The sequence below is a fragment of the Triturus cristatus genome, chromosome 2_1, assembly GCF_964204655.1.
Source record: "Triturus cristatus chromosome 2_1, aTriCri1.1, whole genome shotgun sequence".
Lineage (NCBI taxonomy): Eukaryota > Metazoa > Chordata > Amphibia > Caudata > Salamandridae > Triturus > Triturus cristatus.
Genome location: NC_140581.1, coordinates 849,264,789 through 849,408,967, shown reverse-complemented (window position 1 = coordinate 849,408,967; position 144,179 = coordinate 849,264,789). Strand labels below are relative to the sequence as shown.

Sequence of the window (144,179 nt, the reverse complement as noted above, 5' to 3'; positions counted from 1 at the left end):
GATGGCCTTCCATCAAAATCACTGAAGTCATAAACAACATGTGAAAGCTTTTTATCTTACACACTTCCCAGAGGCACCCTGCCCACTTACTCTGCTTAAGTGTGGGAAGGAGGGTTATGCCACCCTACCAAGTTAATGAGCGTCCACTAGGTCCTGTATGGAAACAGGCCTATATATCAGCATCTGGCATTAAACTGTTGTTATAAAGGGAACGCAATACCTAATCACCCTTCCTTGTTGTCTAAATAGAATACACCTTCGTACCAGAGGTTCTCACGTGTTGTAAACGACAAACCTGTGAAACAATCTCTTCACTAGAGATGGAAAAAACAAAGACCTCAAAGGGTCAGTTACCTCCTCTGGCCTGGGCAACATAGCTGAAAACCTGTCAAGTAATGAAGGTGCAGGTATGTGCCCCCCTACCCTCTGATCTAGGTACCTGGCATTGCGATTGGCAATAAACTAATATTGTTTGAAATGCCGCACTCGATAGCACCTCTTGGTGGTTACCGACTTTCTGATTTAATTCAGCGTTTGTGTGATTTCTTTGAAGATCTGCCCTATTGTCAAATCTGTTGGTAATTTGTCGCATACTGTGCACCTAGCTCTAAAAACAAGGGAGTAAGAAGAGCATCTGAGTAGTAACCTTTCCTGTGTCCCCTGGCTGGACAGAAAGCCCAATATAGGCTTTAAGTTTTCCAGAATATTTAAAGAACCAGTAAAATGGATGCTGGATGAGGCAGTGGTTGTGAAACTACTGAAAGGAATATGGACCAAAGGTCCCAGCCTCACTGTCGATAGTACTGCAAAGTTGCTCTACCAGTCTTTGCCTATCTGTTCCTATTAGCTTAAGCTTTCCCATTTGTCTACCTATATAATTATCATATGAAATCTCATTATTGAGGTCATAACTACAACTTCGCAATTGCTTTATTAACCTTCTGGCTTTCTCAAAATTGCTTGGAAATGCACCATTTGCCCACTCTTTTTCAAAACTTTCTCTGGGGAAGAAACCCCCCCGGAACCCACCTGTTGACGGTCAGACTCGCTCGCCACCGGCGACTGGACTCATCACAAACCTTTACGCCCACCACTTTCAAATATCACCAGCCACCACTGCACTTTACAACATTCTATGGCCCTCCATTCTCTGCTCCTCCGCTCTATGACATTCCACTTTGACACAACACTCTGCTCCACTCTACGCAACATTCTCTATGACACTTTACTCCACTATATGCCACTCCCCTCTATGATACTCTACGCCCTCCATTCTACAAACCTCCACTTTACACCACTCCACTCAATGCACTCTACTACTACTACTAATAATAATAATAATGTGTCTTTTAAAGCGTTCTGGCAACACCATATGGTGTATCCCTATGTTAGGACCAGACCATCCCAGTGAAGAGCAGTGTACTAAAAGGAACAATGGCTCACCCAGAGCCTACCCTAAGGTAACCTAAACAGCCATGTTTTGAGCACATACAAAAAGTTGTCTCAGATGGTTATATTCACAGGGAGACCGGGAGGGAATTCTATATCTTAGCTGCTTGATAACAGAAAGAGCGTGCCCCTAGCTGGGCTCTAAAAAGACGGGGTACTGACACCAAATTTGAGCCCCTGGATCTCAGGTTGTGCGGCGAATGGTAGGGCTCCACCAATGAGGCCAACTATTTAGGGCCCATGTCATTAAGACTTTCGTCTTAATGACACATGGCTTTAAAAGTGATTCTCTTCTCCAGTGGAAGCCAGTGAAGTTTGGCAAGAGCTACTCTACATCACTCTATTCTGCTCTATGACACTTTACTCTACTCTACGCCACTCCACTCTACATCACTCCATGACACTCCACTTTATGCTTCTCCACTCTATTTCACTCTACTCCACTCTATGCCACAACACTCTAATCACCTCCATTCTAAGACCCTCCACTCTACACCTCATCACTCTACAACATTCCACTTGACAACATTCCAATGTATGACCCTCCACTCTACACCACGCCACTCTAGGCCCCTCTACTCCACTCTGTCACACTACTCCATTCTATTCCACCATACTCCAATATGCCACCATCCCCTACTTTACTCCACTCTGCTCTACTCTATGACTCTCCACTCTATGACCCTTCACCGTGCTGTACTACACTCTACTCTGACAGTCCACTCTGCAGCAATACACACTATGATCCTCTACTGTATCCTACGACACTCCACTTTAAGCCACAACACCTCCTCCCTACGACATTCCACTCTACTCTGTGCTACACCACTCCACTCTACAACACTTTACTCCACTCTGTGCCCCTCCGCTCTCTGATCCTCCACTCTACAACACTCGACTCCACGACCCTCTTCGCCCCTCCACTTCATGCCCCCACTCTTTGACACTATTCCAATCTACGACACTGTAAAACAAGTTACTCCACTCCACAATACGCACCTCGACTTTACGCTCTTCCACTTCACACCCCTCCATTTTATGCCCCTCCACTCTGACACTTCACTTTATGACCCTCCACTCTACTTCCCTCCATGCCACTCTACAACAGTCCACAACACTCTACTACACATTTCAATACTCCACAACGCTCTACTATACACCACTTGTCTACTCTACTCCACTCTACACCACTCTACTCCATGACAGCCCACTCTACTCCACAATACTCAACTCTACTTCAAAACACTCCACTGTACTCCATAACACGCCACTCTATGAAACTTCATGACTCTAAGCCGCTCCACAACCTCCACTTCACTTTATGCCACTCCATGACACTCCGCTTTACGACACTCTTCTCCGCTCTACACACCTCCACATAAAACATTCCACTCAATGCCACTCTCCTCTGTGCCACTAACTTTTAAACATGCTGATTAGCAGCCATGCAGACGAACAATATGACCAAAACACATTGGCAAAGCCAATAGCTCTTGCATAGGCGAGACCTATTAGCTTTGCCAATGCTCTTTTCAAGAATGGGCGCACTGACTCAGCGTACATCTAAGTGCCTCTTTTTAGGAGACTAGACTGTCTAAAGCACATATGTTTAACTTAGAATTTCTCTGGGTTACTGCACAAGAGGGAAAAAGAATATCTCGGAAACAGTGAGCATTGTTTGCCTCCCTGTCTCCTACCTGCGCTGTCTATGCACTAAATGAGAAATTCTGAGTTAAATGTATACACACAGTATGAGGTACGAAACATCAGCAATAGTCTACCAAGCCCAGAATGGCTTTTAACTCCTATTTAATTCTCACCTATCAAAAAGACTTTAGCTGTCTGTTTGAGAAAGATCTCTAGTGAACCCATACCAAAAGACGTACATTAGGTTTACAGCCCACTCACTGCCTACCATTCATGGTTTTACTGTGATTCATTTGCTTGCTTTTAATTGAAGACATGCCTTGTTCTTTTTGTGTTTGTCCCTCCCCTGGAGCAGAGCTTGTTCACTGTCCTTTTGATTAGCTGACTTGTATTCTTCAAGGTTCACTTCTTTTTCTTTTTGTTTCAGCACTCCATGAGAGTGCACATGTTTTCTAGACCCATTCCATATGCGCTTCTTCCCCTTCTACGAACATCCACCCCTGTGCACACTCCCTGTTGCACCCTCTATCCAGCTGGTTTAATACTTTACACCCCTCCCTGAATTTTCTTTTTTAATTTTTTTCTTCCAATGGCCAGCCTCCATAGTCTTCATTGCTCACTTACCTCCCACCAGCTGCAGATTTATTTCACCCTAACCACTCCTCTATTGCTCCCCATCCCTCACAGTGCTTAAAAAAATGTAAAATGTTAAGATTTTTCGAGAGTTCGGTAGCTGGCATTTGTTGTTGGGACACTCTCCATGGCAAAAAGCACTTTGGCGTAAGTTAAGTTAATTGTTTTATTTACTGATTACTAAGTTTAATAACAAAAAATTGCACCCATGTCATTCTTTGGGTGCACGCAAGCCAGGTGGCACAGGCAGTGTATACATCATCATGCGTACCTGCACCTATAGAATAACATGGCTGTCAGCAGCGCCCCTGTCATTGTGCCTTTTTTTCCCTCTTTTTTTGCTGATGAGAGACAGAATCAACAAAAAGCACTAGGTTGTCCAATTAGTCAAGAGGGTGAGACCTATTGGTTTTTGCCACTGCTTGTTCTTGTGAGGTAACGGAATTCGTTCAATGATTGGGGTTTGGAAGACTGGGGCCAGATTTCTCCATTGATGGACTGTATATCTTTGGTACCGAGCTAATTTCCTGGCTAATATGCTTTTGTGAAAGTAACTGGCTGTTGCCCATGGAAGAGCAAACTGCACGACATAAAGTAATGAGGTCTGAAAAAGTGTTCATCTGTTTTTAAAAGGTGGTGGGTATTCCACATAACCAAAAATACATCACACTGAATTGGAATAATCTCTACATGGTGGAAATGCTGTTCTGTGTCGATTACTGAAATCAAAGGACATCTGCCGATGCCCATCACTTAATTTCAAAGTTGACAGGCCCTTGACATCTACTTAGCACTTAAAACATCATCTATTTTGGGCACTGGGTAGGTGACAAACAAAAGGACCATGCTTGGATTCCTAACGTCATTAGGAAAAGCAGGCTACCACGTGGTTTCAATATTATTATTAAAGGAGACTTACATTCACTAGTAACATTTCAGTGATGCCCATTTTATCTACATCCTTTCTTGTACTTGTGTGGCCTAAGACTTCGGACATGTTAAAAATAAAAAAAACAAGATGTTGGGAAACCGTTCAATCTAACATGCTTTTAATGCTAAAATTGAAAGCAGCTCAGTAAATAATCTTTAAAAAAAAAAAAACCAATTGCAAGTTCAACTGACCAGAGCTCTCGCTAGAAAAGGGTTAGTTGGAACATAATGCTAACATTTATGAAATTTAGTGCAGCATATAAGCGTTTTCTCTCATTACAATTCTATGGAACCTAATCATGTGAAAAACTTGTTACTTTCAGCACAAACGTATCTAATGTGCAGGTGGCAGGATCTTCTTCTGGGGGAAGCACAGAACTTCCTTGAGGAGAAGATATCATTTATGAATTAAATACTGAGTTTATTATTCTCCTAAAATCACACTTCTAGTTTCCAACACTGAAAACAAAGTTACTCTTTCCAGAAATTTGCAAAGGTACTACTCTGAAGAAAATGGGTTCTGGGTCCACTAGAGTTATGAAACATAGCATGCATAATTGAAGCTACAAGACCCTTTAGATCAATAAGAAACAACATCCATATTTGATTATGAAATATATCACTACTCACAGTGATATATGGATTTATATATGTGTAGAAACAATAATGATGAATTAGATTTTGTTTTCACAGACAGAAGTAGGGTTGTTGATGCACACAGACAAAGAATAAGAAAGTGGTGGCAAATGTTTTAGTTCCAACCAGTCTTTTTGGAGAAGATGGAGCCAAATGTATCATATTCTTTGAAATTCAAATCTGTTGATTTGTAAATTGATTTAATTTTTGGGACATCAGTATGTATCAGGATGCACATCTTTACTCTTCATAAATGTTGCAAACAAACATGTGACCCTGGCTGCGGTCAATTTTTGTTCTGCTTCATATGATAACCTTCACTCTGGCAGACCTGGAATATGTATTCAGAATATTTTTCTGCAAGGATCCTTTGTCAATGTAATATGTACTATGGCAAATGCTGCAGAATTTTTCTCTGCAAGAGTTTCCATGCACAATTATACTGTGCAGAAAAAATAACAATAAGCTAGTAATTTGGATCTTAGGAGGGTGCTTCAGCAGCCCAGTTAGGACTGTGAAGCCATCATATTTATTTATTTATTTATTTATTAATTTAATCGTTTTTGCTATAGCACTTGTAATCCGCAAGGGGTGATTGAGCGATTTTAAATAAGAATGACAGATGGTATAGATATAACAAAGGAACTATAGCAATAAGCCAGATGGGTAATGTATGCATCATGTGCCGTATTAGTACAGCATGCATATTTACAATCAAATATGGCAGTGGGCAGGGCAATGTTATAGGCATATTAATAATTATATGCTATCCTGAACTCTTGAAAAGTAAAAGAATAACTAGCAGAGAAATGTATTTAATATATACAATTAAAGATTTGCAACACTATCCCAAAGGGCAGGTACGTGGAGTTCAAAGCACCTCAGCAAAGTATGAGTGAGGTATTGTCAGAAATGAATTTATAGCTTGGGGAGGGGGGGGTTCCCTACCAACTCAATAATGCAACTTTGGTTAGGTTCTGAGAGAATCTCTGATCAACCCCGTGTAATAATTACACAAGCAGCAGGCATTCCCCAGAGAAGTGCATGCTAAGTTCAAACAGTACTAACAATTTCAAAGTAAAGATCACAACACAATAAATTCTGAAACTCATTTAGAAAAATAGATACATTTTTAATTAGCAGAAAGTGTTATATTTCATACAGGTACCTCAATATAGGCTCAGGTAGTAACCAGACCTTTCACCTGTATTTCCTCTGCCATTACACTACATAACGGTTCTTGGTACTGACCTTTTACCTAGTTACGGCACTGCTTTTATGACGTGGGATTCTTGGAATCTCAGCAGGACTACCACCTCCTGCATAATAACTATCCATAAGGGTCATTCCTCCCGTCTTCCTAGTTGACACAGCAAGGTAGATCCCCCTGAGGGTACCACTTTGGGTATATAAACACCCTATCTTTGCTGAAGCAGGGAGAGGAGAAAAAGGACTTCCCTGCTGACACACTGAAACAAGACGCTGAGGTTCCCGCATGAAGACACTCCAGCTCGCAGTGGTTTGACATCCCTCGCGGGAGGTCAATCTCGCGACCAAGACGGGGTCCCACAGTCTCTTTCTTCAGGCAATGGGGTTGACTTTACCCTGGAGGGATTCTTGGCTCCACACCGACATGCATGCTAGGTACACTTTGGTACATCTAGTTAGGGTCTCATCGTAGGAGTACGCATTATTACTGTCATGTATTTATATACCTGCCTGCATTCATTGTTTTAGCACTATGGTTGGTGCTTATAATAATTTATATCTGTTTGTCTTATGGTTGTCTCAGCACACCAATTTTACACTAGAATGACTCTGGTAATAAATGCTTATTGAAAATGTCCCTACTGTTTATTCTGTGTATCGCTCGGAAACAAAGTGAGCACAAGTGACTGAGCGAAAGGTACTGTACTGTTGCCACGATCCCTGATGGGACAGAGTTGTCATGTTCGATGGTTGCCAAGAGCTATTCTCTCCTTGGTAAGAGGAGTTTAAAGTGGCACTGTGAGCTAGCTGGTATACAGGCGAACATGCCTGATCGGGATGTCTGGAATCAGTCTGGACACCAATCCCACAATCTATGTTGTCCAAACGCGCAGATCCTATATAAGTTTATAGGAACTGCACGACATGGCGCAGCCAACGTTGGTTTAGTACTTATTTAACGGTCAAATCTGAGTAGTCCAGTCATGCTGTTCTCAGAGGCCCCTACTCACATTTTTCCAGAGACGTCTGGAGTGGGAAGGGAACAATCTGTCACAGCTGAGTAGGCATATCCTATGTATTGGCTGTAGGTTTATCAAGCTTGAAGGACAAACAGTTCCCAATTGTGCATAAAACCTTATCTTAGTTTCCTTGAAACTCCTCTTTTTCAATAATGGCTGACAAAGACGCCGCTGCGCAAGCACAACGTGTGACTGCAGCAAGGGAAGAAGAACAAGAAGGTGAAATAAACATTTTAGAAAATGTCAGAACTGTTCTCACTTTAAAACTAGCAGACTATGGAGTCACAGCTAGGGGTGGGATAGTAACATTCGTGACTGAGGCACACAAATCATATAGAACAGCGGTATTCTATTCATGGGTTACAATTACACAAGCAGATGCACGCACAAATACATTTCACTCTTACACTGAAGATGAAACACCAGATGAATATTGTCCGTATGAGGACATTGAAATTCCGCTAACCTACCAGGAACACATAAACTGGTTTAAAGGTGCCCTCCCACACACAAAAGAAAAAGTGAGACTCGGTCTGCTCAGAAGCGATGGAGCAACTTGACCAGTCCTAGCAGCTTACACACCGCATCCAGACATTGACACAATGCCAGTAGCAGACATACGTCCACGTCATAAAGAAGTAATAAAACTTTACAGAAAACAGTTTGTGATGAGAACACTCACACTTCAGCCAGCAAGGGCTACCCCAGCAGGACAAATTCAGGCATCTACAACTAAAATAACACCACAAACGCTACATGCAGTAATGGGTAAAATGCCCGTAAACGTGAGCAAATGCCATTCTGGATAGGTAAAAAAATAACACAGTTCAAGGCGGTGTTTCCACACACAAGCCCTCAAGAAAAACACAGAATGTTAACAATCTGCTTACCAATGGGGATTGCTCCCCAGATAGGGATTGTACCTCTTGAGGTATAGTTTTCGCTGTGATATACACCAGAACTCATGGTATCCCTTCGATAGCAGTAATACCAGATGTATTGAGGCAAACACAGAATGAGTGTGGAGCAGAACATGCTCTGAACTTAGGGATGAAATTGTTAGGAAATTTTGCTCAGGTATCAACTTTTTGTCTTAGCAAACATAAAAGGGAAGGAAGCAGCAGTGGTAATACACCAGCACCTGAGGGATTTCACTCCTTTACAACAAGAGCGTGAATTACCTAAAATTATCGAAGATACCTATGCCAAATTAGGTAGAGACCGTTTGGGAGCTAAAGCAACAAAACCTCAACCCAAGGGTGGTCCTGAAAAAGAGAACACCAAGTAAGCAACAGATTCTTCCAAGAAGAAATGGTATAGTATTAAAAAACAGAATAGAGAAAATATATCACAATCCAGGGGGGGGGGGGGAACTCCTCAACAGGAGCCCTCCGAAAGGAGGTACAACCTTAGGAATCGTGACAACATTAAAAAAACCTGACAGGTATCATTACTTTCAGGGTTCATCAAAAAACTCTGAGAGGGAAGGACGGTCAGAACACAGACAAGTAGAGCATACAAAGTTCAGAGACACGCAACACGCTTCAGACTACACTTCCAAAAAAGATGAGAAACCAAAATCAAAACATCAATTTAAAAAGAAGAAAGTAGCATGTCTTAAAGTATGACATGCCCAGAATTCTGAGGCCTGAAGCTCTGACGATGCTAGACAGCGCAGCAGAAGTAACAATAGCTTGCCAGAACCTGATTGAATTTTTGACAGCGGAGTTGAATTAACATATCACGGTGGAGACACCTGATACGTCCCACATGAGTTACATGAAATAACACTCCAAAGGGAGGGAGACAAACCCAGAAAAATTAAAGGTCTCTTTTGGGGAATCTGACTTATAGATATGACATCCTTTTGGCTGAAAAAGATTGGCCGCCTGAAATTGTTATGGAGTGGCTAAAGGTAGAGACGGTAATTTTAACGGCTTTTTTTGACCTCGTTCCAGTATACTTAGAACATTCATACACCCAGGAGTGGGCTCTGGCACTTGTTACAGCATTATATTGCAACCATGTTGGTTGGGTGCTGAGTCCACTCACCATGAAATCCCAGTAAAAACTACTCCAACTTCACAGAGACAATACCCAATAAAACAGGATGCGAAAAAACAAGTCAGGGAGATCCTAGATCAACTTGAATACCAGGGTGTAATTGAAACTTGCACCTCTTCAATGAATAATCCTTTGTTTCCTGTAATGAAACCCGACAATTCTTACTGTCTAGTTTTAGACTACAGACATCTGAATACATGCACTAAAACATTTGCAGTACAGAATGCACATAGTGCCACATTAATGAATAACATTGTGTGGAAAAAATACAAAACAACATTAGAAATCTCAAATCGATTTTTCTGCCAAAATATAGCACCATAAAGCAGATATTTAACAGCATTCTCAGCGCTCAGTTCTAAAAGTCCATTTTATCGACTTCCCCAAGGGTATAGGAATAGCCCTAGGTTGTTCTCAGCTAGGGTAACAGAGTTACTTCAGAATTTGGATGAAGAGGCAATGTCCTATGTAGATTATATTTATCTGACGGATGATGATTTAATTGATCATTTGACTAGGGTGAGCTACATCATTTTGGGTTTCACCTCTGAGGGCTACAAATGCAATTTCAAAAAATAGAAAATAGCCCAACTCAATGTTCTATATTTGGGATATGAGCTTTCATGTAAAGGGAAAAGCCTGGCAGCTAACTTTTTAGAAAAGTGTGTACTGCTCCAACCTCCTAAATCATTGAAAAGCTTACAATCCATTTTGGGACTCTTGAATTTTGGCAGAACTTACATTTTAGATTACGCAGAAAAAGTTAAACCTTTCTACGACCTAATAAGACCTGATTTTTCAGTTAGGCATTGGACACAGGAACACACAGCTATCCTTCATTACTTAGAAGCTAACATGATAGCTTCCAAACACCTACACACACATGTAAACACCACAAATTTGGTGATCCGTGTTATAGCAGTTCAATCCGGGTATACTTACCTAACCTTCAATGAAGGTGAGACAGTACCTATAGCATATAAATCACACCTGTACACAAACGCAGAAATGCGTTTGGCTTCTACAGAAAAGTTCTGACAGCAGTACAGACTGCTGTAGTGAGAGAAAGAGCACTGGCTCAGGGGAAACAAATAATTGTCATGACTCCAGTACTGACCTTAGAGGCTGTCACAAAGGCAAGCGTTCCAAAAGCTAAAGCCTTACATCCAAGATGGATACAATGGGCTAATTCACTCACTGCAATAGATGTAGACTACAAATTTGACTCTACACTTAAAACGCAAGCATTCCTGCAATACGAACAAGAATATCCTCTCCCGAAATGAAATAATGACTCTAGATCAGTATGAATATATTATTTACACTGACAGATCGGCCCAGCCGGCCATAGGAAGTAAACAACAATACAGCACCATGTGTGCGATTGTGAAGGGTCGTATGCAGGACGGCAAGTTCCATCCTAGCAGTATGAAGACACAGTCTCTAAAAGACTGCACGGCACAGCTGGCCGAATTAAAAGCCCTGTTACTGGCACTTATAAATACGGATTGAGACTTCGCCATGTAGGAGAGTAGGATCTGCTTCACATGGTTACCCCCACTTTTTGCTGCTGTAAGACTGTTTTTCCACTTTAGTCTGGCTGGGGCCCTGCTATTCAAGACCCCAGCCTAGCTGCTTCCTCTCTAAATTGATTCCATGTACTTTAGGTACACTCCAGATTGGATACTGGGGTACCCTTGTGAGTCCCTAGTATATGGTATACTACGTACCCAGGGCATAGGTACCCCAGAGGCCTACCAGGGGCTGAAGCATGTATTGTGCCACCCCTGGAAAGCCCTAAAAAATGACACCACACGGCTGCTACTGCAACCTGGGTAAAGTGGTGCATGCACCCATTACTGAGGTATAGGTTCACTATACCTCACCTATCACTGCACATAGAAACCTATCAGTCACCCCATGGCAGGCCTTATCAATCCTGAAGGCAGGGTGCTTGGTTATATGTGAGAGGGGCCCAGGCATCAGCTGAGCCCCTCTGCAGCCTTCGGAATCTCTTCTCCGGGGTTGTAAGTGGTGCAACCTGACCATATAAAGCTAATAAGTATCCCTCTGGACCTATATTGCTTTTACTTAACAAATAACTTGTTGTGGGTTCACATAAAGAAAAGACCACCAATTGTATATTTACATTTCATCTATTGAATTTATTTTTATAAATTGTTTTTTAAATATTTTTACTTATTTATATACATTTTTCTCAGATATACATCGGATTCTTTTCTTGTTACTAAAAACAACCTATACAGAAATATTCTTAATTACTCTGCGTTTACTTAGCTTTATCAACACAGTACATAAAGATATAGACTATTAGTCATTCTGCAAACGTCTCTCCAATGATTTGAGAGAAATCCCCACAGCAATCACTCCTCTACTCATACTTCATGCATATCACTATCATACAACACATTCACACTACACCCCAGATAAGCACCAAAGATGTTACTGGACTAGCCAGGACTGGGCCAGATGCTCGACCCTTTAATTATGATGCAAGATACTAGGGTGTGTCACTCTGTCTGGTCGACGCACGTTTTGGTGGATCTAACTTCTTTTCTTGCCACCTTCTTCAGGACCTGTTGTTTACGAATTTTTTATCGCGGGCAAAGATGAGGGGATTGTTATTCTGTAAATCAATTAAATAGTATTAGAACATAATTTCACACCATGTATTATTTATGTATCCCACAGGAGAATACTTCATTATTCTCCAATATATACAATTAAAACCAAGAATTTACACTTCTGTCAAGATTACAAACGTGCCTGTGACTATATAGCTCTCTAAGAGTTTGAAAAAAATGGTGATTGCTCAGAGAGTAGAAAGGATAGGATAAATGAGAGAGATATACACTTCAAGTAATCTTACTTTTTTCATAAGGATCTTATTTTTCTACGGGCCTATGTCCTGTTGGCTAATATTTTCTGTTTTTGGAGTCTCGCTGAGATTACTCCATTTTATTACATCTTATTCGTGAACATTCAGAAGAGAACCTAGATCTACCTGTTCTATGCTGTTATCCAGGTAATAAAGGTCTTCTTCTCAGTTGGCATCTCATATGTCACTCTTCTTATTTCCTGATATGGCCAGTGCTGCAAGGAGATTTCATATTATTGTTACACATTATGCTTTTTCTGTGGATACACTTCCTCTTCTACGTATCTGCTTTATATCTCCATTGTATGTACCTTGGTCAATCCGGATTACGATCCTAAGAATCAGTATCACAGATCGTCGTAAAATTATTTTTTCATTTTTCAAGCCTTTTTCACAGAGCACATGGCTAACCAGCCCTCAAATGGTCTTCCCGGTGCTATATAATCTGGTAAAAGGTTTGAAATAATTAGTATTTCTAAGTCTTGTTGTTACCCGTACAGCATATTTTGGTTGGTGTGTGTCAAGAATTCCTGTCATACAAGGGAAACACGCCCTTATGTAAACAGGAGAGCTGTTCCATAACTCAAGGGAAACACGCCCTTATGTAAACAGGAGAGCTGTTACATAACTCAAGGGAAACACGCCCTTATGTAAACAGGAGAGCTGTTACATAACTCAAGGGAAACACGCCCTTATGTAAACAGGAGAGCTGTTACATAACTCAAGGAAAACACGCCCTATAAAGGGAGGAACCGGGAGGTACAAGGCTGTCGGATATTGTGTTTACACCGACGTACCTGCTTCGTGAAGAGCAGTGTTCCAGAGTGGTGCTCCAGTAAGGCAAGAACGGAGGTAGGTCGAGTCGTTACTCCCTGGGCCGTGTCTTGCCCCATCGTCACCTGTGAAGGACCCGGAAGCTCTACCGGTCAACCATTGTTGAGCTTCGCTTTTTGACTCGGCTGAGTCCAAGCGCAGTGGCGCTTTTGCTGGTTGGAGTCGTAACTCCCAGCCCGACCAGAGACACAGGGACTGCCAGCTGTAACGCACACCAGGAGGTGTTTGCCGCGTTACAGACTCGGAAGTCCACAGGATCGATCGAGCGGCTGCTCTCGGTTCAGTCTTCTTGCTTGTGATTGGGGTATCGGTGACGCATCACCAGGAGGTGACTCCGCGTCCCGGTGCAGTCTGAGGAAGAGGTTGAGCGGCTGCTCCCTTCAGGTAGAGACCCCGGCTGGGTGTTTCCCTGACTCCTCGATTCTCCCCAACACTCTTCGTGCCCCTCACAGCCTACCGATTGGCATTGTCGGCCATTTCATTTCTGCCCTCTGTTGGCATACGCCGGGATCGGCGTATATGCAGAGGACGGTTAGGACCATCCGTGCTGTGGGCTGGTAACGTACTTAGCCTGGAGGATTCCAGTGACTATAACTTTTGTTTGTTCTTTGTATTTTATTTGCCTTCATTAAAAGAACTAACCCTTCACAAGTGGTTGCGTCCTCATTGTCGTGTCTGTTAAACGATCCTGAGACGTTCAGGGCGTTACAAAATATCCGACCGTAATAACACTAACTGTCTCCCGGTCGATAACAGACATGGCAACACTTGATGATGTGCTGGCTGCTTTAGCGGCCATGCAAGTTGAAGTGGCTGCCTCTAGGCAAGAAACAGCCGATGTAAAAGCCAGACTGGATGCTATCCAATTGGACCCGCTCACGCCCAGCACCTCCCTCACGAACCAGACCCCTGCGGTAGTAGTGGAAATGCCGGTAGCCATCCCCTTGGCAACACCAGAGAGGTACAGTGGGGATCCTAACACAGTGCAGGTATTCCTCACACAAGTGGCGCTACATTTATCGTGCAAACCAAAGGCGTTCCCCACGAGTCAGGCTCGTGTGGCTTTCCTTATATCCTATTTGGCTGGAAACGCGGCACAATGGGCCGTACCTCTGGTGAGCAGGGACGACCCCCTCTTATGTGATTGGGGTGCTTTTCGCGAGGAATTCCTGAAGGTATTCGACAGAAGGGCTGACTCGTACACGGCGGACCGTGAAATGCTTGAGTTGAGACAGGGATCCAACGACCTGGTGCAGTATCTCAACGCGTTCCGAAGGCTGGTTGCGGAAACCAAGTGGCCTGTTGCTAAACAGACGGCGCTCTTCCATCAAGGGCTGTGCGATGAGCTCAAGGACGCCGTGGCTCATATTGACCCTCAACCCAAGACATGTGAGGGCCTTATCAACCTGGTATTACGGCTGGAACATAGGCTAAGTGAAAGAAAGGGGGATCATGGGAGAAAAGGAAAATCCCTTCCATCCTATGTGACGGTGGGAAGTCCTGAAACTTCCACCGCATCCAAGGGAGAACCCATGGACATCAGCGCAATACGAGCGAGCCTCACAGCCACGGAGAAAGAGTCACGCCGTAAACAAGGATTGTGCCTATATTGTGGCAAAAAAGGCCACTACGTACGTGAATGCCCTGCCAAACCGAAGACGTCACGTTATCGGGCCAACCGGTCGGTAACAGCCGTGGTGGACATACCGGCGGAAAACTAGAGGACTCCAAGACCAGAGAAGGGGCATCTCGGAGTCACTCATCCATCCCTTCACTTTCCAACTCGGTCACTAAGGGACAACGACACCTGTTTATCACGGTGCACGTGGGAGTGCATGACCAGTGGATACCCGTTGTGGCCATGGTGGATTCAGGGGCCACTGGCATGTTTATGGACCACAACGAGGCATGCAGGCTAGGGCTAGTGCTTTTTCCCAAAGCAGTACCCGAAGACGTCTATGCGGTAGACGGAAGGCGATTGGTGACGGGGCCCATCGGACAGCACACGGGGGTCCTTCCGATGAGATATGGGAGGAACCATTTGGAACAAATCGATTTTAACATCATCCGAGCGCCCCAATATGGCATCATATTGGGATTGCCGTGGCTACAGAAACACAACCCCTTTGTGGATTGGCCAACACATCGCATCGAAATGACGTCACCGTATTGCATCCTGCATTGTGGAATAAGAACGGAATCCCTTGACGCAGATGAGAGCGGGAGTCAGACGGTGGCTACAGCGGCAGAAAAAGATGTGGCTCTCCCCCAGGCTTATCACAGTTTTGAGGATGTATTTGATGAGGTGAAGGCGGAAGTGCTACCACCACATAGACAGTTTGACTGCCAGATCGACCTGGTGCCAGGGGCCAGCGTTCCCAGCGGCAGGCTGTATGCCCTGACTGAGCCTGAAAACGTGCATCTCCGGGGGTACCTGGATAAACTCCTCAAGCTAGGATTCATCCGCCCGTCCAAGTCTCCGGCCGCCTCGCCACTCTTCTTCATCCCGAAGGCTAATGGGGAGCTGAGAGCCTGTGTGGACTTTAGGGCATTGAATGCGATAACCATAAAAAATCGGTACCCCTTGCCTCTCATCAGTGTACTTCTGGAACAGGTCAAGAAAGCTCGTATCTACACCAAGTTGGATTTGAAAGGGGCATACCATCTGGTGCGCATGAGGGACGGAGACGAGTGGAAGACCGCCTTTAAGACCAGGTTCGGCCTTTTTGAGTACCTCGTCATGCCGTTCGGTCTGTGCAACGCCCCGGCAGCCTTTCAGTACTTTTTGAATGAGGTATTCAGAGAGGAGTTGGATATCTACGTGGTCGTATATATCGACGACATCCTCATCTATTCGTCCAGTGTGGAGGAGCACGTACACCACGTCAAAGCTGTACTCCAAAAGCTGAGGGAAAACATGCTGTTTTGTAAACTCAGCAAGTGTGACTTCCACGTCACATCCGTGGAATTCCTCGGAGTGATGCTGAGTCCAGAGGGACAGGAGATGGCAGAACGAAAGATCAAGGCGGTGAAAGAATGGCCGGTGCCCCAAAGCGTGAAGGACGTCCAAAGTTTCATTGGCTTCGCCAACTTTTACAGGCGGTTTATAGATGGATTTTCAGGAGTGGTGGCCCCAATCACACAGCTACTGAGGAAGTCCAAGGAGTTTGTCTGGTCCCCTGAAGCGAACAAAGCCTTTGAGGCCCTGAAAAGCGCCTTTGGTAAGGTGCCGGTGTTGGCTCACCCCGATCCGGATCTCCCCTACGTGGTGGAAGCGGACGCGTCGGATGTGGCGCTGGGGGCTATCTTGTCCCAACGCAACCACGACACAGGGTTGCTTCATCCCGTTGCGTACATGTCCCGCAAACTCAACGACGCCGAACGCAACTACCATATTGCGGAGAAGGAGCTTCTCGCAATCAAGGACGCCTTCACCGAATGGAGGCATTGGTTGATGGGGGCAAGACATGTGGTATCGGTGTACACGGACCATCGGAACCTACAGTTCATGACGGCCACTAGACACCTTTCTCCCAGGCAGCTGCGGTGGATGATCTTCTTTGCGGGGTTCAACTTCCGCATCACATATCGGCCGGGGACGGAAAACCGGAAGGCGGACGCCCTGTCCCGTCAATCTGCAGTTAAGGAACCATTGCCTGCAACCGAGCGTTCCATCATTTCCCCGAGGATGGTATTGGGGGTTATCCAACCGGATACTTTCCTGAGGGGAATAAAGAGAGGGATCAGGTCATTCGCATGGCGGAGGTGGCTCCTCAGTCACAGAGAATGGCAGCTGAGGACGGGATACCCCTGAAGGGCAGGTGCCTATTGATACCCACGCCTAGGCTAAGGAAACAAGCATTCATCTGGTGCCATGACTCTCCATGCGCAGGTCATTTGGGCTTTTAAAAAACGGTGGCTAGCATGGGACGGCATTTCTGGTGGCCAACCATGAGAGTGGATGTCAGGAGGTGGGGACAGGAGTGTCCTACGTGTGCTACCATGAAGGCCGACCATGGCCGAACCCAAGGGCTCTTACATCCACTTCCGACCCCGGATAGACCATGGGATAGCATATCACTGGACTTCGTGGTGGGCCTACCGGTAGACCAGGGGATGACGGCAATACTGGTGGTGGTGGATTACTTGACGAAAATGGGGCACTTCATCCCCTGCAAGAGAGTCCCTACGGCCGGGGAATTGGCGTCACTACTCCTAAAGAATGTGGTACGACTGCATGGATTACCTGGGGTGATCGTGTCGGACCGGGGGTCGCAGTTTACTGCGCAATTCTGGAAGACTTGGTGCACTGCGCTGCATGTTAAGACCGCCCTGTCCACCAGCTACCACCCTCAAACGGACGGCCAAACCGAGCGCCTGAACCAAATGCTCAAACAGTATCTGCGATGTTTTGTGGACCAGGGCAGGGAAGAATGGGTCGACTTGCTATGGGTTGCAGAGATAGCCTATAACAACGCCACTCACAGCTCCACACAGTCATCTCCGTTCTATAGCAACTATGGCCAACATCCCAGGTTCTTGCCATTTCTACATCCGTTCAGAGAGGACAGGATTCCCGCCACAGCGGACAGGGTGGCACACATAAAAGACACGTTGATGCGCTCAAGGGCTGTCCTAATAGAGGCCAAGAGAAGATACAAGGCTGCGGCAGATAGGAAGAGAAGGCCCGGGCCACTGTACCGCACTGGAGACTACGTCTGGATATCCACAAGAAACATGAGGTTTCGAAAGAACAGTGTGTTCCATCCCAAGTACATGGGCCCCTATCGAATTACCAAGTGTATGGGTCCCGTGAACGTGAAGGTGTGCTTGCCCCAGTCATTGCGGATACACCCTGTCTTTCATGTATCATTGCTCAAACCAGCACCCTCCAAGCCGTCTGGGACACCTAGGCCGGTATGCGTGGAGTCGGAGGTGGAGTATGAAGTGTCGGGCATACGGGCGTCCAAATGGCGCAGGGGGAAGCTGTGGTACCTGGTTGCGTGGAAAGGCTATGGCCCGGAGGAGCATTCATGGGAACCGGCTGAAGGGGTTCATGCTCCGCGCTTGGTCTCCTTGTTCCATCGGCGTTTTCCTGCCAGCGCTGGACCCTTGGGGAGCCGCTGAGAGGGAGGATGTACTGTCAAGAATTCCTGTCATACAAGGGAAACACGCCCTTATGTAAACAGGAGAGCTGTTACATAACTCAAGGGAAACACGCCCTTATGTAAACAGGAGAGCTGTTACATAACTCAAGGGAAACACGCCCTTATGTAAACAGGAGAGCTGTTACATAACTCAAGGGAAACACGCCCTTATGTAAACAGGAGAGCTGTTACATAACTCAAGGAAAACACGCCCTATAAAGGGAGGAACCGGGAGGTACAAGGCTGTCGGATATTGTGTTTACACCGACGTACCTGCTTCGTGAAGAGCAGTGTTCCAGAGTGGTGCTCCAGTAAGGCAAGAACGGAGGTAGGTCGAGTCGTTACTCCCTGGGCCGTGTCTTGCCCCATCGTCACCTGTGAAGGACCCGGAAGCTCTACCGGTCAACCATTGAGCTTCGCTTTTTGACTCGGCTGAGTCCAAGCGCAGTGGCGCTTTTGCTGGTTGGAGTCGTAACTCCCAGCCCGACCAGAGACACAGGGACTGCCAGCTGTAACGCACACCAGGAGGTGTTTGCCGCGTTACAGACTCGGAAGTCCACAGGATCGATCGAGCGGCTGCTCTCGGTTCAGTCTTCTTGCTTGTGATTGGGGTATCGGTGACGCATCACCAGGAGGTGACTCCGCGTCCCGGTGCAGTCTGAGGAAGAGGTTGAGCGGCTGCTCCCTTCAGGTAGAGACCCCGGCTGGGTGTTTCCCTGACTCCTCGATTCTCCCCAACACTCTTCGTGCCCCTCACAGCCTACCGATTGGCATTGTCGGCCATTTCATTTCTGCCCTCTGTTGGCATACGCCGGGATCGGCGTATATGCAGAGGACCGTTAGGACCATCCGTGCTGTGGGCTGGTAACGTACTTAGCCTGGAGGATTCCAGTGACTATAACTTTTGTTTGTTCTTTGTATTTTATTTGCCTTCATTAAAAGAACTAACCCTTCACAAGTGGTTGCGTCCTCATTGTCGTGTCTGTTAAACGATCCTGAGACGTTCAGGGCGTTACAGTGTGTGATTACCTACATAGTCTTTTTTGTATATAACGAGGAGTATTAATTCTTCCCAGTGCGACCTTGTTTCTTATTTCATCATGTAGTCGCGTTGTTCCGAAAGGGGATGGCTGGTTCCCTTCTTGTTGTGTGCTCTAGTAGGCAATAAAGATTAGAATAGTAAAAGAATAGGACGCATTATGAGGCGACTTCTTATTGTTATTCTTATAGTGTTACCAAAGAATCTCACTAGAGTTCGTTTCTCACTAATGTCTGTAATCGTCGTATTTTTACTAGAAACTAACCATATAGAGTTACAAGTCCTGTATACTCTGATTGTTGCCTCCAGTCACAATTTCTCTCCCCCCCAAAAAAATTTTTTTTATATTAGTGGTATCACTACAATTAGACTTCCTAATTTGTTGAGGCACTAAGACGAGAAAGATTAAATTAAGTAAAACAGCCTAAAAAAGGTTCTAGTATGTCCATTATCTTAACGCGGTATCTTACCTGTCGATGGTTTCGTATTTTCCTTCGTCAACGTGGTAAACAGACTCCGGCTCCGATAGAATAGCCGTTGAAGCTATTCCCTCTTTATACGATACAAACTTACTAATTATGAACACCTGCGATATTGAATCACGTGTTCCCCTGCATACTGGTATACGTCTCGCTGTGTGCGCCTATGTTGCTGTCGGTTCCATTTTGAAATGGTGATGGTACAATTGACCTCCATGAAGCAATTCATTTGCTAGAGCCGTTTTGTGATTACTGATTGTCGTTTTTATCACGGTTTCACCGGGGGACTGTTGTCAAATTTATGTCCTATATATATTCCAATTTTTGACAACTGTAAAAATATATTGATGGACATACATTGTCCGAAAGACTCCGCCGCCATTTTGGAACGGGTCGTATCCAGCTATTCAGCATGTTCCCTGCTCGATATTTATCGGTCATATTTTGGTTATAATTACTGATTGTCGTTTTTATCACAATTTCCCCGAGGCACTGTTTGTCAAATTTGTGTCCTATATATGTTCTACTTTTTGACAAACGTCAAAATATATTGGTGGACATCCATAGTTCGAGAAACTCCGCCGCCATTTTGGTACGGGTCATATCCAGCTATTCAGTATGTTACCTGCTGAGCATTTATCGGACGTATTTAGGCATACTAGTTGCTACGCGAAACGTGGTCAACATTTTAGGACAAGTACGATCTAGTTGTCCAATCTAATGTTTCCTAAATATGTATCATCCATATGTGATCATATGCTTTAATGTGTATAAACAGTCTAATACCAAGTGCAGGATGGCATGTTGCCCCAAAAGAAGAATAAAAATTAATAGAAATTTTTTTTGTGTCTGCATATTCAAAGCAAAAGCTCCACGGAATTGCACCAATGTTACTACCATATATGTTCTTTTACATGGTTTCCAGAAGGGGATTCAGCAAATTGTAACTTTTACCACAGACTCATAGAAGCACTATGTGTGGTATGGTCAGATTTAGTATATTATACATTAGGTTGTAATCTATCCTATCTATAGTGATTTCATACATTCTGTTATCCATTGGTTGGGGGGGAATGGTCTGTGCAGCCCTTATCTTGTGTACCATAATATTTCTTCGTTGAGACCCGTTTTGACTGTATCTAAGGTATAGATCCAGTAGGTCTCACGTGTTTTTCTGACTTCTTGTATATCTTTTCCTGCGATGTGTTTGACTTTTTCTAAAATCAGCCATCTTAGTTCTTTCTCACTGTGTTGGAAGTCAATGCAATGCTGTACCATGGGACTTAGTAATTTTTTTGTTCTGATGGCAGATCTATGCTCACTGTATCGTGTTCTAAATTCCCGGCCTGTCTTGCCTACATAGCCTAAGGCACAGGGACATAGTATAAGGTATACAAGATTTTGGCTTTTGCAGTTAGTGAAATCCCGTAATTTACCTCCCTTACCTTGGTATTGCCAAAATTCAGTGACGATAGCACTGTCACATGCAACACATGTGCCGCATTTGTGATTACCTAGGATCTGAGGTCCTACTAAGGTTGTTTGTGAGTTTGACTGTTGTCGTCTAGGCCTAGTGTGCACAAGACTATCCCTCAGGTTCCGATTCCTGCGAAATGCAAGGATAGGTTTCTGAATGATTTCAGGTCCTTCCCCGGTATTTAAAATGTGCCAATTTTTATTCAAGACCTTTTTTATTTTAAAATTTAAGTTCGAATGATTCACGACACACACCAACTTGTCATTCTTGGGGCGAGAGTTACCTGCTAATAGGGCATCCCGATTATAATAACGTGCCCTTTTGTATGCTGTTCTAATCAACCGTTTGGGATAACCTCGTGTGAGTAGTCTCTGTTTCAGATCTTCTCCATGTTTGTCAAAGTCTTTGATGTTTGAACAATTCCGCCTAATGCGTAAAAACTCTCCAAACGGGATTGAATCCTTTTGACAGTTTGGATGGTAACTAGTGTGTGATAGTATGGTATTTTTGGAGGTAGGTTTTCTGAAGAAACCGACAGAAATCCTGCCTTCCTCTGCCTGTATAGTGATGTCTAGAAACTCAACTGATGTAATACTGGTATTGCTAGTGAATTTCAAATTTTTATCACTGGCATTCAGCCAGTTGATGAAAATGTCTAGAGTTTCTTTGTCTCCACGCCAGATAAAAAAAATATCATCGATGAATCTGTGCCATTGACTGACGTTCTCATAGAAGGGAGCAATTTCGTTGAAGATATGTTTTAGTTCATATTCCCCCATATATATGTTAGCCACACTGGGGGCACATGATGCCCCCATACTGGTACCTTTGGTTTGTTGATATAGGTCCCCTCTAAACTCAAAATAGTTGTTTTTTAGCACTATTTCCAAACATTCAATTATAAAATTGTTAGGTCTTTCTCCTGGCGATCTTTCTAGAAGTGTTTTAACCGCTTCTATTGCCTCTTGTTGCGGTATATTTGTATACAGCGCTTCGCTATCTAGGGTGACCAAGATTTCATTCTTGGGGTCAATAGGGTACATTCTCCAATTTTTTGATAATATCCCCTGTGTCTTTGATATAAGATTTGTATTGGGTGGTAAGTGGGCATAGAAACCTGTCCACATACTTAGATAGTGGTTCAGTCGAGGAGTTGATTGAAGAAACTATTGGACGTAGTGGTGGATCTTGAATATCCTTGTGTGTTTTTGGCACACCATATAATGCTGGAATTACTGCATTAATTTTATTCAAAAATAGATATTCTTTCTCGCAAATGACTTCTTCCTCATAAGCCTTGCTAGTTGTGTGATCAATAGTTTCTTTCAGTTTTGTAATAGCTCCTGATTTTATGGGTTTGTAGTGTTCAACTACATTTAGCATTTGGTAGACTTTTTCCTCGTATTTCTTAGTGTCCATAAGGACTATGCCTCCTCCTTTATCACAGGGCTTTATAGTAAGCTCCGGTGTGTTTTGCAGTTCCAGGACCATATACTCTTAAGTGCATTATAACCCAACGGTAAGTGCTAACTTTGGACTGGCTGCAAGGAAACATGTTGTGTTTGGTGTCAAACACCTTGGAATCATACCCCACACCAGTATCTGGTGTGGGAGTATGATCCCACCCTTCTAGAGGGAGAGACATGACAGCACTGGTATACCCGGTACCAATTTAAAAGAGCCCTGGCATCACAAAATGGATGCTGCAGCCACATACACGGGTCCGGCCTCCTGCTGCTGACCGAAACTTTGGCAGGGGAGGCCTGGACAATAGGTTTCCTGTCACAGGGAGTTTTAACCACCTCCCAGTCAGGCTGATGTTCTTCGGCAGCTAATTTGGCAATAATCCCGAGGATTAAGAGATCCACAAATCTAAATTGGTTAAGGGGAGGTAGAGCTACAGATGTTTTATGTTTTCAGATAAAAAGTGCCTAGAAAGAAAACAAATAAAATGGAAAAATAATAGTTTGTGGCAGACCAAGACCTAGGCGTAGTTGCACGCCGACCACAATGGAGTGGAGGTCAGGTACACCAAGTAGGTAGTCCCAATTAAAGGTTTTACCTTCAGACTTGTTTTTTATATGCTGGGAAAGCTTCTTCTGGTCAGTCCCACAGTGCCTAGCTTCTCAGGGCAAGTTTCTAGGCATAGATCTCTCTTCATCGAGGTCTCCCACAAAGTCTAATCCTCTTTAGTCAGCTCTTAAAGCTAATACAGAGGAAGTTGGAATGTACGTTGAGGTTTTGGTCCCAGTCGTTAACAAAGCATCAGAGACCATCTTCAGGACTGGGCATATTTCAAGATGATGGGGGACCCCTCTCTGTGGCCTTAGTGGTGATAGCGTGTTAAAGAGCGTGCTAAAGAGGACTTCACACATAAAAAAGGTCAGGGCGTTGAACTGCCTGACATACAGACAGTGTTTTTTTAGCAATCCGATGCAGGAAACAGGTGCCTGATACAAGTGCAGTGATTCTTTCACCACATGGCTGCTTGCTGTGAAATCCGCAAAAATAAATTATTACACCGAGTGTCTCAAATACAACTAAAATCATGTCCTTTTTTTTATGGTCCATAATTGTGTGAAGTCTTCTTTAACAAGACATCACCAATTGTGCCACAGAGAGGGGTCCCCTATCATCTGAAAATATGTACAGTCCTGAAGATGGTCTCACAGATTTGTTAATGACCGGCAGAGTTGGACTGGCCGTAGTGGGTACCGGGCGTTTCCCCGTTGGGTCGCCAGGGTGGGGCCCGGAGTTGGGCCCCTGGAGACCCATTTTTGTAACCGGGGAGGCCGCAATATCGGCCCCCTGTTACAAAATCGTCCGAAACCAGCCCTAGCAAACTGCTCGGCCGCATCTCCTCCTCTCCCTCAGGGGGGCCGGCTGAGCAGTTTGCCAGGGCCGGTTTTAGTTCCCAGTCCAGCCCTGATGACCGAGACCGAAACGTCGACGTACATTCCAACTTCCTTTGTATTCATTATTAAATGTGCCATTTAAAGCCTAGTATACTCTTTGACAGGCTTAACCAATGATATCGGAAATGGTTGTTTGGCACATTGCGATATGGCATATGAAGTTAGATATGATTATGTAATGACCAATATCAATGTGTTATAAGATTTATTTTTGTGAACCCCTGTTATTGTACATATGGCCATACAGAGGTGCCGGGAGTCGGATTGAGACTCTGATGCTGTTTACTTTCAGCTCATCGTGGGGATTCAAATATAGAAGCCCGCTTTTGAGCACGACCTGACTTTGTTTTGTGCGATTTAGATTTGTGATGGATTGGAATCTCTTTAAGAAATTATCTGCGTTACCCTGCCTGATTTGGTTGGGACGGAACTATTGCCATTTGTAAGACTTTTGCACCGTGTGAAAGCCCTGAGGAAGTCGCGGGTATCTTGTTCCGAGCGACGAAACACGTGTCGGCTGGAGTCTCTACAAGAAATGCATTAAAATCATTCTTGTTTCTTATGTATTTACATGGACAGTCAAGTTGTTTTCCTGTCTTAAATAATAAGAATGTGTGCCGGGACATGTTAAATGGTTCATTGATCTTTGATCATAATTGGGAGGTGTTGGATGATTTGCCTCTTTCCCGGGCACCTATTGAATTACCTTGTTCATTTAATATCTATCGTACCCAGTGAGCGCCACTACCACACAGGATATAATCATCCCATTTTGCTCATATGGAGATTTATCTTTTTCAATATAAAGACAATTTTTTAACATTTACTCCTGCTTTTTGAAATGTTGTTTCTTTTTAAATTGTTTGAAAATAATCTTCAATTAAGTTGTAATGTCAAATTTTGACATATTCAAACGTTCAGAAACTTACATATCAGTTTTAGAATAATTTCCTTGTTTGACATCCTTGCCTGCCATATTACATTAACCAAAGCCCTCAAGGGAATATTGGGTTGCCCTCTTTTGTCTAAAAGGGTGCATTTTAGGCATCATTTTAAATGAGTTTATAGAGGAGTTAAATTGACTAAATAGTGAATACCAATGTACAGAACATGTTTTAGAGAGGAAGAATATACACATTATTTAAGTTTAGACGTGGTAAAGTGCACAGAGTTCTAAAGCCAAGGAGGCTGGGGTGACCATGCGGAAGGATTTTCGACAGCAATGAAAGTTAGTATAAGATATTTAACCATGTTTAGTAGATACTCCTTTACTTTAAATTTATATATTTGCTGAGAGTCTTATATGGATGGAAAGAACATTCCAAATCCTTGGTTCTTTCCATGTGAATGTGCATTTGACAGTGGATATGTTTTTTGTAGCAGTGTTTTCCAACGTCATCCTGATGTGCTTTATATGACTGGTTTTGCCAGAGAATTTCCAGCTTTTTAGTGAGCTGAGGTGGCGTTTACGTGTATGTATTTATATGCGGCAGGATGTTATGTGAATGGAGTGGAGTGTTAACCATTCAAGCAAGTTTATAGTAGGGGGTGATTCTGTTGAATTTCCTCATGCAGGTAATCAACTTAGCTGCTAATTTTAAGATAGCTTTGAGTGGGATTTGAAGTTATCCAGTTACCAGAGAATTCCTTATTAGATGTGTGATATCAGCAGAGCCTACATCGTGGATTTAAATGCATATCTAGGGGTGAACGTTCTGATGTAGTGAAGCAGTTTCAGCTTGAAACTAGCATTTCTAGTGATCTCTTTGATCTAAAGGTTGAGAGATGCGACTAATGTGAAGTCAACATTAATGTATGAATGTCTGTATATGGTGTTTCTATAGTGTGAACCAAGCCAAAAGGCAGTGGAGCACTGTACAAGGTCATAACAAGCATAAAGGGAAAAAACAAGAGGAGACATAGCTGGATTGTGGAACGTTAATGCATTGTGGTGTAGTGTGTTTTTAAAGAGGTGAGTCTTCAACACTTTCCAAAATTGGAGCAACATTTGGGTGGTCCTGGTGGATATTGGAATGTTGTTTCAGATCCTGTTTGCCTGGATGGGAAAAGCCTGCTGTCTTGGGTTTTCTTACACTTCTTATGTGGCAACATATTTTGCTGAAGTGACAGTTTTACTAAAGTTGTTAGGGCCTGTAATTTAGCAATTCAATCAGGATGGGATTGCCTTCAAGCTATTTGGGAATACTATAAGGACCTCTGCTTTTTGATGATTCAGTTTCACACATGACATCCATGAGCTGAAGTCAGAAAGGAAATGGGCAATGAGTCAAAGTGACCAGCGTTGTTTCTATTCAGATGCAGATGTGCATCATCTATGTACTAGAGAAATGTAATGCCTATTTGGTGAAAATATCACTCAAGAGATTGACATACATATTGAATATTATGGGTGGTAATACAGAAGGTTACGGTACTTGGTATGGAACTGCTTTGGGCACCGTTAGAGAACTCTACTTTAATGCATTGAGTTCTGCTGGACAGATGTCTTTTTAACAATTTCATAACTGTCAATTCAGTGTCCATCCTATTACATAGAGTGCAGAGCAGGATATTATATAAGATGATATTTAAGTCTTCATATAAGTGAATTCGTTCTAGAAATCAGTTTTTGCCCTAACAAGGTCGATGGGGAGTTGTCTATATCTCAAGCATGGTGAGATCTGTACTGTGATCTGCCCTAAACCCAGTCTCGATAGCTGACTTCCTGCTTAGAGTTTCTCCAAGTGAGTTCATACAAATGTCTCTATCACTCTGGCCAGGAAGGGTAGCACAGTGATGGGTCTGTAGCTATCAAGACTAGTATTATGGCATATATATATATATGTTAAGAGTGTGCACATGGGACACTTTGAAGATAGCAGGGGAGGAGCTTGCTGCAAGAGTGCAAAAGAGGAAGGATGTTTAACCACAGGGGCAAGAAGGCATATGTGTGTTCTTTGGCTAGGGAAGGAGGTATAAGGTCAGAGAAATAGGTGATCGCCCAGTGCTAGAAATGGCTTTTTGTTCCACGTCTGAATCTGAATTAGGGGTAAATGAGGCCCGTGTCACAGAAGGCCCATTCCGGGGTAGTGGAAGGTGTTCTGAGTGGGGATCAATAAAGCCAATGTCCTCCAAGACCACTTGAAGTTTTACGGTGAAGTGATCAGATAGGTCTCCCTTGTTAGAGGTTTTGGGTGAAGGATCTTTGATGACATATGATTGGTCATGAATGTCTTTGAAAATTTCTCTAGGTCTATTTATAGTATTGTATAGTTTGGAATAGAGAAATGAAAACTTTTACTATTTTTCACTGAGCTAAGAGTTCGGAAAAGAATTATGATTCCCCCCATCTCCTCTCATGGGTATGCAAGATCTCTCTATGAGTGTCAACGTCTTAGTTGAATGAATAGGTGAAACTTTTGGGATTGTTGGACTTATTTATAGAGCTCCATGCGCAGGAAAGGATTGGCAATAGGTCTTTTTGACAATTGTTGAAGGTTTAGCATTCTTTCCAGTTCAAGTTCTGCTTGCACTCTCGAACATGAAACTGCCTGCGTAGACAAAATACAAATGTTGTTTCTTTCTGCTTAAACACAGCACTGACCGCTGCAAAAACAAAATGACGCAAAATAACACAACCTTACAAAATACAATATGTCACTAAATTACACCTAGGAGCAAAATGGCAACACCTAGGCAGCTTATTTAATCCGGTCCGTCACCAGGCTAGGTATTTTAGTGGATGGGTGTTTGGATTTTGCATGTGTATTTAAGCATAAGGGAAAGTACCTAAGAACAGATGCTCACGACCAGTAGCAAAGCTAGAGGAAGACAGAATCATCCAATTGGATTAAAGGATAGGAAGCCCCGTAGAGGTCAGGTCACTGGGCTTGGAGTCAGGAATGAGGGATTCCCACTAGCACAGTGACCCTCATTAACCAAATAGTGATAAGAGGTCTTAACTGCTTAACATTTTTTTCATCATGATTTAAGGGGCTTTAAATTATCTGAATGCACACTGTAGAGCAGTGCTAAAAAAGCAAAAGTTTACAAGACTGCCCTACAACGCGCGGCATTGACAGTTTGCAAGGAAGAGGGTCCTCCTGAAAGCATGCTGGGGAATCCATGCATTCCACTGGCTACTTATCACTTCCCTTGTTAACACACATTGGCCCAGATGTACTGAGGCTTAGCAACAATGCACAGTGACCCAAAGTCTTACAAGAGCATTTAATATCCAACGCAAAAGGTGTTTTGCACTGAAAATTCCATTCTCAGAGCATAGAAACTACGGGTGGGCAGAGCTCACGGAGTTCTACTCCATGGAATTCCGCAGATTTGTGCAATTCCGCAGAGTTTCGTGTGCAGCAGAATGTTGCCTAGTCCGGCACACACAGTGGTAGTGTTGACAAGTGTGTGTTGTGTAATGCCATTGGCAATGAAACCAGGACTGGCACGGGTATCACGCATGAGGCCACTTGGCAGTTATCCATGCCATCACCAGCCCTCTCTGGGTTTTTGATTCATCTGTTTTCCTCTCTTGGCTGGAAAAGGTTTATGGACTACTTTATGGATCCCACTCGTGCATCACTGCAGTGAGCGCTGAACCCACTGAGATGTGTTACTGGTTATGGATAAAATCCGAAGCAGAAAAAGACCGGAAAGCCGTTGGGCACATGCTCAAAGCTCTAAAAGAGGCAGAAAGAGTACTTGCTCTTTCCCTTGATCTAAGATATTTGCAGCATAATTGTCCTATTGGTTTTGTTGATGTGGCGCTAAAATGGTGTAAACCCATTTCTAATCCCGCTACCCCCGTGATGTGGTAGATAAGGCAGTAAGGCACAACGCCTTTGTTTATCATTAACTAAAGATACACGGTGCATATTGTGGTAAATACGTCAATGCCTATACATGTAAACACTATAATGTAATATACTTCATAGTATTCTGGCAAACAAGTTGCTGTGGCAGCGTGGGTCCTTTCAATGCTCACCCCACCCCCCACCACCACCACCAAGGACCTGCGGTGATACTTAAATGCAGAGGTACAGCCAACATTAGGAAAAGGTTGCGGCGCTTTCATTGACGTTTTTCAGATTTTTTTTAATTGTACTCGCTTATAAAGAAGGTACCCCAAAATTATACCTTGAGAGGCTTAAAGCAACTCTGAAATACCGCGCTGTACCTACCGCCATTGCTACAGACGTTTATGGAAAAAGATTCCACTATGCCCTTAACGCACAATAAAGTAAACTCTACTACGAATGATATCAATATATGTCGGCCAGGAGTGTCCTCTTGTTTCACCGGCTGCGGTTGCTACCGGCAGGAGAGAGAGTCATGGGGGTAGATGGGCTGCTTGCTCCAGCTCCCTGGGGCCTCTGCTGCTCTGCAGAAGCTGTCGGAGACCTCAGGACGCGGTGGGGCGCCGGGAGACTCCACTGGGCTATAGCGGTCTGGTAATGTTAAATAGATGGCACAGCACACAGCCCCCGAAGCAGCTCCGAGTTTGGCCATCTCCCACACTGGCGAAAGGGAGGCGGCACCACCACCGTATGTCAGGCGGGTCTCAGAGTCGCGTGAGTGGGGCAGCTCGGTCGCTGCAACCAGAGTAGCCTCCACAGAGCTAGCGCCGCCAAGGTAGTGCAGAGGCGGACACTGACAGGACATTTCGTGAGAGCACACTGCACCCCTCGTCCAGCAAAGCATTTTCTGGGAATATTAATACAACTGCTACCAGGTGGCGGGGGCCGGTAAACTCCGCTACATGCCGGTTGCGGAGTTTGTGCCAAACTCCAAGCGGAGAGTGGGCAAAATCCGTGAACTCCGCCAGTGAAGCGGAGTCTGCCCCCCCCCCCCCGCCCCATGACCTGTGTGCTGCTTTCATTCACTTTGTGTCAATTGGTGTTACTAGGGCAGTACTGTAGATGGCCAGCACAAATAAGAATAGGTTTTGATGCAAACCCCAATCTACGAAGATAGCCAGATGGAGCTTTGCATCAAAAACTTGTGTTATTGTGTTAACAAGAGAAATTGTGCTAATCAAAATTGGCACCCCTCGGCTTCTCGGTGATCCAGGACCCTGTTTAGACCTACATGAGTAGCAGAGACTGCCACTACTGATAAGCGGGTTCAGTTTTCTGGCCCTGTGCTGAGGGATAAGGTTTGATACCAGCCTAAATTAGATGGGTGGGAACTGGACTGCGGAGATCGTCTTGGCTTGCATACCTTGGGGCGCAACTCTGGGAGGGGGAGAGGAAAGCTGTGGGTGGGGGATTAAGGGGTGTACTATTGATGGGTATGATTTCATGATACACCACTGCAATGTTATGCTTTGGTCTGTTGTTTCCAATGATATAAAAGCCCAATAAAATCGGTTTAAAAAAAAAAGAGAAATTATGGTTTTTTTTTTAAAACATGTATTGCATGTGTGCTGTAGTGCAGAGCACACAATGCAATTCATGCGGTTCTTCTGAGTTTATCTTGGCATAAGAATATGTACTAGAAGGGTGCGCTTGGAGTACAAACCCTTTACTAGACCGCTCACCCTCACCTCTGCACCTTGGAGCAACACAGTGTGTTGTGCAAAGCAGCCTGCATGTTACCCAGTGCTTAATTTGAGCCTGTGGTTTCCAGTGCTCGCACTTCATTGTAAACACTGGCACTTATTACAGTTTGCCACATGGTGGCGTTGTTTGTCTAATTAGAAATGAGCACAACTGTTGTTTATGAATTCAAAATATATCAAAAATGACTAATATCGGCCGCCCAAGCCTTTGTTATAGCTTTAGGGGCCTAGAAGTGTCACAATTGTGTGTGATGGTTAGTAGGTGTATTGGTGCGGTCATCAGCAGTGCTGGTAGGGACAATGGGTAGTGCAAGCTCCAATTGCCGCCTAACAGGGGCCCTGGATTTTTTTATTTTAACAAATTAAGCACTGTCACTAGCGGGGATGACACCAGCAGCAGACCAATATTAGTATATATGGCTTTGTGATGTGCTTTCCCCGTCGCGCAATGCAACATATCGGATGTAGTTGTCGTACTGAGTTGCATGAAAATTAAGTAAATCTGGCCCGTTGTGAGGTACTACGTATCGCTTTTATGAAAACTATTTTATTTTGAATGTCCCATTATAAAATGTTTCAATTTCGCTCGGTTTTCGAGCTCTAGAATGCCACACAGGACAAGAGTAAATTGTAAGGCTATATGTAAATACAAAACAGCAAGCCAGCCATTTGAGATTCACAAACGTTGTATTTAGAATTGCATTGTCGGGTTAAAACTCTCTGAGTCTGAGACATGATGTGCAATGGAACGGTTCATGCAGACGCTAGTAGGACATTCACAGACAGGAACTGGCGCGTGCTTATATAATTCCAAGGAAAAGCTGTGGACATTTTTTTCCGTCTTGACTGAAATTATGTCTTCCTATGTGAAGCATATGTTTAACGCTAATTGCCTCAAATTCACACACCCTGTGAAGTGAGTGCCTTCGATTATTGGAGGTTGGCCTATATCATCTGTATACATTCTCTGTACAGTCAGTATACGTGGATATGCACGTCACATGCCACAGTGTCGGCCAGGCAGAAACAGGATAATAGCCTCCAAATCCCTGTCTAAGCACCCAGATCTTCCTGTCAGCAATATTTAAGCAGCTCAGCAGCAGCAGGGCCCGTGATGAGTGCATTCCGGACAGTGTGAGATTAGACAACTGGCGGTGATGAGGCGCGCTGAGCCCCGCAGCAGAGGGCTGCAGCCTGGGCAGAGGTGGCTAACAGCTTCACCAGTTCTGTTCTTCCGGCAGGGGGATCTCTTGGAAACAAAATAGGGTTATAGGATCAAGAGAGGGGGAGGGAAAAACAATATGCTGAAATTCAAGCAGCACGGACAGTACCCCTTCTCATACCGCAGAGAACCCACGGGGATCCGACTCAAGTCGGACGCCAGCTATGTGTCCCACTGGGGCTCCATGCACGGCCTGGGTCTCGAGGGCAACTTCAACTATTTTGTGGAGGACGAAGACGAGGAGGAAGAGGAACAAGGCGAGGAAGAGAGAACCTCCTGGCAGGACAATAGGCTCTTCTCGCTGGCCTTCACTTGCCCGCTCCTTCCCCAGAGCCATATGCTGAACATCAACGTGGGTGGCACCAGCTTCCAAATCGCCTATGTGGTGGCCGCCAACCACCCAAAGACGCGCATAGGGCGTCTGGCCACGTACACTGACCACAAGCGCAAACTGGACTTATGCGATGACTATGCCGCAACAGCAGATGAGTACTTCTTTGACCGGGACCCGGCCGTCTTCCACCACATCTACAACTTCTACCGCACCGGCGTGCTGCATGTGCGTGACGAGCTGTGTCCTCGTAGCTTCATGGAAGAGATCAACTATTGGGGTGTGCGCATAAAGCACACCCCGCGCTGCTGCCGCATCTCCTTCGAAGAGCGTCAAGACGAGCTGACCGAGCAGCTGAAGGTGCAGCGCGAGCTGCGCGCGGAGATGGAGGAAGAGAGCGAGGAGCTCTTCCGGGACATGACCTATGGCCCGCAGCGTCGGCGTCTTTGGAACCTCATGGAGAAGCCTTTTTCCTCAATCACAGCAAAGGTCATGGCCGTGGCCTCCAGCTTCTTCGTGCTCATCTCAATAGTAGCCATGACGCTAAACACGGTGGAAGAGATGCAGCACCACGGGCACCCGGGGGAGTCTCCAGGCCGCCCGTACCTCGAGCAAGTGGAGACCTTATGCATCGCCTTCTTCACCCTGGAATATATACTGCGCCTGGTCTCCACGCCTGACCCGCGTCGCTTCGTACGCAGCGTGCTCAACGCCGTGGACCTCATAGCCATACTACCGCTGTATCTACAACTCTTCCTCGAGTGCTTCACCGGGGACGAGAACCAAGGCGGTAGGAGCCCCGCACACGAGCAGGAGATTGAAGCCGTGGGTCGGGTGGGTAAATTGGGACAGGTCCTGCGCATCATGCGCCTCATGCGCATCTTCCGTATCCTGAAGCTCGCGCGTCACTCCACGGGGCTGCGCGCATTTGGCTTCACCTTGCGCCAGTGCTACCAGCAGGTGGGCTGCCTGCTGCTTTTCATTGCCATGGGGATCTTCTCCTTCTCGGCCATGGTCTACACTGTGGAGCACGACGTGTCGGGCACCAACTTCACCAGCATCCCTCATGCCTGGTGGTGGGCGGCTGTAAGTATCTGAAAGCGCCAACCTTATGTTGTGTCTAGCTGATGGGAGTAGATAGAAACCTGACCATCCCGATCACAGGCATTTATTAGTTGCTGTAAAGTCGGTAACATTTTCAAAACAGCACTATATCCCAGCAAACCTATCAAATACGTCATGTCATTGACAACGTGTAGTATTTCGGCATGTTAAAATATGTTTAATCAGTCTGCCTTTGTGCTTTAAAGCGTTCTCCTCATTTTAAAACAACTTTTCAGGGAGAATTAGTTATTCACTCATTGGATCGCACATCTGGCGTTTTCTTGTCTACTCCGTGATATGCAGAATTGGTTACTTAACAGAACTAGTTTAAAAATGTGTGTTCTTTTCCATTACCAGTATTGGTGCAGCAACTATGTACAATGTTCATGCTTCGGAATGTCTAGTTATGCATATTCCTTTTTTTATTTACTTTGCCAAAGTGGGATTTTGTTTTTGAAAATAAATAAAACAATGACCCCCCTCGCCAGACAGTTTTCTAAAATGGCATGGGGTCATTTTTCAGGCTTCACTGCCTCTTAGTGCCAGGTTTTCAGTTGCTGCCCTTCCCCTGCCAAAGTGTGTGGAGGGGGGGGGGGGGGGGGGGGGGTGCGGGCCGTAGGAGGGAGTTGAAAGGGGCGGGTTGATCGGTGGACAAAAAAATAAAAAAAATACACTTACCTGATTACAGCCTCCTCCGCCGTCCCTCCATCCCGCTCTTCCTGCTGCTTCTGGGTCAGGCTCCCAGACTGCACTGTGGCCAATCATGATGCTGCAGGAAAGAAGCGTCATGATCGGCCTGAGCGCTACAACTTTGCACTCCCAGACAGACTGGGAACCTCTGCCTGCTTTCTCCAGCCCCAGCAACGCAGCTGGGGCTGGAGAAAACTTTACTGCTCATGAGATGTTTGACCGGCCTGAAACGACCAGCCAAACACCTCATGCACATTGAAGGGACCCCACCGCAGTGTCTATACCCTAGACCCACCACCAAGACTCCTCAGAGTCCTGGAGGCGGGTCTAGTGGGATTAAAATAAAACAATAATAAAACAGGTTAGAAACCCATTTTATTATCCTTTTATTTGCGGCTGGTGGCAGGGGGGCGGCGCTCCTCCGCCCTAATGGAGTTGCTGCCGCTGCAGGTTTTTACCTGGCGGAGACAGACAGTGGAAACTTGTCATTTGTCTGTCTGCTTTAATTTGGGTGAGCAGACAAATGGCGAAAACTCCAACAACCATTACTACTTTGGGCCATCGGAGGTGTATGTCGGCAACGGAGGTGGAGTAGACTCCACCAGCGACACACTGAAAGAGCAAATCTAACTGAGGTGGGCAGACCTTCATTTTGGCGGAGAGGGTACTCAACAACAAAAAGCTCACTACTCCAGATCTATCTTTAAAGCCAGGTGGTGTCAGTGTTCACCCCCAGCTTTACTCGGGGGTGAGAGGTGGTATGATTTTTTTTAATACTCTTCCAGCCTTCCCGAATGGCTGGGTTGGCTCTTATTTATCCCTGTCTTGCCACAAGTCGAGGAAAAGTAGTCATTGCCATTCCTCACCATCACTCCACTGTGATATGGCCTATATCTAAAGCCCTAAAGTTGGGACACAGTGCTCCATAGGAGGTTGAGGGCAGGAGACCCCTTAGGTTAAGCCTGATACATGTCGTGATCTCTGCCTCTGCGCCTGTATCTGTGCTCCTCTGCTCCTCGATCGAGATATAGGCCATATCACAGTGGAGTGTGATCTATATCACCCCACTAAGTGGAAATCCTCTCACCACAGTCTGGTAAGAGTGGAGCCCGCAGTTTATTTGTCTGTTTTGGTCCTGATGAATGCCACGGACCTAATTGGGTCTTTTAGCAGAAACATGTTGACCCCATTGATTTCGGTGGGGGGACAATAATATCCCCATTACACCGATCACTTTATTTTAACTACCATATAGATGCCAGCAATATTACATTTAATTTGGCATCTGTAATTGCTTTTTAACCTCACTATCTTTTTCTATGGGCCCCCAGTTAGTTTAGAAGTTCATCCCTATCGTCAGGTGTATGCCCGCCCTCTATCAAACCAAGTTTTTAGATGGCGAGTACTGGTCAATGATGAAGCATGATACCAGGTGGTGTGTGAGAACAGTCTTTCACTTTTTGTGAGATGCCTGCACTCACAGATTGATCTGCACCACTAGCGACACCCTACTGGGAGCGGCTTCATTGTGGTAAACAGTTTCTGTTGGAGGCTGCCCACTCCTAGCACCCCGTGCCTCTGTTTCCCTCATCCCAGATTCAGTCTTGATTTTGTGGTTACACAATGCCAGAGGACTCCCAAGGACCACATTGACTGGGCTCACTGACATTCCAAAGAGATGATCTTAATGAACCTCATGAACAACAGTGTTCCCTGAAGCGAGAGGAGGGAGCTTGGAACGAAAAGCGCACGTCTTTTGTTATTGTTTAGTTGACGTGAAATGAATAGTGGCCACAATACATTCTCTTAAATATTCTTACACTTCGGCAGACGATTTACAATTTGAGAAATGCTATAAAGGAGGACATTGCAATCCTTTCTCCCAAAGCGCAAGCTATTACCAGATTCAGTTCAGTTCAGTTCAATAAGCTTTATTTCGATTTAAAATTAAATCATAAGAGCATTACATTTAAAAGAAGAACCTCCCAACCAGTCAATGCAATACACAATCTTCAAGTTCATTACAATGGATTAATAGACAACTCCTCTAGTTTTTCGTAATCTCATTGCTGTCTTCAAAAAGTTTAGAAAACAGAATAATGTAAAGTGATCAGTAGACATTTTTAAAAACAGTAATGCCAACCTTACATGCTTAAACTTAAGTTTCTTGAGCAGATCTTTCAGATACTGTCTCCTTGGCCCGGCATAAAAAGAGCATAAAAATATAAAGTGAAGGGTATCCTGTGGAGATCTATGATCGCAGCCACAGGGCCCTTTATCACTAAGTTTATCAGTAAAACCCTCTGGCACTGCTAATAAAAAGTGGATAAGACCAAATCTAAAATGGGTCATTAAAAATCTTTCATGTGGGTTAAGTACAAAAGACAGATAGGGTTCTATACCAGTGGTTGTTTTGACCAAGGCATGTTCTCTCACAGTCCGCTTTAAGAGTTCCACCTTTTCACGAGTGGTAACCAGAAAATTAGAATGCAAGATCTTTATACTCCCCTTGTCGCTGGGCCTAATTGTCTCGGGTGCACTGTACAGTTCCTCACGTCCCAACTTCATACAGGTGGTTTTGACGTATCGCATCCACGGGATTCTGCTGCTATGATCCAAGTTCAAGCAGTCCAATAAAACAGATTTTGTTAGTCCAGAGTCTTCATTGAGCCAAATTTTAAGCCAGCAAAGAAGAGGTCTGATGGCCACCAAGTCAGAGATATAGCTGACCCCCAACTCCTCGTGAATGCTGAAAGTAGGTGAGCTAGGCGGAACTCTCAGCAAGCTTTTCAGATATTTATTTTCCACAGTTTGAAGTTTCGATGTTGCTGTGAAACCCCAAACTTCGCTACCATATAGAACCGCTGAACAGCAAATGGAATTATACAATTTTAAAATAAGACCGGGCTTCCAGTACCCCAACCGTGTGGCGTATCCCTTGATGGACCCTGTAATCCTGGACATGTTAAGACATTTTTCGTCTATTAAATTTTTAAAATTCAGCTTTACATCAAAGGTTATGCCTAAGTAAGTAAACATGGGTACGTTTCCTAGTACAATTGTGCCAATTGTAAAGTTCTGTTGTCTTCGTGGTTTCTCCCCTACCGCAATCACATATGATTTAGTGAGATTAGGAGACATGTCCAGATTTGTCATAAAAGTTGTAAAACCATCTATTAAAATTTGTAGTGCAGAGGGACTACGAGCCAGGAGAACGGCATCATCTGCATATAATAGGACTGGAACTTTACGTGAGCTTATCCTAGGGACATCTGTCGCAATACTGCTAAGAGTGGAGTCCAACCCATTTATATATAACACAAATAAAAAAGGTGCAAGAATGCAGCCCTGGCGCACCCCACTCGAGCATTCAAAACTTTTGGTTAGATGCCCCGCGGGCGAGTACCTAACTACGGCTGAGGTGTCGGAGTGAAGAGTATGCAGTATGCCTATAAGTGAGGGGTCAATCCCCATATCGCCAAGCAGTGCTCATAATTTGCTGCGATTCACACGATCAAACGCAGCTGTGAGGTCCATAAAGGCCAGAAATAATGATCCCTTTTTGGCTATGGTGTATTTGGCACTAATTAAATATAGGTTGAGACATTGGTCCACTGTGGACTTTCCCTTCCGAAACCCGTACTGGGTGTCGGTAATCACCCCCTTAAGTTCTGCCCAGTCCTCCAGTCTGTTTAAAATCACCCCACCCAAAACCTTTATGGTGGCGTCTATTAACGAAATAGGACGATAACAGTGGGGGCTGTCCCTATCCCCCTTCTTATATATCGGGACAATTATTGCAGAGGACCATGAGGCTGGCATTTCACTTGTAATAGCAGCATTTAAAACGCTAGTCAGAAGCGGGATCCACACTTCAAGATTGCTATGATAAAGATCTGGCCGGATACCGTCACAACCCGGGGCCTTGTTACGGCTTAGGGCGGCAATACCTACACTGACTTCCTCCATAGAGAAAAATAGTGACTGTGTGGAATCCATAGAGACTACTGGGGCCAAAAAGGCCACTTGATCTGTGGGGTGGTTATAGAGCCCTTTAAAATACACCTGCCAATCATCCGGTAAAATTACTGTTGAAATGTCTGGCTTATTTGCATCTGCAAAGCAGGGGCTATTTATCACCTGCCAGAAGCGTGTAGTATCGTGTAATTCTGCAGCCTCTGTTAAGTCTTCCCAGGCCGCGCGCTGAATTTGACTCTTGCGCTCCTTTAACACCCTGTTATACTGTTTCCGACATTCAGCCACTTTTGCCTTTACACACAGGAATTCTTTCATAACCATTTTAAGGTTCCTTAAAGCAAGTGAGCATGAGGCATCAAACCATCTATTTTGCGGCGGATTAAGTTTCCTTGCAGCAACAGTAAGGAGGGTGCTAATCAAATTTGCAAGAGCCTCAAAGGAAGTAATTATTTCTACCCCCCCCCCACAGTGGGATCTAAACAATTCATAATGTGCTCCTGTCCATCTTTAAAAAGAGAAGAAGTAAATAATTCCGTATCTACTTGCGCCCATCTTACTCGCCGCCCTTGACCCGTGGTTGAAAGGAAGGAGGCCTTAAGGTGACTAGTCAGCGGTGTGGCACAGCCGATAGTAGGGAGCAAAAAGACAAGAGGGTTGTGGTCACTGAATGGGCTAGAAATAATGAGAAAGTTTAGGTTTCTACTTGCCAACAAAGGGGTGGCAAAAACAAAATCAATGAAAGAGTTACAACTCCTCCCTTTAAAAGATGGGGGGATTAAACTATCTCCATTGACGGAGAGCGTTTCCATTATGTTTACTAAGCCCAAAGAACTTGTAACAGTAGTACGTTCTAGACCAGCCTGCGAGTGTTCCATGTGTAGGCCCTTACACACCGGACAAGTCGACCAGTCTCCCCTGGTGATCATCAGATTTGGGCACAAATGACAATTAAAGTCTCCCAACAGGATTAGTTCGGTTCGACCTGCATTCGTGTCCAGTATTGAGCTCAGCCTCGTGTTAAGCTCAGAGAACGAGTTGCCTCCTTCACAGTTAGATTGTGCATTATAAAAATGTAGGCTAATCAGACACATGACGCGAGTGGTCATAACAATGCCCTGCGTCACTGCTGAGTCCCACAGCAAATCCCTCCATGTGCCTGACATCCCCAATTTTACAAAAACAATCAGACCTCCCTTGGCCCTCCCAGACGATGATTTGGCTGCTGGTCTATGGTAAGATTTGTATCTTTCCAAAAAAATGTCATGCCCAATTTCCCAAGTCTCTTGAAGACAAATTATGTCATACTTCCTAATCATTCTCAGCCAGTGTGAGTCATGAAGTTTGCTGGTTAGTCCCGCAATATTCCAGGAAATAAAATTAATACCCCTGTGTTCATGTGTGTTCTCGCCTTCTCTAAGTACCCGATGTTCAGTGGGGCTTGGTGTAACTATATTAGTGTTATAAACAGAAAGTTTCGACCTGGCATCGTGACAACGAACTCCAGTACCAGCATTTGTTCCTACTTCACTAGCTTCACTGACTGAACAATTGACCCCTATCTGGCTTGATGAATCAGCCGCGGTTAAAAACTGGTGTGGGACCCAAGGACTCAGTCAATCTACACCCTCTAATGACTCCAAGCTCTCCAGCGGGGCAAAACGATTACCATAATAGACCTGACCATTCAGCCAACCACCACCCGTTCTCTGGGGGCCCGAGATGGAATTAGGGCGGCCCGTCGGTCTATAGAAGTAAGCAAGAGGTAAAGGTCTTATTTGGGTATCAAAAGTTAGGTAATCATTGCACTGTTGAATAATGCTCTGAACCATACCTGGATGCCTTAAGGTGACGATAACACAATCCCCCGGAAATCTTTTAGTACTCTTCCCGATCCACGCTACCCTCCTGGCCATTAGTATCGAAGCATGGTCTCCAAGGTTAAAACCGGCATATCTACATAACTAGTGGAGAACCTTGTTCATTAGCTGGTAAGTGTGTTCCCCTTGTGCCCCCGGAACCCCTGCCAAAACAATGGTATATGGGCTACATGCAGGGGGGAGATCAATTATAGCAGCAGCAGCATGCTCATGATTTTTGCCCCCCACTTCCGTCCCCTGCTTATTAGAGCATTGAATGCTGACCCCTTGGGCAGTGTAGCTATTTTGACAGGCAAAACCCACCAATGGTCTCCCATGACCTGTCAGGGAGACTACAGGTGAAAGCCTAGGGGGGAAAACAGTGTTTAGGTCTGTGCTGGTCCGGGGCACAGTGGGAGGGTGAGTGGGGAGTGACGTACTAACCCCCGGAGTGATCTGGCTATTTAACTCGAGGTTATTGGGGATAAGAGCCTGATTAGTGATAGCACTATTAAGGACACTTGCAGGCGTAACCCCCCACACATCTACCCTCACCAAGGAAGTGTCCGTCCTAATCACACCGGATGTAGACGGTTGACTAGCAGCCGTAGCCTCCAGGTGGGAAAACATGACACTAGTAGACCTCTATTCTTTGACCCCGTTTAGTCTGTGTTCTATAGTTACAAGCTTCTCCTCAATTTTCTGCAACCTACTGGTCAAAGGCTCCAGCAGCACAGACATAAGTGCCTCGAGTCTTAACCATTGCTCGTCGTTGCTTCCCATAGGTAAAGGGTCCTGAGATGTATGTGTGGATGGAGTCAATGCTTGGTTTAACAAGTCCCCGTCAATTATATGGGTTTCTGCGACAGGCACTGGGAAATGAGATTTATTCTTTAAGGGTTGTTTTGATCCCTTAGGTGGAACCATGTGTATCCGCTTAACTGCCGGGGCACGTAAAATTGTACCACCCCTTTGTTTAACGGGGGCTGTCTTATGTTTATAATTCCTAGCCCTCGTAGCTCTACGGGACACTTCGACTTCTTGTACCAGTGCTGGTTCCTGAAACCTTTGGGCGGAAAGCACTGGGGATGAGTCCAAGGGTAGAGATTGTTCATCCACTTGCGCAGCCAAAGGAACAGTCCTCAAGCTCACTTGTTCATCTACAGGGGGTGACTGCGCTAAGCATGAGGGTGAAATAGAGACTATAGGCCCATTATTGACGAGTTGCAAGTCATCGATAGCACTGTCCGTAGCGGAGAAGTGACCGGAGGCTTCATGAGAGACCAAGACCGTTCGAACAGCTTGCCTTGGGGAACTCACCCGGCTAATATGTCCCAAAGAAGACCTCCTTTGCAGAGAAACAGGGTCCAAGGAAATTCTCTTTTCTGTCATCAGAATTTCACGATTAAGAACTGATTCTGCACGGGTCAGAAAAGCATCTAATGTTCCCGCTACGCCACCTATAACACCAACAGTTTTCTCCTTACATCTTAATCGCTTTGCCATTGCAACAAATATATTACAAAGCAAAACACCTACAGTCACCTACTTGCGTGGCAGACCTCAGTTCCTGAGAAGACTGATAAAAACTCAGGAACACCCGCTACTCTTGCTCTCGCTGCCTGTCGCTCCCACTTGTGGCTCCCACACAACCACGCAAACAGGCTTGATGTCTGCCCTCCTGGGCCACCACCAGAGCCAATGCCACGCTCTAAATTGAATTGAGATCACCGCTGCTCCCCTGCTGCTCTCCTGCTGTTTCCCCCGCACTTCTCCGCCCACACGTTCGACAGGTTGGAAGCAATGATCTGTCGGCGTAGTAGAAAGGAGCGGGTAGCGGAGAGTAGGAAGCGATGTAGATCGAAGAGTCGCTTGCACCCTCACGGGAGCTTCGGCAGCATGGGCTACGGCAGTGGGCCAGTGGCGAGTGGCAATGTGAGGTAGAGAGGTGCAAGCGGCCTCACGGCAGCCTCAACAACTTCAAAACCACTGCACAGTGGCGTGTGGGCTCTCTGGAAGATCCGGCCAGGAGCCTCTGGGGTCTTAGGAGCACAGTTCTTGACCCCCACGGCTCTGCTCAGTTCTGCCGCCGGTTCGGCTCCCACGCGGCTCACTGGGGGTCTTACCGGGACTCGCTGGCGCTTCCTGAAGTCTTCCGCGGCGCCCAATGCAGTGCAGTTCGGCTCCTGGTCCACGGTACTTTGCGGTTTGCGGTTCCGAGCCCCGCTGGCTGGAGCTACCTGCAGCCTCCTGCGAAGCCACCCAATGCAGCTTCGCGGTTAGCGGTTCAGTTCGCGATCCGCGGTGTGGAGGGCTCACTTCTCGCTGTCCTCCTGCGTCCTCCTGCGTCCTCCTCACTCCTGTCCTGACTCATCCCCTGTGAGTCAAAGATCAGCCAGATTCAAAGTGATATGAGAACATGGAAAGTCTGAATATGTAAAGAGGCCCAAAAAGCATTATGAAAATTTGTCAAATGAGATGAAAGAAACCACCAAGTTTATTTTAATATATTATGCACTACCTGAGAGAACTACCTTGCGTTGAAATAAACAAAGCCTGACAAATGGTGATACACTGTTTTTTCTTACGTGTTTTAAAATATTAATGATCACTGTAAAAATAACATTGGTACCATATTATCTTTATCATCATTATTATTATTATATTGTATTATTATCAATAATAATATTTAATTATTAGCATTGATGCTGCTACTAAAATGAATAGTGTTAGGAATTCTTATTAAAATAATGATAACAACAAAAGAATAAGAATAACAATATTAATTATTCTGTTTGAGGCGAACTACCAGTGCAATGCAGCTTTTCAGCAAATGTTCGTTTTTACTTCATTGAATATTAAAATGGAATTGATGGTGTCTGCTTCTCTGAATCTATACAAACAATCCAGGTCATGACGCCTCACATAAAATACAAATCAGAGGGACTTTAACCTTAAGCCTGGCTGTAGGTTTTCAGGTAGCATAGCAATGTGTTATCCTTGTAAACAGCTTGTTTGATTCTGTGGCTTTCTGAATGCACTCATTAACCCACTCACTTAACTGATTCAACCCACCATGCACTCTCCCACCCTCTATTTCATCCAAAAGCACACTCACGCACTCACCCTTTCATCCATCCTTGGATATACCTGCTCATCTATGCAGTCACTCCGTCCAGCATTTACGAGTTTGGTCACTGATTCATCCATCCACGGGCTAAATCAATTATCCTCCCGTCCATCCATCAGCCCCTGACTCATTCTCACATTCATGCACTCACCCATCTATAAAAGTCACACACATAGACGAACTTGGCAAGCAGTTTTCCTTTATACTCAGGGCCTTATTTATGAAGGACTTACACAGCCACTGCGTCACTTTTTCAGTGACGCTGTGTCGACGTAATCAATGCGACATACTGCGCCCTATTTACAAAGTGACACATCCAGGCAGATGCAGCATTTTGTAAATGCCTGCGCTAAATTATATCTGCGTCAAGCATAATGTATGCAGGGTGGGCCTTCCCATGTTAAAAAGGCCCATAGAAGTGCAGCAGTGAAATCTATGAGATTTCACTTTGCCACTTCTACGAATTGACTGTGTCAAATCCTTAAGCAGGCGTAAGAAGGGACACAGTGCCTTTCACATGGGACTCGTCCATGTGTAATGACACCATTGCCGGAGTTGTCAGCTGACCAACACACTCCAGCAATGCGTCATTACTGCGCCACCAGATACGTCAGGATTCCTGATGTATCTGGTCAATCCTTGAGACATGGAGCGCCGTAGTGTAATTACGGCGCATCCACGGTGTCGCAAGGAGGGCGCAATGAAAAGTTTTGCATCGCTGTTGTGCCCCAGAGATGCAACAGTTTTCATAAATGAGACCCTCAATATAGTCAGTCCTTCGATGTTTTCAACTGTGAAGCAGTGAGAGTGAAATGTGGCTATTCTCCTTCAATTAATCATTCGCACTTTTGAGCCTCTAGCACCGAGATATCCCCAGGGTCGCTGTTGCGTTTTATAAATATTCTCCCATGCTTTCAATGCTCTGCCATTGTGCCTAAAGTGACCACTTCTTTAGAATGGACACATTGGTAAAATTCGGAAAATGGCGTGCAATTCTATGACACTGGTTACACGGGTGACATCTTTCCCCGTCTTAAGCGTGGCCATTATTGCTGCTTCTGTAGATGTCCGACAGTGTTGACAGAACAGGGGAGGGAGTGACTTGTCTTACAGTACAGTCAATCGGGAGGTTGTGCCATTGTCAGATGGTAGAATAGCTTAGAGGGAGAATGCACTTGCTGCAGAAGAGAAAGCAAGTCCACATTAATTTAGTGCCACGAGGCATCGGTTGAATGGCAACCTATCTCCTCCAGTTGCGCAGTCTAGACTGTCGCAGGGTGAATGACATCCTTGTTCCTAGAAGACCCCAAATGCAAGTGTAACATAATTATTGTTCAACCTCATTGTGGTATCTGTTTATCTGGAAACGGCATTGCTATTTCATCAGCATTTCCCTTCGAATCTTTTGTTTATTTATGGAAGTCTAGTGTACCCTACTGAGCATGTCAGGGCAAGGCCACTTCTCGGTGCTAAGCCCACTGGATCCGTCCCAAGTTCGTTCCCAAGGCAAGGATGTGCAGGTTCACTCACTCACTCACTGTCTAACGAGACCTCACTGATCAGGCGGGAGGCCGGTCCCTCCTTCGATCGGTGGATTCAATCAGGTGGACCTTCTCCTAACTCATAGGCCTCCCTGAACAAGATTGTTTTCAGTGTTGTTTTGAAAAATGCTACGCAAGGTAGTGCTCTCAGGTAGTGCATCAAAAAATGTAGCTGGTTCAAGAAATTTCAAGTTTACAAATGGACATCAAAGTTTCTCAAGATATCGATGAAAAGTATATCAACTGGGAATCTTGATCGCTCAATATAATAAAAAAAGACCAGCATACAGCTATTCAGTACCTTTCTTTTGTGGGCTGGACACTGTATCGGGGCATTGCTCAAGGGCGAATGTCAACTCGATTAGCATTCAACCCATCAAAGTTTTCTGAGCGGATGACATGCATTCTTTCAGTGCAAACAACAGGGAACTATTTGTTATGTGTTTAAGCACTCCATGATCTCACCCCCTCGACTTGTTCCCCTCGTATACCCTGTTCCTGCTTCTCACTGCTGTTTCCAAACGTCTGCTACTCATCTACTGCTACCAATACCACTTTATTTTCGATTTTCCTTCTCTTAAATATATATATATATATATATATATTTTTTTTTTTTCAAAAGTCCGCCTGCAGCTCATTGGTACTGGGATGCTTGCGTCTTTCTTTTTGAGTTTCTTTTTTTGGTATGAAAATGGTTGTTAACCATGCAACAGTTCAGCATCGGCAAAGCAAATGGGTCTTGCCTATAAGACGATTGCCTCGGGCTTTTTCTTTTGTTCCTGTGGAGTGGAATTGTTTGGTGTGTAGTGAAATTATGTGGCATGGTGTAGGATTATGTGGTGTGGAATTAAGTGGCGTGGGTTGGAATTTTGTTGTGCAGAATTGTGTGGTGTGGAACTCTTGCAGTGAGTGGAATTATGTGGAGTGGAGTTGTGTGTCATTGAGTGGAATTATGTGGAGTGTCATTGTGGTGTGGAGTGGCATGGATTTGAATTTTGTGGGTTAAATTATGTTTTGTAGGGTGGAATTATGTGGTGTGGGATGCAATTACGTGATGTATAGTGGAATGATGTGGAATTGTGTGGCTTTGAACTGTGTGGCATAGATTTGTGTAGCATTGGGTGGAATTTTGTGGAGTGGAATTATGTGGAGTTGAATTGTGTGGTGTGGAACTGTGTGAAGTTGAATGGAATTATGTTGAGTGAAATGTGGCAAGGTGCCAAGTGGATTTTTGTGGAGTTGAATTGTGTGGTATGGAGAGGAGTAGGATAACGTGCTATTGATTGGAGTGGATGTATGTGGTCTGGAGTTGAAATATGTGTAATGTAAATATGTGGCATGGTGCAAAGTGAAATTATGTAGAGTGTAATTATGTTGCATGGTGTTGATTTACGTGGATTGGCATTGTGTGACATGGCGTGTAGTGAAATTATGTAGCATTATTTTAAATTATATTGTGTGGATTGCAATTATGTGGGTTGGCTTTGAATTGTTTGTTGTGAAATAGTTGTGTGGAATTGAGTGGCATGAAATTGTGTGGATCTGAATTGTGTGGCATTGAGTGGAGTTATTTGTAGTGGAACTATGTGGCAAGGTGTGCAGTGTAATTATGTGGGGTGTAATTACGTGGTATTGTGTAGTGGAATTATGTGGAGTGGGGGTTTGTGTTGTGGAATTATGTGGTGTTGAATTGTGTGGCGTGGTGTGGAATTATGTGGCGTGGTTTCGATGTATGTGGTGTGTAAGAGAATTGTGTGTTGTGGAGTGGAATTATAAGGTTTGGTGTGGAATTATGTGGTGTGAAGTGGAATTATGTGGAGTTGAATTCTGTGGCGTGGAATTGTGTGGTGATGAGTGGAATTATGTTGAGTAGAATTATATTGCATGTTGTGGAGTGTATTTATGTAGAGTGTTGCTATGTGGCTTGGAGTGGATTTCTGTAGAGCACAATTTTGTGGTATGGAGTGGAGTGTAATTATGTGGAGTTGCATTATGTGGTGTGGAGTGGTATTATGTGGATTACAATTAGATTGCATGTTTTGGAATTGTATGGTGTTGAATTGTGATTTGTGAAATTGTGGCATTATGTGGCATGGTGTGGAGTGTAATTATGTGCATGGTGTGGAGTTTCATTTTGTGGAGTGTAATTATGTGTTTGGAGCTGAGTGGATGTATGTGAAGTGTAATTATCTGGCATGGAGTCTAATTATGTAGTGTCGAATGGAATTACGTGTAGTGAAATTATCTGAAGTTGAATTGTGTTATGTGGAGTGGAATTATGTGTATTGGAGTGGAGTAGAATTATGTTGCATGGAGTGGTATTATGTAAAGTGGATTTGTGGCGTGGAAATATGTGGGGTTGAATTTGTTGGATTGTAATTATGTGACATCGAGTGAAATTATATGGCGTGGAATAGTGTGGAGTTAAATTGTGTGCTAAGGAATTGGGCACCAATTCTGACTAGTGTAATTAATGAGGCCATCAAAGTGGGTATGCCACATTCTTGGTCCACAGCAATAATAGTACCCATTTTTAAAAAAGGTAAAAAAGATGACCCACAGTGCTATCGCCCTATATCGTTGATTGACGTGACAGCAAAAGTTTTAGGTAGAGTGATTTTAAACCGCCTATTGGACTGGGCCGAGGAACACCATATAATCTCTGACTTCCAATATGGTTTTAGAACAGGCAGATCAACTACGGATCAATGCCTGAACCTCTACTTACTGGTGGCAAAATATACCATAGCCAGTGAACAACCGATATACTTGGGGTTCATGGATCTCTCGGCGGCATTCGATCGCGTAAATAGAGAAAAGTTATGGGCACTCATGACAAGATTGGGAATTGACCCAGAACTCATAAATATTCTGAGAGCATTACACTGGAAAACCTCTGCAAAGGTACGGTATAACATGGCCGGGGATACAACAGGACCTTTTCGCTGTACAAGTGGAGTAAGACAGGGCTGTATATTGGCCCCATTCTTATTTTCCTTGTACATTAATGAACTAGAAAAATCATTGTGCACTTTGAATGCAGACACTCCAATGGTAGGTCACCGCCCCGTTCCAGTGCTATTGTACGCAGATGACGCGGTTCTTTTGGCACGTACGCCGAAAAGCCTGCAGAGTCTAATAGACGGTTTTGTTGATTTTATGAATACCCTAGATCTGTCAGCTAATTTATCAAAGTCCTATGTATTGTTAGCAGGAGCTAAACCATGTAGAAAATTCACTTACCACATAGGGTCACATAACTTAGAAGAAGTGAAAACTTTCTCTTATCTGGGTCTTTTATTTGACGGGCTTTTAAATTTTAGATTTTTAACTGAAGAACGGAGCATAAAATTGATCTCTTCAACAGGAGCAATTATGAGCCATGGAAGGAGGCTGGGTCGCTGGTCACCTGAGCAGGTCATGCACCTCTATGGCTCTGTCTGTTGTGCTAAAATAATGTATGGAGCAGAAGTATGGGGATTTGCTGGGACTAAACAAATACAGGTTGAGGAAAATAAATTCTTTCGCAAGATCCTTAAAATTCCTCAGAGCTCGTCGGCTTTTATCACCCATGCCAAACTAGGGAGACCATATAATGAGGATTTAATCCAGACTAGACCTGCCATGGCTTGGATTAGGACATGGTCCAATACTGATGCAGAATTAGGACGGCAAATTATAGCAGACTGTCTGACCAGGGATAAAGGGATGTGCATACCATGGTTGAGATATGTAAAAACATCATTCGAAGGAATAGGTTGCACAGACCTTTTTACTAATCCATCCACCATAATATCCCAAGACAAGAATAGGATTAAAGATTTGCTCCTGGAAAAAGCTGGAGAGCAAAGAATTAACACTGAGGGCAGAAAGCCTCTAGCTAGTACCTACTGTAGGACTAAGACAGTAGTTGCTATGGAACCATATCTTGGTTTAATATATAATGGACAGAACAGGTTCTTGTTCACTCGTTTTAGGCTCAACCTTATTCATCATATTTTAGCGGACCCACCGGGATATACCACTACAGTTGAGCAGAAAGGTGCCTGCGGCTGCGATAATAAATCTCCGCAGGACACCCTTCATTTTGTATTGTTATGCCCTTTTTATTCTTTCCCCAGACGTCGTTATTTAATAAGACTATTAAAAAATGGCAAATTTAGACAAGCCGAGGTTGCCCTGCTGTATTTACAAAGGGCCGAAGACCCATTGACCTTGGCAAGTATTACAAGTTTCTTACAAGCTGCATTTAAATTAAGAAACACCAGGGGACATCCAGGGTCAAATTAGGGCCAAGTTAAGAAATACTGTTTTATAATAGAAACCATTTTAACTGTATTTAGAAATTATTGTCTTTCACGTCGTCAATGGTATTCATTAATTCATATTCTAGCCCTAGCACTTGCACTTTAGGAATTGTAGTCTATTCTTCTTTTATGTATTAACAATGGAAAATGTGTGATGGAAAGTAGCAGTCCATGTGAATATGAACAATGCCTTGTGGCCTCTTTATTATGAACTGAGCTTTTTATCTTGGTGAAGATATTTTAAATGTACCTTTTAAAATGTTAGGTTGAATACGTGATGAATGTACTGTATCATATTTTTAATAATTAATGTTGCTTTTATGGTGACTTGTATTGCACCGAATAAAGCTGATTTTGAAATTGAAATTGAGTGGAATTATGTTGAGTAGAATTATATTGCATGGTGTGGAGTGTATTTATGTAGAGTGTTGCTATGTGGCTTGGAGTGGATTTCTGTAGAGCACAATTTTGTGGTATGGAGTGGAGTGTAATTATGTGGAGTTGCATTATGTGGTGTGGAGTGGTATTATGTGGATTACAATTAGATTGCATGCTTTGGAATTGTATGGTGTTGAATTGTGATTTGTGAAATTGTGGCATTATGTGGCATGGTGTGGAGTGTAATTATGTGCATGGTGTGGAGTTTCATTTTGTGGAGTGTAATTATGTGTTTGGAGCTGAGTGGATGTATGTGAAGTGTAATTATCTGGCATGGAGTCTAATTATGTAGTGTCAAATGGAATTACGTGTAGTGAAATTATCTGAAGTTGAATTGTGTTATGTGGAGTGGAATTATGTGTATTGGAGTGGAGTAGAATTATGTTGCATGGAGTGGTATTATGTAAAGTGGATTTGTGGCGTGGAAATATGTGGGGTTGAATTTGTTGGATTGTAATTATGTGACATCGAGTGAAATTATATGGCGTGGAATAGTGTGGAGTTGAATTGTGTGCTAAGGAATTGTGTGACTTCGAAATTTGTTGTGTGTATTTCAATTATGGTGAGTGGATTTGTGTGTTGTGAAATTGAGTGGCACTTAATTGTGTGGCATTGTTTTGAATTATGTGGAGTTGATTTATGTGGAAAGTAATAATGTAGCATGGAGTGGGATTGAATTATGTGTAGTGGCATTGTGTGGCATGTAGGGGACTATGTGGAGTAGACAGAGACAGGCTGGCAGGTGTCAGAAGAAAAAAGAGGGATGGGTCAGTAGTGGATCAATTCAAATCCAAGCTTCCCAGTGCCAAAATAAATACCTTAAATAATGTATAGATGTTATTTACCATCTGATATCTGCAAGCAGGCCAGGGGAGATATGGCGTAACGGACAAAGCTGACGACTTTGAAGATGGGGAACCTGCTTTGAGTCTCGGCGCCAGCTCAACATTCTGTGACTCTGGGCAACTCACTAAGGGGCATATTTACAGGCAATTGACGGAGCGCAGGTTAGCTCCAAAATTGCTAACGAGGCGCTCTGTCACTTTAGAAAAGCAAGGTTGTGCCATATTTACAATAATACGGCTCACTCCTGCGTCTCTCCTTGTGCTGGCGCTAAAATCAGCTGCCTAGCGCCAACGCAGGCACCCTTGCACCATAGTGCAAGGGTGCCTGGGTTGAGGAAAGGTGTCCCTTCCTGCATATAAACAATCCAGAATGGTGATTTGTAACTTCTATGTGTGCTGCATTAAAATGAATACTTATGTGCAGGAAGGGACACCTAACGAGCAAAACGAGGATCAATAAAGCATTTCTCTTCGCTTCGCCATGTTGAGACCTGGTTTTCCGTGGTCTTAACTTTGGCGCTGCCTCCTATTTACGCCACTCTTGTAAATAATGGGCAGCGTCAAAATCAATGGGTGTTGCAGCAGAAAACCCACTGCAACACCCATTACCCACCCCTTTCACGCTAAGTGTAGCGTGAAAAGGGGCCTTATTTACAATATGGCATTAAGCCACGTTAAGTGGCTTAATACTGCCTTGTAAATAAGGCAAAGCCCCCATCGCCACAGTAACGTCATTAAAAGTGACGGTCCTGTAGCGATAGGGGCTGGTAAATATGCCCCTGAATCTTCCCATGCGTACACAAAATGAAGTTATCAAACAATTTACTCTTTCTTTGAAGAGCCTGTTTGCCCAAAATCAAACCTCCATAATAGGTATTTGTGACTTTTGTGTCGCAAGAGCTTGCATGTTGCTTTTGTTATATCGTTTATCTGGTTCCATAGGAAAACCTTAAGATTATACAACTAAACTGAAAATGTCATGCATTTATTTGTCAGGCAAATGTCAATTATTTTATGGAGAAATAACGTATGGTGCTTCCCTGTTTAAAGTCCCCGAAGGTAGAGCTTCTCAGTGCAAAAATAAATAATGTCAGTGTTTGCACTGGGAGGCTCTGTCTTCTGGGACTTTAAACAAGGAAGCAAGAGCTGCAAACTGATATCTGCAAGCAAGCCAGGGGAGAAGAAATGGCGTAACAGCCAAAGCTATTGACATTGGACCTGGGAAACCAAGTTTGAGTCCCAGTGCTGGCTCAACATCCTGTGACTGTGGGGAAATCACACAATCTTCCCATGCCTACACAAAATGAATGTGTCCTTGTGTAAAGCACTCCATCGCCTTCAGGTCGAGATCACACTATATAAAAGCTGCAACAAAAACAAAAGTCAAAGGCCCCGACAAAGGCAGTTGGCTTTGCAGCTCATCTATTGTGCTGGGTGGGGGCATGGCAATGGGATGAACAAAGGTAGGGAAGGGAAACAAGCAAACACAAAACGGGATAAAGCAGACGACAGAGCCAGCAACAAAGGTGCACTCTGTAGAGTGGCTCAACAAAAAGAAAGAATAGCTCCCAAAAGCGTAAGCAGTTTAACGACCCAGGTAATAGGGGCATGCTCCAGGAGACAGTGACATTCAAGAAGAGGCAAGTGCCGACCGCAAAGATGAGCAGCAGGAAGCAAGCAATTGAGAGTGGCTTTGATACCAGCCAACAGTAAGTAATGGACAGCTTCCAAGCCCACTAACAGTAAACAACATGTCTTGATGAGACGCATGACCTAAAAAGTGCCAAAACCGCCATCGGTACACTTTAACGACAAAATGCACCCCTGGGGTCTTATTTAACGTCCAGTCCTGCCAAGTATCACGCATCCGACGTGACACTAATGCATTTCAGTGTGGTGCTCCGCATCACCGCACTGAAATGCATTGTCACGCATAATGCATAGTGGCAGTCTCAGGTGTACATTTACTGATGGCTGCAAACGTGAGTGTAGCAGCTGGCTGTAGGCACTGCCTGTGGTCTGCCGGCGCGCTGTTTCCGTGGTCTTCTTGAGGCAGTGATCCCAGCTAAGCGCCTGCCAGTCCCAGGATCTCTGCTACAATGTATCACCCGTGGCCGCGGTGCCATGCCCAGGCTAGGGCTCCGCGGGGGTATGTCACATCCTGCTGGCTCCGAGAGCGGGAGTTTATTCTTCAGGAAGGCGCCAAGAGGGCCACAATAATTATGGGGCAGCGCCGTTGCTTGCACGTGATGGCCCGGCCACACTCTGCTGTAGGCCATTATAATCAAGGCCGCCGCAGCATTCAGTTGCAATTTCGGAGCCAGAGGAGAGAATTAGTGCAGTGGACGGGTTAAGGACAGCCATGACTGACTGTGTCGGTTTACAGCGCCGGCTACCAGGTCAGGGGTCTTCGTGAGGACAGCAGCAGCCTGGACCGAAGTCTAAGGCAGATTGCTGTGGGGGTAGCTCACTCGTGGCATGAGCACCCAGCAGCCTTGTTGCAGTGCGAATCACCGACGTGCCAATCATGCTTCCGGCTGAAAATTCTCACAGTAAGTAGACAGATCGTTGTTTCAGCCACTTGCCACCCTGTTTGTCAGTGTTACTACAATTATATGGTGTCAGTGTTAACACAATTGTCAATATGGTGCAGCTGGGAGGGGCAGGATCTGGAGTCTGAGGCCCTCGTGCTGGGTCCCTAGCCCTCATCTTGGCTTTCAGTGATGTTTGTGCCTGTCGCCCGGGCTTTCAGCACTAAGCCGGAGCGTCACTATCAGCATAGCCTGTCTGTAGCTCTGTGACAGCCTGCCTGCTGCTGGTGTGTGCTGGTGCCTGCTGCAGGGCTGCGCAGATAGCGGCTCCACTTGCCGCCTTACGCAGACCTCTCAGCTCAGGGTAATGATTATTAGGGTTTAGCAAGGCTCTAGGTGGGCCGGGTCCTGCCAGTGCTCAGCACCGGCAGTTCTGAAAAGCAGATGCCGAGACGGGTCTCTATCGGGCTCTCCATTTTTGTACTTACCGTCAGCATGAAAAAAAATCATAATTCTACAGCAATAACACCCTTCACTGACATTGATGTAACTTCAAAGATACCTTATGTTTCTTTCACAGTCTCACCATGTCACAACGGAAGCATTTTCAATGTTATTTACAACAAAGCTGTAGTTGTTGCTTATTTATCTTATGCAACTAATAAGCATTGACAAAGCTAAATAGTCCTGACTTGTAGGTATGATGTTACTTGTTGTATTATATATCTGGATGCAATGACAGAAGCAGCAAAATACCAGTCGGGTGGCACAATATGCCAACACACTTTTTCTCATTGCGTGCTTTTAACCTACACCCTTAATTACATCGGCCACACCCCTTTGAGAGACACCCTCCCCCCAGTTTTTTTTATCCCACTTAAACCCCTGGGATTGAGGCTGCTAAACTAGTATTACATAATAAAACACAGCCTGACTGTTACCTATGCGTGCCTCAGCCTCACTCTCCGGTGTAATTTCTAATATATATAGGTTACCCTCGTCTTCACTGCTTCATTTTGCTTGTGAGAAAGTGTCACTCATAGTCTTTGAAATGTCACTCATAATTACACTGAAATTATGAAAATGGCACACATGGCAATCTGAAACCTTGGCAGCTATGAACGTCCGCAGATTTCACAAAACTTAATTTAAAGACACCATCAAACAGCCACCAAAGCATTGTAACTCGGGTGCATGCTTGCGTATGATGTGTAGCTGCCTTGGAATGCTTTTTCTTAATGAGAAAAAACATTCCAAGATGGCCACCCTTGATTGCGCCTACATTGGCTATCTTATAATTTTTTTATCATCTAGTAAAAGTAAAACCATCCTGTGATGACCACCCACTTGTGCGCATACATAAGCATATGTTGTGATACACCAGGCGCAAATTCTAGTTTTTTTTGTCTTTTTTACTTTCTGGCAATGCCATAGACACAGCATAAGCATTGACACAGCCGATAGCTCGGCACTGACATTTTAAATCCGAGACATACTGGACTTGCCAGTGCTTGTTTATAAGTAGAAATCTTGGGCATTTATATCGCTCGGTTTAGCATCCATATCACTAACATAATACTTATTTCCGAGATAAATATCGCAGGCTGCATTCATTTTATTTTTTCTATTAGAAGAAAACAGAATTTATGCAATTCTTCAGAAGCAGGCTCGGTCAGGAAACTGTTATGGCTTGTAAAACAATAGCACATGTCATATATTTACTGTAAACACTAAGTAAATTGATGCAACTAGTATTTATTGTGCGTACATTTGACTCACATGGATTCCACGGAAATCAGGCATGATTCCAACCCTTGTGGACCAGCATTGAACACCTCTGAATGAGATGCTAATAATATTAAGTCTCTCCCTGAAAAGGCCAAAAATTAATGTTACCAATTAATTTAACTTTTGTCTGATCAGTAAAACTGCAGGTAAAAATTAACCTGAAAATGTATATTTTGTACTCTCTTGCTTACATTCTGCAATTGTACTCCATATACATAGATCGGCACATCTTGCACCCTATTCCTCAAGGTAAAACATTAAGGGCCTCATGTAGGTAGCATACCAGTTACCACTTCTTAAATACCGAGCCGTACCGAATCGGTATTTAAGAAGTGGTAACTCGTATGTAGGGAATGAGTCGGTAATTTTTACCGATTCGTTACAATTCGGTAATTACCGAATCGGTATTTACCGATTCGGTAATGAGGCATACTTTCCCATTGAGGGGAAGGTATGCCTCATTACCGAATCGGTAAATACCGATTCGGTAATTGTGGAGAACATGCAAGGGTGGCAGGGTGTCACATTGACACCCTGTTGCACCCCTGATTCGGCCATGTGTGCACATGTGGCACACATACATGCCCTAAGGGCATGTATGTCTGCCACATTGCACACTGCTACGCGCTTCAAAATGCCCATACACATACATTAATTATTTACCACCAACTATTAGTTGGTGGTAAATACCGACTCTTAACAACACCCACACACTCCCCCTACATCTCGATTTTGGATTCGGAATTTACCGAATCGGTAAAATTACCGAATCGGACAAGTTACCGATTCGGTAACATTACCGATTCGGTATTATTACCGATTCGGTAATTTTACCGATTCGGTAAATTCCGAATCCAAAATTTGTCCCCCTACATACCAATAGCCAAAATACCGGTCGGTAACGGTATAATTACCGAAAATCGGCCGTTACCGACCGGTATTTGGCTACCTACATGAGGCCCTAAATGTATTTTTACAAAACCGTGGATTCTAAATTCCCACAAACATGTGAACATATTTTATTTAGCTTGAATGGGTTCCGTGAGGGGTTTAGTTGGTGAAGGAAGAATGGCGCTCAAACATATCACACCAAATGTCGAGTTGCAAAGTAAGTACGGTGCTGCAAGATCAGGGGAAACAAACCCTGGTAAAAAAAGAACCCCTGCGAGATTGGGGGTAGGAGACACCCACTAGGAAATGAGACAGGTTCTGCGCACACGTTTAAGGATGTAAATAAAGTTGTAAAACCATCAATTAGAATAAGTAGATACACAGTTGAGGTCAACACCAGAAATGTCTTTGCAATTAAATTTAATAGTGCGTTCCTTCAAATGGTTTGAAAAGGGAAAGCAACCAGCCGACACGTGTTTCGTCAACGGGAAACAACCCGTGACTCTTCAGGGCTGAGTAAGAGTGACCATGGCCGGGAGAGTAATCAGGAAATGACCCACATCGACCGTACACAACGATCGACCCTTGGACTGACGCATCCGTCGTCCAGTCCTATTACGGACTCCTACCCTGAAGCATCCGCTTCCTTTGACCGTGGCGTCTCCGCTCATCGTTAACTATATCAGACCACCGTTGGAACACATTCGCTTTCCTGATTACTCTCCCGGCCATGGTCACTCTTGCTCAGCCCTGAAGAGTCACGGGTTGTTTCCCGTTGACGAAACACGTGTCGGCTGGTTGCTTTCCCTTTTCAAACCATTTGAAGGAACGCACTATTAAATTTCATTGCAAAGACATTTCTGGTGTTGACCTCAACTGTGTATCTACTTATTCTAATTGATGGTTTTACAACTTTATTTACATCCTTAAACGTGTGCGCAGAACCTGCCTCATATTTTATTTAGCTCCCGGCAGTAAGTCCGAATAATAATCGTGGTCCTTTGCAATGCAGTAAAGCAAATATCACTCCACTGACAGTGATCATTAACAGGCCTGTATTAGGGACAGAGAAGATATTTTTAGCATCACAGGCAGCGTTCTGCAGCCTGGATACAGTAATGGGCAAATCAGCATTTGATTTGTGCTCGGTTCACAACCTTTACATGTTCTTGAAGGCGCAGTTATGTGCGGTTTTGTTTTGTGGTGTTGCAACAATTTATGAAGCTCTTCGAAATAGAACATTCAGCTAAAGCCATATGTAGCAGGGAGGGGAGAATCCCGGTTTAAGAACTCCCAGTAATTTCAGCTGGATTCTAACCCCCCCTTTTTCTTCAGATTATTTTATCTGTCAACGCTCTGAAGTAAAGTAGGAGATTTGCCTGCGCTATAAAAAAACTTTGTGTAAATAAACAAATATATTTCAGAAGAGTGTTGCATTATATATGTCTGCCGTAATGGGATGAGTGAACCACAGATTTACTCAGCAGCATTGTGGGTAATCCTCCTCAGCTTCTTATGAAAAGAATGCTTTCGATTTCTGCACATGACCAACTTCACGTGTCACATTCTGCCAGAGAGCAAAGTGAAAACAGTCAATCAAATGGTGTAGGAAAGTGGATTATACGTAGGAAGGAGTATTCACCTGCAGCTATTAATAGTACCACAATCAGTAATAGGTCCAATCAAGTTTTAATAAATTAATCCTTGCTTAAACCTTGGTAGCTTGGCAAACAAACAGTCAGGCTTAATTTCGTAGATCGGTGTATGTAAACCATTTAATATCACCAAAACAGTAAATAAGTAAAAGACATAACATAATAAAAATCCAACACGAATTCATAAAAGCAGAGAATATTTTATCTTTTAAATTATTCCAAAACGACAAAAATCCAACATAGGGAACCCCAGATTTGAAATTTTAAAGATGAAATAATTTGTTTTTTGCATTTTAACACCAAAAAGCTTAAAGCACCACTCACTGCTATCTGGTCACGCTGAACCGGGACAAAGTCAAAGTTATAGGCTGACAGCAACGGAGCGCCGGTCGGATAGGTTGAGTGCTAGGTACCGGTCAAAAGTTTACCTTCAGACTAGCTTTTTCTTGGAGCTTTCCTCTTGTCGACGGACTCATCAGCAAGTCCTCAGGCTTCTCGGATCTGGAGTTCGAGTCACCAACGGCAACCTGCTGCAGCTCAGTGAAAGAAAGGGCATCGGACCCTCAGCACCAATAGCGAGGAGGGTCTTGAAGCGGTCGTCAAAGGCTTACTTCTCAGCCTCTAGTTGGACTCCGCCAGGAGTTTTTCAGCAGGACGAACCAGCAAAGTTGATCCAATCAGGGAGTTGACGTCGGCAGCTTGACTCTAGACGTTGAGCCGGTCTCTTCCTGGAGCTTTTCTTCAAAACTTTGCAAAAAAGTTTCTTTTTTTGCAGATCTTGTAGTTTCTTCGTTCCTTTGAGGAAAATAAGTGTCCACTAGTTCAGTACAAGAGTTCAGAGATTCTGGATTGCCTCTTGGAGACTAGGACTCAATTTCCCACAATACACCTGCACAGTCAAGGAAAAATCCAGTTGCAACTGCTCAGCTAGGGTGATCTTCTCTTTGGGCTTGCAGGTGACTTCTTCCAGCTCTGTTATACCTGTTGCTGATAAGTGAGTCCACTCCTTTTCTTTTGAGACAGGCACAGTCCTTTCTCTGTGGAACCTTGAGAGTTCAAACGGGTGTAGTCCTTTTGAGTGCGAGCCTCTGTGGCGCAGTCCTTCTCTTGCTCGAGGCTGTGTTCTGAGGAGCTCCTGCAGCTCTCACATATTTATCCTATGGTCTGGCAAGAGGGTGGGAGTACCCCAACCAATAGGGGTAAAGTTACCACCCTCTGGTATGACCACTTCCTGCGAAGTGTGTCACTTTGTTGACCCAGGAAGCACTGTGTTCACAAAAATCAAAATAGAGACAACCTCTCCTTAGTGTGTGTATCTGTGTAACCCAACTCAAAGGTGTGGCTAACAACTCACTACATTCCCCTTCCAGCCCCTCTCCTTATCTAATTAGGAGGGCTCCCACCAGTGGCGTAACTAGTGGGGGCGGACCGCCCCAGGCGGCATGAGTTTTGGGAGCAGTAGCCACCCCCACCTCCCCCGCTTTTACCTGCGGCCATAAGAACTGGCATTACTCCCACGCTCTTTGATTAGGCCGCCACGGGCGGCACACACAGTGGCTGCCACGGGCAGCCTAAGGCCTAGCTACGCCACTGGCTCCCATCTGGCTGGGCATCAATTGAAGTGAGAGCTGCCTGGGTCCTACGACATCTGTTCTGCTTCTTTTGTAGTCCAGCTTATCTCCCCAGCCCCCTTCTTCTCCCTGGCTTCTCCAGGAAGCAAAGCTTCTCCCACCAAATGGCTGCATTATTTCAGCTCCTGGCATCTGCACATCTACTCAGGGATCAGCTTGACTCAGGCTGTCAAAGGCTAGCCAATCAGAAGAGGCTGCCACAGTGCTGCTTTAGGTAACTTCCGAATAATACGTTTTAAAATTACTTTCCGGGGGCGTGGCCAAGATGGCGGAGTGAGCGGTCGAACTCTCCGTGAGCTCCTGAAACCCTAGGCGCTTAGACCGCGATTTTTAGCAGTATCTCCCCCATATCTGCTGGGAGATCGCGGAGGAAGAAGGGGACTACCAGCGACCCGGCGGTGGGACTCAGCGTGGCCCCCGAACGATATCGCAGGAGGCCACGGAGGGCAGGCGCGGGACGGAGCAGCAAGGAGGGGCCGAGAGCCGGAGCCTGCCGACGCGGACCACGGTGCGGAGCCAAAGCACTCCCGAGGCTGGGCCGGCGAGAACCAACCCCGACTGCCGGAGTAACCGGGAACGGGACTGCCAGAAGAACCTCACGGGAAGAGGGCGATTGAAGACGGCTGGAGGCGGAGCCGAGGCCGGGGCCCAGAGCCACTGCACTGCGCTGAGCCGGGGGCGCGGCCTACAGGCGGACAACGAGGTGGAGAGCGACGGCGGAGCCGCGCATCGGAGGCATCGGTGAGGAGGGACTCTGGCGGGATAGCCTGTGCGGCGGTCGGTCCTGGAATCCGCGGGGGACACGACGGGTGGCCCCGCTAGCCGCCTGACGTCAGAGGAGGAGCAGCAGAGAGGTACAGGGCCCAGTGAGGAGTGTGGAAGAGCGTGAGGGGTGAGCGTGGCAGGAGAAGAGGTCGAGGTGCACCCGGCGGCCTGGCCAAGGGCCCGGCACGCATCTGCCTGGGGGAGTCGCCCCTGTATAGCACAGAGACGGACCGTTCGCTTTGCGGAGTAGCCGGTGAGCCCCGGAGGACTGCAGTAGCGGAACTGGGCCCGGATCGGGCGACCTAGGCCCCGGGGAGGACACGTGGCATCTTACGAGGAACGGCCAGGGGCCTGCGGAGGGCACCACCTGCGTGGCCGGGGGCCGGGTGGAGGACCTAGTGTATCCGGCGAGACCCGGAGTGGACGGTTTCCCTCCCCCCCTGGCTGGCGCTGCTACCTGGGAAGGACTGCAGAGAGAGGAAGTAGGCCCCACGGACTTGCGCTGCCCCCCAGGGGTGAGAGGTAGCAGCAACAGGGCTGAAGGCCCGAGAGAGGAGTAGGCTGAGGAGACCCTCCTGCGGTGTGTCACATCAACGGGCCCGAGAGGTGAGGTGTGGGCTCGGCGGGGCCCTGGTGGTGGTGGGCTGGTGCCGCCCGACCAACCGCCGCAGCAGGAAGACTGGTGACCGCAGGAGCGTGGGGCGAGCCCCCGAGGTCTAGCGCTGCCGGCGGGCGAGTTGAGCTCCCGAGACACAGGAAGAGCCGGCCGCCCCACGCCCCCTACCAATGGCGGGCAGCAGAAGCAGCAAGAAGGGGGACCGCACTCTCCCGGAGATGCTCAGCAGGAACCACCAGAGGGTGGACAGGGGGCAACCGTCGCCAGGCTCCTCCGGGGGTACGCAGGAGACAGACGAGAGATAGCCGCCGGTGACTAGAGCCTTCATGGAGTCACTCTTCAGCTTCCTCAGGGATGACTTCCAAACGCTGAAACAGGAGGTCGCCGGGGAGATGCGAGGGGTGCGCAGAGAGGTGGATGGCCTGGGAGAGCGGGTGGCTTCCATGGAGGGTGCTGGTCAGAGGAGGGACGAAGACATTGAACAGTTGCAGCAGGAGGTGCTGCGCCTCCGAGACCAACAGCTCGACCTTCAAGCCCATAACGAGGACCTTGAAAACAGATCCCGGCGGAACAACATTCGGGTCCGGGGAGTTCCACACGCGGACGAGGGGTCCGATGTGACCAGCTACCTACAGAACCTGTTCAGGGAGATCTTGGGAGAGGCGGCGGACTTTCCCATCCGGATCGACAGAGCACATAGGGTGGGACCGCCGAGACGCACGTCGGCACCAACACCGGATATTCTGGCCTTTCTACCGGACTTTCCACTCAAGGAGCGCATCTTGGCTGAGGCAAGGAAGAAGCCATCCCTGACTTTTAGAGGACACCCAGTGGCTTTGTATCAGGACTTATCTGCCATAACGCTTCAGAAACGCAAAGCTTTCAGGATTGCCACAGACTTTCTGAGGGAGCACAGCACGCCCTATGCCTGGGGGCACCCCTTCCGACTCATTTTTCGGTGGAATGGCACTTTGCACCAACTACGCTCCCTGCGGGAGACCTGTGGGGTATTGGGCATTCCTGAGACGGAGGAAGACGCGACTACGCCGCGCCGGAGGCGCCTTACTAGAGATGGCTGGCAGCGGGTGACGGGGCGGAGCTCTTCTGGCCGCGCCGAGAGGCCGGACTCACCCACCATCAGGGCCGGCATGGCCGGCGCGGTGCTCGAAGTGGCCAGGGACACTGCCGCCGGTGACGTCGCATTGACGGCGTAAGAACACTCCGGGGGGAGATCATCACAGCTTACTTCACTCTGCAGGTTTGGGGGCTCTGGGGGGTGGAGGGGGTTGCGGGGAGGAGACGGTGGCTGAACGTCCACTCAAGTCACTCACCACAGACTAGTCCCTCGTGGGACTCGACTGGGACTATGGTTCATTGGGGTTGGGGGTCGGAGGAGGGAGGGAGGGAAGGGTGGGGTTTGGGGTTGTTCGACTATTGTCCAAGGGGTTGTTTGTTGGGGTTAGGGGGGGTTCGCTTAGGTCGTAAGGTTGAGGGAGGGGAAGGGAGTGGTTTGGGGGTTGAGTGGGAGAGTTGGGGGGGGCTCGGGAGGGGGGGGATCGTCCAGTGCACCACACGGGTTACGGCCGCCGCGGCGGCGCTCTTGAGACGAACTCTGCGTCTGCGGAGGCTTTGCGCTACTTCACCTGTCCTTCCCTATGCCGCCTACCACTCTTAAGATCGTGACACTCAATGTTCGGGGCCTCAACAACCCGATTAAGCGGCGCGCTGTGTTATCCCTACTAGAAAGCACCCGAGCAGACATCTGCCTCCTCCAGGAGACTCACTTGTTGCCTCGAGACTGCCACAGGTTCCGATCCCACAAATTCCCAACTCAACTCTTCTCTTCTGGTAACACTAAGACGGCGGGGGTGGCGATTTTGGTGGCCAAGCAGTTCAGGGGAGAGATCCTACACAAACAATCGGAACAGAAAGGGAGACTATTAGCCTACAGGTTCAGGGTGGGGGGTATCCACTTCACAGTGGGATCTGTGTATAGCCCGAACGAACAACAAGAACGCTTCTTACGCGCAGCTTTGGAAGACGTCACTGCCTCACAGGACAGGCACATTATCCTCGGAGGTGACCTCAATATGGTCTTTGATTCGGCCTTAGACAGATCCGCGCTTCGCTCTCCGCAAACGGGGGAATTCTCGGCCGGGTGTAAGACACAGCTGGCGGAGCTGGACCTCCACGACCTCTGGCGTCGCATGCATCCTACTGATAGAGACTATTCATACTACTCCCACGCACACAAAACTTACGCGCGCCTGGATCATTTTTTGGTCACCGCGCCGGTATGTGCGATGGCTACCGCGACAGAGATGGGGGTGGTCTCCCTGTCTGATCACGCCCCGGTCACCGTCGAGCTTGGACTGCCGCCGATCTCGTGTCCACCGCGGGTTTGGCGCCTGCGGGACACATTATTGCATAGGAAGGCAGTAGTCACGCAAGTGACGCATGCCATTCAGGACTACCTGTCCCATAACGAGGATTCCAACACTTCGCAGGCAACACAGTGGGCCGCCATGAAGGCGGTGATACGGGGGGAGTTTATAGCTCTTTCCTCAGCCGACAACAGGGAGCGGCGGCACAAGAGGGAGGAGCTCACCCAGCAGGTCCGCGAACTGGAATATGTGCACCGCAGGACCGGGGCTCCCCGGGTATGGCGGCAGCTAAAGGGGGCCAGAAAGCTCTCGGCGGCCCTGGACATGGACCGCGCGGAGTACGCGGCTTTGCGCTTGCGCCATGCCTACTACACGGGAGGTGATAGATGTGGCCGGCTGCTGGCGAACAGGCTTAGAGCGGCTCGACAATAACAGCTAGTGAAGGAGGTCTCCGACTCCACGGGGTCGATGGTTACGGAGGACGCCCATATAGCTGAGGCTTTCCGGGGGTTTTATGCGGACCTCTATTCGGGGGACCTCCCGGATGCATCTGCGACGGCGGCCTATCTGGACTCGATTTCCCTCCCCTCCTTGACGCCTTTGCAGGCGGAGCACCTTGACAGGGATATACGAGTTGAGGAAGTGATTTCCGCCATCGCCCGACTTAAACACGGGAAGGCCCCGGGGCCGGATGGCTACACATCCCTTTTCTATAAAACGTTTTGTGCGACGCTGGCCCCGCTTCTCACGCGCCTCTTCAACTCCTTCACTGCTCCCGGGGCCATCCCACCGGACCTGCTGCAAGCCTCTATTACGGTTATCCCCAAACCGGGGAAGGACCGGACGCAATGTGGTTCCTACAGGCCGATCTCACTTTTGAACGTAGACCTCAAGCTGTACACTGGGATCCTAGCGGCCCGGTTGGCTCCCCACCTACCAGGCCTTATAGACCCAGACCAGGCGGGCTTTGTCCCGGGAAGGCAGACGGTAGACAACACCAAGCGGATAGTTCACCTCTTAGAAAAAGCATCACGAATCCCAGGGGAGAGAATGATGCTCTCGGTGGACGCGGAAAAGGCGTTTGACCGCGTCCACTGGCCTTATTTGGAGCAGGTTCTGTGGAAGGTGGGTATAGGGGACAGATTCCGATCAAGGATTCTCAATTGCTACAAATTTCCGACGGCAATGGTGCGGGTGAATGGCTACAGCTCCAGAAGTTTTGACATTGAGAGGGGCACGAGGCAGGGTTGCCCACTGTCGCCCCTGCTCTTCGCCCTGTACATGGAGCCTTTCGCCCAACGGATGCGTCACAACCCAGCGGTGACGGGGGTGAGGTTCGGAGGCTTCACTCATGCCATTAGCCTTTATGCGGATGACGTCATACTGTCGCTGGATGATCCGCTCACTGCCCTTCCGGCATGTATCGAGGAGTTGGACTCCTTTGCCGCGGTTTCGGGCTTCAAAATGAACGTGGGGAAGTCAGTGGCGTTGGACGTGTCGCTCAAGCCAGCTACTAGGACTTCGTTGCAGGACCTCTTCCCGATGCTCTGGTCGAAAGATTTGGTGCCTTATCTCGGGATTCAGCTGGCTCCCACCTTGCCGGCTATGGTGGCGGCTAATTATGCCGCTTTGGGCAGGAAGATCCGGGAGGAGATAGGCCGGTGGGATCGCAGCGCCTTGTCATGGCTGGGCAGAATAGCTGCCGTCAAAATGACTGTTTTGCCCCAGATTTTGTATTTGTTTAGGGCGTTACCATTGCAGCCGCCTACGGGCTGGATCCAGCAGACGCAGTCGGACCTGGCGCGTTTCATATGGCGGGGCAAGAAGCCTAGGATGAAGAGGGCGCTCTCTATGCTTGCGCCGGAGGCCGGGGGGCTGGGGATTCCGGACCGCCGCAGGTACTTTCAGGCAGTGCAGTTACGCTACTTGGTGGAGTGGAGTAGGTGGGAATCCGACAAGCACTGGCTTTTTCAGGATCAAGCGGTGGCGGGTAGGCCCTTGCAAGAGGTGCCGTTCCTTCGAAGGGCTCACCGCCCGGCGAATCTATATGCCTCCTTCGTCACGCGAGTACCCCTGCGGGTCTGGGATGCTACCAACGCTGTGCACGGCCTGACAACATTCCCTTCACCTCTCACACCCTTGCTGGATAACCCGGACTTCACCCCGGGACTGGAGAGGGGGGCCTTCGCTCTCTGGCGGGCAGCGGGGTGTCGGGCCCTGTGTCATATGTATGACCCGGAAGGGGTCATCCCCTTCGTGCGCTTCAGACAGGAGTACGCGCTCCCGGAGACCGAGAGGTTGCACTACCTACAGGCTCGCCACTGGGCGTTGCATCCACAGGTGCGAGAGACGGCTGATAGGAGACTTCTCCCTTATGAGCGCTGGCTTCTGACTCGCACGTCCGACGCGAAGCTGATCACCGATCTCTACAAGCTGTTACAAACACCCTCCTCACACTTCTATAATCCGGGACGGGAGCCCTGGGTGAGGGAATTGGGCAGGTTACTGAGCCATAAGGAATGGGAGCAGGTGGCATATAGGGCCAGGCACTCGGCGTACCATATGGGACTCACTGACACATTAACCAAAGTCTCGACGTACTGGTACTACACCCCGGAGCGCATACACGACATGGATCACAGCAAAGACGCTAACTGCTGGAGGGGATGCGGACGGGTGGGCACGCTGCTACACATCCTGTGGGGCTGTCCGCTCCTCGACTCTTATTGGAAGGAGGTGATAGACGATATCGACTCCCATTTTGACACTGAACTGCCGCGCTTCCCCGCATACATATTACTGGGCCTCCCGAACGGGTTGATGTATCCCTTGAAATCCCGCAGGGGTAGACAGATAGCTATTGCACTGGGATCGGCGATGCAGAACATCCTCGCGCACTGGCGCTCCAAGACACTCCCCACTGTCACGGGCTGGCTTCACAGATTATGGCATGTGCTGGGGATGGAGAAATTGTCGCTTACACTGGCAGGGGATATAGAGCAGTTCAATGATCTCTGGCAGCCGTTTCAGTCCCTGCTGGTTACTGAATTTAGAGAACTGACCTGCCCGAGATATCTTCGCCTCCTGCGGCTTACGACGCTGGAGGAATCGGCCTCTTAATTGGTAATGTGGTGGAGTCCCTCTGGGAGAGACCGGGAGGGGGAGACGGAGAGGATCAGACCCACGCACTGGACGGGGGGAGGGCAGGGTTTGGGGTGGGGGTATGGGGGTTGGGGGTAGGGGAGGATGGTTCGGGAGGGGGGGGGGGACTGTTTTTGACTGTTACAGCACTGTTTATCCTCGCGGGTCACAGCGGGCTACTGTATTATTGGAATGTTCACTACAGGGCCTCCAGCCCGGCATCTGACCTCGCCGCTGCGCTCGGATACTCTCAATGTGTCGTATTGTTTGTTTATATGTCTTGCAATAATAATAAAAACATCTTAAACCTAAAATTACTTTCCTGTAGTAGTTATAAAAAGTCAGAATATGGCAAGTTTTTAGATTTATTGTAACCAGTATGTTTAATACTTTAATTGATATTGCTAACTAGCTCCCAAACAAAGATAAACTTTATTAAGTTTAATAATGCCTTTCCATGTTAGCCTATGGGGTTAACAGTACTACAATAGGGGAAAACGACTTTGGCTGTTTTTTCCTACCATGGAATATAAAACATATGTTATATTGTCCCTGCTTTTAATAACAACGCACCCTGCCCTTGGGGGACCTAGTGTAGAACTTTGGGGTGACTTATAAGTTGTAAAAAGGATGTTTTGGAAGTACTTTACATTCCAAAGGCAAAATTGGACATAGTTTTATTTTAACAACAGCCGACAAAGCAGGTCGGGTTTTAAAATGACACCAGACACCACAGCAGTGCACACTTAAGTACATTAAGTTCACTGGGGTCTCTAAACTTACATGCCCTACCATATACTAGGGACTTACAGGTAGCTAGTCTTCGCCAGTTACATTTATGCCAATTACCATATACCTTTAGAGAACAGAGCCCTGAACCTGGTTAGCGGCGCCAAGGGCACTTTTTAGAGACAGTAAGCACCAGCATTAAAAAAAATGTGGGTGATCAAGGCAACAAGGATGTCTTTCCTACAAAAAGATTCAGTAGTTTCAAGAAACATAATGAACTGCTTCTACACATTTGGAAACCGGTCAGAAAGTCCTCCAGATTTGTTAATGCTTTGCACCGGGTTGACGTCACTTTGCACAAAGTGTTGGGGTGGGATGTACTATCTAAAACAAACTAGGAATTTGCTGTGCACTACTTTGCGTCAAGGGGGCATTCCATGGGTAGTACTTGTCCGTTCCCACGCAATCACCCCTGGATTTTAATGCAAATCCCTGTCTACTAAGATTCATAGACTGGGATTGGCACCAAAACCTTATGCCTCCTTGAGGCAGGCGTAACAAGATGACATGTTTTAATTTCTCCATGTTTTTCCCAGGTTGCATGTGTGCTGAATTGTTCAGCACATGTTCAAAGTGGGACAAGTCTTAAAGGATAGTTTTTGCACTGTAAAGGTCCCTTTCCAGTACAAACCTATGCTTTAGAGAACGCTTACACCCTTGCATTATGGCCAAGGGTGTGTGCATTGGCGCATGGCAGCCAAAAGTGCACCAGATCCGGGGGAGAGAAAAAATGCGGTATATCTGAGTAGAAATTGTACATTTGTTTCCCTCTATCTTTGATGCAATGCCGCACATCAACTTTGATTGGTGTGCTACGTCAAATATTTGTAAATCTAGGCCAGAATGAATGCCATGTCATTGACATGACTGGCAATCTGTGCTAACTCCTTAATAAGAGGATACCTCTTCGATCTATAAAATTAAACCTGCTTCATTTAGTATGTAAACATTTTTCTCGGATGGCATGCATTTTTTGCAACTGCTTTACGCTTTCTCTACATGCTTTTACCACAATCTTACACTGTTGACTAGGCCCAGAAGCAACACCAGAGGAAGTCTAATATAAAAGCAGTGGCAAAGTCAATTGTCTGGCTTTAATGTGCCAATGCCTGCAAACACATGCATTCACAAATGTTGTTTACATTTGTTGCTTGCACAAATGCTGTTTAACACATTAAAACCTGCCAAAATGGCATTGTCACTACGAGGAAAAGTACCAAAAATGTTTCTTTTCTGTACAGAATGCATGTATGAGATAAAGAATTGAATTTGACAAACAGTGTAAAGATTGAATGTACTTTTCAGATGTAAAATAATCGCTCTTGCATTCCAGGGGTAGCACTTCCTGGAAGGAGCCAACAGCACCTCTCCTTGGCCTCCTCAGTCAAGACAAAATCCCATTACCAAGCTTGGCAGCTCCTAGTCGATCTATGTGCTTATTAGCTCGGTGACTGCTTTAAACCCCTGGAACTTTACATTGAACCTAGGCTCTGGAGTGGCTCCAGGAGGGGCAGCCTTGGGGACCAACACTACTGTGATCGACTAGGACTGTTTGAGGGCTCAATAACCCCTAGCTCCAGCATCTTGGAGACCCCCTCCTTGATGCTGGATAACACCTTATCAGAAAACCTCTACATTTTACTTTTCACAGGTGTGCTGTCCCAAGTGTCAATATCATGGGTACACCATGTTATGAGTCCTAGGGGTAAGGGAGAATAAAGAGGCAAACTGCCCCAACAACTGGCACACGTCTCTCTGTTGTTCTAGAATCAGTGTAGGGGAGAGGCTGACACCCACCACTGACCCATTCTGCTCTTTGGAGGAAAGGAGGTCAGGGAGAAGTTCATTCTCCTCCCCCACTCCGTGATCAGTAAACCAGGAGCCTGGTTAATTCAGACCTCTTGAAGTGGGGTTTGAGGCGATTGATGTGCAAAACTCTTAAATTGTTTGTTAGAAACTGGGTTTCTGATTTGCAGAGGTATGCACTCTGTCCAAGCAGGAACCAAAAACGTAGTCAGGGTAAGTCAGATACACACCCTAAATTAATCTGTGCTCTCCCTCTGGTAGCTTTGAATGGAGCAGTCAGGCTTAACTTAGATGGCAATTTGTAAGGTATTTGTACAACACTTTAAACAGTAAACTAGTGAAAAAAACACACAAAAGGATATCACACCTAGTTAAATATATTGACCTTAATTTATTGAACAAAACAAGACCAAAATGACTAAAATCCAATAAGCATAACCAGAGTTATGAATTTCTAAAGAGTAAACTTAAATGTAGTGCTTAAAAACATAAAGTGCCAACCCGGGCTATCTAGTCGCACTAGACCGAATCAAATCCAAAAGTTTAGGCCGACCGCGATGGAGCACGAGTCAAGTACAGGCACTAACCTTGGCACGCAGAAACTGTACTTTGGTTCGTGGTTGGGTCGGCGTCAAGGACGAGATTGCTAAGAGCAAAGGAGGCGATGCGTCGCTCCTTCGGATGTAGGCATTGCGTCAGCTCCAAGCCGCGCCAGTCGGAGATGCATCATCGTCGAACTCCAGGATGTAGGCAATGCGTCATCGATCTGCGTAAGTTAGAGATGTGTCAGAAAACCCCAAGATGTAGCTGATGCATCATCGCCTAGCCATGTAAGTGGAAGATTTGTTGAGAACTGAAGGAGATGTGTAATGCCCGTCAGTGATGCAGTGTCTTCAGTCCTTGCGGCGATGCATATGCCTCTGTTCAGAGCCACATAACGATAGCAATTTGTGGGGTTTTAGTGAAGCAGGTCTCTATACCCACTTCCAAGGGCCCAGGACTGGATTGGCACCACTTGGCAGGGCAAGACTCTCATATGGCAGAGTCCAAATGCTGTAGCAGGGTTGTTGAAAGTCTTTGATATCCATGAGACTTCAGAAAAGGAGGCAAGTAGACAATCCCTTTGAGTCACTCTGGTTCTGGGTTGGGGAGATGCAGGTCCAGTCTTTCTCTCTCCCAGGCTAGGAGGGAAGCAGGTCAGCAGAGCAGGAGTTCAACAGAGTGGTAGTCCGTTCAGCAGCACAGCAGTCCATCTTTCTGGCAGAGTATCCACAGGTCCAGAAATGTACTGAGCTGGAGGTGTCTGAGGTCAAGTACTTCTATCCGGTTGTGCCTTTGAAGTGGGGAGACTTCAAAGAGAGGCCTTTAAAGTGCCCAGAATACCTGCCCTTCAAGTCCTGATTCCAGACTCACTGCAGCGGGGGTATGAAGCCTTTCGTAAGGGGACCAGACACAGCCTATTCAGGTATAAGTGTCAGCTGCGCACACCATAAAGCCAGTTAATTGTCCATTAAAGCCCATTAAGTCACACTGAATCTTCCTTTGTGTGTGGCTGTCTAGAGGGAATGCACAAAGCTCAGCTGTCACCCACCCTAGACGTGAATTCAGGGAGACAGAAGGAACCAGATTGTTAAAGTAAGAAAACTGCAACTTTTTAAAAGTGAAAATAGTACCCAAGACTTGCGTCCTAAACACGGTGTGCACTACTGTGGTCAACTTCAATAGTGAAAACAATTTAAACACCACTAAGTGAATGATTTCTACGGTTGAAACAACAAGTTAACATGTTAACAAGTGTCCATTAACGCTTGTAGGCTGTATCTTGCTCAGGTCGGTTTAATTTTCAGATGAAGTGAGTCTTGAAAATAAATATTCCTCATAGAAATGAGTCCAAATTCAACATATAAACAACTGACAATGTAGCTAATCCCAATGTTTTTCGGGCATTCACAGTCACCTTTCGCCAGGGGTATCTATAAACGAAAAACATCTTCAGTCAATATCACAACATAAATGGGTGTTATTAATTCTTCAAAAAACTGTCTCTGAGTGTGCAGGACGTACATGAGGCTAAACACTTGAAAGTAGGAAGGAACGTCGCTGTGTACAATGAGAGCAAAAGTCAGGGCCTGAAGCCATGCCCAACAAAGTCTCAAAATAATCCAGACAAAGATAGAATGCGAAAGACATGCAAAACTTTGGGAATAGTGATGCACGAGCACCTAAGGTGAACAAAAAGAAAAATGAGTGAACAAACTAAGAAGGTTGCAAGATCCCCCAGAGAGAAACCAGTGTAACCGACTCACTGTGGTGAAGTACAAAACCCGGCGTACCACCGGAACAATGCATGACAGCCACGATGTCAATGTTACAATGCAGGAATAAACATGTACAAAAGTGAGGCGTGCTTTAAAGGTCCACCTGCCAGCGACGCCGAGAACGACTTCCGTGTCACTGGTAAGGTACGAACAATAAAGCTAGAAAAAAATACTAGAGAAAAAATTGAGTGAATAAACTGCGAGAGAGGAAAATATACCAGTTATTCACAATCAAAATGTGAACTCACAAAAATGGGAGTTTGTGCCAGAAATGAAAAAGAAAAAAGAAAATAGCCAAATGAGGATCGTGAGAAAACCTCTATTGCAAAAAAGACCACTCATAGAAAATGATGTGTGTCAAACAAAGAAAATAGAACATACAAATGGTGCGGAGTGCTTCAGCACCTAATGCATGGTGTGATTGATTCACAAAGTATGTCAAGAACAAGCATTGGCATAGCCAATAGGTCTCGCCTTTGGGACCTTATAAGTATTTAGTTATGCAGCACAATATCCTTGGTGCAACAACATCAACTGTTGCATGGCTAAACACTTATAAGGTCCCAAAGGCGAGACCTATTGGCTATGCCAATGCTTGTTGAACCAGGCCTGTAAGCCTGGCAGCGCCCGTACCTGAGGGCGCCCTCTCTCTGCATTAGATGTCCGCTGCGAAGTTGAGTGCAGCGACACCAGACTCCCCAAAGAAAGAGACTAAAAAATATGATTTATTCTATTGAGAGAAGCAGTGTTATCTGTTGTCGGCTAATCCATAAGAACCCATAGATATGTAGTGTAAGAGCCTAGATAAGAAACTTCTAAGTCAAAAGGGCTCCAAATATTGACAAAAATACGTTTTATATAGTGCCTCATATCACACTTTTTCTGTTTCTAAGCCTTTTAAAGAGCAGGGGGTTCTGTTACCCTATCAAACAATTCTCAGATTACCAATCTCCAAACAATGGAAGGCTGGATTCGAATTTGTGACCTGCAAGTCATGGTTTGCGTTAGTAGTGAGCGTTCAACTCGCTGAGCCATAAAGTAGACAGGCACTGTCATCGACAGTGCAGGATCTTTGAATTTCGTCTTCCCCCTTCTTTGGACTTGGAATAATGCACTGCACCACCCTGGCATGTTGCGTTAGTCTAATAAAAGCTATCTGTGTACTGGGTACTCGGATCCGCCGAACATTAGAGTGAAAGCAGGGTCCATTGTATGGGGGCAGATGGAGGTTCAATTAACATGTGACACAGGAAACAGAGGAAGCGCCTTAAGGGGATAGCAATAATATTTAACAGCCGTACTCCACTTAAAGGAGTATCAGAGTGAAAAGAGATGTTTTATTGTTGTATGACGCTGTATAACCAATTTATTAAAAGGCATGCGCTCATTTTCGTACCACTTGCAATCTATTGCATCTCGGCCTTGGAGAATGTATTAGAAAAGTTTACACCACTGGAGAACTAGGACAGGAATAAAATTCTTCCATAAATGTAACCCTAAAATTCAACAACAAAAAAGTATTTATAGGGTTATAGTGTCCTCTAGTGGCACGTCAAAGCAATGCTGGAATAGATCTCGGGATGCATCTATGTAGTAAATACAAAGATGACCGGAAAGATGAGAAATTGGAAAGATAAAGAGGAAAGAAAGCAGAGGGCGTAGACGAGCTGGGAAATAGAAAGAATTGGAGAGAGAGGCGGAGGGAGTTGTGTGCACGCACCTCGGGATGCATCTATGTAGTAAATACAAAGATGATCGGAAAGATGAGAAATTGGAAAGATAAAGAGGAAAGAAAGCAGAGGGCGTAGACGAGCTGGGAAATAGAAAGAATTGGAGAGAGAGGCGGAGGGAGTTGTGTGCACGCGCGCTGCACGCGAAAGCATTTAATGAGCCATGACAGCTCATAACTGTAAAACAAGGCGATAAGAAAGGCAGATGGCGGCTGCACGCGTTCACGCGCACATGCACACAAGCTTTAGGCCAGGAAAAGCTTGTGGGTAGCACTTTGAAAAACCCCTTACTAAAAGTCGAGCAAGCAGCGCATGCGCTGCTCTAGGCTCGACCTAAAAACGAATTTACAACAAAGATCACTCATAGTAGACGGTGTGTGTTAAACATCAAAGATGGAACATGCAACATGATACGGAGTGCGGCAGCACTTAATGCACAGGGTGATGGTTCACAGCGAGATTGGTAGCCTGCTACTCTAAATGGGATATGCAGTACATGTGTACAACAAATGCGCTGTATGATTGGTTCACAATGTGTATGACAACCTGCTGCGCTAGATGGAATATACAATACATGTATGCAACAAATATAAGAACATGGTGCATTAGTGGTGCCTGGTAACTCTGAATTAGAACACAAGTGATTAACTTTACCTAGAAATAGTATGGGAATGGCATATAGTGTTGAGCAAAACAATCTCACAAACTACACATAAAAATGCAAACATGTATGAAAGAATACAGACTCCTGCAGAGTAACCCCCTGCTCAAGTGACAGTGAGATAATTTGTGGTTTGCATTTGAACAAGCGTAATGAAGCAGCAAAAATAATGTTCTCAAGGACCAGGCTCTCAGAGTTGTAAGAGTGACCTTGTGATGGAAAAGTGTACTGGAAAGAAAATTACAAATAACATGAGAATTCTAATTTGTCATTGAGACCTTTTTGGATAAGAGTATCTAAGAATGTTGCTCGGAGGTATTTTGTGTGCGTTAGGGGTCTGCTGAGCACTGGGGTCATCTGCGGTTAATACACACAAGCAGCACAGCATGTTTTCTAGCACAGACATGATGACCACCACCTCACTGAACCAGTAGTTGGTCTTCGGGACATTCTGGCTTCCTTTTGTTTACTTAAGATGCTCGTGTATTACTATTTCGATATTCTGGTTTCTTTTTGTTCACCTTAGGTGCTCGTGCATCACTATTCCCACAGTTTTGTATGTCCTTCGCATTCCATCTTTGTCTGGATTAGTTTGAGATTTTGTTGGGCACGGTTGCGGGCACTGACTTTCACTTTCATTGCACACAGCAACGTTCCTACTTTCACGTGTTCAGTTGTGTCGTTTCAACTGTTAAAATCATTCACTTTGTGGTGTTTAAATGGTTTCCACTATCGCAGTGGACCATAGTAGTGCACTCCGTGTCTATGACACAAGTCTTAGGTACTATTTTCATTTTGAATTGGGTGGCAGGGCAGAGACTTCCCATAGGGTGCACACTTCAGATTGTGCTTTTGAGTAATTTGTTCAACTCTGTATGCCTGTTGTTAATTTAGAGTGCAACCCAGCTGTTTTCCTGAACTTTTTAAAAGTGGCCTTTTCAGAATTTCAATTTGAAATCTAACTTCATCATAAGTTAGGATTTTAAATTGTGATTCCAGAGGCATCAAACTTGAGGTTCCCCTCTCTTCTCAAATGAAAATTACACTTATAAGATGCAATAAGGTAATACCAATGTTAACCTATGGGAGAGATAGTTCTTGCAGTAGTGAAAAACTAATTTAAGAGTTTTTCACTACTAGGACATGTAAAACGTAGAAGTACATGCCCTCCCTTTTTTAAGTACACTGCTCACTGCCCATACGGCTGTCTAGGGCTCATGTTAGGGGTATTAAAAAGGAAGGTTGGGCCTGAAAGAGGGTTAACTTTCCAGGTCGACATGTCAGTTTAAAAATGCACACACAGGATCGGCAGTGGCAAGCATGAGACAGGTTTCAAGGGCTACTAAAGAAGGTGGCACAATCAGTGCTGCAGGCCCACTAGAAGCTTGTAATTTACAGGCCCTCGGCACATGTAGTGCACTTTACTAGGGACTTAGAATTAAATTAAATATGCCAATTGTGGATAAGCCAATGTTACCATGTGTACAGCATAGAACACGTGCACTTTTAGCACTGGTAAGCACTGGATACCATTGGAGGTACCTTATTGCATTTTATAAGTGTAATTTCCAAATGGGAGAAGGTACTCAGTTCATGGTTGGTGTCTCTTGAATTGTAATGAAGACTCCTAATTTATGGTGAAGTTGAATTTTAAGTTACAATTCTGAAAATACCACTTTTAAAATAGTGCCATTTTCTTGCCTTAGCCATTTGGTGCCTGCAGCCTGTCTCTAAGTCACATGACTGGGTGTAGTTGACAGTTGAGCTTTATGTGTGGGGAGCTTAAGTGTGACTGAATGGGCCATCGACGGCAGGAATGGAGGGAGGAGCTGGGAAAAGCCCCACTTACACTTGAATTTGCTGTGTCCTGTCTCCACACAAAGTGACGCATACCTTCTGTAGTAAGTCTGGAGCCAGGGCCAGGAATGCACATGGAGCAAAAATGCTGAGGGGCGATGCTGCCCATATCATGTTTCTGATTAATCATAATATGTTTTATATGGTCTCCTAGGGGGTGTGTATTAATTGATTTATTCACCCCATGGGGTCTCATCGTTGAGGCCATAGATGTGTGTAGATATCCGGAAAATCAGTTTTTGTTCTTTCCTGAAGAGAGCGTTCTTGTTCAAGTACTGGCGGGTCTCCAATACAGTTCAATGTATATCATTAGGGGAGTGGCCTGCGGTGAAAAAATGGGTACTCCTAAATGTAGCAGATGTTTTGCATTGCATGTTGTTGCAATGCTCCAACTATCCTAACCTTTACTGCTCTGGCCCAGATTTACTAAAATTTGACTGATGCAGTGCAGCAGCCACAGTTGCTGTGCTGCCTTGTGTCAAACGGAGAGAAAAAATGTGCCATATCCAGTACAATTTGTTTTTTTTAAATCTTTTTATTACATGTTTCAATAACTGTTTAGCACAGAACTTATCAATGAAGGGTCATGGTGCCATTTGTAAGCATATACAACTTGGTTGTGTGGTTCAACACAATCCTTGAGACATTGCTTAAAATGAGGGCACATTGCACAGACCTGAATATGCATCAACTTACATATCAAAGCCAGCACTTACTCCATTCCAAAATAAAAAAGGATGCTTAGGACGGTCAAGGTTGGACAGCGGAGGGATCAACAGCAGTCATGCCTGTAGAAAATCAAACATTTTCTATTATTCTTAATATAATAACATGAAGAAAAGAAAAGAAACCTGATTCCCGCACACACACCCTCCCTCCCTTCTGCCAGTTACAAGTAGTTGGACACGTGATTATGCTGAACAACATGCAGCTTCTTGGGACTGTTTTGGGGGTGAACTAAGGGAGGCAGGTTACCATGTGGGTATTCTGCCGTTAGGTGTCTCCTCAAGACTCCGCTGGAACGTCGCCCCCACTGTGTACTATGTGTGGGGAAGCTATGGTCTGGAGGCATCTTGTGTTGAAAGTCATTCAGGATTGTATCCCAGTTGGCAGCAATGGGATACTTACACAGTCCAAATTATCCTCCCTGTGGAGTGGAGTGCTTTCCGCTTGTGCCCATATAATGAGAGATTGTCTCCAAGCCACCAATCATGTGGACTCAAGTGATTTCCAACACCTTGTGATGAGGGATTTAGCCATCAGCATGCCAAAGTCAAGAAATCAGGAGGTGACCCTATGCTTTTTGGCCCTATGGTGAAGGCCTAGTATACAAATCTCCCATGTGTGAAATGCTGAGCTCCCTTTGCAGACATACAGTTAAGTCATGACGCCTTGCCGTTAACAGTGAAGAGATTGGCAAGCCCAGACCATGTGAAGTAGGTTGCATCAGGCAGGTGACAGCAAGGACAGGCTCCATCTGTGCGATGGAAATAACGGTTAATTTTGGCGGGGTGAGGTTGGCCCGTGTACAATATAGAGTTGGAAAAGTCGGAAATGGGCATTTTGGGGGACAGGGACAGGAACAGGGCTTACTAGTAACGCTGCCCATTCTTTGTCTGTGCAGGGGTGGTCCAGGTCGACCTCTTAGTGGTGATGCAAAGATAGGAGCTGTGGTGCTGTGTGAATATGCAACAGATCCGCAAACCAGTGTATGAGTCATTTGCCGGGGCCCATGAAATGAAAATATTGTCAGGGGTTCATGTAGCATATCTCCCCTTATGTTACCCAGTGTAGCAAGCAGTGATGTGTGTAGAAGAAACTGACCAGGGGTGTAGTTCGTCAACCTCCACTAGTGATTAAAATGGTATGAGGGAGCCATCTCCATAGAGATCTCCCAGGGTGTGCAAGTCAGCGGCCTGGCAGGTGGTAAGCTCTGTTGCCGAAGTGATATTACATCCCTTGGAAGTACCGAGCAGCGGTATCTCCGGTGTATATGGGATAGTTGCACGTGTGAGGTATAAACAGCAGTGATAACAATGGCATGCCACTCTCAGCAACAATAACTCAGGTTGTTTTGCCTAATCGCATGGGTGAAATAATTGAAGAACTGCTGGTAGTGACCATGCTGATAATAGAATGGCTTTATTTGACAGGTGCAGTCCCACCAGGCATTTGGCTGCCCATTGAATCTGGGATGCAAGGTAGTATTGCGCCAGATTCAGCACAGCTTCAGAATCAGCACAGCGAGACCACCTTGGTTGGTGGGTAAATAAAGCTTCGATAATGCTACCCTACAGCGGGACTTCTCGAAGGAGCAAAAGAAAGGGGTGAGGATATAGATAGGCAGGTTGGCATATTAATAGAGGAGACGGGATAGGACCACCATCTTGAGGAGGGCAATGCGTACCATCACTGATAATGGAAGCCTATGCCAAAAGGACATTTTAGATTTTAGGGCAGAAGCAGTGCACACAAGGTTACCATCCAACAAGTCTGTTCACTAATGATACACTCTAACACCTAGGTAGCGATATGTGCTGGGTTGCCACATTATGGGCACCCCATTCAATACAAAGTTTGGGTTTGGGAGTGCAAGAGCAAAAGGGAAGAGGTAGGACTGGGCCCAGTTGAACTTCAGGCCAGATAGAGCAGCAAAACTGTTAAGTGTCTGAGCGATAGTGTTGGGGATCGAATGTGCATCCCTAAGGTATAGGAGTGAACAGGGCCGGCTTTAGTACAGGTGGTGCTCTGTGCGACAAGGTTTGTTGGCGCACCCCCATGACTACCTCGCAATGGATTCCCTCACTACCACCATTTGACAATGCCCCCCCAAGTCTCCATAACCACTGTCTCTTAGATTTATTTATTTTATATAGCGCCACTCATACCAGTTTAAGTCAGTTTGAGTCAGAACACTTTACATCACACATACATTGCACGGAGACAATCATACATGTTTAAATCAGTGTATAGGAAATGTTATAAAAGCTAGAGGCCAACAATGTACTTGCAAATTGCTGGGACAAGGAATGTGGCATCTGGTGCTTTTAAAACAATAAACATGGCGCCCCCACCCCAAGTCAGCTCCCGGTGCGGTGGCACTGAACGCACCACCCTAGAGCCGGCCCTGGGAGTGAATCATCTGCATAAAGAGAGCTGGAGTGGATGTTGTCTCCCAAATCCACAAACTGCTCCTGTATGGCAATTGCAAGCGGTTCTAATGTGAGGGAGAAAAGGAGTATGAAAAAAGGGCAGACCTGGAAGGTTCCTCTATGTATCCAAATGGGTTCTGATATGAGGGAGCCTGTCTTGACTTTGGTGAGCGGTTGAGTGCACAGCAGCATAACCAAGCAAAGAAAACGGTTCCCAATGCTATAGCTCGGCAAATAGGAAGGCCCAATCCAATGAATTGTGGGTCTTCTCAAGGTCCAGCACTAGGCATGCAGGACGAGGCCATAGGTGCAGGGTATTCTAAGCTGCAGTAAAAATGCCATAAATGTAGGGAAGTGTTGCGAGCTGGGACGAACCCATTCTGGTCCGCGTGGACTAGGGTCAGGATAAGGGGCACCAGACGGTCTGCAAGTATTTTAGCCGGCACTTTGTAGTCAGAGTTAAGCAAGGCCCTGTATGGACCCAATGTGGTGGTGTCTGTCTGTCTTGGGTAGTGAGATGAGCAATGCTTCACAGCGTTTGTAAGTGAGGATCAAGGATGGGGGTGTAGGTTTTTTAAAATTCAGACAGGAAGCCGTCTGGCCCCTGAGTCTTGCCCATAGCAAGTGCGTGTATTGCCTGTTGAATTTCAAGAGAGGTAATGTGATCTTCAAGTTCTGCTCGTTGGTCAGGCGTGATGCATGGTGGAGTAATGGTGGAGAGGAAGGAGTTGATTTTGTCTGGGTGACTGTCCATTACCGATTGATGTAGCGAGGTGTAGTGACGTGTTAGTTCAGTGTGTATGTCATGTGTCATATATAAGAGGCGATTGGCAGAGATGCGCAATACCATAATGGGATGTCGTGGTTGAACTTGGTGTATCAGCCACGCCAGTAATTTGCCAGATATATCCGCTCAGGTATAGTGGGCAGTGCAATTAAGGCATCTCAATCTTTCCAACAATGAAAAATGTTTATGGTGGATCTCTGTTAGGCGGTGGGTGCAGGATGTATCCCACATTGTCTGGGTTGCATTTCCTAAGAGGTCATGATCGACACAGGAAATGTCACTCTCAAGCTGTTCCATGTTACACCAATTTAGTGACCTCTGATGGTCACCTTAAACGTGTCCACTCTGTCAATCTAGACGTCGATGTGTTGCAGTTTATCTCAAAGTAGTCCCAGATAGCGGCACTAAGAGAGGCGTAAAGGGGGCTCCTCCAGTGCCGCGGGTTGCAAGCACCTGGTAGGGATGACAGACAAATTTGTGTCCCATGCAATACATTTGCTACTAACAGTTAGAACAATCACAAACTCTTTAAGAGGGATCCATAAAAACTGAGAACATGGTTTTGGGTGCCTCTGTTTAGGATTTGCACTCCTCTTGTGGTTGGATCACAGATATGAACCATAACGCATTGATTGTACGATAAGGATTCTGTCTTACAATGCCAATAAAAACCCACCTACTGTTGAGCTTCCATCACAGAGTACAAGCCGTGTCTGCCATAGATCTCCCAAGTTTGGACTACTCTAAAAGTGTCTACCGACAACAGTAGCTTTTCACACCGCAACATCACTTCCAAAAGACAGCTGCTAAATTACAATTGCATCTTCAGCCCCAAGAATATATATCCTGTGCTTTGGGAACTTAACAGCAGTGAAGGTGCCAGGTTAAGACCTTTTGAAAGGTCCCCTTATTCCTGCAATGGAAATTAAAAATATGTGTCCTGCAATAACCTCCCTTTAAATCTGATCTTGGTCTCCTTTGTGTCCACATTGTCAGGAAAATTGGAGTGGTGGTGACACATCCTCTGTTCAGGCTACTTAAGCCCGCAATATGCAAGAACAGAAAGCTAATTGCTAATCACTTGTCTTTCAGAAAAGCCCTAAAACACATTTTTCCGGCTCCACTCTGCTTTTTAGGTCTTGCCTAGCATTACAGCGCGCATGCGCTGATCGCTCTGCGAGACATATTGTGAGAGAGGAGATTTCAGAAGGGGGCTTCAAGCCCCGCCCCTCATTTTCATTGGATGGCGTCATCGTTTATGGTAAACGGTGTCCTCCAATTGAAAATGAGGCTTCTTTGTTACTGCCCTTTATCCTTTTGGGACGGCCCTTCCGGACTGGATCGTTTGCTTCACAGCTGTCGTGAAGCAATATCTTATCTAAAGGAGGCGTGTTATATAAACAAGCCGTAAAGCAAAGGATCCAGTTCGGATGGGCCATCCCAAAAAGAGACAGGGCGGTAACAAAGAAGCACTGTTTGGAGAGCTTGTTTTATTAGTGCTCCCTTAGCGCCGCGAGACACCGTGAGAAATGAAATGAAAAGGGCATTTGTAAAGCGCATGGCTACCCGGAGGCCTCCCAGCGCTAGGCTGGACAATTAATCGCGGCATTTGGTGGCAGAAATGTCCCACCCATGCCTGTTGTAAAAGATGAAAAGCCATTGTCCACGGAAGGGCAAGCTGGTGCAGAGTCCTCGCTTCTCCGAAGGTCCGGATCACCAAAAAGCATGGCTCCACTAGATCGCCTTGGTACTCGGCTGAATTGCGCAATTTGAAACAGTGTTGCAAAACTTTAGAAAGAAAATGGAGGAAAGATTTTGCGGCGGAAAGCAAGTTCATCTACAGGGAAGCTATACGCAACTACAGAAGAGAATCGAGGAAAGTCCAGGCAGCCCATTACGAGGCAAAAATTCAGCAAGCGGCGAATTCCCCCAGAGAGACCTTTGCCATTATAAACAGACTTCTTAAATGTCCAGCCCCTCCTATCCCCACAGACCCCCATGGAACTTGTTGCGAAAACCAGGCCAAGTTCTTTGATAATAAAATTCAGATCATTCTAAAAACCCTCCCTCCAATTGACCCAGCGACGTGCTCCCCTACAGACCCCCCTCTACCACTCACCGCCTAGAAAGGGCAGTCTCCCTGTTTTGCTGGCTGCTATGTCTGTGCCAGTTTTTAATTCACCCAAGCTTGCAGTGCTGCACAGTACCAGTTCTGTAGGGGCAACGCTTAAACAAAGATGGAGCCTCGGGGAATGACTATTTGTGCTCGAGAGAAAGAATGTACTATAGTACAAATGCAATGCAATAGATTTCGCAATTACAACAGAGTGAGCTATTGCCATTTTGCATTACACCATTTGATTAATGCTTCACGAAGAGAAAAAAAAATACAATAACATTTACAATGCCAATAGCTCGAAACAATGTCATTGCGAGACCTATTGCATTGTAAATGCTTGTTATAGTCTGTCATGATCCTGTTTCCTATTCCAGCCCCATAATTGCTACAGGCCACGCTCTGGTCAGTGGCATAACATAAGCCCCTGCACTGTGTGAGGGACCCGAGCTCCAGGGGGCCCTCTCACCACAAGTGATAGGTGGTGAGTCGGGCCCCCTCCGTGCACATTGCAGGGGGGCCCCCCTCAAGTTTTGTTACTCCACTGGTTCTGGTAAACAATGCACTTGAAAAACAAGCCTGCCTTGCAAGGCAGGCTTGTTTTTCTACTACTTTTTTTCTCATCTTCCGCTTATGCAGCCTATACTGCAACTTTCTGGGGGACAGCCACACATTTGTGGCGTGATGCAGACCTTCAACTGAAATTGCTCCACTACTTTACACATATTGGAAAGACATAGACAGTGCTTGGTTTACATAGTTATTATGGTGCTGTTTTTCTACTCCTGTACTGGGACACTTTTGGCTGCCATGTGCCAATGCAGACACCCTTGCACCACAGTTCGAGGGAGTATGTTCTTCCAAGCATAGGCTTGTACTGGAAGTGAATTCTTCTAGTACAAAAACAATGGCACAATGACCTTTTTTTAGTAGATACGACTTTGGCATCAAAACCCATAGGTGGTTGCACTGGACACCCCATGACACAAAGTAGCACCTAACACTACTTTGCTTTACTTTAGATAGTTTTGCAGTGCAAATCAGGATTTACGTTGGAATGTAAAGCCCAATATCTTTTACTGGGTTTGATCACTTTTGTCATGCTAACCCGGTGGAAAATGGAGATAAATTTCCCCCTAAATTTTGAAGCCATGTGTAAACTCAAGCAAGCCTTTTTCAGCATCCGATTCAGATACGTGCTGCATATCCTGTTTGGGAAACATCCATCTGGTGCATATTGGTGTGATGATGGGGACAGGATCTCTCATGAATCGATAGGCATTTATACAAAATATTATTTTGATGTTCGTATTCTAAGACCGATATCAAGCATGTTACTGAAAACCTCTATTGTTAGCAAGTTATTGAGACACTTGACCCCAACGACAAACTTTCCCCTGTAAAGTTCACTTTCACTGGTCTCCATGAAGATGTGTTACAGAAACAGGTTAATGGTAACCCTGCCTGCTTTTAATCCATGGGAGTAGAAATTACTCAATCAAACGCCCATTTTTCCCCTGGCATCTGATCAAACTTGATGGGACAAAAAACCTGGCAAACGAGACCTTCTATAACTCCTCAGATTCTGTTACTCTATCACTTCTCCTTCTGACCCTGTCTAGCTGTTAGTTCAAACATTAGGTCAGGTGCATCGGGCAATTTAGAGGCAAGAGACCACCAGGTAAATAAGCAAGGAGCTGCACCACAAAAGAAGTGGAGTTTTCTGAAGTCTCCAGCACCATGTCACATTTATCTGTAAGGCAGAAGGCATGGTAAGAAGCACTGGTGGATATCTGCAAACAGTGAATTCACTCCACCACATATATAGCTCCATCTCTTTCGGCTTCTTTACCAACTGTAGTGGTACTGTAGTGAACCTTCTGTTTCTTCTATTTTTATCTCAAGTCTTTTATCTCTTTTTAGATAGTGTAAAGATCTTAGACACACCCAGAAATGCTGTCATTATGTTTGATAACTTCCTTGCTGACACATATTATTGTTTTATTTATGGACGCTAAGTCAAAAAGGAGAGGGGGGGAACAGGAGCCTGTTAAGTTACAGTGTCCGTGCTCCACAAATGAACGTTAAATCACAAGGTGCAAAGTGTCACCCACTCATCAAAAGGAGAGATTAAGAGTAGAGTAGATAGTGAGAGGAAGAAGGAAAAGAGAGAGGCAGAGGTACATCCCCAGTATCAAGGATCCAATCCCGAAGGGGAGAGCTAAGTCTTGCCTCTTAGTAGCCCTCACATACCCCGAAGGAAGTCAAGCTTCCTCATTGGGCCTTTTCTCCTTGTCGGGCCAGCGCTGCAATGCCCGACGGGTCCCCCGAAGGGTCACTTTCACAGAGATCTTTTAAGAGAAAAGCTGTCAGGTGAGTGCGTGTGTGTGTGGTGGATCCAGTGGTGGAAGTGGTGAAGTGCGTGCAGTGAAAGATGCTAAAAATTAAAACTGCCTAGGAGTATCCAGAGGAAGAACTTTTAATCGCATGGTAGCCCTGGTAGACTAAAAACCCAACGGTAAGTGAGTTACTGTGAGGCTTAATGTGCCCAAGTAACTATTAAAAGGTCGACATGTTTCACGCCTGTTTTGTCTAAGTGATCAGTGGCATTTCTTCAGGACCTAACAGTTGAGATGATAGTGCACGTGAAAATGGGGTTCCAAAGTAGGGATGGTAACCTACATAAGTGAGAGGTATCTTTGGGCTAACCACAGAACTTTGTTCCCTACTGTGTGGTTAAAATCTTGACTGTAGATATGCCCAAAACAAAGAAGTACCCTCACATCTAGGGGAAGGATCTCCCAAGGCTAGTGTGCGCTGGATGCCCGCACCTTTTTGGGGTTGTGTCAGGTGCCGGCTCATTAGCACCTACCCTCTACCAGCGACTGCCTGCATATTTATGGACTCCCCATATAATCATGGCTGCATATTGTGGTAGCTGACACGTTTTTTTGTGTTAGTTATAGGAAAATAAAATCAATATGTGAATCGCTTTCATCATCAAATTGTTCACTCTGGTTTATATTTAAGTGTCTGCAAGTGCAGCTTTGTTTTATAAATGTAAAGATAGGATCGGCGATACTATAAAAACCCAGGTATCTGACTGTTAGTTAGAGGACTTTGCGCTAGGACTATCAAGCCAGAGGCCACACCGGTTTGCGGCGTCAGACAGCCCCAGTCGGGGGCACTGACAGGAGCAGGACAGAGAAGTGGCCTTCCGCTTAGCACGGTTTGTCATTTCTGGAGAATGCCGTGGTAGAGAATGGCTAAGTTGCTGTATTTCTAGTGGAAACAGGTATGCTGGGTCATCCACAGAAAGAATCTTGGAAACACAGGCTTGCTATTTGCGGCTTCTGCTTAAATTTAGCCTAGCATCTAGAAATAGCTTAGGATTTTAGGAACCTGGTTGGAAGTGTTATTCAATAATGAAAGAGGGTTTGGTGTTGCACTGTGTCTCTGAACCAATCTTGTAGGACTGTTCATTACCAGAAACATTTCCTGTGCAATATTGCGCAGCAGGTATTACATAGCAGTCAAATTGGATTTCGAATTCGTATTAAGACATTTACTGAGTCCTTGCTCCAGAGAGTTAGAAATCCTACCTCTAGGCCTATGGGTGGACCCAGAGAATGTATCCGTACCCTCAGTCACTGCCAGTGTCCTCCGCACTATCGCCTCCTGGGAGCCATATATTGATACTTCAAAGTATTGCACAGTCACTGCATATACGTAGAAGCGACCTCCAGAAACCTGATGCACCATGGTGGCATGGCAAGATGGTTTTAATCCCCTGTGCCTCTAGAAGATATATTTTCTATAAACTACTGTTTGGCATGTGTCCAAAAGTTAGATTTCTAGAATAAAACGACTTTGCAATAAGAAACATTTATAGACCTTGAAACACAACTTTAAAGGAAAAAAATCGATCACGTTTCAATCATTTCTATAATTGCACAACAACATAAACAATTTCAGACAAAATTTGACAAAATACAATACTACTTAAAAAAATAGTCTTATGGTAACTGTGGCCTTGTTAGCCTTCATGCTGATTTTAGCAAGGTACTCTGCATACACATTTAAGTAGGGGGTTAAGCTGTTGTGTCAGGTTGTCTCTCTGAATTACAAATCTGTATGAGATGTCAGGTTGACTAGTGTCAGTCAATAAACAATAAATACACACTAAGGTCACGGTGTCAAACAAGAGAAGTTACCTGGTGCCTTATACCTCCAGAAGTGTAACACACACCCGTATGAGAGTAGCCTAACAAGTTATATTACAATTGTGAGTAACACTGAAAAAGAGCCTGCACAATAAATATACATATTTTAACAATCATTTGCAATGCAATAAGTCTCACTTTACTGAAGGTTTGAGCTATTAGCATTGCAAATGATAATGTTTGTTAGGTTTTTTTTGTTAAAAAATATCCCAGCAGTAGCATAAGTAATAAAATAAAATCCACAAAGCAAGAAAAGGGTGCAGTACTACAGGCTGTTACTAGCTGTCCCTGTGGGGTTGTAAAGGGACCTCTATTAGCCACATAAGGCTTTGCACCCTTACATATGCTACTGCGGGATATTTGTTAACAAAGAATTTTTTTTAACAAACATTATTATGTGCAACGCCAATCTCTCAGACTTTCAGTAATGCAAGACCTATTGCATTGCAAATGCTTGTTTAACATGGAAAAGGCACGATATAGCCAGTCAGTGCACTAAAAGCAAAAAGCTGAGGCATAACTATGGCTCAAGGGCAGACAAAACAGTAAATGAAAAACGGGTAAGAGGAACTGAGATAAAAAAGATATCTGTGGGTAATCAGACTACTCCAGTCAAGCACTCTATAGGTCCCCATAAAGCAGGGGTTAAGACTTATTTGGCGCTCCAAGTACAGTAGGCAAAAGGGTTAGGTTAGCAGGCGGTGTGATAAGCCATTCAGTTAGATGATTAAAAAAATAAAACAGATCAGAAACAGTGAACTGGGTAAAAATACAAAGAAGAGAGGAATTGTATTAGGCAGATACAAAACTTGGTGGTGGGAGAGAATAGGGAGTAGGGAGCACATCCTGAATAGCGGTTGGCAGACACAATGCTGGGGTTTATCGGCATAACATCAAATCGTTCCCTTTCCACATTTAGGGGTTAACCCAAGGTGGCGGCAAGTATGCCAAAAAGTTTCACATCGACTGTGTGAGACCTGCTTCTGTCTGTGTTTTCGACTCCGCCTTTCTGCTTTTGTTTCCTGCCACTGGCTCTTGGAAAACATGTTGGAGCCAAAAAATTACATCAAACCAGGGGCACAGGAATGATTTTGGAAAGGAGGGAGTGGTCAGATCCAAGTCTAACGGGGTTAGTGGAGCTGAATGCGGCATAAACAAGTAGCAGCAGTGACCACCAACCTGTTGGAAGAAACTTTACCATCATTGTGTTATTAGCTGTGCAAAACCCATAATCGATTGCTATTGTGCATTCAGTAATAAGGAAGGGCGTTTGTAAACTAACTAATGATCAGAACTAGGTACATAGTGTTTTTATCTCAAACGTTATGAAAGATTCCACAACTCCAGTTAGAAGGATTCCGGCACATAGTAAGAAACTGCACAAGGCAAGCACGCCAACAATCCATGAATAAATACAGAATAGAAACACAAAGAGGCAAAGACCAAACAAAAGTGGGCACAAAGTGTGGACAAAGGAGAGATTTTTAGAGGGAAGAAACCACAGGAACATAGAGGTACTCTGAAAATCTAAAATGCAAAGCAAGAAAAACTAAACAGAGAATCCAAAAGCTAAAACAATATTAGAATGTTGTGCAATAATTGAAAATCTGAAACTGCAGAGTGTGAACACTTGGTAAATGCAGAACAAAGGTGATCAGAAGGAGGATTAAAACCCAATAAAAGGTTAAAATAAGCAAATGAAAAAAACCACTAAGGTTATTGAATATTTACTGCTCACTGTGGGTGGCGTGTGACTGTGCTGCCTTGTGTCCGCTCTTGGGATCTGCTCACCGGTAGGGTGAGTTATTTCTGTGGAATAGAAACAAGAAACCCCCTGCTTCAGAGAGACTGGGCATTTAAATAAGCATGCAACAGATGCCTAAACGCGCTCTGTTCAGACCTCACGTACAACAAGTGTGGAAGACTGCTTTTGTTTCTTTTGCCGATGCCGAGTGTGAGCAAGGATAGATGGTGCTCCTCACAATGTGCAAGGAGAAACCAAAGGTAACAGAACGCCCTTCGTGGCGTGAAACCCGAAAAGAGTCATTTACAGTGAGGATATTAGCTGTAGTTCCTTTTCAGCATCTGCAGTGGTGTTCAGGACGTCCGCCATTGTGGTAAAAGGTTAAAGGGCGGATGACTTTCTGCAGTGAAGTGTAAAGTTAGTGAAAGGCGTCATCGCTATGAGTAAACAGTCAAAGTAATGTGATTTCGTAATGTTTAGATAAGAAGGGAGATGTTAATTTTCACGGATATATATTGCACTATATTTGTTAGGAAAGAGGCTTTGGCCTAACCTCCAGAGCTGCCGACTTCGGACCTGAGGAACCTAGTTCGAATCCTGACATTGGCATGGCAATACTGCCCTCCAAATACTACAGAACGGCAGTCCGCTTACAGTGGGTCTGATAACGAGGAAGATCCGGCCAGAGGCATGCGGTAATGTGCCGAGAACGGCTGTCAGCAGAGGAGCTTGACTGTGTAGTGTTGCCAGGTGGACCCTTCCACTGTCGTGGGGGTCCCTGGCCAAAGTGAAAGCATGTTCCCCCTGCGAGCGTGCCTCCTGTGGACGTGCCTGACGTCCAGGGAGAGGACACGTGGTATAAGCAAATAAAGAGCCCGGGACACCGGGCGTGGCAAGCAGTGTTCTAGCCACCAGTTGGAGACACGTGTGTTGTGGCCCCCATTATTTCTAGGCCTGTGGTCCAACACTGCACTGGCGACGAGGTGGTCTCGCCACCCCATCGCGTGCACCGCCTCGCTGCGCTCTTGCCCAAGGAGCGACTTTGCTTTCCTCACCTCGTGAGGAGTGGTGCCCGCAGCGTGGCCCCCAGCTGCCCTCGCACCACCTACCTTGTGCCCAGCCGTGCTGCGCCCATCCTCCGCCTAGCAGGGCCCTCCGCTGCCCCTCGGCCTCCAGCGCCTGCCTCCGGGCTGCCCGAGAAGCTTCTGAGCCCGCGGAGCCTGCACGTGCGGAACATCGGACCCGCCTGCCGTTTCCCACGCATCTCGCGTGCACCGGGTGCTCCAGCCTTGCCGTTTCTCACGCATCTCGCGTGAGACCCGTTTTTGGCAGTTCTGCTGCCTGGACTTGCCCCTCCTGCCTCCCAGGACACCCCTGGATGCCAGGAAGGCCCCAGAGGGTCAGTACACGACGCTCGGAAGACGAGTGAGCCGGCCCCGAAAGAGTGAAGGTGAGCCTACCCCCGCTGCTGCGCCCGTCCACGACAACCATGGCCACCGTGCCCCCCCTGGAGCCGTTTGCAGTCACTGGCACACCCCCGTCGCAGGCGGCACGGTGGAGGAAATGGGTGGAACGACTCGAGAACTACTTCGTGGCGGCGGAAATCGCGGCAGAGCGACAGCGCGCCATGCTGTTACACTTAGGAGGTGAGGCGATCCACGACATATCGAAGGACGTGACGGAGACTGGCCCGCCCAGGACGTATGCCACGCTGCGCGACGCTATCACTGGATACTTTGAGCCATTTGCGAGTGCCGACTATGAGCGATTCTTACTGCGCCAAGCCCGCCAACTCCCGGAGGAGTCGGTGGATGTTTTTCACGCCAGACTAAAGAAGCTAGCCAGCACATGCACACTCCCCGACGTAGACGACGAGATCCGCGCCCAATTCATACAAGGGTGCGCGTCATCAAAGTTGCGCGAGAGGGTGTTAGAAACGGACAACATGCCCATGCGGGACATCCTTGCGCTCGGGCGGTCAAAGGAGTTGTCTAAAGCACGTGCCGCCCACATGGAGCCAAAGCCGACAGTCGCGATCAAGACAGAGCCAGTGTGCGCCCTCAAGACTGACGCTGGAGAGAACAACTCAAAGCAGCCTCGGCGGAGGAACCCAAGACCGGCGCAAGCACCCCCCGGCCGCGCGTGGTGCGGAGGAGCGACGCCCCACAGAGGAGCGTGCCCAGCACACGGCAAAGTATGCAGCGCATGCGGAAAGGCCAACCACTTTGCGAGCGTGTGTCTGTCGGCACCCCGGAAGAAACAGAGTGGCCCGCCCAGGAGGGTTAGGCAGGTAGAGCCGCTACCGAGCACATCCACCAGCAGCGACATGGATGACGATGAAGCGGACGTGGCCTCTGTCCATGTCGTGAGAGTTCTACACACCCTGGCGACCTCTCCATCCACAGAACCCATGTGCACAGTCAACGTACGGGACCAAGCTGTGGCGGCCCTGATCGACACAGGCGCATCAATCAACCTGATGGCTGCCAGCGTATACCGGACGCTAGAGAATGCCCCGGCGCTCCATCCCACGAGGGTACAGGTGTACGCCTACGGCACCAGCCGCCCACTCCGCCTGTGCGGGATGTTCCGGACGGACCTGTCCCATGATGCCACTCGACTACAGACCAAGATCTATGTGTCGCAAGAGGGATCAGGATTCCTGCTTGGTTGTCGAACAGCCCAAGACCTCGGGTTGATCCACTTCGCACTCACCGTCCAAGCCAGCAGCCTCGACCACCTAGTTCGGAACCACACATCTCTATTCGAAGGGATAGGCTGCCTGAAAGGACCTGCTATTCACCTCCACATAGACAAGTCGGTCGCCCCGGTGGCCCTCCGGCACTGACGTATTGCATTCCACCTGCGACCCAAGGTGGAAGCAGAACTGAGAGTACTTGAGCGGGCTGGCATCATTGAGAGGGTAAGCGGGCCCACCCCGTGGGTGTCGCCAATCGTGGTGGCAAAGAAACTGAAGCAGCCGGACGCGGTGCGAATATGCGTGGACATGCGCATCCCCAACCACGCCATCAAGCGCGAACGCCACCTGACGCCAACTATTGATGAGATAGTCGGAGAGCTGTCCGGCTCAAAGTGGTTCTCCAAGATGGACTTGAGGTCAGGATACCACCAGATTCCCCTGCACCCGGATTCGCGTTCAATCACCACCTTCTCAACACATGCAGGCCTCTGGCGCTACACCCGGCTCAACTTTGGAATCTCGAGTGCCGCGGAGGTGTTCCAAAACATCATCCAGAACGTACTACAGGGACTCGAGGGAGTTCTGAATGTCAGTGACGACATTTTGGTCCACGCACCGACTTTGGACGAGCACATCCAACGCCTCCAGGCCGTGTTCACCCGACTCCAAGAGCAAGGGTTGACCCTCCACCGAGAAAAATGCGACTTCCTACGCAAGGACATCAGTTTCTTTGGCTACCGGTTCTCAGACCACGGAATTGGGCCGGATCCAGAAAAGGTCAAGGACATTCACGCTGCTCCAGCCCCCACGTCGGTGACCGCGGTCCGCAGTTTCCTGGGGATGGTCACCTACTGCGGGAGGTTCATCAAGGACCTGTCCGACCTCACCGGCCCCCTCCGGGACCTCACCAAGGCGGCTGCCACCTGGGAGTGGGGCCCGGCACAGCAAGAGGCGTTTCAGAAGACCAAGGCGGCGCTCTCGGCCGACACCACCCTGGCCTACTTTGACCCCCGTAATGAGTCACAACTCGTGGTGGACGCCAGCCCGACGGGCCTAGGGGCCGTGCTGACCCAACGACAAGCATGCGGGGAGTGGGCCCCCATTGCATACGCGAGCAGGACCCTCACACCAACAGAGCAGCGGTACTCGCAAATTGAACGCGAGGCCATCGCCATCCTATGGGGATGCCGGCATTTCCACATCTACCTGTATGGGCACCCTTTTGTGGTCATCACGGACCACAAACCTCTAGTCCCACTGTTCCAGGGATCCTCCACTCGCCCCCCGCCACGCATCGAGAATTGGGTGCTCCAACTCCAGGAATTCCAGTTCACGGTGGAGTATCGACCAGGCACCCGGAACCCTGCTGACTTTCTGTCGAGGCACGCACGTCCTGTCACGGACTCAGAGGCAGCTGAAGCCGCAGCCACGGAGGAGTTTGTCAGGATGATCGTCGAAAGGTCACGGCCACTACCGATCTCTCTAGAGGAAGTGGCGCGAGCCACCAAAGATAATGACTGTCTCCAGATTGCCATCCAAGCCGTCATGTCTGGCAACTGGAAGGACCTCCAAAGCCCAGCGTCGTTCCGCACGTCGGATGCCCAAGCAACCCTTAAAGCCCTACATCAAGTTCGGAACGAACTGTCCGTATCCCCGGAAGGATGCCTCCTGAGAGGGCCCCGTCTGGTACTACCTAGCTGCCTCACCCAACAGGCAGCCCTTCTAGCGCACGGTGCGCACCAAGGCATCGTGAAATCGAAGAACCGCCTCCGGAGCAAGCTCTGGTTCCCCGGCCTCGACAGGGTGGTGGAAACAATCGTCCAGCGGTGTCCCGTGTGCCTAGCGACCAGCCTACCCAACCCTCCAGCACCTGTAATCACTGAGGAAGGCCCAGCGGCTCCATGGGAGCGAGCCAGCGCAGACTTCGGCAGCCTCCCCGGAGGGAAGTACATGCTGGTAGTAGTGGACGATTTCTCGCGATACCCCGAGGTGGAGCTCCTGTCCTCAACAGCCGCTGCGGAAGTGGTCCCCAAGTTGGAAAAGATACTTGCCACCCACGGCCTCATCGGGGAGCTGCGCACGGACAATGGGCCCCCGTTCAATGGCACCGAGCTGGCAGAGTACCTGCAGTCACACAGCATCAAACACCGACGCATAACCCCAAGGTGGCCGCAAGCCAATGGAGAAGTCGAGAGACTATGAGGACTTTAAACAAGACAATTCAAATCGCACTGGCAGATGGCCAGAGCATAGAACTAGCCCTCTATCAATTTCTACGGGAGTACCGAGTGACGCCCCACTGCACCACGGGGGTTTCTCCGAGCCGCCTCTGTTTTGGCCGAACAGTCACCGACACTATTCCGCACCATCCCCGGTGGGCGTCAGCACCAACCCCACCCAACCGGTCCATGGAACAAAGGACAAAAACTAATTGCGAAGCATCACGGAGAAGGAGAGCGGCTGACAGCCCCATCCAAGTGGGGGACCGGGTGCTAGTGAAAGACCGCCACCCCGGGGGAAAGTTCCGACTGCCTTTCGAGTTGGACCCTTGGACTGTCACGCGAGTCTGTGGAACCCTGGTCACGGCGGCCAGGAATGGTGAAGAAGTCACGAGAAACGTATCGTTCTTCAAGAAGGTCCCGGACGGTGGAGAGGAAGAGGGTCCTGAGCAGGAAGATGACGGGCCAATGGCACACACGAGCCCCAGGGAGGCCACGGAACAAGAACCAGCGGCAGCAGGAAGGACTCCCCGCAGCGCCGAAGAAGAGGTGAGCGCCCCGACCGCCTCAGCCCAAGGAGGTCAGGAGTCGCAAGAGACACAGAACCGCCCCCACAGAGCAGGCGCAGACTGTTCGGAGGATATGCGTCTCACCCCTCCTGATGGGCGCAGCCAAAGCAGGTACCACCTACGCCCCTGCCCGCAGCCATCCCAGAGGTACCGAGACTTTGTGGCCCGCTGTCATCTCCCGAAGCCGAAGTGAGCTGCGCCTAGACCAAGTAAGCCTGTTCTGTGTTGATGTTGTGTCTAGAAACCGGCAGAGACTGTGTTTAGAGACTCTAAAGAAATGTGTGGCCATGGTCGCTATGTTTATTGTTGTTTCTCAAGTTTTTCTATTCGTGGGTAAAGGAGGAATGTAGTGTTGCCAGGTGGACCCTTCCACTGTCGTGGGGGTCCCTGGCCAAAGTGAAAGCATGTTCCCCCTGCGAGCGTGCCTCCTGTGGACGTGCCTGACGTCCAGGGAGAGGACACGTGGTATAAGCAAATAAAGAGCCCGGGACACCGGGCGTGGCAAGCAGTGTTCTAGCCACCAGTTGAAGACACGTGTGTTGTGGCCCCCATTATTTCTAGGCCTGTGGTCCAACACTACAGACTGGAGGCAGTGACTGGACACAGCTGAGCAGGGTGGGCCAGACTAATGAAACAAAAAGTGTGCCAAAAATGCCATAACGTTTCAGGACTTGTAACAGGGGAAGTCTCCTGGGAAAGTCTGAAAGAGCAAAAGGAGTGACTAATCATATCCACCAATGAAAATCAGGTATTTACTGAAGGGCATTAACAAGAGCCAATTGAAAAGATAGGAGGTCCTTGAATCCATATTCCGAATAAGAGCATGCCTTGCAGAGCAGCGCATGCTCGCTGACTCTAGGCTCGACCTAAAAACAAACTGAAAAAAAAACAGCCACTTCTAAGTAAAATATGGTAAATATAAGGAGAAAATCACTTGGTTAGAACTGATGTCCAAATCAGTGCTCATCGAATTCTAAGCTAGGTTTGACATTACATTTTATTAGAAGAACTAATTAGGAAAATACCTTAATGTTTAATAAGTATTTGAGATATTGCATTTAACTTTTGTATCAGGGCTTGAAATATGTATGTTTTCACTTCAAACAGTTTGGCAGGAAATTGACTCTATAGATTGTAAGTGAGTGAAACTGAACAGAATTGAGTGACCCTATGCTTCGCAGGGTACACTTCCACAGTGAGGTATGAATAACTTAAAGGCACTTTATTTATTCTGCTTGAACACTAACACATATCAAATTTGTTTCCTTTTCAGGTCAGCATCTCTACTGTGGGCTATGGCGACACGTACCCAGAAACGCACCTTGGCCGACTCTTTGCTTTCCTGTGCATTTCTTTCGGGATTATTTTAAATGGAATGCCCATTTCAATTCTTTACAATAAATTCTCAGATTATTACAGCAAACTCAAGGCCTATGAGTATACAACGATCAGAAAGGAAAGAGGGAAGGTGAACTTTGCAGGAAGAGCCATGCAGAAGTTTTCAGAGTGTTGTGCTGTAGGTCACGGACACCAGTAATATGTAGTGACACATGAAGACTTTGCATTAGAAAGCAGTGTCACTATAGACATTTATTAAATTACTGGTGACCAAGACTTCTCCAAAATATGATTTCAGGAACAACTTTAACCTCACATCTATTCTTGGATGAAAATTAACTTTTTTCAGATGTGTCACGCTGCAATAGTCCATGACGCTTGTCTGCTTGTGAACTATACTCCAGAATCCCGTGGACTGCTTTGCAAAGCAATTGATCTTAAAGTCAATGAGAACTTTGAGCTGCTCGCTAAGAAATAAATCATTATTATATTTATTGCACTTTAAAAAAAAATGTGTACATAAAGTGATGTTTACTGGCCTTCGGTCTGCAGAGTTCAAGGCCACTCATTCTCAGGGCGTGGGGTGCTGAAAAAATGGGCAGCTGTGATGTTATGTGATGAAAAAACGTTCTCATCTACTTTCATATTCTGTCATTGGCTATGTGTAGAATTGTAAAACGAAGAGTTGGATGAGTGAGCAATTCAAAACAGTCATGTTATTAACACCTTTTATAGCACATTCACTTTGTGACCACTATACGTTTGTAAAATTGGACTCTTATTCTCTTCTCCTTAAACTGAAGTGAATTCTGGCTTCTGCTGTAAAACTATCTCAAGGACTAATCAGACGTTTTCTGTATATTCATTTTCACTTTCTTAAAACCATGGACTTTTGTAACCTAATTTTGTATGCATATACAATACTGGCTCTATGTTTTCTAAAATCTGTGTTTAGAATTTACAGTCAGAAAATGGAAAAGCGTGCTGCATTTCCAAAGACATTACATCATCCAAAATGACTGACACAATAAGTGTGATAGTGACTGAACCCTAGTTTTTAGATATCTGTTCTAGACGGCGCGCATGTGCTCTCTCGAAGAAACATGCTCTATCTACTTTGTGTGCTTACGGCCCACCCATAGGTTTCCCATTTGTCGGCTCCATTGTTGCTCCATTTTTCGTTTCCCCATTTGTCAAGGGCATGCATACGACATGCCTCTTTAGGTGTTTAGCCCTCTCTGATAGTACCACCCAACTACTTTTAAACACACACAGCGGCCATTTTTATCCATTCTTTCAGGACTACTTTTTTTTTTTTTTAATGGTGACCAGTCCCGCCAAACATTAGGAGAGCTGGTGCATTCATTAGCGATGAGCGCCTTATTATTATTTTTAATTCCGTGCTGCTGCCTGGCTCCTCTTTGCCCAATGGCTGCGCCCACTGGGGCTGCAGCCACTGCTTCCTCCTCCTGTGCCAGGGACCTGCAGCCTCCAACGCTGCCCCCTCTCATTGTCCCAGTACTCGCCTCTGCATAACTGCTGCAAGCAAGGACGCTGCTGGTCAACCTGGGCTGCTGCACAGTGGCACTCTGCTTTGGAACACTGTGCCTCAGCAGGTCCCTTCTGGGCGGGATCCTTGGTGAGTATTCTTCACCATAGTGGCGGAACTCACTGTAATACCAGTACCTACCTCGTTCAGTAACATCAGTGAATTTCATGGAATAAGCTCCTAATGAGCATGGTCCGAGTGCTTTGGTCATGGTACTCCGAAGAGGACCCATGTGCGCTACCCGGCAGAGTGCCTTGAAGTCCGCTACCTCTGCCGAGCGGATCAGGGGTCTATATGTTGAAAGTTGCCAGTTGACTGTACTTGATCGAAACCGCCATGCTTCGGTCCTGGGAATTGAAGCTATTAACTTCAAAGCAGGAGTTATTTTAGTCAATGTTTAAACATATTCGTTGGAATATAAATCACGTTTTTCATAAATGAAGTGACACCAATGCAATTTTTGCAGGACAACCAAACTCAAGTAGTTTCAATAATAAAAACCAAACTCAAGTAGTTTCAATAATAAAGTGCTTTTTGCAGGGCCCAAATTAGGCACTCCCATTACCGAGACCGATTGGCTACGCTAATGCTTGTTTTTCCTTTTTACCCAAACAGCTTCTACTGCAGCTACATTTACATTTTAATTTAACACTGAATTGTCAGTGCTATACATTGAACAGTGCAAGATGTTTTATTTAATTTGCCCTGCCAGTTTTTCCCCACCGTGTCTGCAAATACAGCTCTGGCTGTACTATATTTCTTTTTAGAAGGCATGTATTCCTTGACTGGCATGAGGGAAGAGGGTAAGTGCAGGCAACACATGCCTGCTTCTGATTTCTGTTGCATCAAACCTCCTGTCTGTACCACATATTTAAGTTTGCCAACAGATTACCTGCTATTATCAAGCTACACAGATACAGGGTTTGGCCTCCTTCCATACCTGGTGACCTCGGGCACCTGGAAAGTATAGACCCACAAGTGTCATCCAAAACTGCCCATTTGGTAGACTGGTTTGTGTTTTAATATGAAACTTAATCTGGCTGCTCATGGGCTTTATTTTGAGGTCCCCACGGTTTGTCTTGTGATGTAAGTTCATTATGAGTAACCAAATACCTGCCAGAAGCTGGTGGAGAACCGACGGTGGTAAGTGTAGATCCCCGACAACTCATCCCTAGGCACCAAAGCTGTTACTGGCATGTAGCTGGATCAGTCATGCAAGCATAGGAGGCACTTATGGCAGTCATGGTAATTCTTACAGCGAATATTGTATCTTCACAAAGCACAATTGCATACTTGGTCACTTTCCTCAATAGTTTTCTTGTATTTTGTGTCTTATAGAACAGCCTTCTAAAATGTTTTAAGCTGGTAAACAGAATCGGGGTGAGAAATCCATAACTGTAGGCAGCAGCCTATGTTCAAAGTCATGGAAAATGTATGTCATATTCAGAAAGAGGCTAGACATGCAGAAAGAAGACTCGAAAAGAGGGCGCAGTCAGTAGAAATTATTACAACTTGGGAGAAAGTTGTGAGATCAGGAATCCGCTCAGAGAGGACACAGAAAAATATTCCTGCAACTGCCTGGTTCACTCATGCCACTGAAGTGGCCAGCAAATGAAGGTGCCCCTTCTGAGAGATGTGTGTTTTAATTGATTAAATGCAGCTATCGTATTGCAGTGATTGTCAGTTCAGGGTGAATTGAATTTTCTGAGGAGGACACAGTCAATTAGAATATAATGATTGTACTTGTTTTGCACTATGATAATACAGAAATAGAAACATTTCCTGCTCAATTTACAAAACGTGAAATACAACAATATTAACCAAAAAATAAATAAATTAACGGAATACGGTTATGTGGAATTGGTTCAAAAATGGGCTACGGTGTTTTTGTTTTAGTCCAATTTACCAAACCATCTGCAAAATGAAAACACGCATATCATCAAGCCTTTTCTCACAACAATGCATAAAATCATACAAGATACAGTCGTAATGTCATAATACATTATCAACAACAAATTCCTGAGTTTATCGCCTTTAAACATTCTCAAATTGCACAAAGAATTGGCCGACTGTCTAACCTACTCTGAACTCTGTTCAGTCTTTGTGTTGAGCACTCATTCTTCTGGTGTTGAGGTTCTGTGCAATTGGACTATTCATCCCGTTTTTATAGAAGCCCTGCTGGCACAGTTAATGAAGCAAAATTGTAGTTAGAAAAAAGTAATTCAATAATACAACCCATATACAATATGATACTCCAACTCTGAAAACACACCACACATAGTTGCATTTGCAGTTGAAATAATATCTCCCACTAAAAAAATGCTATTGTTGTGCTTTTTTTCTATGTCTGGGACTGCCATAATTCTACGCATAGTTTCAGAGTTGACACGCAGTTTTCATTAATCATATTAAAAAAGAACAAATCAGATGCAGAAGAATATTCTAATGTACTTCAGTGAATGGCTGTGCGCCTGTGCTGTCAGCATAAGTCTGGTTGCATCTACTGATGTTAACCGTGGGGGGTTTAGCTACCTCAGGAGCTCAGGCTTTGCTGCTCAGTCAGAGCCACAGAGCAGTGCTCCCACTCCCAAGCAAGTTACTCGCACAGTATACTTTGTACAGTTTCACTTGTTTATCATGACTCTTTACACCACTTGCCTCACAGTTGCGGCTAATTGTTTACAGCAAAGAGCACCGAAAGGTATGGTGTGTTCTGCAAAGAGCAATCAAGGCATAGAGCCTACAAAAACATTATCTGTAATAACTTAGTAACAGGTATCTATCAGTTGAGAAAACATTTAGACCAGTCAACAAATAAACATTGTCCAAAGATATTCCTAATTTTTTTTACATTTCTTTATGAAAGTTTGCATACAATACCATGGGATAACGACTTCTAGGCATGACAATGATACAGACATTCGTCCCGGCCCCAGCCCCAAGGATATTCATAACAAGGCAACTGGTAGGTATCCATTAGAGGAGCATCTCTTAGGTCAGCTGATAGTGAATTGCATAGGAGAGAGGCAGCAACTGAGGCGGATTGCTGCTGAGCATGTGTGTTTTTGAAAGTGAGCTCTGGCACGCTGCAAATGTTTTAGCGTGAAAGCAACGTAGGGTGGAGAGATGAGGTGAACATCTTTGTAAGTCAGACATCCCAGCTTGACCTTTATTCTAGCTTCAATGGACAGCCAATGCAACTCAGCATGGGTATGCGTAATGTGGCCACATTTTCTAGTATACAAGACAAGTCTCGCAGTGGCATGTAAGACAGTTTGCAGGGTCCCCTCTAAGACTGCGAGCCAAACTCAAGCCAAGAGAGAATTAAGGTATGACATGTTGATTTTAGAAGCACATGGGATAAGAGTGATTTCAATTTCTTTATGGCATGCAGGTAAAAGTTGGCTAATTTGGCTAGTTTGTTGACATATAGAATTATGTATAGTGTGGTGATGCGGGTAGAGTGTGAAGAAGGCTGATGTCATTTAGAGTGTTGGGTGAGGGCACAAGCCTGATGCACGAGCGTCATACTGTCAGCAGTTGCTGTTTGTGCCTCTGACTTTGCCGGTCAGGACTGCTCTCTGTACACCCTAAATATATACTTTTTAATGTGAATCCACCCCTGTGTCGAACCCTCGTTACTTCAATGGTGACAGAAGATGGGATTGAACTTTGGACACATTGGGGTGGCGTGCCTTTGTCATGGTAGCAGCACAGAGAGTCCTTTGTTTTCCCTACTTGTGGCACAGATGTGTGGGGAGGTACAGAGAGCGTCCCTTCCTTAAGAAATTACCCCTACTCTACTTTGGGCGGCCTCACAGAGTTCTTCAAGTGTTTCCGGCTCTGTGAATTGATCTCAGCCTTTATTTTGTTGTTGTTGTTCATAGCGATTGAACTGTGGTGCGGTGTATTGTTGCACAGATAGCACAGCAGAGAATCTACAAATCGATCTTGACGAGTAGAGTTTCCCATTTCACCAGCGCATCTAACCAGATCGTAGAGTGTGCGTTTGATCCGTTCGCAGAGTGTGCCTGAAGCCTCCCCGAACCTCTGTTTCCGTTACCACCCAGTGCATCAGAATGCTCCCTCCACACTGAAGAGCCTTGGATTACCTTATGATCTCTTCCTGCATGAGGGCAACGCAAGTGCATTGCGCTGCGCGCATCCTTCGTTCAGGCAAGTCTTGTGTCTCGCAGCTCCTTTGAACGACTAAGGCTTTTCCTGCACTGTGGTTTGGATCACCGTTTTCTTTTTCTGGATCACCTGATTTCCTCCAGCCTATTACAATGGAAAAGAAATAAACAGAGTACTTCTCCGTCAACTGTTTCCCTGTGCTGGAAGGAAACAAACAAAGGACAAAGTCTTCATCCCAGCTCATTTCTTTATGTTTTTTTAAAAAGAGTAAAAGAAAAGTGCACTTTGTTCTTTATAAAAGTGACTACACTTTATTTAGTTTTTTTTCTCTTCTTTTTTGTCACACATTTTTTTTCTCACTTCTCTTTCTTCTTTTTCTTTCTTCTCTCCTGGTTCTTCTCTTTTATAGACCAACATTGCTTTGCAGGTATTTGGTCGTTATGCAGAGTGTAACAGCTCCCGCTCCCTTTTTTCCAGAACCAGGAGATCCACCATTAGAATGGAAATTGTGGCTTAGGTCTTTCAAAGCTTATTTAGGTGGCATTGATGGTCAAAGATTTAGACATGAGAGAAAGAAAAATCTTATGTACTATCAATTAGGGGGTGAAGGTCAAAATGTCTTTGATCACTTACCACTCTATGATCCACCAGGAGGCGAAGATCCTGATGAGTTTGATGTGGCAGTGGCTAAGCTTGATAAGTACTTTACCAAAACTAAAGAAATTGTGGTACACCGGTAGAAATTCTTTAATAAAGTGCAAAAACCCACAGAAACTATTAATACTTTCATCACTGCGTTGAAAGTACTGACTGCTAAATGCGAATTTGAGAACTCTACTACGCAATTAATAAGAGCTCAGCTTGTAGCTACATGCCAGTGCAAAAGAATTCAGGAAAGGCTGTTAACTTGTAAGGATCCCTCATTGGACAAAACAGTGGCTATTGCAAAGTGCATCAAGAGTTCTATAGAGGGTACAAAACAATTGGAAACTACTTTATCCAATACCACAATTTCAGGTGTTGTATCTAATAAGACTCCAGCTAATAAAAGTGATGATAGCAGGAAACAAAATGTGTTTAGAGGTGAGGGAAATTTTGTACAGGACAAAGCTTACAGTCAGAAAATTAGTTGTTATAGATGTGGTTCACCTTTGCATGTGTCTTCCTTTAAAAATTGTCCAGCTGTTAGTCAACCATGTGGATAGTGTGGAAAAATAGGCAATTTTTCAAAAGTCTGTAGAGGAGCTAAAAAAAAAGAACATCAGATGTGTTTTGAATGAATCTGAAGGTATTGATGATGAAGACATTACCAATCAAGGATACATTGTAGTAGTAAGAGACAATGAGAAACAGAAAACATCTCTTATTGTTGATCTCGATGTTGATGTTACAATTGAAGGGGTTCAAATTCAGCTCCTAGTAGATACAGGAGCACCCATTACCATTGTGTCACAAGAAAAGTATTTTAGGTTTTGGGAAAAGAAAAATTTGTCACCACCTGATGTACCTACTGTAGCTTTTGAAGGTAGCAAAATTGAGTTGCTGGGTTATTTCTGGGCCACTATCAGTGTTTTGGGAGAAGTCATTAAAGGCAAAGTTTATGTGGCAAAGAAGGGTATCAATGTTCTTGGTTTGATACACCAGGCTGAATTTGGCTTAACTATAAAGCCGGGTTTGGATGAACCCGTTTTCATAGAAAAAAAGGATATAAATTCATTGACCAGCACTGATATAGCGAGTAAGTGGGAGCATAAGTTTGAAAAAGTGTTTCAAGATCGGTTGGGCAAGGTAACTGATTTCCAACATATCACCAAAGTGAAGGAAAATGCCAGTCCAGTTAAGCACAAATTGTGCAATGTGCCACTCAGTATTAGAGCTGATTTGTCTAAGCACTTGAAGGGACTTTGTGATTGATGCAATCCTGTGGCTTTCACCCATTGTTCCTGCAAAGAAAAGGTCTGGGGAACTGAGAATGTGTGTTGACTTAAGAAGCTTGAACAATGCCATTTGGTTGACAATTTTGCCCTACCACGAATTGAGGATCTGATTGTCAAAGTTGGATCTTCTTGTTGGTACACTAAGTTGGATCTTAAAGCCGCATATCAAGTGGTGTTAGATCCTCAATCTACCATCTCACGGCTTTTGTAACTCCAGATGGCGTCTTTCAATTTTGCCATCTACCCTTTGGATTGGCTTTGGCAGCTGCCGTTTTTCAGAGACTCATGACTGAAATGTTTCAGGACAATCCCCACGTAGTAGTGTTTCAAGATGACATATTAATTTTTTCGAAAACAGAAGTAGAACATGACATTATTATTGATGAGGTGTTCACAATTCTAGAAAATAGAGGCGTAAATTTACAAAAAAACAAATGTACCTTTAAAGTAAAAGAAATAGAGTATTTAGGTCATATTGTTTCTGAGCATGGCATAAAACCCAGACTGGGTTTAGTCAAAGGCATTGCTGAAGCTCCAGCGCCACAACATAGAGAACAGCTTATGTCTTTTCTAGGTATGTGTGAATTTTATGCCAAGTTTATGAAGGATTTTGCAAAGATAACTGAGCGTTTCAGGGCATTATTGAAGAAGGGAGCAACATTTTTTGATGTCTGAGGAATGTGAAAGAGGTTTTCAAGCGATTAAAGATCACATTATTAAAGCCCCAGCTTTGCAACACTTTGCAGAAGGGAAACAAATTGTTGTTACTGTTGATGCATGTGAATATGGTCTGGGGGCAGTACTTTCACAATATGAGGAAGGTAAAGAGCACACAGTAGCATTTGCAGCGAGAAAGCTACATCATGTAGAACAAAAGTATTCTGTAATAGAGAAAGAACTATTAGCATGTGTATGGAGTGTAGAGAAATGTAAGCAATTTTTGTGGGGCAGATTCTTTTGTTTTAAAGACTGATCACCGACCACTAGTCGATATTTTATCTGGCAGGAAAGTGAAACGCAACACTGCTCGCTTGGCAAGACTGTCTGCTAAGCTTCTGGAATACACCTTTACTGTAGAATAGGGCAGATTGTCTGTCTAGACTTCCAATTGTTGATACAGAGGAACAAGACTGGGAAACTGAAATTGAGGAATCTTTTGTGGCCTGCATTAATGATAGCAATCGGTCTCTTGCTGAAAATGATTGGATAGCTGCAGTGGATAAAGATGTTATCCTGAATGACGTTGTGTCCTTGATCAGAAAGGGTTGGCCCAAAGAGAAGAATCTTTCGCCAGAGCTACAGATGTATTAGAACATTTCTGATGAATTATCCGTTGAGGGTGGCAAAGTAGTAAGAGGGGATAAACTAGTCCCACCTGAATGTTTTAGGCAAAAGATAATTTCAGCAGCCCATCTGGGTCATTTAGGTTCCACCATTACTAAAAGGAAGGTCTGAGCTGACTTTTGGTGGCCAATGATGGACACTCAGATTGATGAATTGCGATGCAATGCCAGTGACAAAACCTTGGTTTTGGAGGGGGTGGTCGAGTCTCCTGTTTTATGCCTGAAAGGGCTTGGCAAAGATTAGGGATGGGCTTCCTAGGACCGTTCCACATACTACCTGCTAATATGAGATATTTCCTGGTCCTAGTAGACCCTCTGTCCAGGTGGGTTGAAGTGGAGTCGATCAGTATCCCCACTTCAAAGAGTGTGATTAATTGCTTAAACAAAAGTTTCCTTAGAGAAGTTTATCCTGAGGAGAGTTTAACGGACAATGGGTTTCTATTTGTCTCGCAAGAGATGAACTCATTTTTACGCACTTGTGGTATTAAACATTAAACATATTAGAACTCCCCTTTATCACCCGCAAAGTGATGGCAAGGCGGAGCAATTTAACACAGTAGTTGCGGAATGTGTACAAGCAGCCTATAGGACCAAGGGCTGTGTTCTCTAAGCTTTAAAAAACTTGGTTTGGTCATACTGCACCTCACCGCATGTTGCTGCTAATATCAGTCCATTTGAACTTATGAGGGGAAGAAGGGTTTCTACACAGGTTTACTCGTTTTTTTAAAAGAACAATTTTATTAAAGTAGAAGCACAGAGTTATCATTGCCATACCATATTACATTCCAATTGTCGTGCACTATAGTACATCAATATATTTACAGATTACATATAGTTAATGGTTTGGAAGGTCACTGTTTCGATTTTTCCTCATCGCCATATCCTCTGTTGGTGAAGTACAAACCTACCCCCTAAAGGCATTCCATCCTCCCCATTTCTTGTCCCACTTCTTGGGGCAGCCCGCTGTTTGTAGAACTCCTTCTCCACAATCATGCATCTATCCATCTCCGCCTCCAATCCAACCGTCAATGGCCGTAAGTTGGATCCCCAGAGCATAGCTATAGCCCGTTTCACCAATAGGTACCCCAATGCCACCAATTGTTGCTCTATTTCTGTCAGGTCGGTGGCCTCCCATATATTTAGAAACCCCAGTCGCGGTGATAATTGGAGGTGTTTGCCCAGTGTATCCCTCATTTTTTTGGTTGCACTACTCCACAGAGGACGTATCTTGGGACAGTCCCACAGAATATGATAAAATGTGCTGTCTTGGCCGCAGTCTCTAAGGCACAACGCATCCAGACGGCTACCTATTTTGGCGAGGAGTACCCCGGAGAGATAGGACCTGTGTAGTATTTTTAGTTGTATAAGGCAAAAGTGGTGATTTATCGCCGTTTCCCTGGGGGACATTAATGCTGTTTGCCAATCCTCGTAACCCATTGGCCCTATGTCTGTTTGCCAGCGGTCTCGAAGAGTCTGGAAGGAATCAGGTAAATTGTTACAGAGTTTATGGTAGGTGCAGGAGATAGCAATTGTCAAGAGCGGCTCTGAGACCAGGCGGTCCTCTAAAAGGGAGGAATCTGGTAAGGAGGGTAGGTCTGGAATGTTTGTGAGAAGAGCGTGTCTGATCTGCAAATATCGAAAAACCTCTCCTGGTGCAAGAGCATGTTTGGTTTGCAGTTCCTTGAATGTGAGAAGTTTTCCCTTGCTGACCAGGTCCCCTATATTGTATATGCCAATGGAGTCCCATTTATCAAATCCTGTGTGATAGCAGAGTGATCCTAGCCACTGACAGGACCACAACGAAGTAGCTTTTGTGAGTTTATCCGCCCATCCTAGGTGCTTAGTGGCCTTATCCCAAATGGCTACAGTTTATGACATAGGCCCCAGGTACCGGCCTCTTCAGACCTTACTGTAGAGAGCACCTAAATACCCCTCCGCCCTGTTTAATATTGTTCTAGGTGGAAAGACGGGTTCGACAGGAAGCCACAAATCCAGTGGTTGATGGCCACCAGTTGTGAGGCTGAGTAATATAGGTGTAGATCCGGAAGGGCAATCCCCCCATTGTACCACCCCTTGGTGAGCTTCTGGAGGGCGATACAAGGTGTCTTCCCGTCCCATAATAAGGTACAGAGTTCCTCTTCAATGGTGGTAAAGTAATTGTCAGCAAGCGGGAATGGGCAGTTTTGAAATGCGCATAAAAATTCAGGGAGTGCAAGCATTTTAAATAAGGCTGCCCTTCCTAAGAGGGACAGGGGCAGCGACCTCCAGTGTTTTACGTCTTCTTGTAGCCGCTTGAGGGGGCTTAGAAGATTTTGATCATAAAATGTTGTGGGATCAGGTGTAATAAAAATGCCCAAGTACTTAAAACCTTCAGTAGCCAATTCAATCGTGTAACCACGAGGTAACCGAGGTGGAGGGCCGTGTAGAACGTATAGTACAGATTTTAATCAATTGATGGTGTAACCTGCATACTTGCCAAAGTTAGTGATGACGTTAAGCAAGCTGTTAATAGCGGCCCGAGGGGATGCCAAGTATATTAGGATATCGTCAGCGTATAACAATATTTTGTCTTCTTTGTCTTCGCTCCATCGCAGTCCTCTGGTCGAAACATCCCGCCGTATCCAGTGTGCTAAAGGCTCGAGTCAACGTGAACAGTAAGGGGGACTGGGGACAACCCTGTCAGGTCCCTCACTGTAAAGCAAATGTACGTGACGTGTGGTTGTTTACTCTGACTTGACCTAGCAGCTTAGTGTCGAGCAGTGCGACCCATTGTCAAAATAGTGGACCAAAACCAAACCTCTGCAATTCTATCGAATCAAACGCCATGGTGGCATCCAGTGACAGTATAACCGTGTCTTCCTGCAGGTACGGCTGTCTACGCAGGACATTATGGACACGACAAATGTTTAAAGCGGTATTTCGGCCCGGTACAAACCCTGATTGGTCTTCATGGACCAGGGACGGGAGGACTGCGATCAGACGAGATGCGAGAAGTTTCGCTAATACCTTGGCTTCTGAGCTGATTAAAGAGATGGGCCTATATGAGCCACAGTTGGTTGCTGATTTACCCGGTTTGCGGATGACAACTATAGAAGCTAGCCTTTGATCCAAGGGAAGGCTACCCTGCTCCAGACTCCCGTCATACATGTTTTTTTAGATGTGGAGCCACTTGAAGGGCCATCCCCTTGAGAAATTCAATCGGAATCCCGTTAGGCCCCATTGCCTTCCCCGAATTAATGGCAAAGATAGCTTTACAGATCTCTTCTGTTGTTATGTCTGCGTCTAGATCGTCCCTGTCACTGTCCGAAAGTGTAGGTATGTCTATTTCCTCTAAGAGCTGACATGAGTCGTCGGAGGAGGTGGTGGTCTTGGAGGTATATACTGCCTCCAGATGGTCTGCAAATGTTTCCGCGACATCCCGGGGGTCCGTTACCCGCCTCCCATCCTCAACTAAGATTTCATGGATCCATCGGGCTGCTTGATCCCACCGTTCTAGCCACGCCAGCATTTTGCCGGCTCTTTCTCCAAGCTCGTACACTCTATGGCGTGTATGAAGGAGTCTTGCCTGGGTTTTTTCATGTGCTAGGGCTTTGTATTCTAGTTGTTTATTCCAGAGATTGTGTGCTGTGGCTTCAGTGGGAGAGGTATAATGTTTGGTCTCTAGTAGGAGAAAGTCACTTTCAAGTTGTGTCAAGTGTGTATTTTGGTTTCGGACATACCCGATCTTGAATTCTAGGGCACGCCCCTTAATTACTGCCTTATAGGCCTCCCATATAGTGTTTGCCGTATCGACGGAGCCAATATTTTCAGTGAAGTAATGGTCTGTGTGCTCAGCAAGGTCGTCTTTAATATCTGGGATTGTAAGGAGCCATGGGTTAATGATTATGGGGCCTCGGGTATAGTGCTGGTGAAAAGTACGTTCAACCCTGAGTGGGGAAAAGTCGGAGATACCTCTGGGGAGCCCTTGGGGATGTTGGAAGTGACCTATGTCTGCAAGGGACATAAAAAATGAGTCAATACAGGACATAGTTTTATGTGCGTTGTAATAGTGTGTGTAGTGAACTATAGCGGGATTCAGCGTACACCAAATGTCAGCAAGTCCCAGTGCTTGGGTGAAGTCGGCCATGTGTGTTCTACGTCGGGGAGACAATTTCTGGGGGTGTCTGTCTAGCTCCTCGTCCATTACCATGTTAAAGTCCCCTCCTAATATAAGAGTACCAGGGGGGAGATCTATCAGTATCTTGCCCGGGTCTTGTAATGCTGTCTTTCCCAACGCAGGTGGAAGATAGGCTGATATTACATTCAATGGCTTACCCTCCCAGAGCGCCTCCAATACAGCAAATCTGCCCTGTGGGTCAGCCCATATACGGGTAGGAGTAAGGGCTAGATTTTTACGTATTAGGATACCCGTGCCTCGAGTCCCAGACGTAAACCCTGCAAGGGCCACAAGCTTGTATCCCCACCTGTGGAGAGCCTTGCAACTGTTACCCACCAGGTGGGTTTCTCGCAATAGTATAAAATCTGGCGATTGTCTCTTAAGGTACTGCAGGACCACTCCCCTTTTTATTTTACTGTCTAGGCCATTAACATTCCACGTCAGTATTGATAGCCTCACATCACTTGTGTCTGCCATGTCGGGTAATTGAGAAGAGCTAAAGGGGGACGCAGCGCAACTGTTGGCGGCATACATGTCGAACCCCAGTCCGATGAGTGGTACAGGGTAACAGTGTTGGCGGAACCCCCCCCGTTCCACCCCCCAAGTGTATAGGTGACAGCGGTAGTCTAGTATTTTGGTCTAGCGAAGTTAGGTTCACTCGGATGCCCTGTGCAAAGAAAACTATAGCATTGAAATCACCAACTACCCTCCCTGCCAGTGGAATTTGAACTATCCACTCCCCAACAAGGCAGAGTGCCTGTCGCCCACCCCTCCATGTGTGAGGTGCCTGGCTAACTACCTCCACCCCTCGCCTTGTCAACGTGGTATATTCATAGTAAACTTAAGAGCAATCAATTCTAGTTTAATCCTCATGTAAGTTTCGTGTCAGCGTTGAAGTTTTGAGGCGTAAGCCCGGTGCCATCAGTTCTGCTTTGAACTTAATGTCAACAATCATCTAAAGAGTTGTCTCACGTAGGTCGCAAGTCTTGGAACTGGAAGATACATACATGACCAAGAAATGTTGGTAAGAGCAAACAAGATCCGGCGGCCTGAGTCAGTGTGTCCCATTTGAGTCTTCTTCTGGGTGATGCTCTCTTGATGCAGGAGGGGCACGCTGGATATTGTTGGGGACCCTGTTATTGCGGCCATCCGACGGTTTCCCTACTCGACGCCATCCCTCCAGCCACTCCCAGGCCTCCTACCTGGACAAAAAAAATGTCTTACCCTCAGATTCTACTCGAAGTTTAGCCGGGAACAGCATGGAGTACTTAATGAATTTTTCACGTAGTGCTTTTTTAACCGCTGTGAAGCTGCGCCTTTGTGCCTGAACTTTAACCGCGAAGTCCAGGAAAAAGGTAACGTTGGCATTGTCAAGTTTCAGTGGAGGTCCGGCCTGGGCTGTCTGTAAAATGACATCCCTGTCGCAAAAGTTAAAGACTCTTGCAATTATGGGCCTGGGAGAAGCCCCAGGCTTTGGACACCCCCCGGGAACCCTATGGGCCCGTTCGATGGAAAAGTAGCTGGAGAGACGTTTGGGTTGGAGTTTATGGAGCACCAAGTCTTCCACAAAGAGGTCCATGGCCGGTCCTTCCGTTCGTTCAGGCACCCCTAGGATACGGATGTTATTCCGTCTCGCCCTCCCTTCATAGTCATCCAAAGAGGTTCGTACACCTGCTATGGCCTCCATGACGTCTTCAAGGGTGAGGCTTTTAGCTGGAGGGCGAAGTTGTGAGGTTTTGGGATCATCACCTGGCGTCATTTTGGTGTCCTCTACTTGCTTGGTCCAGGCAAACTTTGGCAGTTGTTTTTGGGCCTAGGATTCGATTCCTTTGTTGTTGGCCATTTTTGATGCGTAGGAGACAGGGAAGTGCAACGATATGGAAAAACACACCCATAATTGCCATCGCCTGTGCGGAGGAAAGGGCTGCTCTCCGCAGGCCTGTCGGTGTTCCAGGTGGGTCTGCTAGAAAAGAAGGGAATTGGATCGTCTCCAAACCACAGGATGAGTCAGTTCCGCTATTGGGCCAAGTTGTGCGCAGTCTATGACTCAGTAATGTCTAAAGTCTTCACTGCAGGGAACAATATTTCGGACGCTTGGCAAGTTGGTCTATCAGGGTGGGATCCCCTTCTCCGCCACTTCCTGGACCCCGAAGGAGCTGATCGAGCCCTGGGTCGTTACTGTGCCTTCCACAGCGGTATCTTACAGAGGGGTTTTTAAGGAGGCCAGAGGATGTTGGGGGCCGGATCGCCAAGCCGTACCCACTATCGCTTCCGTGAATGGAGGTTAAGGGTCCAACATCTCCTATAGTCGCTGAGGCAACCTAGAGTCCACTGTCACGATCTGAGTTTGTTGTGGTCGCCAATAGGCCTCCCAGCCTGGGCCTCGAGTTTGCAGAACTGCCTGGTCACTTCCTAGCCCCACCGTCACTAGTATCTTGCTTAGGGGCTCAAGGAAGTCAAAGGATAGTGTGGGTCCAGTGCCAGCTGTTACTGTTGTGGTAGAGAGGTGCCCTCTTTGTTCTCTATGGCGGGTCTAAAATCGGGAAGAGCGGCCGCGTCTCAGCGTCTCCGGGGGTAGGCCTCACAGCCGGGGCCTCGAATTGACACCAGCTGCTCGGCCCGCCCCCAGCACTTCACAGGCGGTGAAGGTATCTCTGTCGTGTCACCTCCCTCCGCAGCTCCCAAGCAGCACCCTCTCACCTGGTTAAGACCTTTCATGATGGCTGCAATATGAAATGTGTGTGGGAGTTAGCTAACAGTAAGTCAACCGATGTTCGCTTAAAGAATTGTGAATCCACAGCTAGTAGAGAGACATATAGACTGAATATCGGGGATTGGGTCAGAGTCAAAAAAAACCGATTTCGTGAGAAAAGGTCTTTCTAAATTTATGGAGCCCCAACAGGTTGTTTAAGTACATAGAAATGCTGTCAAATTGTCCAATGGGAACTGGTGGAATACGTCTTGTGTAGCACGAGATACCTGTGTGCGTCTCAAGATGGTTGATGCATCTTGGGATGTGCACCAGGAGAGCGATACTTCCACAAGTGTCTGTGATGCAGAGAAAGCTAACAGGAAAAGCACAAGGGTTCATGTTAGACCCAGCAAATTACGTGATTATGTCGAATTGCTTTTTCGAAGTTGCTTTGTTGTCATGATGTCATGCTTTATGTTTTAGAACTTGTATGCATAATCATAACTATTTATTTCTCTTTTCTTTTTTTTTATTGTTTTCCCCATTCAATGGGAGTATGTATATTTGGAACTATTTAGTCTATTTTATCAAAAGAGGGAGGTGTGGTGATGCCGGTAGAATGTGAAGAAGGCTGATGTCATTTAGGGGCATATCAACAACAACCTGCGATAATTATCTCTAAGCGCACTTAGCGCTAGGATAATTATCGCCGGCTAGCGTGAATTTTTATCGCTGAGATAGCGTGCTATTAGCAACGCTTATCTCAATAGCGATAAAAATCCTCACGCTAACAGGCTAACGTGAGATTATCGCTGGAAACTCAGCGATAATCTAACGTTACCTTGTTGATAGGGACAGACAAACTTAGCCATGATATCCTCCTTCTATAGGATATCATGGCTAAGTCTGAAAAATACCAGACGTAAAAAAGCAGCGTTAACCGCGGTTAGCGCTACTTTTTTTGTCTCTAACAGGGTTAGCGACATTCTTCATAATAGGAGAAATGTCGCTTAGCGACATTTCTCCTATTATTTTACTCTGGAACGCCCCCTTTGCATCTCATTAGAGATGCTAGGGGAAGCGTAGAGTAAAAGGGTGCTAACATGCAAATTTGCATGTTAGCACCCTGTTGTTGATAGGGTGCTAGTTTTATCTCTGCTTTTTTGGCTTTTAAAGCCAAAAAAGCAGAGATAAAGCCCTTGTTGATATGCCCCTTAGAGTGTTGGGAGAGGGCACAAGTCTGATGCCACGAGTGTTTCACTGGAGGCAGTTGCTGTTTGTGCCTCTGACTCTGCCGGTCAGGACGGCTCACTGTACTCCCTATATAAATACTTTTTAATGTGACTCCACCACTGTGTCGAACCATCGTTACTTCATATAGTTATCAGTCTAATGTGATCCAAGAGAGGAGATGGTGGGAAAGAATGACGGAAAGAAGCTAGGGAGGTTAGGGTGTTGATTTAGTCTGAACAGAAGGATTTCTTGAGAACAGTCTGAATTCATTAGGTCTCGCCTATGCAGCGCGCGCTGCGTAGGCAACAAAAACCTTTAGCAATCGCTTCAGCCGAAAATGTGCACGCATTCCATTGCCTTCAATGGCAGTGCGTGCACGTGTGGTGATTGCCTTGTGGGAGCAAGCTTGACACCATATGTTTGTAATTAACTTACAAACACATGGTGCCCCTGGCTCGCTCCCGCAAGGGAAACGCTTTGTGTGCTGTCGCACTCCCCCCACCCCTCCCACTTTTAGCGCGAGGCGCGCGCTTGTTAAACTGTATGTGTTAACATTAAAACATTCTTCACTGCGTTTTTCTAGGGAGCATTCTACGCTTTTCATCTTGTGCGAGTTGTCGACATTCGAACTGGGAGACTTCGGATCTGGTCCTCAGATCCCGGCTGCTTTGCGACTTAAATCATTAAACCGTGTGACTGTAGGTATTTCACGTAACTAGCTCACTTGCAAATGCAATATGCGCATCCATGCAGTTGTGCAACTGCGCCTAATGTAACATGAAACAAACCCAATTACATAGTGCGCCGTCCCATAACATGTCCCCCAATCATTTTTCTGTAATCCATTCCGACACTCCTCCCAAAAAAAACACAACCCTCTTGTTAAGGACGCTTCTGCTGAAATGACAATGCCGTTGATAATAGATATGCGCTGTATAACATTATTAAATAAACTGATATAATGTTTCGGGACGGCTCCCAGGTGCATAACATAGTTCCATGGGAGAAGAAATAGCAAAATAAAAGATTTAATTTTGATTCATAAGAGCAAGTTAGGTAAAGGATTCTTGTTCATAATCACATGTGGCCCCATTTACAAGACAGCATCCTGTGAGCAAAAATGCAGTTTGAGGAAGACAGATGCAGAATTTAACTATGAAAATACGCACTATAATCACTATAATACATTTACACGTGCATACGTGAAAGGCATACCACAGTGGTAATGACGGAGTATTCACTAACAAATATGCCCTCATTTACAAGACCGTAGTGTGTAAATGATGCACGCTTAAGGGAGGCCCAGCTCCAACGATCACATGACATTGGCCTGTCCCCATTGCGAAATTAAACTGATCCCACGTGGTCTGACACCATCAAGTCATTGGGACTTTTAAAAATACACTTTTGGAAGGGGGTGAGGAGGTCCTTGATTTAAAACTAGCAATTCAAACCCTCCCATGCGAAATCGCTAGCTTCCACTTAAACACACCCTTAATTTGATGGTTTACTTTATAGTACAAGTTTAGTTTTTCACCTGCCACCCTGTATACACCACTTTCACTGCTGCCGTCTACATTCCATCCCTTGAAACACCAGGGGGTAAAAGTAAAACTGGTGAAAACAGGGTGCAAGGAAGCCAATACTGCTAAAAATGCCTTTCAATGGCATTCAATTATAGGCAAATAACTGTGTAGTAAAGAACATTTCTACTCACAAGGAAAGTGGCAGAAGAACGAAAAATCAGTTTTAATGGTGGATCAATCATATTCAAAAATCCTTATACGACAATTTCAATAGAATACATAGGTGCTACATGGAGCCGCATAGTGCAAAAATGACCAAGTGAGATAATGTGGAGAAATATATATACAGTGCACAACACTTGAAAAACAAGCATTGGCATAGCCAATAGGTCGCGCCTTTGGGGCCTTATAAGTATTTAGTTATGCAGCACAATATCCTTGGCGCAACAACACCAACTGTTGCATAGCTAAACACTTATAAGGTCCCAAAGGCGAGACCTATTGACTATGCCAATGCTTGTTTTTTTGTAGTTTTAGTGTTGGGCAATTTCCCAATATCCAGAATATTTTCAGCAGGGTGGCACAGGAAGAGCAAATGTCATAAACAGAAGTGGTTTTAAAGTAAATATATGTGTCAGTTGCATACTGGTGAATGGACACCACAATGTATTGGCAGATTTCAGACAAAGGCTCTACATATAAGTTGAAAAGACTGGGTGCTAGGATGGAACCTTGAGGGATACTGCAATCTGAGTTAATTTAGATATATTGTTGTCTTACGTCACTACACGAGAGCAGTTGTATTGATTGATTTGATTCAAATACAATGGCCCTTGTGAGGAATCCCCGAGTTGTCTATTCTGTTGCTCAGTTGTTCAGCTACAGTTGTGTCGGATCTTTTTCTCTCTCCACTCACGAACCCCTGTATGGCTGTTAGGACGGTTGTGGGCCTGCAAGCTCTCCTCGATGTATTGTGGTTGCATTTGGATTCTGTCACTGCATGGTCCACATGAACCCCTCAACCACCAGCACTGGGCCCACCAATAGCGTCAGGGAGCCTCCACAGTCAGCTATTAAATGTCAAGGACCGCTCTCTTTGTCACTGCCTCAGGATTACTGTAGAGACAAAGGTCCTGCCGGTCACCACCTCCACGCACCCCTTAAGGACCACGGCACTGCGGATGCACTCGGCTGCCTCAGACATGGCCCAGGTATATCTATATGCACATGGGCAGCCTGAACCTCAGTGGCTCCTGCCTTAGCCAGTGTCCCTTCCTGCAGCCACTTGCAGTGGTCACAGGGTCATCCACAAGGAGCCCCGACACCTCAGTGGGTGGCATGCTCTGTGCTGTGCACTGGGCAATCCAGGGTCAGCCTCTCCAAGCATTCTCCCTTCAAAATTACTCCGACAGTGTTTAATAGGGAGTAGAATGATGGATGCAGTGCAGGTAATCCCAGGCAGAGAACTCTGATATCACACCCTATCTTCCATCGTGCTGGCCACGCTCTCCCTAGAATTTATTTGGTTGCTTGCTATTTGGAATGGTTGCTTTCAAATGTATCAAACTGTTCTGGTGGACTCCGCAGATGTGCTTACATACACAAGTTTGTTTTCCATATTTGACTCAGTGTGTGAAGAGGCATGTAGCCCCTACCCCTCCCACAAACACACGTGGCGCCGCATATGAGGCCGAGAGCGTGGTGAATCATTTCCTATCCACACAATTGTGTGTGCCACCCAATTTCTAGGTAGTCAATATAGCTGCATAGGCACATCACACACTAAGATGTATAGTTGATTTTCGGGGTGATGGGTGGCAGTCCCTGCACTGCCCTGCTAGTGACAAAGTGTCCGTCTTACAGTGACAAATCAGACCTAAATATTCTGTGTGATGTTTTACATTATTGTTAATTATAAGATATTATTTGTGAAAAAGACCGTAGAAGATTGCCAAAACACATGCAGTTCTATATATTATCATAAGCATATAGGAGAATGTAATCTTATTAAATCCTTGAATAAAGTAGAAATGAGAGTGGCAAATGTAGGTAGTTTGCCTTTATAAATCCTTTACATTTTGTGTTATTCATTTAAAAAGTGAAATAGAGCCATTAAAAAGTCTTATACAGCTCCTGGAGTGTTAATTTTAGTGCATATTATGCGTTCCAATGGTAAGAAATGTGTGTATTGGAGATAAAATGTGGAACAAGTTACTTTCTGTCAGTAATGCTCTTTCTAGTTGATATCTAACCCCCTGGTTCCTCACCTTTTGAATGTATTCAGGTACAAACTGGAACCAGAACTTTTTCATAGCAATTGCTCCCACACGCTGGTAAGTGACAACATCAGCCTCCAGGGCAGCCTTTCGTTGCCTTCAGAAGTGTAACACAGAGCTGTATAGAAGCACCTCCCAACACAATTATATTGGTTTTCCCTTGAAATCTTTCATGCCCTCAGACGAGGATAATCCTTGATTGATTGGAAAAATAAGAGTGTATGTACCTTGTTCTTCTGATATTGATACTTCTATCCACAGATACCTTGTCTTTCCAACAGATACCAAAGCAGTAAAACCAAAAAGCTAGAGGGGCTGATGAGTGGGCTTGCATTAGGAAATTCTGCAGGACCAAGTGGAAAAAATGGGCCTCGATTGTCCTTGTGAAGGTGTGTATGGACACTAATGGCATATGTCGAGCACTGGAACACCCCTCATTACGTTTGCATTTCTTTGGTTGCTGATTTTTTTAAATGTATTGTTTTGCTTGTTGAAGTTCTGCAATGTTTTCTTTTCTGACGTTCCTTTTTTGGCATGTAATAAAACCACAATTCTGGTCTGCAAAAAGCTCTTAAGCAATCATATTTCCTTAGGTGAGAAACACTTGAATTGGTATATGATTCTTCAAAAACATTTGAAAAAAACCTGATAACATGCAAACTCGAGAAAAATGTTACATAACCTATACTTATACTAAACAAGTTTGGACCAATATTTAGTAATGCTTATTCTCAACTAACTTACTGAGATGTATGAATTTTTTCAGCATAAAATAAACACAAAAGAAATTGATCTCACCTGACATAGAAATCGTTGAACAATACAAAATTCACAGCAGAATGTGCAAATTGCTGATGTTCTTCAGTGTTGCCAATTCTAGTGAAGATAGAATCAATAAATTTTTGACTGGAGTCAAAAGTGAAGCTTACAATGTGTCTTACAGCACCACCTCTTTCAGTATGAAGCAGCACCTAAAGGTTCACGAAAGCGTTTATGTTATGTTGTTTTCTATATTATTTTAACCAATTATTTTAACTTGTTGTAAGCTTGTTTTCCTAGTGGAGTAAGCAGTCCTTGGATATGTAGTCTGTTCATGGTAGTTAATTGTGGAACAGGATTCCAAAATTGCTGATTTAGGCAGCAAGGGCCTGTACAAGAACCCAGTGAGCCAGAAACCACACACCTGTGATGGCGGCAAGAGAGCCATGAAATTTATAGATGAAGAGGAGTATTTCTTCCAGACTTCAGCCATCCACAAAGCTGTCTTCTGGAACAGCAGAACAACATAATGGGATATAAAAATATGATGGGACACACAAGAAAGATTGGATTATTATTATTATTAAACAGATTTGTACCGCGCATAGCTGCCCCAGCAACGGGGCGTCCCAGCTTTATCTCCGCATTACCCGCACGATGTGACAGCCCGGTAGGAAGAAGACAGTTACGCTGGGAAGAGCCAGGTCTTTATAGCTTTCCCGAAAGCTAGGTGTTCTCTAATCCCTCCAATACCAGCCCGGAGGGAATTCCAGAGTCTCGCCACTAGAACTTTAAAAGAACGCCCACCAGCTCTGGCTCTCAGAACTCTGGGGGTGAATGCCAGCGCTTGGCCCGTTGACCGCAGGCAGCGTCTTGGGACATACCGTGTTAGCAGGTCAGATAAAACCGGGGGGGCTTGTTGAGTTAGGATTTTATGGGCAACGCAGAAGGTCTTGAACTGAATTCTTTTCTCCACTGGTAGCCAGTGTAGTTTTGTTAGGGACCTAGACACAGAACATGTTTTCGGCAGTGCCAATAGAGTACGGGCTGCTGCATTTTGTATTCTCTGAAGGCGCTGAATACAGGATTTATTGGCACCCAAATAAAGGGAATTGCCATAATCCAACTTTAGCGCAGAACACTGCTTTAAAGGCACTGATATTTATCAGGCAGCATTAAGTAAAAAAAAAGTGGCTTAGTGCTGCCTGATAAATATCAAAGAGGCTTCGGCGCCACGGAATGTCACAAAAAGTGAGGTTCCGGTGGCGCCAGGAGTCTCATAAATGAGGCCCTCAGTGTCTCTGTAAAGGTCACCCATTGCTGTTGCCCCAGCTTCCATCCATGCCTCGCCAGTTACTTCTGTGTGGGAGTGCTTTAACATATCTAGGGGGATGTCCGGTGAGTATGGAATCCGCACTCCCATTCTCTGCAGTCCCCAGTGCCAGCATTTGGCTTGTACTTTTAGTTCTTGGGGGTCCTTCCTTGCTGGTCTGTTCACCTTGAGAAACTCCGCAGTAGGTCAGGAAACAGTGATTTAGCTTGTCTTGGTGCCTTCGTCTGTCGTCGCTCTAGAGCTATACTTCGCACCAGCTACTGCAGTTGAGCCGCTATATAGTAAGTCTCAAAGTCCAAGGACGCCAACCTACCCTCAGCCACGGCTCTGTGCATTAGTGTGAGGGCAACCCTACCTCATCCCGAGCCCCAAATAAATGTCCGGATCTGGGAGTCCAGGTCTCTGAAAAATGCCTTTGGGATCCATATTGAGAGTGCGATAAAGTAGTACAGCAGGCAGAGGAGTGCCACCATTTTAAGAAGTGCAATCCAACCAGCTAGTAGAACGGTCCGCCAGAAGTCCATAGCCATACACAAACCACAGAAATCCCTCCCTTTGTTGCCCTCATAAAGATCTGGCCAGGTATGGTAGATGTGGACTCTCAGATATGGTAGGCAATTAGGCTCCCATTGCAGTCATGCAAGGTCCCTCGGGGTTGACCCGTTCACATCATCGGGAAAAGTCAGGATTCTGGCCAGCTCACCTTAAGTCCTGATATAGAGCCAAACCTTTCCAGCACCCAGCTAAGTCCCCGTCACCCCTCCTCAGAAATTACAGCAGATCATCAGCGTATAGTGCCATATGATGGTAGACTTGTCCAACCCTCAGTCCTTCATATGAGTGCCCTGTTCTAGCTTCGATGGCAAGAGGCTCCATAGCCAGGGCAAACAAGAGGGGGGAATGTGAGCATCCCTGTCTGGTGCCACGTTCCACTGGCCAGCTCTGTGATACTGTTCTTCCTGTGTGTACCCTGGCAGTAGGTCTAATATATAGGAGTCTGGTCCAGTTAATAAACCCCTCCCCTAATCCCATATTTCTCATTACTTCATACAAGTAGGGCGATTCTAGGCTGTCAAAAGCTTTCTCTATATCTATTGCGAAAATCGCTGCTTGTTCTTGGTCCCTCTCATATGCCTCTAGTATGGTTAGTAAGCGTCTAATATTCCTTGCTGTACTGCGTGACGGGATGAACCCAACTTGGTCCTTGTGCACTAGCGTAGTCATGAGGGGCAGAAGCTGGGTGGTGAGGATTCGGCTTGGAATTTTATAATTAATGTTGAGCATTGATAGCGGACGGGAAGCTTTTTTGTCATGGGGGGCTTTATTTGGTTTTAAAATGGGGACTATAATGGCCTTCCTCATGGTGCCTGGTAGAGAGCGTGTCTCGTTAGCCGCCTCATAAAGCACCAGGAGATGAGGGATTAGTTCAGCTGAATATGTGGAGTAGAACTCAACAGGAAGCTCATCTGTGCCTGGGGTTTTATCATGTGCCATGTGTTTATTATGGACGGGTATGCTCAGACGTGAGTCCCGTGCTCTCCATGCCACTGGAATCAAGCTATCCTGGCTGAAGAGGGGTGAAACCCCGAAACCGGTCCTAGGATGCTTGTTTCCAGTCCAGGGAGGACCTGGCCTGGCAGTTTGGGATGGACTGTTCCCATTGGGCACAGGGTCAAGACTGATTTGCATATGGCTGGGTCCAAACTGGAATGGCATGGTGAGCAAAAAAACGATGGATTTAGGCCCAGATCTCTGTACTGGGGTGAATGTATGACATTGTTCTGCATTCTGTCCATCAATAGTTCCTTTTGCATGTGTTTATTAGTAGCAGCTTTCTCATGGGTAGTTATGTTCCCCCCCCCCCCCCCCCAAGGCTTCTTCCTCCGTGATCTGCCAGATCTGAAGGTCAGCCAGGAATGTCTGCGTTTGTTGTAGATCACGCGTGGACGAGCTAGTGTATAGGGCGAAGTAGAAACCTACAAATGCGTTGTTAATCTCTTCTGGCGTATATACCCTGCCCCCTCCCCCGGACTCTAATTCTAGGATGGGTGAACCCTGTTTGCTTGGGCTGGCTAACCATGCTAGTAAAGAGCCCGATTTGACCCCCTCGGTGTGGGTCTTGTCCATAGTTCATATAGTTGCTATGTAAAATGATGATATCATCAAATTGTTGTTGGGAGATATTTTGGAAGAACCAAGAGGAATCCACTGACAGAATGGATAACAGGAGCATAACCCAAACAACTGTCATGTCTGCAATGCCCCCAAAACTACAAGCCCTTATGTCAAGGTGTCTACTGACAAGACCCTACATTTCAATAATATCATAACTCATTTACCTATAGCCTTTGGGAATGGGCTAGCAACTATTCATGTGTATGGTCAAGACATCCAAGCAAACTGGGGTTCTATCAAGTGATATAAAAAGAGCACAAAAGATCTAGGTTGGAAGATCAACTTACTCCCAAAAGCAATACACATGTAGCAAGGCAAAACAAATCCATCAGTATCCATTGCCTCAGTTCTGCATAGGATAGCTGAATTGCTGGAAGGCATGTGAATTGGGTTCCATAAGATGATGAGATGGAGAAAGGTCCCCTACGTGACTCTGGAAACCATTCACTCCTGCTTCAAAGTCACCATAGCAAGCTGTAGCGTTTTTGACCGCCCACCTCAACACACTATGATCAGGTGGGTGCATTCAAGCCTTTTACAAATATGGAGCAAGATCCAGAGAAGGGATCTGTAGTTGGGAGGGGACACCATGTGCAGCTTCCTTTTAAGGAGAGTGACTACTGTCATCTCACTGGGCTGTAGAAGACTGAAAGCTGGAGCAGTGAAGTGGTTATTGTTGCAGGACTGGCCTTTTACTATGTTGCTTGCTTGGGAGAGCAGCCTACCGGTGTGGTGTTCAAATTATTCTAGGACACCCCATTGTAGAGCCTGGACGTCCAACTACTTGTGTGTAGCAGCAGCATGTGCACACAGTGCTTGTGTGGGGAAAACCAAGTGTGTGGAGCATGTGTGTGGAATGTAAATGGTACGTGTGGTTGTGGCCACATTAGTTCCATCTTGTACTATGTATACTTTAGTAGTACCTAGGATGGAGGCTTGGAAGAGAGTCCAGGCAGCAGTGATCCCCCAGAACATACCAGGGGTCCTTTCAGTTTATCAGACAGAGCAGTGTTGTTGGTGTTGAGGAAGGAGACAGAGAGTCCCATTGGAACTAGGGAGTTTTCCCCTTTCCCTCCTCGCCCATTGACTCTGGGAGAGGCTACTTTCCACAGGCTAACAGGTAGTTAAATGGGGGAATCCTTATTTACCTTTGTGCTCTTGCTTTGGGTTGCTCCTGAGAGGAAACTTCCAGCTCCCCCTTGTAACAAAGACCGTGGCTTGACCAGTCTCTGTGGAAATCACGAAAGTGCTGAGCTACCCAGAACTGGTCGCAGAACTGAAATGCTGGAATACGTGATGACAGCGTGCATCAGGGGGGATAAAGATGGGCAGAAACGTCCAGTAAGTGTGCAAAGATTTCCTGACCAGAAGCCTGGGATCCCATGCCAGTGGTGACAAGGAGGTTGTGGCGCTGACCATAAATTGTCCTTCGTAGGTTCTGGATCAGTGACCTCAGGAAGAGTCAACTACACTGCTAAGAGGGGCTGCCCACAAGGTACTTCGAGGGAGAGAGCTGACTGACTGTGAGGAGCGGCAATGGAGGTGCCCATGCATGAAGAAGATGCTGCTCAGCAGAGGCAAAGGCTGTCGGGAGCTCTGGCGAGTTGTAGTGATGCCACTACTGACACACAGGGTGCCACTCACACAGAAACAAAGTGAATGAGGTCCAGAGGCCCGTACGTGACTCCCCTGTAGAAGCAGCTCAACACCCACATCTGAGGGTGTTGTGAAATTAGACAGGAAGACAATTCCACCCTGTAATCTACCACCGAGAAGTGCTGAAGCGCTCGGTAGACCATGAATGTCAGACAGGGTAGACTCACAATGAAATGTCCATGCAGTGAGAGAAGACCAAGATGGTTAGGAGGAGGGTCGCCACTGCACCCCGGGGTGGGCACCTCTTTTTTGGGAAGGGACGTTTTGAGATTGTGCTGCAGGGAGACCTATGTGGCAAGATTTTCATGATCGCACTTACACTCTACCTCAATCTTTCAACTATGTTTATAGCACAAGTGGTCTCATCCATAAAAGCATCACTGTCCTTCTGGAACCTGATCAGCCTCGTAGGATTACGTCATTGGAAAAATTGGTGGACCACCAAACAGCAGATTGCGTTTCTCCACGGGTCTACAATAACAACAACAAAAAAGGGTCACTCAGTCTCTGTGAATGAGACTGCCATGCTGGGGATCTAATATGTCACATGCCTGAATGGCTCCTGCATTGCTGTCAGTCCCTGTGTCTGACCTCACCATGTCTGGCCCACAGGACACAAGCTTCTGGGAATGGATGGATGTCTTCACAGTGCATTATCAAACTCTCTCTTGCTAGACTGAACCATGCCACCACATTTTAGCTCCTAAAGTGCAAGGTTTGCATGTTCCTTTACCACGTACCTCCTCTGTTGTTGTTGAAGTACTTCTAGGTGCAACCACCTTGCTAGACAAGCATAGATGATGTCTGTTACCAGTGCCTTTTGGTAAATGCACACAAGGCATCCAAGAAAGCCACAGGTAGGCAAATAAACTCAGGTGAGGTCCTTGGGTTACAATACATTCATCTGAACAGGATAAACCCTAACATTTACAGAAACACCTGTACATAAATATTTTAAAAGTACCTGTGAGTATGTTATGTTGCGCAGCACAGTACTTTGAAGCAGTTACACTTCGTTAACCAATGCAGTTAAACGCGTCTGCCTCACAAAGGAAATCCTTTCAGGTGAATGGATGAGCTGAAACACCGTGATCCAATTAGACAGTTTCACACAGACAGACCTTATGTCACTGTCAATTAGGATGGTTTGGGATTAACCTTAAATGCCCGCTGCCATTTACAGGCTTCACAAAGGGATGCAGTAATCTTCCTGTGACCTCAGCAAATGCATCCGAGGTTATTACCGGGTGCACTGGCCCAATTTCTATTTTCATGCCTATCCAACATTTACATAATTAAACCAAGACACACTAAAGTCATGGAGATCATTTAGGGGTCGCAGATGCTTTTAAATGTATGTTGTGTGCGTGCTTGCGGGTGAGAGTGTGCTTATGTGTGAGAGAGTTTGTGTGAATTTGTGTGTATGTGTAAATATGTGTGTGAGTGAAAGTGGAGCTCAAAGGGCATGTGATGTCGCTTCTGCCACCCCTGGCATTTCGGTGAATCAAAGTGCTACCACTGGAACCATTCACATTTTCAGATAGGTTCAACAACAGAAGTTTTTACAGAGTTAATCAAGAAGACAAACAGATGAATGCACTGCCATTGTTGCAGTCATTATGTCTTTGTTTGCTTGTGGCATGTGGATTCTACTTCTTTTTAGGTCTTGCCTATGACAGCTCATACACTGTCTCTTTCAAGACCTTAAGTTATCTTACAGGGGACTTAAGGGACGTCCATTGCTTACCGTTGGTTGGCTTCTTTGTCACTGTTATTTGTTGCTTTTTATTTAGCAGTTTCTGTAGGCGTCCTTACTCTGTGTGTGTTAGTCCCTACCCTTGGAGCACGGACGCTTTACTTGTAACCTTCGGCTACTAACTTTTTTCAGGCACTACTTTATTTTTATATAAGCGCTTTACTAGGATGCGTGATTTTCAGCTGGCTCCCTTGTGCACTTCTCCACTTCCATGTTCCTCCCTGAATACCTTCCAACTGTCAACAGTCCGTTGTCCATCTGCTTGCCGGCACTGATCAATCACGATACGACGATGGAGCGAGCACAAGTTAAGTGGTTTTATTTATTTTCCCTATCCCGTTCTCTGTCGACTTACCTCTGCCCCAGACCCACCCCGCCGCTCTTACCTGTACTTGCTGCGCCCGTGTGCACCAAATCAGTTGACCCCCAGTGCGCCAGGAAAGTCGGACTGTCTGCTCTGCTTGTGCCAGAGTTGACCCCCCCCCGTGTGCTGGGAAGGGGCAACACCTCCACCTGCGTGCAGGCTGAGGTGGGTGACCACCGTGCATACGGAAGGGGACACAATGGAACCAGGGGCATCACCCAGACTCCTTGTGCCAAGGGAACTGGGAACACTTGTCGACCGCGGAGCAGCGAGCGGGGGACATCCGACATCAACAATGTTGTCTGTATCTGGGGAGGCTGGTGTGACATTTGAGAATGATCACAAGAGGTCAGGGGCCCTCAGCGATTGGAGATCAGAGCCTGTGGCAGGAGCACCTCGGTCCTCTGGAGTTAACCACTGTCCTTGCTTTGGGTAAGACTATTCAATCCAGTTAGGCCTGCAGATAATTTGCTCTAATTTAGCAGCTGAGTGATGAAGAATTAACTTCTAAGGCCAAACAGCATGGGGCTAGCATGGGACGCACCAGGAAGTCACCTCCAGAATTGTATGGGGAATAACAGACCCTACTAGACAGGGCAGATGGACTCTGGGATTGCACCCAGGACGAGGCTACCGCGCTGTCTTACAGAGACAGTGGAGGTTATTTTAGTGCATCGATGCTATGCTTTGTGAATTACAATAAAATACTACTTTTTTCATAAAAGCAAGTATTTGACTGGACATTCACCTTATTGTTGTTATTTAGTGCTTTAAGTTGTGAGCCTGTGTATGTGTAACACCTACCCCCCCCTGAAGAGCCATGGACTGCTGGGCTAGTGCTACCACTGATAGCCAAGTGCTAGGTGGGATAGCACTTACTTGGCCAAGTTATTCAGTACCCATGGTAGGTCAGGCTCAAGGACATCTCGAGTAAAGGGTCTCAAGCCCCACGGTTGGGCCCAATAGCTCCCACTTGCCCTGTGGCCCTTGGAAATAGCCAACAAGTACCCCACATAGGGTATGGTACAGTCCTGTAAAAGCAAGGGACACCTGTTTGAGCTGAGCTCGGAGACAGAGGACTAAAAAGAAATGCAGAAACAGCTGGCCAGCTGTAACAAAAGAAGGATAAGACGGCGAAAATCCGCACAGTCCTTCCGGATAACAACGTCTGGAACCCAGAGACGGAGCACCAGAAAAAGCAGTGAGAATACTGCAACTAAAAGCCAAAGTCCACAACCAGGACTACAAACAATGAAACACATGGAAATCCAGATATGAGGCGTTGAACCACCGAGTCAGCATGTCTGTCAAATAGGGTGACCCCAACAAAGGGTGAATCTCTAAAACAGCCATCGCGCAGCCAGGCATGGCAGCGCAGAGAAATGGACCGGGCCATAGCTCGACCCACCGTATCAGTGATGTCCATGGCTGACCGAATGAAAAATTGTGCCATTTCGCGGCCATCACGAACCAACTGTTCCAGGTCAGTCCGAGGACCCTCCGGAAGAGAGGGAAGGAGGCGCTCAACCGAGTCCCAAAGGGCAGAAGTAGCCCATGCAAACACGCAAGAAGTGGTCAGGGATCAAAGGCCTGCACTGGTGGACGCAAAAACATAGCGGCCACACGACTCCAACCATCGAGATTCCCAAATGGGAGGGAGTAACGGAGGAGGGGCAGAAAGCAACAAGACTGAAGCCGCCTGAATCACCAGCCCCTGAGCTCTAGGGTTGAGGGACAAACATACAGGGTCTTCTGTAGCCGGGCGATGTCGATGTGCAATAGCACAATCCACCTGGTCCCCCGAAGAGGGCCTCGCCTAAGTCCCAAGAAGAGCGTCGCACAACGACTTGCCAAAAGACAACAAGAGCTCAACTTTCACGGTGCCCTGGTGGAGTAAATCCAGCAAAGGATCACAAGGCAGAGAGACAGAGTGGCTGCTTTTGTAAAATGTCCGTAGCCCTGCGAACCGCCCTTGCAAAAGCCGCACTAGCCACCGTGCCATTTGAGGTGGTGACAACAGGTCATCCGTAGGGGACGGCATGAGGCTAATCCTGCCACCAAAATGGGAGAGGCCTCCATAGCCTGAGGACATTCAAGACCCTGCCAGTGCAAGGGGTCCCACCCAGAAGGACAGTGAAACAACCCTGGGGGCGGCAAACCCACAGGGGCCTCCTCAGATTCGGCCTCCACATCCTCCACAAATTGATGAACGGCCGGGGATGGCACCGGCGTCGCCTCGACATTCATGAACCCCGAAGGAGCCTCGTCTGTCCGGTGTCGGACCGGCATCGACACGACCACCACCAAGGTGGGAACCTGCGGAGAGGAACGGAGTTGACTCAGAGTCGACGACTGCGCCGCAGCCTCAGCCAGCGTTGGTGCAGGGAGCCTCACAGGGCTGTGCAGAGACGACATGGAAGGCTTGGACGTGCGTCTAGGATGCCCCTCCAGCTGCGTCCCGACATCGCAGAGACTCTGGAACCAGAGTCAGGGTGCTCGACCGGTGCCGAGGGTGAACCTACCTCCTTCGAAGCCCCGATCTGAGCCCCTACCCCCTCTATGGGGCCCGAAGGTGTGCCATGGAGAGGGGGTGACCCAAGGATGGCTAGTAAGGCCCGAGAATAGGCCTCCATCTGGGCCCCGAGTCGCCGCAGCTCCAGGAAATGGTGGGTATGTGGGTCTCGACTCCTGAGGGACAGTGTCCGGTGAAGACCGGGAGCATCGGGCCTGCCGTCACGTGAGGTCGGCGACCTCCTTGACTTCTTTCTCTTGTGCTTACCTGCAGCAGGAGAGCAACGTCCACAGGAATGACTGCGCGACCTATCTCGAACTGAGCGCCCTGCACGAGAAGGAGACTGGTGGCATGAGGACTCCGAACGGGACATCTGGGCGGAAAGCAACTTCATGCGCCGTTCCTGCAGGGATTTCGGCTTCAGCCGGCAGCATGCCTCGCACTCCTCGGAGTCATGGCTCTCTCCCAAGCACCACATACAGATCACGTGTGAATCCGTTGCCGACATCTGCCGCATACAAGATTCACACGCTTTGAAGCCCGAATGCATCACACACTGTTCCCGGATGCCGAAAGGCGTCGAGAAAGCTGAAAAACAAAAACAGGCCAGAGGTAACCAATTCTCGGGATCTGCGTTGGGACGCGAAAAGAAGAAAACTGACGTCACCATGCCGGGGGGGGGAGGGGGGGGTCTTATATGGCTCCATTGACATCACTTTCGTGGACAACGTCAAGACGGAGCCAGGCGACACCGCCTCCCGGCATGCAGAGGTACTGCTGGGGGAAACGTTTTCCGGATCCTGTCTGACACCTGGGAATATTCTAAGTTAAGGAATCTGCGGCTAGATGTCTCTATCAGATATACACATGCCACCATTTAAATGTCTGGAGTCATCACTCCCCGCCAATGTATTAATTATGTCAAACAAATAAAGGATGGCAATCTCTTCTGACAAGAGTCAGTAAAGAGTCGTCATGATGTGCATAAACAATGCATTGGAATCTATTGCATTCTTTCCATGCACACTACCATCCACATTGAGTGTGCCTGTGTCACAAGGGTGATGTTGATACAAGTTTTAAACAAGCATTGGCATAGCCAATAGGTCTTGCCTTTGGAACCTTATAAGTGTTTAGTTATCCAGCACAATATCCTTGGTGCAACAACAAGTATTGCATGGCTAAACACCTATAAAGGTCCCACAGGTGAGATCTATTGACTATGCCAATGCTGGTTTTGAGTGAGTGGCTCGTGCAGGTATGCCACTGTGAGGTAGAGATGCTGCGAGTGCTTTCACAGGAGCCCCTGTGACATTGCGCCCCTTGAAAATGTATCTTGGCTCTGGTGTAATACTTCTAGCCCCTATTCCAGTCTTCTCACACCCAATGCATCCTTAAATGTCCCATGTACAGCCGGGGTTGACACTCCTATTACCCCTGCCCTCCAGTGACACTTTACCTGTCACAGGTGGTGGTGGTGGTGGTGGTGGACATGGTTGACGTGGACGTGGTGGCGGTGGATGTGGTGGTAGTGGACGTGGTGGCCTTGTTGGTTGATGTGGTGGTGGTGGACGTGGTGGTGAATGTGGTGGTGGACGTGGTGGTGGACGTGGTGGTGGATGTGCATGTGCTGGTGGACGTGGTGTTGAATGTGGTGGTGGAAGTGGTGGTGGATGTGGACGTGCTGGTGGACGTGGTGGTGGACGTGGTGGTGGACGTGGTGGTGGACGTGGTGGTGGACGTGGTGGTGGACGTGGTGGTGGTGGACGTGGTGGTGGTGGACGTGGTGGTGGTGGACGTGGTGGTGGTGCTGGACGTGGTGGTGGTGGTGCTGGACGTGGTGGTGGTGGAGGACGTTGTGGTGGTGGACATTGTGGTGGTGGACATTGTGGTGGTGGACATTGTGGTGGTGGACATTGTGGTGGTGGACATTGTGGTGGTGGACATGGTGGTGGTGGACATTGTGGTGGTGGACATGGTGGTGGACATGGTGGTGGGTGTGGTGGTGGTGGTGGACATGGTGGTGGCCTTGGTGGTGGATGTGGTGGTGGTGGATGTGGTGGGCATGGTGGTGGATGTGGTGGTGGTGGATGTGGTGGACGTGGTGGTGGTGGACGTGGTGGTGGTGGACGTGGTGGTGGTGGACGTGGTGGTGGTGGACGTGGTGGTGGTGGACGTGGTGGTGGTGGATGTGGTGGATGTGGTGGTGAACATGGTGGACGTAGTGGTGGTGGATGTGGTGGTGGCGGAGGATGTGGTGGAGGATGTGGTGGTGGTGGAGGATGTGGTGGTGGTGGAGGAGGATGTGGTGGTGGAGGATGTGGTGGTGGAGGAGGACGTGATGGTGGTGGAGAACGTGATGGTGGTGGAGAACGTGGTGGTGGAGGAGGTGGTGGAAGTGGTGGTGGAGGATATGGTGGTGGCCATGGTGGTGGACGTGGTGGTGGAGGACGTGGGGTGGTGGACGTGGTGGTGGAGGACGTGGGGTGGTGGACGAGGTGGTGGTGGTGGACATGGTGGTGGTGAACATGGTGGATGTGGTGGTGGCGGACATGGTGGTGGTGGATGTGGTGGTGGTGGACGTGGTGGTGGTGGACATGATGGATGTGGTGGATGTGGTGGACATGGTGGTGGTGGACATGGTGGTGTTGGTGGATGTGGTGGAGGTGGCTGATGTGGTGGAGGTGGTGTTGGTGGTAGACACGGTGGTGGATGTGGTGGTGGTGGACGTGGTAGTGGTGGACGTGGTGGTGGTGGACATGGTGGTGGTGGACATGGTGGTGTTGGTGGACGTGGTGGAGGGGGCTGACGTGGTGGAGGTGGTGTTGGTGGTAGACATGGTGGTGGATGTGGTGGTGGACGTTGTGTCGGTGGACATGGTGGTGGTGGACATGGTGGTGGTGGACATGGTGGTGGTGGACATGGTGGTGGTGGACATGGTGGTGTTGGTGGACATGGTGGAGGTGGTGTTGGTGGTGGTGGTAGACATGGTGGTGGATGTGGTGGTGGTGGATGTGGTGGTGGTGGTGGACGGGGTGGTGGTGGACATGGTGGTGGTGGACATGGTGGATGTGGTGGTGGCGAACATGGTGGTGGTGGACATGGTGGTGGTGGACGTGCTGGTGGTGGACATGGTGGTGTTGGTGGACGTGGTGGTGTTGGTGGACGTGGTGGAGGTGGCTGACATGGTGGAGGTGGTGTTGGTGGTAGACATGGTGGTGGACGTGGTGGTGGTGGACGTGGTAGTGGTGGACGTGGTGGTGGTGGACGTGGTGGTGGTGGACGTGGTGGTGGTGGACGTGGTGGTGGTGGACATGGTGGTGGTGGACATGGTGGTGGTGGACATGGTGGTGGTGGTGGACATGGTGGTGGTGGTGGACGTGGTGGTGGTGGTGGACGTGGTGGTGGACGTGGTGGACGTGGTGGACGTGGTGGAGGTGGTGGAGGTGGTTGACATGGTGGTGGTGGACATGGTGGTGGTGGACATGGTGGTGGTGGACATGGTGCGGTGGACATGGTGGTGGTGGTGGACGTGGTGGAGGTGGCTGACGTGGTGGAGGTGGTGGTGGTGGTGGTAGACATGGTGGTGGATGTGGTGGTCATGGACGTGCAGGTGGACGTGGTGGTGGATGTGGTGGTGGTGGTGGACATGGTGGACGTGGTGGTGGATGTGGTGGTGGTGGATGTGGTGGACAACGTGGTGGTGGTGGTGGATGTGCTGGTGGGCATGGTGGTGGTGGACATAGTGGTGGAGGACATGGTGGTGGACATGGTGGTGGTGGTGGTGGACATGGAGGTGGTGGATGTGGTGGACAGTGTGGTGGTGGACATGGTGGATGTGGTGGTGGTGGATGTGGTGGTGGACGATGTGGTGGACATGGATGTGGTGGTGGTGGTGGAGGACATGGTGGTGGATGATGTGGTGGTGGTAGCTGACATGGTGGTGGAAAATGTGGTGGTGGTGAACGTGGTGGTGGTGAATGTGGTGGTGGACATGGTGGTGGATGTGGTGGTGGTGGACATGTTGGTGGATGTGGTGGTGGTAGACGTGGTGGTGGACGTGGTGGTGGACATGGTGGTGGACGTGGTGGTGGATGGGCTGGTGGTGGACATGGTGGCAGTGGACGTGGTGGTCAACATGGTGGTGGTGGTCGTGGCGGTGGAAGACATGGTGGTGGAGGACATGGTGGTGGAGGACGTGGTGGTGGAGGACGTGGTGGTGGACATGGTGGTGGACAGTGTGGTGGTGGACGTGGTGGTGGACATGGTGGTGGACGTGGTGGGGGTGGTGGTAGACATGGTGGTGGTGGTGGACGTGGTGGAGGACATGGTGGTGGACATGGTGGAGGACATGGTGGTGGTGGACATGGTGGAGGACATGGTGGTGGTGGACATAGTGGACGTGGTGGTGGTGGATGGGGTGGTGGTGGACGTGGTGGTGGACGTGGTGGTGGACGTGGTGGTGGACGTGGTGGTGGTGGATGTGGTAGTGGACGTGGGGGTGGTGGTGGACATGGGGTGGTGGACATGGGGGTGGTGGACGTGGTGGTGGACGTGGTAGTAGTGGTGAACGTGGTGACAAATAGTGAGAAAAGGTAAAAGCAAAACACAGAGTGAATGATAAAATAAAAAGAAAGCAAGATAGAACACGAGGGAAGAAGTGATGAGAAAACTGTCACAGTAAAAGCAATACACAAAGTAAATGATAGCCGTGCTAGAGTGAATAACTAATGCTGCCATTTTAAAGCACACGCATGCTTGTCACAGTAAAAGCAAAACACACTGCTGGCACTGCAATCGTGTGTTTGCTGGCCCGGGAGTGGTGCGTGCGTGCGCAGTCGCTCTTTTTGGAAGCACATACTCATGCTCGTGGGCGCACCCCTGCTCGCTCCCAGCAAGGTGGATGCCGCCAAAAGCACGAGTATGTGCTTAGAAAAAGAGCAGAATTTCGGCTAAAGGTCCTCCTATGCAGCGCATGCGCGCTGTGTAGGCGAGACCTAAAAATGACTAAAGAAACTGAATGTTGTGTATCAAATTATTTTTAGTTGCACGAATCTTAGAATTAAGTCCATTTGACTAAGTGGCAGGGTTGCACATATTCCCGACCAGTTCGTTATATTTGAGCAGTGGTCTTCAATCTGTGGGGTGTGACCCCCGGGGGGAGGGGGGGGGGGGCAAGGAGTCCCAGCCTCACTTGTGTCTTTAATCCAAAACATTTGCTTTCTTTTGGGAAAAAGTCAACTGTCCTGGGAAGGCTAGTTTCGATCGAATGCTACAGCGGCAGATTTATTAATTGAGTCACCTGTGCTGTGAAAAGCCTTCTTGCCAGGGTGCCTGCTTGCCTGAATGAAATGCAAATGTGCACTCTTAGTTAATCTGGAAGTGTAAAGGGTGCTGGTTCTGGCTTTAATTGATCGAATCACTCCCAGCTTTGTGCTGACAAAGATTTGAGGTGGGTTTTTTTGAGTGGTAGTGCAAAGAGTTAACAACTGGGCTGTAAAGTGCCTGCTTTGAATCATAATTGTATTTACACAGCCCTTGGTACCCCTAAGGAGGTGTTGAAAAGACAGTTATGAAAACAAAATTGCATTACATACTCTCTGGTATTACTAAAATCCACATTTTGCAAGCACCATTTGATCACAAAACTATTTGCACCTTTTGTATCAGTCTATCTTATACTGTGTGTAATGCAAGTATAAAATAATGACTTACATATTCACAGTGCTTTCTGTTAAAGGCTGTGACCGTGTAGCACTAAAAATACACAAGTCACTATTCTCCACTGTGCCAACCAAGATTGAATTCTGTGGCTCTCTGGTTACACACAGACCCCTGCAGTGCTTTAACTAATAGAGGTGTCATAATGTACTACAGTGCATTTCACATTGAGTAACTACTTTTAAAATTAATTTTTCATTTAAGCTGCCCATGAATGTATATGTAGCTACATGATGGTGAAAGACCTAAAAAACAGAATATTTTGGGGGTTATTTATGAGAGGCTTGCACTGCTAGAGCATCACTTGTTTTTGACGCTCCAGAGACGCAAGTGTCTCAACCATACCAATAAGGCAGTGCAAAGTCACCCTGCATAACTTCAAAGATATGGACTAAGACAAAGCAGCGCAAGTCACTGCGTTGCCTTACTCTGCGTCTGGCAGGCGTTCTGTGGGGGTTCCCACGCAACACCCATGGATTTTGATGCTGCCCCAGATTTACAAAATCATGTAAACCTGGAGCAGCACCAAAACCTTATGCCTCACCAGGGGAGTTGTAACGAGAAGAAATGTTTTTCATTTTGCCTCGTTTTTTTCCTCTTTCCATATGTGCTGCATTCTGCATCTCACATCAAAAGAGAACAAGCATTTGCAATGCAATAGGTCTTGCATTTACTAGAGTTTGCGCTATTGGCATTGTAGATTACAATGCCTTTTATTAATGTGTTGATTTTTCAAACAAATAAATAAAAGGCATTGTCGTTTACAATGTCAATAGCTTAAACTCTCGCAAATGCGAGACCTATTTCATTGCAAATGATTGTCTTTTCAGAGCCAAAAACTTGAGGATGGTTTCAATCAGGTTTTCTAGGGCTCTGAAAATTCTTAAAGGGCTTAAATAGGGATCCCCAGCTGATGCATGCCCGGCCAGACTCTTAGCAGAGGCAGCTGATAGTATCTATCTGGAGGTCAATTTGATTATCAACCTCTCCCTTCAGTCTATGGCGGTCCCTCAGGTCTGGAAGCAGGCTAAGATTCTTCCTTTGTTGAAGAAACCTTCCTTGGACCCGCTTAATCCGGCCAACTATCGCCCCATCTCCCTCCTGTCAGCTATTGCTAAGGTTTGTGAGAAGGTGGTGCACAAACAGTTGTCGGATTTTGTGGAGACGGAGGGTATTTTACATCAAGCACAATCGGGGTTCCGGATAGGCCACTGCACCGAGACGGTTCTAGTTGAGGTGGTTGAGGCGGTTCGAACATGCCTGGATGCTGGGGGCAGAGCAGCCTTGATCCTACTGGACCTCTCGGCGGCCTTCGATACGGTCCCACACGACCTTTTGATGACCCGTCTCACTGAGATTGGTGTTTCTGGGGCCGTGTGGGGCTGGCTCAGGTCTTTTCTTGAGGAAAGGGCCGAACAGATCTGGCTCCCTCCGTTTCATTCCTCCCCTCATCTGGTCACTACGGGAGTCCCGCAGGGCTCTGCACTCAGCCCTTTGCTTTTTAATATTTATGTCTCGCCATTGATTCATCTTGCAGAAGATCTGGGTGCCAAGGTTCTGGCTTATGCTGACGACACCCAGCTACTTTTTACGTGGGATAAGACCTCCAGTTCTGTTCTGGCCGCCCAACAGTGCCTTCGCTCCATCTTCACTTGGCTGGCTGATGCTCAGATCAAGTGTAATGAGCAGAAATCTGAGATCTTGCTCTTTGGCGCTTTTCCTACTGACTTTCGTCAACAGCTGTGGCCTCAGGAGCTTCCTCCTCCCTTCTCGGAAGGACAGCCCACTAAGAACTTGGGCATTTGGTTTTAGGAGAACCTCTCGTTTTCTACTCATATCAAGAAAACGGCCGGCTGTTGCTTTGGGCTTATTAAAACACTTAGGAACTTTTTCCCGCTCATCCCGCAGGCAGCCAGAGTAACAGTGACTTGTGCACTGATTCTCTCCCGGCTAGACTATGCCAATTCCTTGTTTACTGGGTCACCTGGTTATATGGTTAAGAAACTGCAGGTGGTCCAGAACACGGCGGCTAGGCTAGTCTTAGGTATTTCATCTAGGTCGAGTGTCACTACTCACTTGCACTCTCTACACTGGTTGCCTATCGCGGCCAGGATCAAATTCAAATCTCTGGTCCTGGCCCATCGTGCTCTCCATGGGCAGGGCCCGCTCTACCTTCAAAGGCGCTTTGCCTTCTACGCCCCAGCAAGGGTCTTGCGCTCGTCGGCTCTCCGCCTGGCTGTCGTCCCTCGCTACAAGCTTCAGAGGATTGGAGGTGGCTCTTTGGTGGTCAGAGCTAGTAGGGCCTGGAATGCCCTTCCTCTTGATCTTCGCCTTACCCAGGAGCTCGCATCTTTTAAAAAAAAGCTTAAAACATTCCTTTTTGTATGATTGTCTCTCTCCCCCCTTCTGGTTCGCGCCGGGACACTCGAGTAGCCGAGCGCGTTACAAATGGAATAAATGAAATGAAATGAACAGTATGAAATAAAGTGGGTGAAATAACGTGCACTGTACGGTGCAGAAAGCAGGGATATAATGTCGGCAGCTGCTGTGGCGCAGGTGGCCCCCGCCCTTTAGGAGAGCCCACATGCAACCCAATGTCTATAGGTAACTTTAGCATTTGGAAAGCTGGTGGCCCCTCATCACATTTTGCGGGTGGGGGCACATACTTTTGCACTGCATCACTGCAGAATGGTGGTGGTGCATTGTTCATGCGAACTACATTGTCACCTTTTGCCAAATTCTATCTGTGCAGAATCAAGCTACGAGCAGCTCTTGTGGTTGTCTGTCCTGATGGAAATGTCCTCGTTAGTTTTACTTCAAACATGACTGTCTACAAAGGCCAGAAATAAGTCCCATGTGCTGAGCAATGACTGTCATGCTTTTTGTCCTGTTTGAGGTCCACCTGTAACATACTTTCATGAAACTGTTAATTTTCCTCTCATCCTCATGAGTAACTTTCTGCCAGCACGCTGAGCATGCCAGGAGTTGCAGGTCATTTCATAAGTTTGGGGGCCTCCAAGACCCAGCATGCTTAGTGCTGTTGGCTGAAAACCCAGCACTGGCTGGAAGTAGTAACCCTCCTAACGTGGGCCTGCGTCCAGCTATGCTGTCATTGGAGGCTTAACGCGCCCTTCCCACGGCAGACGTGCGCTCTGTGCTGATGGAGCAGGGTTCTGTGCAGAGGAGGTTTCTCCAACTAGTATTGTAAATTCTGCACATAGTGTATGCATTATCGCAAAGCTTATAGGGAGCCCCCGAGGGTGGGTGAGAAGGGAATGCAGCACATGTGATGTCTTGAACTCACGAACGCCGAGCTGGGTCCACCCACCCGCGGGCGAGGGGGACACAGCCAGCAGCTGTGTTTGCACACGCACTCACCGCACCGTTCAGTAGTTTCTCAAGCAGCGGAGACGCGTTCATGCAGCGACCCAATGTAAGTAGCCCTGCTGTGCCAGGCTGTGTGTGGTGTCGAAAACCGGACTGGCCTAGAGGCAGTCCGCAGGTTTTGGAGCAGGCATGTGACTGTCTGCGAGGGCAGTTGGGCTGGAGTTGGAGGTCTAGAGGTTTTATGAGAAAACTGTGTCTTTGGGAAACCACTAGGACTGGGGCGGGGTCTGAATATTTTGCTTATGGCCGGAAAGTCTTTATATTGCGACACACTAATGCAGTTGAGCTGGGACCGAGCCACATGGATTGGAGGGCAGGGACTAGCTTGGAGGTATTATTACAGACGATGTGGACTCGAGAAGTCAAGGGCGTCACTCTATATCTGTAAGGCCAATGCAACGGATGGAGTCAGTCGCTTGTCAGGCTCTACCTGGCATGGAACTGACACTTCCCCAGCCCCGCTGCCTTCCACAGGGGGACAAACTGTCACGAAATCTCTAGATGTCTTTGGACAGAAGCAAGGAGCTCAGTTACAGAAGTTTAACATCTGTATTTTGAGCGACAGCAGTGCCAGGACGTTCAGTGCGCTGAAACGAGACCCTGGCACGAGTAGCCTCGCACAAGCAGCACGCCCGCGAGTTGTGCACACGCACGCCACAGTGAAACATGTGCTTTCAATTATCGCGCCTGTGTCTGGGCACGGTAATTGAAACCACATGGCCTTTGGTGCGCGTAATAGACACCTATAGGCCATGGGCGGAGCAATGCGCCCGCCTTTGGCCTATTGCGTGCTCTCTTAGTAAAAAACACGCACGCAAAGGCCAATAGCGGGGCACAAAACGAAAAGCACACGCACAAGCTTGTGCTTTTCCTGACTCGATTTCTGAACCCTCTACAAGAGGTCTCTAGCTGCGCAAGCAGTGCTGCGCACTGCTTCGCTAGTCACGAGACCTAAAAATGTCTCTCAGAATTGTTTTTGTTAAGGAAAGGGCCACTTCCTGCGCAAAAGAATCCTGCCTATGTTGATGTTAGGCTCCAATTTGTGTGCCAACGTAAGGGGAAATCACTGGAATACACCATATTTAATAAATCTAGTGCATTCCTGCCCTTGCACATTGGCGTAGGGCAGCCTAATAAGAAGACTTGCATCTCTATCCTATGCCATTTCCTCGTAAATGAGGCCCTTAGTTTTCAGCCACACCTTTGACCACGCCCCCACGCTCACTGACCTTTGGTACGCCAAGTACTGTTTAATATTATTTCCCCACCGGAAAAATGATTTGCTGGGGGAATTGGGTGTATTTACGGTTGTCGATGAAGAGTACAAGGTTCTAGAAATCTTTTCTGGAGGGGGTCCGTATGGCTGAAAAAATGTGATAAGGGGGTTTCAGCATCAAAAAGTTTGAAGACTTCTGCATTTGAGGCTTTGATATTATTGTCTCCATTGCATTGGCACATTCCCAAAATGTGCTCCAAGTTTGTCATCGTCTGATCTTTGTTTGGCATCCATGTTCAAACTTGAGATACACTTAAGGATCTTTTTGAATTGTCATTTCAGGGGCCCACGAATAGAACTTGCATCGATTGCTTTCAGAACAACTGTTATTATTCATCTTTGTGGCTGGATTGTTCCAAAGTGTGTTAGCAGGGGGGAATGTATGGATTAGATAACTCTTAAAAACATCTCCTGTACATTAGGCTTTATAAAATGCATTTAAGAGGTCATGTTTGAATTGAAAACTTTGTATATTGACAGAAGGTTCTCCAAGTTGTTTACTAAATTGTATTTCTCAATCTCCTTTCCAGCATCGTTCAACTAAAAATAGACTATCTTAGTTGTATAGTCATAATATGTCTTTCCACTAGGTTGGCCAAAACATTTTCTTGCACGTTTTGGAAGTTTAGATATCACAGTATTAGAGGTCTTTTTTTTTCTTCTCCCCATGTGAAAGTAATTGCACTATAATGTTTACCCCGAAGCAAGAGATTCAGATAACTCTACACGGCACACTCCACAACAAAATTCAAATGTATTGTTGGTGCTATCAGTTCTAATAGCAAGAGAATCCATTCTATTCCCATTTTAATTTCAGAATCCAGAGAATTTCTTTGAATACGTTTCTGAAGCACGATCAACTATTTTTCCCCACAAAAAATCTAGCCTCTTGATACTACTAAAAGGGGACGGTAGGGGCAATTGAAAAGTCAGAAGCGTGATTCTATAACAAAGGCAGCAAAGGTAAACGCAAGGTCTAAGCCATTTAAAATAACGTGCTGATATATTTACTTGAGGTTCTGCACAACTGTACATTGAACTGTTTTTGAAATGGTAGAGATATATATCATGTAATGTGTTTTCAAAACCAAATCTAAAACAAGACACTTAGGGGCATATGTATCAAAATCCGTTATTGCGATTCTCAAATAGCAATTTTTTGAGAATCGCTATTTGAGAATCGCAAAACGGGATGTATTTAAAAATTCGCAAATATTTTGCGATTTCTTGTTATTCCTTAATTGCGATTAGCAAATTGCAAAATCGCAATTAAGGAATACCTTCCCATTCACTCCTATGGGCCAGGAGGCCCATAGGAATGATTGGGAAGTCATTCTCAATTTGCGATTCGCAATTAGTGAATCGCAAATTAAGAATAATTTCAAGGGTGCAAGGATGTCATAAGGACACCCTGATGCACCCCTGAAATGGGCATGTGTGCGCATATGGCGCACATACATGCCCTAAGGGCATTTATGTGCGCCACATGGCACTTTGAAAAATGCCAAAAAGTGCATTTTTCAAAGAAATCGCCAAATTACCAACTTGCAGTTGGTGGTAATTTGCGATTTCTTAAGGCGAAATCGCACAACTTGGGTGCTTGTTACATAGCATTTAAGGAATCGCAATTTGCGATTCCTTAAATGCTTACGCAAAATTAAGGAATCGCAAAATTAGCGATTCCTTAATAATGCGATGCGAAAATGGCTCATACATCGCGTTTTGCGATTTTGTATTCGCAAATGCTGTTTTTTTGCGAATCGCAGCATTTGCAAATACAAAATCGTTTGATACATATGCCCCCAGGCAACTACATGCACGCAACAGATTTGCATTTAAGGGAGTATTTTTAAATAGAAGAAACCATGGTCATCTCAAAATGTCAGGCATGTTTTCCAGCTTACAAGTAGGCCCCTACTAAGGTATATTTAATTTGAAAGGCAATGTCAGAACTAGTTTGTTTCACAAACAGTAAACTTTAAATTGGAAAAATAGTTGCATTTCAAAACCACATTTAAATTACATTGCATGCCACATATGACAAAATGCTTCATGTTTTGTTATGGGAGGAGACAGTTTTATTTCCTGTGCTCAAAGCCTTGTTAATGGAGCAGGACGTTTGAAATGTATAAAACTCAGATTAACAGTGAAAGCAAAATATTTGATTTACTCGAAAAGTAACCTACGGTATATTGCAAAACAAAATGTACGCCATGAAGATGAAGCCAATACAAAGCACACATTTATATAACATAATTGTACGCCAGTGTATTCACACAAAATCCAGGAACAGAATAGTCCATTAGATATTTAAAACTTTTAATTGACAGTCATTGTTTTTAATAAGACTGGGATTTCTCTAGGTAAGAAGAAACCGAGTAAACACAAGTACATTTTCTCATGAAACGAAAGCAAATTTTTTTTTTTAAAGATGTTTTTATCAACTCAGAAACAGGTTAGTGCACCACCCTACATCACAGCCATAGATAGGAAAAATGTCAAGTACGCATCATTTAAATATTGAACACACGTTCTTCACTCCGCTCCCGGCCCCACAAGAAACAGAAGCAAAATTGAGCAAGCTGTCCCTGACAATTGATTAAAGTATACTTTTCTACTAACAAGTATTTTGGATAACCTCTACAGAAAAATTTATTCCATTGTGATGGCAGAAATTTACATTGCAAGTCCCTTAGCTCAGGCTTCTCAACACATATTTATGTCAATCGATGCATTTCTCAGCTGACTCCTATACAAGGTGGAGAGAAGAGTGGAAAGGGAGAAACATTTCATTCTTAATATTCAATCAATTCCACTATATTTTCTCAAATTCTTCCATAATTGTGTTATATTCCCTGGGGTACCCTCTACTTTCAGCGATGCTCTTTTCAGCTGACATACACCAAGCATTATTAATCTTCCATTCTGTAAGAATCAGAACATCTCTGCTACCCCAATGCCTGAGATCTCTCTCTGGGCTACCATACGTCCTACATTGCAAAAATGTTGGGGGTCCCCTCAGGGGAAAAAAAAAATCTTTGGATAGAGAATTTGAGATCGGTTTCCATCGAGACATATATACCACGTGCGCTAAGGACTCCCTCACTCTAACAGCATTTTTTATTTTGATGGACTGCTCTTAGAGAAAAATCCGAGTAGATCTTCCTGTAAAGAGGTATAATTCTTTGGAAAGTGTAATTTATAATATAGATTTTTGTTTTTAAAACTTTAACAAATATTTCGCCACATGATGAGATCTAACATAGTGACTTATGGACAGTGGGGGACAGAATCCAGCCACATCATCTATTACATTGGATGCATCTAAAATAGCAGAAATGGAAACAAATCAGGATATACACAAGTAATATTTGAGCATTTCCTCCTATAGACTCCAAAAATGCTGAGGCTACTTTCACTCAGCTAAACAGTGAGGCTTTGCTTTTCAACCACCGTCCTCAGAGGTGCCAGATACAGAACATCAATCTAGGAATACTACCCTATGTGATGAAAATCAGTCTGATTCTTTGTAGCTCCCTCCACCTTGTTATGGCTGCAGAGGAAACATCAGGAAGATGTGTGCCCTCTGGCCCCAATGCATCACTGTCTTTTTCTTTTTCATCTACCACAATATTAAATACTGCAACATTTCATCTTGTAGTGTAAGTATTGTCCCATGGTTGCTATCACCTTCATTCTAAACTCTTATAAGTAGATTGATTGCCAGAGTCATCAAAATTATGTGGATTTATGATGGAAATCCAAACGACTGTGTAAAAACCTGATGTTTTCCATCAACGTATGTGCAACCTGTCCTCTAAGTTAGCAATGAAAGTTGCAGCAACATTCTGAAAATTTGAGGTAAAGGTCCTGGTCTGTTGGACAGCTATCGAAATTTCCACCACTGAAATTTACAACTCAAAGACTGGCACCAGCAATTCTCAACCGATGTCACCTTGCTTTTAATCTCACAACCTTCTTGATAAGGCTTTCCAGGTGAGCCATTAAAACACTCTCCCTTTTCAAGAGGCTGTCTTTGAGTTAGGGTCTGCACTTTCAGAAGAAGTCAGCTTATTCCCCATATACAGCATTGGGAAAAAGTAAGAATTAAATGGTGTTGTAGTCTTCGCTAGATTACCACCTGTGAGCTTGCCTTACAAGGGGTCGCTCACATCAGATTTCTCTATTGCCAAAACTCTAGGTCAGAAATGGACTGCTCCACTTTGCAGCTCATCTTTCCCCCTGGCATTGCAGTCCTGAGTCCATCTGCTCAAGACATGGTGAGGCAGAGCTGGAAGCACTTGCAAATCAAGAGAGTTGATGATGTAATCCCCACATCCATTCCTCCCTGTTTGAAGTTGCCTCCAAACCAGCCAATTCTGGATCTGGGAAAGTGCAACTGCATCAGCTAGTTTAGAAGCAGTTTCATCCCACTTTTCTATAGACAATCCAGCAACCTCTTACCTCCAGCGGGACTCCAGTCAAATCACAGATGATCGCATTATCTGGGATCTCAGAAAGGGGGAGATTTACTGACAAATTTCTACACTTGGGATGCCTCACCTTTAATCTTGCCGACTCCGTGAAGGGACTACTAGTTTCTTCTCAGCAAAGAAGCTTTGTTTGACTTGGCCCTTTCAGCAGGGCCATCCCCAAACTTTTTGCCTTCACTCTGTTTTCTGAACCCATTTTTAGTTGGCTCGTAGGGCTCTACACACTTTAAAACTGCTAACTAGTGCTAAAGTGATTGTGAGCTCTGCTGTAAACATGGTAAAATTGGCTTACATCCAATTGGCACCTTTAATTTAATTAGAAGTGCATAGTAAAGTGGTACTACACATACCCAGGCCCTTAAATTAAATGATACTAGTGGGCCTGCAGCACTGATTGTGCCAGCCCTTTAAACACGTCTCAGGCCAGCCATTGCAGCCTGTGTGTGCAGTTTTAAACTGACATTTCGACCTAGGAAAATAAACCTTGTGCCAAGTCCAAACCTTCCTTTTGATACATAGGTCACCCCTAGGGTAGACCCTGAACAGCCCAGACGGAAGGGTGCAGTGTATTTAAAAAGTAGGACATATAACTTTAAGTTTTACATGTCCTGGTAGTGAAAAACTACCAAATTCATTTTTCACTACTGTAAGACCTACCTCTCCCATTGGATAACATTGTATTACATTATTACATTTAATAAGGGATAACTTCCAATTGGGAACAGTTAGACAGATCAAGTTTGGTGTCTTAAGAATTGGAATAAAAAAAGTCTTTAATGGGAAAGTTAGATTTTTAATTACATCTAAAAATACCACTTTTAAAATGCCGGCTGCGCGTTGATTGACTTTACCTGTGCGGAGAGGCACAGTGGCTCACTTGCTCTCTGCTGCACACTCCGAGCAACCATGCCGGGGATATGACATGATAACCTGACAAGTTGGGTATATATAGACCTTGGGCAGGACCAGGTCTATGAGACCGTGTTTACTGTATATTTAAGAGTATTAGCCGTTATTTTTCTCCAAGCTAGGCACGCCGGATATTTACAGGGAGCCTATGTGCCCCCTAATATTGGAATACCTTTTGGATACTCTAATTTGACTCCACAAAACCTTCAACACGACACAACAAAGATTCCTTGGATACAATTGGGACCATTCTGGACTAATTCACGAACGAACCGTGCAATTCATTTGTGCCTCTTGATTCATTCTAAAAGGGCATACACAACAGTTTATTGTCCTGAAGAAGACCCCATTGTGATGTTCGTGACACACAGACGTCATTAGGGGTCGAAAAGTCGACGTTCCAGATCTACATGTTTTTTGCCCAACAAGATCCATACAATAGAAGAGGCCTTGCTAGGGTTTGGTTTTTTTATTGCTAGTAACATAACAAAGAAAATTGATGTTTCATGTTCTTTTGTTTCCTCGTAAATAATTGTGGAGTTTTGTGGTGTGTATTGTCACAATCTGTCACCTTTTCATGTCAAAATTTGAAATATTCACGTGTATTTTGTTGTGTATGTTGAATAATGTCATTTGGTTATTGTCACACACATTGTTATTGTGTATTTTCAAATACAATAAGAATTGTTCAATTTAAATTGTGTAATTTATTTTCAGTGTTGTGCTGCTTAATCATATGTTGAAAGTCCCACCCGCAGGGGGACATAAAAGATAAGTTTATTAGGTGGCAGAACCACTGTTCCTATACTGTACCCATCCCCAGGTTCTGCGCATTACTGGGTTACCCCATTAAGATTGTCTATCTACTTTTTAAAAGTTGGCATTTTCTTGTCCTAACCATTTGGTGCGTGCAGCCTGATTCTGGGTCAGATGACTAAGTGTAGAGGGCAGTTGGTCTTTGTGTAATGCTACCAGACAGTGAGAAAAAGGGTTTGCTAGGTGTTGGCAGGATGGGCTGCTCTGCGGTAACGAGAAGGGGGGGGGGTTGTCATCTACCACAACTGCACGTAACAAAGGCTCTGCCTGAGCATTTTCACAAAGGGTTTGACACTGATCTTTTGTGTCCCCAGATCTGCTGGGGCCAGGGCAGGGAGAAAGTGGATGCCCGACACCTCAGGGGGATGAAAACCTTTACAAAATTCCTGTGCGTCAAAGTGGGCACTTGGACCCTTAGACTTAACTCTTCAGTACACGACTGGACCTGCGGACTGCCAGGACGAAGGACTGCAGTGCTGCTGAAAGCACCGCCACTCTGCTGGACTGCTGCCCGGTAGGACTGCTGCCCCACTGTGCTGAGATGCTGACCTCTTGCCTGGGTGAGAGGGACTGGACCTGCATCTCTTACCCAAGGACCGCAGACTGACTTAGGTATAGTTTGTTGGCCTCCTGATCAGAAAACTCAGGGACAAAACAGGCTTCCAACAACCTTGAACCCAGCACCTAGTGTCTCCCCTCTGTGAGTCCTACCCTCACTAGTGCTGCCACCCCAGTCCTGGGCCACTGGAAGAGGGCCTGAATGGGCTCTAACAGCCCATCTTTGGATTCAGCAGCACTGACACATCTCCTCTGCAGTGTGGCACATCTCCTGTAGAATCAACGCATCGCCCCTGCTGCTTGACGCATTGTCTTTGGAACTGAAGTATCACCTCTGCTGTGCGGAGATGGGACACTTTGAATTGCCTACCACAGCCCATCAGATTCACTGCTGCAAGACAGCTCCACACATGGACGTCGCATCACCTACAGCAGCCCCTCAAAACGAGCGCATCTCCATGCAAGGATAACACATCACACTTCGCAGCTTCCTAGAACTGCGGCTATGCAATGCACCTGCTCATCCGGACCTCGCATTGACTCTGCTGCAAAATACATCCTCAACACGGGACTTCACATCTCTTCTCGATCAGAATTAAGGTAGAGTGTTTAGCAGATCAAAATGGATCCCTGTAGCCTGCCCACGCTCCATTGCGATCAACATGATCGTGTGACTTTGTCTCATTCTAGAGCGACCAGACAATCACCGTTGGCGCTTGGTGCTTTTTGGAGCAATTTTTTCTAAACTCTTTAAACTTGCATATCTCCAGTTCTACTGATAGAATTTTGTCATTTTGATCTTCATTTATTTACTAAAATGCATTCAATGTTTCTAGATTGGTGTGGGATTTTTCTTGTGTTGTGTTTTCACTTTATTACTGTTTGAAGTATTGCATAAATACTTTACACATTGCCTCCAAGTTAAGTCTGACTGCTTTGTGTCAAGCTACCAGAGGGTTAAGCACAGGTTAATTTGGTGTTCACTCGTAGGTAGCTGGCTCTGTATATACTTTACCAAAGTAAGGTATAGTGTGCGCAGAATCCAGGGAGTCCCCAGAGGTATAACAGAGGCCAAATTAGACACGTGCTCACGGCTCACTTTGTGGTAGTGTGGGTGAGTAGTTAGGCTTATCAGGAGCGTGTGTTAATCATTTATTTTATTCACTCAATCAAGGCTGATGGCACACACTCAGAGACAGAATCCAAACCAATTAGGTAAGTATAAAAATGTATACTTATGGTTTATTTTGTAGAACCAAGTAGAGCTTAGCACAGACAAGTAAGAAATACTTTCAAATGCAAAGCTGTACACAGAAATGCAATTCTGGATTGTATTGGAATCGTTTACAGGTTTGTAATACTTGTAAAACAATTCAAAATACAGTGAGATTACTTTTGATAACTCTTAGATTACTTTTCAGTTACTTTCAGTACTTGAGATGATATGCAGAGATGTACACTAGAGTTTGTCAGCTATAGGTAAGTACAATTTTTAAGTTGAAGCACAGTTACTTTCTTTTCATACAAGACAGTAGGTCAACAAATCTTTTAGGAACAAAAATTCATAACATTGGTTCCTACGGGAAAAAGAGTGTTACCGGTAAGTAAATGACTTACAAGTATGTGTTTTGGGGGTTAGGACCAAGGTTTTTCAAGGCCCAGGTAGGCACTCAAATTGCACCACCAGCAGCACTGGGGCGGCCGGGTGCAGAGTTCAGGGGGCCTTTGGTTAGGGACTGCTTGAGAGCAGGCCACTTGGCTGTGGGAGTAACACTCCTGGGGTTAGGATCAGCACTGCAGGGGCCTACAATCAGCACAA

At 46.2% G+C, this 144,179-nt stretch overlaps 1 protein-coding gene across 1 annotated transcript; it reads left to right on the top strand.

Annotated features, from left to right (window-relative positions):
- Positions 1 to 32,093: 32,093 nt before the first annotated feature.
- KCNV2 (potassium voltage-gated channel modifier subfamily V member 2) lies at positions 32,094 to 97,415 on the top strand. Its single transcript, XM_085632953.1, has 2 exons — positions 32,094 to 33,584; positions 93,735 to 97,415. Exons 1-2 carry the CDS (start codon positions 32,247 to 32,249, stop codon positions 93,996 to 93,998), a joined length of 1,602 nt encoding a protein of 533 aa, XP_085489079.1. The 5' UTR covers positions 32,094 to 32,246; the 3' UTR covers positions 93,999 to 97,415.
- The last annotated feature ends 46,764 nt before the right edge of the window (positions 97,416 to 144,179 follow it).

What these genes read in the sequence shown, in the direction of transcription:
- KCNV2 (XM_085632953.1), top strand. Translation starts at nt 32,247, where the DNA reads ATGCTGAAATTCAAGCAGCACGGACAGTACCCCTTCTCATACCGCAGA. An exon ending in ATGCCTGGTGGTGGGCGGCT is followed by an intron (nt 33,585 to 93,734) that starts GTAAGTATCTGA and finishes TTTCCTTTTCAG; the next exon opens with GTCAGCATCTCTACTGTGGG.